General features: G+C 45.6%; 4 protein-coding genes across 4 annotated transcripts; 2 read left to right on the plus strand and 2 right to left on the minus strand.

Moving 5' to 3' along the window:
• Window positions 1-519: 519 nt before the first annotated feature.
• Window positions 520-11,973, minus strand: TSEN15 (tRNA splicing endonuclease subunit 15). The gene is made up of 4 exons (XM_058030535.1): window positions 11,798-11,973; window positions 11,106-11,187; window positions 9,636-9,771; window positions 520-960 (listed from the first exon to the last, which is right to left on the minus strand). The coding sequence occupies exons 1-4, from the start codon at window positions 11,951-11,953 to the stop codon at window positions 756-758; spliced, it is 579 nt and encodes a 192-aa protein (XP_057886518.1). The 5' UTR covers window positions 11,954-11,973; the 3' UTR covers window positions 520-755.
• A 3,390-nt stretch (window positions 11,974-15,363) lies between these two features.
• On the plus strand, window positions 15,364-62,311 carry COLGALT2 (collagen beta(1-O)galactosyltransferase 2). Its single transcript, XM_058030533.1, has 12 exons — window positions 15,364-15,527; window positions 45,340-45,450; window positions 47,074-47,191; window positions 48,337-48,471; window positions 51,013-51,217; window positions 55,344-55,463; window positions 55,923-55,999; window positions 57,383-57,489; window positions 58,189-58,321; window positions 59,175-59,302; window positions 60,156-60,362; window positions 60,724-62,311. Exons 2-12 carry the CDS (start codon window positions 45,437-45,439, stop codon window positions 60,998-61,000), a joined length of 1,521 nt encoding a protein of 506 aa, XP_057886516.1. The 5' UTR covers window positions 15,364-15,527; window positions 45,340-45,436; the 3' UTR covers window positions 61,001-62,311.
• A 1,618-nt stretch (window positions 62,312-63,929) lies between these two features.
• Window positions 63,930-116,143, minus strand: RGL1 (ral guanine nucleotide dissociation stimulator like 1). Its single transcript, XM_058030474.1, has 18 exons — window positions 116,058-116,143; window positions 115,185-115,295; window positions 96,198-96,406; window positions 91,224-91,301; window positions 82,815-82,999; window positions 79,167-79,291; window positions 78,311-78,526; window positions 75,088-75,191; window positions 73,949-74,033; window positions 72,033-72,122; window positions 70,802-70,888; window positions 70,545-70,577; window positions 69,735-69,856; window positions 69,244-69,333; window positions 67,862-68,045; window positions 66,881-67,246; window positions 65,712-65,826; window positions 63,930-65,233 (listed from the first exon to the last, which is right to left on the minus strand). Exons 1-18 carry the CDS (start codon window positions 116,082-116,084, stop codon window positions 65,136-65,138), a joined length of 2,325 nt encoding a protein of 774 aa, XP_057886457.1. The 5' UTR covers window positions 116,085-116,143; the 3' UTR covers window positions 63,930-65,135.
• Window positions 116,144-136,339: 20,196 nt separating this feature from the next.
• ARPC5 (actin related protein 2/3 complex subunit 5) lies at window positions 136,340-141,305 on the plus strand. Its single transcript, XM_058030065.1, has 4 exons — window positions 136,340-136,512; window positions 137,475-137,547; window positions 139,117-139,293; window positions 140,064-141,305. Exons 1-4 carry the CDS (start codon window positions 136,370-136,372, stop codon window positions 140,124-140,126), a joined length of 456 nt encoding a protein of 151 aa, XP_057886048.1. The 5' UTR covers window positions 136,340-136,369; the 3' UTR covers window positions 140,127-141,305.
• Window positions 141,306-142,581: the final 1,276 nt, after the last annotated feature.

Consider the following 142,581-nt stretch of genomic DNA (forward strand, 5'->3'; position numbering starts at 1 on the left):
TCAAGCAAAAGACATGGAAAATTCCTGCAGAAGTAACTAAAAGTCAGTTATTTTCCTCTTAACTCCAAGCTGAAGCACCTCCTGGGCAATCACTTTCAATATGCAGAAGCTGTGGCCAAAGACAAAATAAAATAAATCCTAGGAATGCCAATGGCTTTAGAAATCTAGCTGGTGCCTGAAGAAGGTAACTGTTGTGCTCTTACAGCATAGATGGTGACATACTTTGGTGTTTTAGTTGCCTCTGGTGCTGCTATAATCAGCTTTCCTCTGCAGGGAAAAAATTAAAATAAGCTATTTCTGTGGAAGGGCCTTTTCTCCAAAAGCAGAGGGAAGAAAGCAAAGCTCAGAAATGTAACCTGGGGGGCAGCACGAGTGCTTCTGACAGGGCTAAGACAAAGACACTCTGTAAACTACAAAACTTCAAGCCCTTCAGACTTACCTGTAACCAATATTTACAGTATGGGTAAGGATGTGTTTATTCTGTTATGTGCCTGACCAGATAAAGAGGAAACACAGCCTTTGTAACACTTCCCAAAAGTATTTATTATTCAGGACTGATCTGTGTCAAAGCATGACTTACTTCATACCTCAAATGGCATTTCACCACAGTGCAGCTGCACAAGCCTCTGCGTTCCCTGAACACATCCCTGATGTGCCAAGGCAGACTTTAGCTCACCACTTAATTCACATACATCAGCTCCTGCATTTGTTTGAGTTTGAGGAGTTCAAGAAACGTTCCCTTTTCTCTGCCCCAATCATTTGAAAAGTTTCTTTCTTTTCTTCCTCCACTGTATATTATCCACATCTTCAGTATCACCAGGAGGATCCGGCATTACAAAGCCATCAGTCATTTTATAGTAGACTATTGTGGAGTCTGTCTCAACTATGGCCAAGGTAACTGACAGCAGGGTGTCAGGATCCTCTGGAGGCAGAGAGGCTTTCTTCAGTATTTCCCTTAACCTAGGAGAGGAAAAAAAACATTTAGAAAGGAATCCACAACCATCTGTGATGGCACAAAGGTAGAATAGCACAATTTTTATCCAGCCTGTTTTGACTCTGAAAAATTGTCTTCACTAAACTAAGCATAATATCTCTTCTAATAAAAATCCAAAGTTGTGTAATCAAGCAACAAAAGAAAATAACAGAGTCAGTTACACACACCTCTGCTGGAAATGGCTCAACACGTTTCTAAGCTTTGTTTAGGCTGAGGGAGGTACAATCACATGCACATCCCTCAGCCATCCCTCATCCACCACAATCCCAGCACAGCAATCTCTACTGGCCCTGTTTTCAGCAGATTTATGTAAGAAATCTAATTAAGTAACACCTGGTGTTCAGTTGGAGAACTGAATAATTAAGATGTGTTCCATTTGCAGAGGTAAGTCTGCCAGTCCCTGTGCCACAGGTCTCTGCCAGCCTGTGGAAGGCCCAGGAGCCCAAGCCAGGTTTCTCTACCTCCCTGTCTAGACTAGAAGCCACAAGACTAATGCTCTTCTTCAGAACAGTCAGCCCAAATAATGTCTTCCTTAAAAGCTCAAGACAAAGTTATGCAATTTTTCCTGTTTAGATTATTTTAAGAGTAACATGCCAGTTACTTTACGGTTCAGAGCTCAGGACAGCACTGATCCCTGGAGTCCCTGCATTCCTGGTCTGACTGGGGAGCAAGCTCTGAAGGAGTGTGGTGAGCACAGACAGACCCTGCCCCCAATGTCAGGTGCAAGAGGGCTCCTCTGAGATTGCTGGGACAGGTTACATTCCAGGGGGAGTTCAGCTGTGCACCAGGATAAACCAGTCCTGGCTTTGTGCACCCTGGAGAGCTCACCCAGCAGAGCACAGGCAGCTCTGGGGCCAGGGCTGTCTAAAGGCAGCAGCTTTCAGACTTCAATCATCATCTTCCCTCAGAACCCCTTTGATCCTCTAATAAAAGCCAAATGGAACGTGGCAGAGAATGAGCAGCAGCCTGGAAAGGCTCCCTGTTAAGCCCATGACCTTCTTAAGGACCCATCTGTGTTCTGAGCTGTGCATAATCCAGCCTGGTAAATTCAGGAGGGCCTCTCCTCCTGCTGCACCACTGGCCCAGACACAGCAAGGCAACACAACACATTTACTCCATGCCACAGAGATACCAGGGCTGGGAAAAGCACTATCCTAGCCCTCTCACATCAGCACATTTTCTAACAACACAACAAATAAGGTGACAGAGACTGTGCTGGCCACTGGTAGAGGAGAGAGACTGCAAGAGACTCCTTCAGGTAATGGGGCATTACTCCTGTGCTCACTGCCACCCCAGCAGCTCTGTCTGCAGGCTTATTTGGCAGGTAACTTATTTATTCTGTGCTCTGAACCTCTGGCTCCTGTCACTCCCAGCCCCTGTGCAGAGGCACCCCCAGCACCACAATGTCCTGCCAAAGCCCTGGCAGGGGACAAGAGCCTGGGAAAAGATTACAGATCTCTTTCCTGATACATGCAGAGAGCATAGTCACATGCAGAATCATGGAATGATTTGGGTTGGAGGGGACCTTAAAGCTCAGCCAGTTCCATCCCTGGGCAAGGACATTTCCATTATCTCAGTTTGCACCAAGCCCTGTCCAGTCTGGCCTTGGACACCTGCAGGATCCAGGGGCAGCCACAGCTTCTCTGGGCAGCTGTGCCAGGGCCTCTGCACCCTCAGCAGCCAAGGGTCTGGGAAAGCTCTAAGCAGACAGACTGCTGGCAGAGACCCTGTGAGGGAAGAACTATCCATGAAGCAGTGGACATTGATCTCTCTTGCTCCTGTGGAGGCAATATAGAATTAATGACAACATGCCAAATTAAAGGGCATAGCCCAGGAGAGATATTTTGGGAGCCAAAGAAACCAAACTTGTGTTGAGTGTGGACAACGCTGTATCTGAGCAGACTTGGGCAGAGGCCTGGATTGGATTCACCTGTCAGCCAGGGCAGAAGTTTCTTCCTATTTTCTGGAATACCTGTCACTGGTTTTCCTGATAGTCTATTAAGAGAAGGGATGGAACAGTGAGGCTGTACATCTATATTTCTGATACTCATGATTTCTCCTTATACTGCCAAGCACAAACACCTGAGACTTTATTTCCCCCTGTTTAACACCTAGGACTTTGAAGATGCCCCACGATCCCAAAAGCAGCCAGGTCCTGACAACAGATTAATGCCATTTCTTGATCCTTTTCAGGAGACAAGAGTTCCAGGATTTATGTAAGGGGCACAAAGACACACCATTGCATCAGGGTGATCTGCTGGCTCTGCTGTCCACAGATGAGGAATGACAAGTGCAAATGCCCCCTTTTCCCCTTCCCCCTCCCTCCACAGGCAGCCCCAAGACAAGGGCTCTCATTCATGCATACCACAGTGTCCACAGTGCACTGCAGCACATCTGCACAGTGCTGAGAGGCTATCTTTTAGAGGGATAAGCTCTGGAATTCAGGAAGTCTGTGTCAGACATCATGCCTTGCCCTCCTCCCCTGAAGGCATCCCCAGCAGCCTCTGTGTCCAGCCTGCTCACAATGTTCTCTGCACCAGCAGACACTGCAAAGGAGCCATGGCACCTCTGATTTTACTGTGCTTGCTGCCTGCCACGAGCAGGAAGGTGAAACACTGCAGGACAGGTATGGCTTTTGTAATCCTTTTCATGCATCAAATACTGTCTATGGAAAAATAGGAAAGCATCAAGCCTTGTTGGCCTTCTAAAATCCAAAGAATGCATGTTGGACATTCTAAATGAGGCAGGAACCCTTTATTTCAAGGCTGCCCATCTCCCAGACAGCTGCAGTCAACGATGGAAATAAAGTCCTAGGCAGGAAGCCCATGTGGTAACACCCCCAGCAGAGCCATACCCTAATTTAAATTCCCCAGTTAATGGCTACCAATAAGCTCCTCAGTGACCTCAGTACAATCTGCTACACCATACAGCTGATGACAGCCATAAAAGATGAATTTGCTTAAATAAAAGTGGATTTAACATTTCTGAAGGTGTCAAGCATCAGTGAACAGAGGAATTCAGTGCATCCAGCAGTCTGGCAGATGCCAACAGCCTTGACCACCTACATTTCCCAGCACCCTGAGCAGCCTTTCCCCGAGTCACAGCTGTGCCAGGACACCTCTGGAATTACTGATAACTGATGGAACACTGACACCAAAGGCCCATGACCACTCTGGGCTTGGCTCCCCAGCTGTGCTCCAGCAATGTGAGCCCCACAGAAGCTGTGGGGTCAAGCCTTTGGTATGGCCTGGCTCCCTCTGGGTCCTCCTTTTCCACAGGAATTCCAGCATGCCCACTCCACTGTCTGCACTGCCAGTTTTCAGCAGAATGGAGGCTTGGCAAGAGAAAAGGTGCAGCTGAGAAACAGGTCCTGCTGTTCCGCAGGGTCTCAGTAAAAGCTCAGCTGCATGGTCACTCAAATCCAGATCTGCTCCCACCAGGCCAGATCAAGCAGGACAAAGCTCTCATTTTCCACCCAGGAAGCAAACTCACATTCACCTCACGCTCCAGGAGATGCAAAGGACTTCACCTCAAACACTCTGTTCTCCAAAGAGCTGGCATTTCTAAAACACTTTGCATTAGAAAAAGGGCTTAGAAAATGCTTCCCAGCTATCTCCAGACTAGAGTCAGTAGGGATTGTCTTTTTCTACCAAAAAATTAGTCATAGGAGCAGGTTTAACTTACTTAACATTCTGCAAAGAGCACTGCAAGCTAAGGGAACAGCACTGGCAATGTCATCCTGCCTCTGTCATTACTGCTGCATTCAAACTTAATGATAGCAGTGAGCTGACCCCATCTTCTATTACTGTGGCAATTAATAGCTTCAAAATAAAACAAATCCCAAAACAAAACAAGAAAATCCATACAAATCTATCCAGAGAGCAGAGGGGAATGTTGCATCCTTCCCCTACCTTAATTTTGCACCATGTAGGCCCTCAACATCCATCAGAAATCTGTGCTGTGTTTCCCAATAGCTCCTAACAAAATAACACTGTCCTTTTCTCTGGGAGAGGGAGCCAGGTGTAGGCTGCTGACCCTGAGCTTTCAACTGACTCTGCAAAAACCAACCAAGGGCAGAACCATAAAGAACTCGAGCAGCAAGGTCTGTGATGAACAAAGGGGCATTTCAGAGACACATCCCATGCTTGCATCCCTCTGCAAGCTCAGGGCACGTTTATGGAGGTTGCATAGAGCTCCACTGAGCTGAAATGGAACTACTGCCTTCCATGCCATAAAAGCCAAAGGCTTTCAATCTGCCCTTTATACTTGGATGAGTAATTCCTGGCAGGCTCGGCCAGCCTGACCAGCTCCCTCCCTGCTGGCCAGGCAGGGCTGCAGAGTGCACACAAGTTGGTCTCTGTGCCCCTGCAGAGATCATTACTCCAGGCACTGGAGCGTGCCACTGTCCCAGCACCAGGGCACAGGAACCTCCCAGAGAGCACAATTCCTTGGCTTTAGCCAGCACTGCAAACTTCAGCACAGCTCAGCACCAGCAATGCTGCTCCAGACCCTGCTGCAGGGCAGGCAGCATGAACCCAGTGCCCTGAAATATGTGGGAAGGAGCACAAGGGGCTGGGAGGAGGTGTAAATGCACAGCACTGCTCCTGGGGATTTGTTCCCAAAACACACAAACAGAAGAAACCATGGAGTGTTTTATTTACATTTATTTTTTTCGTTCCATTACTCAGTTTTTTGTAATGGAAAGAAAAAAATAAATGTAAATAAAACACTACATGCCACACTGGTCAGGAGAAGGAATTGAAGCCCTGAGGAATATTAAAGAACTTTTTCCATGGAAGTTCAAGAAGAAAACAAGAGAAACCACACAACAGGGAAGTATCAAAGTTCAGCAAAGTTCTACAGGATACACTAAATACTGGATGTTAACCAAAGTACTGCATAACCCACTCTGCTGTGGGAGCTGCAAACTAATTTAAAATATTAAATCTAAAAAAAATAAATAAAATACTAATAAAGAGCTTACACTTAGGAGCCACTAATTATATTTTCAATGTGTAATTTACTGCATGAGTCAATTATGCTTTTAGCAAGGGAGTTACTGACAAAACTGTGAAGAGGATGCAAGATGCACATCACACTTCCAGTGCTTTAAAATAACAGGATTTTTCAGTTTACAGCAAGATTTATTTCACAGTCTACAGACTTTGAAGACAGTAAATTCCAGTCCTCAGATTTCCTTCTCAGGATGCTTATCAGCCTTAAAACAAAACATTTATGAATTGCTTTCTTCTAAAGTAAGTCAGCATTTTAACAGAATAAGCCTTTCCCAAACTTCACAGGTCTCCATGACCTCAGGCAACTTCATCCTTCATTTACAGCACTTGTACACAAAATACAAACAGAGCAGTGACGTGTCATCTAATCTGACAGTTTATCTGCAACATTCTGCTTGGACAGAGTTATTTGTCTAGGACAGGCAGTGCCCAATTCCATTAGATCTGGGACCTACCTCCCTGAAGGCTCAAGGCTTTCCAGGCCATCTGAAAATCCAGCTCACAGCCAGCACTGTGAGCTCTCCTAACTTGCTGAGCTGGGTTTAGGCAAGTTATTTCTGGACTCCCAGGATTCACTGCTTCCTCCACAGTGGGGAGCCACACTTCTGGAATGGACAACGAGGTACTTGGCATGCTCTGAGGTGCTGTAGTGAGCAGCAGACACACCCCAGCCTATGCACCTGCAAACTCCTCCCACAAGCAGGAATCCTCCTGGATTCAGAGGCTCTCCAAGCCTCAGCCAGCTCTGTGTGGGTCACAGCAGGCCAAGACTGACAGAAATTGCATCATATTCCCCGGGGCTTTGCTCACAGGAGATTCAGCAATCTTCATCTCAAGAGCACACAGAGCACAAAGCCACTTCTCAAGACTGGGCTCCATAGCCCATAATTCTGTAAGTCAGTGGGTTCCACAGCCCATAATTCTGTAATTTAGTGGGTTAGGGTGCTGCTATCCTGCCACAGCTGGATGAGCAGCTTCCACCCAGCTCTGCAGAAGTGAACAGTGAGCTTAGGAAGCAGAACAGCTTTTGCCTTCAGCACTTATCTGTCATGCTCAACCTGGACATGATGAAATTTTGTAATAGGCAAAAAATATTGAGTATAAAACATTTAATTTTTGTAGGGCACTCATATTTGTCATTTGCCCAGGTGTCCTGCTGGTAATTTCCACAGCAATTTTCCTGTGGCCTTTTAAGGACACACTTCTCAGTGGCAGCCAAGTTGGGAACTCCATGAGACACCTGGAGCTTGGCTGACATGGATTTCAAACAGAGAACCACCACTGTATATCTCTGGAAGACCAAGCCCACAAGAGTGACTGACTAATATTGGCAAAATGTGAGATCTTTTTTAGCACATACATAGTGCTAAAACCCATTATTTTCCAGTGAATCACTTTTTTCTTCTACCAATAAGAAAAGCACAGAGCAGAATGAAGATGGAAGTCTGATTTCAAGGTGTCACTTCCAAACCCTACTGGTTAAACAAGGAAGTGCTGCCCATAATTGCTGCTGTCACTGGCTTCTTTTGCAGCTACCACCATTCCAGGCCCAGAACAGACAGAACATTTTCACCTTCCCAGAGGAAGGGCTTATTTTAAGGGCTTATTTTCAACACTAAGCAAGCTGCATTCACTTGTACTCATACCTCCTCCCCTGCTTTTAGCAGGTAACACAAAACCACAAAGTGCTGCTTTGATCAAAGTGCAGATGCACATTCAACACCACAAACATGAGTGTTGTACAGAAACACAATCTCCCAGCCTGACAACATCCATGGCTACTGAACACAGACAGGACACAGCTGGCACTGCAGCCTGGGATTCAGCTCATTTCAGTGACAACACACCCTGTGTCACTGCTCTGCAGCAAAGCCTGTTACAAACTGTACTTTTAATCAATGTGATGCATTCACTCTTTGCCTCTCCACCACACATCCTTCCAGTACTGGATTCCAGACACTCTGGTGCCAGAGGCAGAGCAAACAGCATCACCACAGAACAAACAAGTGCAGAGGCTCCCCATGAAAGGCTCCAATGACACAGAGTAAGATAGGACATGCATGCAGTGGAATACCTGTCATTAAAAATCAATCAGAACATACTCCCAGCCTTTAGCCAATGCCAGGAATCCAAGGTTTTCAGCCCAGGTGGAAACACACTATACTAACCAAGCACAAGAGCTCAGCATGTAGGTGGAATTCCTCAAAGATCCCACATGCTCACTGGCTGCCTTCTATTTCCCCTAAAACCTCTGAGCTGAGAGCTGCAGCACGTCCCTTTCATTCACACACACACACATCTCCTGCTTGCAGACAGGCTGAAAAACACCCAGCATTTCACCCTGGGAGAAGCATTCCTCTCCTGGGAGATCACATCTCCAAGCCCTCAGGAGTGATTAACCAATACTTGCAAGTACAATATTTTTTTCAGCACAAAACCAGTACTAAGCCCCATCAATACCTAGTAAAGAATTTTCTTCCCCTTCACCCAACAAACAGTAAAATGATTATAAAAGTCTGTTAGCAAGACATTGATCTGTCATTTCCAAAACCCAAAATAAAAAGCAAGAACATCCCTCCTAGAGTGCACACACACATCCAATAAGTGCAATTAATTGCCCACCTACCACTGTGTCAGGCTGCTGCCCACAGAGCAAGAGGAAGCAGCAAAAAACAGTAAGATTTTTAGAGCCAGCCATGAGCCAGCTCCTAGCAGGAGTGGGAACATAAGAAATTGAAAAATGTACAACCTTGTGATGCCTTTGAAATAGTTCAGGTCTTCAGAGTCACCATGGCAGACACCAGTCAGAGAAGGCAGCCTTTGTCAGAGAGCAAATCATACCCTGTGTCTGAGGCTGCCCTAAGGGCCAGTTAAGAGAGACTGTAAAACTACTGAAGTGGAAGTTTTCTAGGCTGAAAATATCTGTAATGTAACAAATTCATGGCTGTGCTGTCTTCTGCTTGAAGAATTCTCTTGCATGTGTGAGGAAATCAAGCCAAAAATCACAGGCACGTGAGACTCTGGATGTAAAGTGAGAGGAGTTTCCTGTTCAAAGTAGCCAAATTATAGTTTGAAAACTAAAGCAAAGCAAACCATACAAGGCTTATCCACAAATCTGACAGTAAAAAGCTGATTCTTAGGCAGCTCCAAGAGGATTGCTTTCCTCTTAGGTCCTTTTAAGTCCAGCAATTCAGAAAGCATCACACATTTCCAAGAGTACAAAATCAGCACAGGAATGTTCAAAACATAAGCTGTGAAGGCCTTGTGTTCTAGCCTTGTCTCTCAAACACATACTTTGGTGTCCACGTTATCTCCTAGCACATATGCAACTCCAGACAACAGGAAGTGTTTATCAGTGGGCATCAGTTTCTGCTTGACCTCCAAGAACCACCTCCAGACAGGGAGAGGCAGAGACTGATGCAAAGCTGAGGTTTCCTTGATGTTCCAATCTGCCTGTGTGTCTGCAGAACCCAAATAACTCTGCTTTCAGGCTGAGAGGCTGCTTTCCTCTGATACTGCTCCATTTCCTCCTCCTTCCCCTCCTGACCAAGCCACCCCCAGGCTGTCAAATGTCCCTGAGCCCCGTTTTCTGTCAGTGGTGACCCCAGCAGTGAGCACAGCCTCACCTGTCGTGGCTGATGAGGATGTGGGCAGGCACTGGCACCATCACCTGGAGCCCCTCCTGCTCCTTGGCTCGGCCATGCAAACACACCAGCTGCAGCTCTGCCACGCCCACCGGCTGCACCTCGTGCCAATTCCTCCCTAGAAAGGTTTGTGGGGATGAGAGAACACAAAGCACAAGTTTTTATCAGTCAAATAACAAATGCAGTGTCTAAGTTAACATCTGAGGTTTTCTTTTCCCTCCCCCTTTTCCCCCTTTTCTTCACAGGAAAATTCCATTCCTCTGCCAAACCCCCCTCCTGAGAAGCAATCCTGCTAAAGAAATCCAAGGAGCAGGAGCAGCCTGCTGGCTCCAGAGCTGCACTGAGGGGTGGTGATGCGATCTGTCTGACAAAGCTGCTCTGCAGAAGGGACAAAGCAGATAAAACCACAGAGATTTAGCCACCTGGCTCAGGACACTGATCTGTGAAGCAGCAGGTGTTAGAAGCATGGTCAGTGATCATACACAGTTCTAACCTCTGCTTGAAGGGATAAGGATGAAGTTTTTACTGCAGAACTACAGAAATCTTCTTCTGAAGTCTATTAAGGCATTTTCTTCAGAGGTGTAACAGCAACAGACACAGCAATTCCTGCACTGTACAATCCCTCCCTTCCCTGACCTTGAGAAGCACCAGGCTCCAAGCAAAACTGAAATATTTTTCTTAGGCTGGCTGGCTGCCTACTCACAGTCCATTTTCAATAAAGCCAACTTGGAAGAAGCCAGGCAGAAGTTTATATATCACATAACTCTGCTCCACTCTGAGCAGACAGCAGCAGACTACACTACAGGATTTCACAGGTCCACTTTGGCCAGAAAAGCCCTCCAAGATCAGGGAGTCCCAGCAGTGGCCTGACACTGCCAGGTCCTCAGCCATGGCCCTAAGCACAAACCCTACAATTTAATGAATAAATTACTATGTTGTTACATAATATTACTACAATGGTTATAAATTACTGCTAGCACACTTGCAAATGATCCTCTTTGCTAGAGGAACCACTGCCCTTTGCAGAAAACATTCCACCACAAAACAGGCCAGCACACAACATTCAGCCCCGTGCTGAATGGTGACTTTTGTGAAACACTGTGATGGAGTAATTTCACTTTAATCTGCAGGTGAGGACTTTTACAAGCTCAACCACGGAACCTGTCACTTCACCTTCCTACATTCCTTTTCCTCCCCCTACTCCTCTTTTGCTTTTATTTCCCTGCTGACTGCCTTTTCCCTGAACACCTGCACCTGGAAGTGCTGGATGAAACAAGAACTCATCTTTGCACAGGCTCCAGGCAGGCACAGGATAGAAACTTCCAGCACAAAAACTCTCAAAATGGGCAGCAAGGCCTTTGGAAGGAAAGGTCCTGTCCCAGGGCAAACAATGAATTTAACAGCTCCTCAGGGCAAAGGCATGGTTGGGATGCAGCCACTTCCCCCATTTACCTTCCAGGAGGTCCAGGTACACCAAAAAGGCAGCGTACACTTGTGTGCTGTCAGACACATCCAGGGACATCATTTCTGTGAACTGAGACCAGAGAGGAACATTAATGAAGGAAAGCACAGGTTAACTAAGAATGCACAGACCAGCAGAGCCACTGGAGCTTCAAACCCGTTTGACGGCAATCAAAAAGCAGGATTTGTTTCCCGACAGTATCTCAAAGGCTCCTTTTTCCACATTCCCCATATTTTAGCGCTTAAAAAAGCAAGCAAAATAAACAAACAGAAGAGGAGTCTCAACTATTTCTGGAACAGCTCTAGCTTTGTGGAATTTTACCTACATTGGGGTAAATAATTGTACCTATTTTTGCTGCAACGCAACGTAACACGATGGCCAAATTAAACAGCTCCAGGTTTTCAGTGTGGTAAAAATTAAGACGGAGTCGATGTTTAAGGCATTTACGTTTCCCAGATGGGATCCCATGATTTAAAACCTCCTCCCCTGCTGGCAGTGGCATTCCCCAACTCCCCCTCGAGCCGGAGCCCCCCTCGATAAACCCAATATCATCGATTAGATGGGAATTTCCCGGCAGAACCCTCCTGGGGGGATCCCACGTGCACCTCGAGGGGAGAATCCTGCAGGGTCCGGCCGGGAGAGCGGGACCCCGAGAGGGAGCGGGACCCCCGCTCCGGCCTACCGTGGGGTGAGCCGTGATCCAATTGCCGCCAGCCGCCCCCGACCAGCTGCCCTGTGCCTTCTCCTCCCTCCCGGCCGCAGAGCAGCCCTGGCCCGGATCGGTGCCCCCCGCAGCCGGGCAAAGGCCCCTCTGACACGGCCCGGCCGCCGGCTCCATGCTGCCCTCCGTGTGTGCAACGCGGCTTCACTCCGGGCGGCGCACGCAGCACAGCGCTCCCGGAAACTGCCGCACCGCCACCACCGTTCCGCCGCCGCTCCGCTCCTACCTACATACATATAAACATATATAAACATATATATAAATATATAAAAATATATATATATATATATATAAACATGTGCTCCTTTCATGGCCCCTTCTCCTAAAGGCTCCAAAGCGTTATCAATCTGCAGTGTCCAGAGCTTTGCCAGACTACATAAGGGACATGCCTTCAAGGTATTGCCATTAAAAGCACCTTGGATTGCTTCATTAGAAATATCTCTGACGTTGCCTAATGCCAAGTGTCCCAGGTCTGGCTTATCAGCTCTATCTGTCTTGGTGACTCTTCTGATGAATTTCAAACAGTGGCTATTCTATAACACAGGATCAGTGAAAACTGGTCTCTACGTATGTAACATAAATTGTGTGTGGTTTGTAGGCACAGGAAGTTATATTTGGGCCAATCTAATTCAAGGAATTTTGTGGTAAACTGAGCAGCCATTCTGGCTGTTTATAAAGTATTGTGTTAGCCAGCAGTTCAGTTCCCTGGGCACAGAATAGATAGCTAGATGGATAAAAAAATCCAGTGTCCAAGACTTTCATGGAAGAGTTGGCAACTCAGTGCTGGGAAAATAATTGGATGGATTTGAGTTCTTAGAAGTGAAGAAGCAAGTGAAAGGAGATCGATCCACATCAATCTATAGATGAGTCAATTACATCACCAGGATGGAACCTCTGTTTTCCTCAATGTGGGAAACAATTTAGAAGAAATCTGCCTCAGAGAGAATTTATTACCTGCCAAACCGAGGGATTATGCCTCTGCCAGAGACAGCTGTCATAGCTGGAATCTCCTTGTTTGGTGTTACATATTTAGAGGAGGCTGAAACAAATGGATTAAATTGATTTCCGTGGGACTTACATCTGCAAAAAGCCGTTTCTTCCTCAAAGCTAAAATATTTCATCACAGAGTGGCTCATTGTCTTGCCACAGCAGGATGGAGTCTGGGCTTAAAAAACCCCACAGAATATAGTTTTGGCCACCAAGAAAGAAGTCAGAATGAGTACAGATTTCTTTGTGCGTGGACATGGAGTCATACACATTTACAGGTGTTGGAATGACATGAATTGCCAATTAACAGTTTACCTGAGCTCTCCAAACTTTCCCCAGCTGTGTGTGACCGGGAGTGCGAGATGAAGCTGAGTGACTCCTTTCCCTTCTGCACGGAAGAACAACATCTCATGTTTCAGGCTTCTGCTGCTCTCACTCTTTGTGCTCCACGGCAGCCAGCCAGCCCAGGGATTTGTGTGAGCAAGGGAACATCACTTTGGAGAGAGAATCACTGGCTTTGGGATGCTGCTGGAGTCTTTTCATTTGCCCCCAGCAAATCGTTATGGCTCTGATGCTGCTCCCAAAATAGAGGAGTGTGAAAAGAGCTGAAGGTAGTTTAGATTTCACTGAGGACATCAAGAGCTGCACAGGGGAAAGGCACAATCAGAACTCTGGCAAAGGCAGGCAGAGGAGGGGCTTATTTCTGCTGAAACATCCTAAAATCGGGACTGTGACCCAGCTTGAATGTCCATGGATGGAAAATGCCAGCTTCCAGCCCTCCCCCTCCCCATCAAGAACAATTTGGCAGAGTTTGTCCCCACCCTCCAAATGCTCCCGGGGACAGCAGGGGAATTCCGTGCGTGTGGATTGGGCTGGCTCCTGTGGAACTCTAATCACCTCCCACCCGCTGCAAGGCTGCTCCTTCTATTTGGATAATGAATCCAAGCATAAAAGCAACATGTGGCAAACTAACCATCACAGAAAAGCCTCATTAATGTATCATTCTAGAAGGACAATTATAAAGGCATCTGAAGGGCAAACAGGAGCGACACATTTGTGCTAATTGTTCAGGAAGATGAGGACAAACTGAGAGAGTTTCTCAAATTTTAGTGCAGATGATTCTATAACCCCTGAAGACTCTTTATTGAAGTTTCCTAGAATGATCCTTTTTGGGAAGTCATCTGCTCAGGAAACTGAGACAATATAATTTGGTGTGCATGATAAATTAGGTTCTATAAGCAAAGAGGAGCAAACATTAACTCTGTATATATAATGTGTATGTGTGTATATTTTTATATTTACTACCTGGATGCAAGCAATTCACAGTGAGACTATGGATAATTAAACAATTGTTTGCCTGCTAAAGGTTTCCTTCTTTTTAAGTGTTGCAAGCACACAGCCAACAGGAACACATGCTCAAAGTGGGTCTGTCCACCTTGGAGAAACTTCCACAGTAAAACCCAAATATGCTGTGATGGGGCCCTTAGAGATAATTAGAGATTTCATCTTGAAAAGGGTCTAGCACGCCCAAATCCTATTAACTTCTAAGAGAATTATGATTACTATGCCCCTTTTAAGATCATGACCCAATAATTTTAATTGCTGGAATGTGTTTTATGTATTTTTATGCTAAATTGCCATCAGTCTATTCACGGGAACATTTTCATGGTGGGTAAGTCAATGAAGTAGAGGGAAAATCTTCCCGGTATTTCCTGTCTTCAAAGAAGAGGTGCTGAGAAAGCTGTGGTTGTTCAGCCAGGAGAGGAAAAGGGTCCAGGCAGACCTTTGAGCCCCTTCCAGTCCATGAGAGGGGATTACAAAAAGAGGGAGAGTAGCTTTTTAAACGGGCAGATAGTGATAGGACGTAAGGGGAACATCCTTAAACTGACAGAGAGTACATTTAGATTGGATATTAGGAAGAATTTCTTTCCTGTGAGGGTGGAGAGGCCCTGGCACAGGGTGCCCAGAGAAGCTGTGGCCGCCCTGTCTCTGAAGTGTCCAAGGCCAGCTTGGATGGGGCTTGGAGCAGCCTGATATGAAAGCTCAGAGCTACTTTAATTCCCTACCTGCGTGGAAAGGATGAGGGCGAGATCTTCACGTAAGCCTCGAACAAAGGGACGTCTCAGCGTCAGCAGCAACACTCCGAAAGCCCCTTTAAAGCCCAAAACTCGTGTGGAGAAAGGCGGGCTTTGCAGCTTTTACGGCGGGGGCTGCGCTGACCGCAGCCTCCCGGGTGGGCACCGGCTCTCACCTGGGGTCGCGGCGGCAGCGCGGGGTCCGGGCGGTGCCGGGGGGCGGTAAGCGGGGCTGGCAGGGCGGGCGGCGGCGCCGCTCGGCTCCTCCTTCCCCTTCTCCCTCCTCCGTGCCGAGACTGCCCCTCCTCCTCCCGCGTTCCCTGCTCCGGAGCCCGCTGTGCTCTGCCTGCCGGCGGCTCCGCGGCTGCCCCTCGGCCGCCCATCATGGCTGCGAGCGCGCCGCTGCTGCTGCTGCTGCTGCCGCCGCTGCTGCGCGGCTGCGGAGCCGCCCCCGAGCCGCCCGAGCCGCCCGAGCCGCCGGGGCCCGAGCAGCCCGCGCTGCCCGAGTCGCCGCTGCTGCAGCCCACGGTGCTCCTCGCCATCCTCGCCCGCAACGCCGCGCACACGCTGCCGCACGTCCTGGGCTGCATCGAGAGGCTCAGCTACCCCAAGAGCCGCATCGCGCTCTGGTAAGGGCCGGGGACGGCCGGGGAGGCGAGAGGTGGCTCCGCGGGGTTTGCGGACTCTGCGGGACCGGGCAGCGCGGAGGGGCGGCGGCTGCGCCCAGCCCTGGAGCCGGAGCTATGCTGTGGCGGCCGGGGAGAGCTGAGGGCTCGGCCCCCGTTCCGCGGTCCCCCCGCGTGTCGGCAGCGCGGTGTCTCCGCCGGGAGCCGCAGGGAGATGAGTTATCCCAGCAGAGCTGGCCTGGAGCCTGGGAACATTCAGCGCCGGAGCATGTGTCCAAATCCACAGGCACGGAGAGCGTGGGGCCGGCTCCCGGCTGGTAAATCCCGGGCTTTGTGGGAGCTGCTCGGGATGTTCCAGGGCTGGGGAGCGGCGGGCTGGGTAGGTGCTGGTGGGCATTGAAAGGAGCATTGTTGCCAGGCTGGAGGCTGGAAGATGGATTAAAAGATGTATTCACAAATCGCAGCATGGGGGCAGCTGCGGCGGTCAAACAGGGGTCGGGATGGAGGAATTGGAGCAGTTTGGGAACTGGTCAATCTGCCTTTGCGAGGAGACAAAGGAAAAAAATAATGTTTCATCCTGACATAAGTGTTGGGAGGAACAGGATCGCTTGGAAGAACCCCAAACAGAGTTTATTTTTTCTCTGTAGAGCCTGATCAAAAGTTCGCTGAATTCTGTGGTGAACTTAAAAAGTCAAAGTTTCGTTTTACTTTGAAGGGGCGTGGGGAGGACCTGCCCCCCAGTCACATCACTGAAGTGTCATTAAACAGATGTTTCTGTGTATGCTTCAGTAACACGGCTGTAATTTGTCTCCAAGTACGGGACTCTGCAATACGTCAGTGCATGGATCTTCGTCTTTTTTATTTATTTTTTTTCCCCTTCTTTTCGTGTTGCAGGTGTAAAAAGCAAGTTGTGCTATCAGGCCAAATTCGGGGTGCCACACAAGTGTGGTGTGGAATCACAAGCTGGTGTGTGGCAGTGGGTAAATTCACATTCCTCTCTGTGTAGATCTGTGACTCCTCATTCATTTGTAACAGCAGGAATTTTGCCAGTTGAGACTTCCTCATAGCAGATGTGTATAAAAGCAGATATTATTAGACCCCACATGGCCTGTGATTCAGCTGAGCTTGGTGTTTATAAAAACTTGTGGGAGTTGTAGGTGCAGTCCTGATCACCAAAGCAGAGCGCATCTCAAAATGCCTCTTGCTGTACAAGTGCAAATAAGTTTTGTGGGGGGATTTTAAGTCCTGCAGATATTTGGTTAACTCTACAACTTTTTTAGTACATTACTTGTATTATCCTCACTAGACTTAAGGTCACTGCAATATTGTGTGAAAGTATTGTGGGGACTTACTTTTAACCTAGCTTAAAATACGCTAAGGTTCTTATAAGAAATCACTCCCTTTTTAAGAGGATTGCACACAGATACAAGGCATGGCTAAGCTGGAAAATCTGCTGATAAAAATGTCAAGATTTATAAAATGAGAGTGACTGAAATTGTCACAGCTACTGGAAGAGAAGTTCTGAGGATGCTCTGAGTTGCCACAGAGAGTGAGAGGTACCTGTGGGGTGGCAGTGGTTCCTTGGAGAGGTTTAGTTCTGCTCCTCAATAAGACTTGAGCTTTTCCAGAATGTTCAGGACACAAAGTACCCACTCAGAGCAAGCTCACATACGATACCTGTAAAGTCTCTTGAGAACAAGTAAAACCATTCAGACCGTTTCTGGAAGCATCTTGTGTTTCAGAGAGAGTCCTTTCAACAGATGAATGCCAAGATTTACCTGTGTCCCTGTGTTACTGGGATAGGAGGGCAGGGGAGTGATGTTTGTCATGGACTTGCATTCTTCCATTGCCACTTATATCCTACTTCAGTGTTTTCTTGAGTAAGTCAGCATTTTAAAATGCCCAACCATAGATCTTGAGAATGAAAACTGAAACCATAAATCATCTCTCAAGCTCCCATATGCTCTCTCTGTGTAGCTGGAGGGCTGAAATTGAGCAGTGGATTCCTCTGACAGATTTCTAGGAGGGAAGCTTTGTGAGTGACAGTAAAGATGGGTTAAGAGATAATGAATTTGAAGCAGACACTGAACTTCTTTTGTGTAGTCTGTATCAATTAATCCCAAGCTTTGTTACCCTGATACTGAGCAAAAGTCTTACCTTTGCTCTTAATTATGACTTAATTCTGAAAATGATTGTGGGCAGCTTCGGGAGGACTGCCGGCTCCTAATGAGCCTTGCAGGCTGTTTGGTCTGGGGCCAGCTGGCACGGAGGAGCCGTGGCCGTGCAGTTAAACCCTTCCTTCCCTCCATGGCTGTGCAGTTAAACCCTTCCTTCCCTCCTCGAGATTCCCTCCCGGGAATCAGGAAATGCATCCGAGCTGCTCCCTGGCCTGTGTTAACCCCAGCTGTCTTTGCTGGGGACAGGGTCATCCCGGGATTGTGCTGTGACTTCAGCTGGGAATTTCTGTGGGACAGCTCAGGTTTCTGTGCTGGCCCTGCTGACAGACTTGGCCATCGGTGGCCTGGGAGCCCTCGGAGCCAGCCAGGCCAGGGGGAATGGCAGCCTCCTGCTTTGGCCACAGAACATGATCTGGTCCCATGTCACCATGGAGGTGCAGTGCTGAAGGGAGCAGCTGTCCCTTCTTGTGGAGGAGGAAGGGTCACAGCTGTCCCCTCCGGGCGCCCAAATACCCCGCACTGAGGGAAATGGGCTGGGGCCCACAGCAGGAGAGGCCTAAAGAGAAAACCGGGCTGTGGGACCCAAGTGCCTAAAGAGAAAACCGGGCTGTGGGGCTCAAGTGTCACAACAGGAGAGCCTAAAGAGAAAACCTGTGGGACTCAAGTGCCACAACAGGAGAGAGCCTCCAGAGAAAACCTGGCTGTGGGATCCAAGTGCCACAGCAGGAGAGGCCTACAGAGAAAACCTGGCTGTGGGACCCAAGAGCTTAAAGAGAAAACCTGGCTGTGGGACCCAAGAGCTTAAAGAGAAAACCTGGCTGTGGGACTCAAATGCCACAATGGGAGAGAGCCTAAAGAGAAAACCTGGCTGTGAGACCCAAATGCCACAATGGGAGAGAGCCTAAAGAGAAAACCTGGCTGTGAGACCCAAGTGCCACAACAGGAGAGCCTAAAGAGAAAACCTGGCTGTAGGACCCAAGTGCCACAACAGGAGAGAACCTGAAGAGAGAACCTGGCTGTGGGATGTAAGTGCAGCTTTTTATAGCCACAAAGGTTCTTCTGATGTGCTGCTCGTGTGGCTGGGCTTCTCCCTGAGCTCCCTGAGCTCCCAGCCCAGCTGGGAAACTTGCAGGGAAAGTGTGCAGTATTGTTTGTGCTGGGTTTGGAGAACTGCAAAGGGAGGGAAAGAGATCTTTATCTTGGACAAGAATGACCCAGAAGTTACAGTGTCAGTGTGCCCCAACCCTCTTTTTTTTAGTGGGCGAGGTTGTGGAGTTTTGTTTTGAGCTTTATCAATGCTGAGTGTTTATTTGAGATTGGTCAGTTACAGGTACGGAGTGTTTGCTTGTCAGGAAGATTTGTCTTGGCTGCAATAGACAGCCTTTTTAAAGTCTGTATATTCAGCAGTTTATCACATTGCCTTTCACTTTCCTTAGTCTCAGATTAAGTGATGGTATAGCAAAGAAAGTTGCTGTAATTTCATCTTCTGCTTCATCCTAGTGGGTCATCTGCTCTCTCCTCTCTTAGTAACCTGGGGATGGAATGCCTGCATAAATGAGTTGGTGCTTGGGAGCAGTAATTAGGTCCTTTTGTGCTTGAAAATCTGCTTTGGGGATCAGAGTATACTTATATTTCGGAAGTGATAATGTGAACAATAGTGAGCCAGGTGGAAAGATGGGATAAATCCCAGCTGAGAGATGAGTGGATGTACTGTAACACAGCTCCAGCGAGGAAATAGTTTCAATTTAAAAGAACCGCTTGAAGCTAAAAATAGAAGCTGATGAGATCAGTGTAATAATTGTATTTCATAATTATGTATTATTAGACTGGAACTAGCTGATGATATCTGACCATTTTCTTATTCTTTTGTGGTTTACTTTTCAAACGTGAAAAAATTCCACATAAAGGGCAAAAAACTCCAGTGAGATGCAGGGATCATTTAAAACTTTAATGACTGTTATTACTCTCAGAGAAATGTTGGCTTTCAAGCACCCTGTTTTCTGTCCTTGTCTCCATTTGAGCAACGAGGTCACTTTAATCTTCATGGTCATTATTAGTCACTTAGGAATGCTGACATTCCAGTCTGCTGGCTCTGCCTCTCCTGCTTCTGTCCACTGGTGTTTTGCATCCATTTCAGGTGTGCTCACCTGTGCTGTGACTTCCATCTGGCAATATTAAAACATAGGTTTCAGAAATTAACTGACTTTTCACTTGAAAAAGTCAATTTCACTTGTACTTGGCTATGATGAGCCAAGTACAAGTGAAATTGACTTTTTGAGTGAATTTTAATGGGATTTAGTGAATTTCAAGTGAATTTTAGTGGGATTTAGTTTCCTGTTTGTATTTGTAGATACTTTAAATTTATTTATTATGTAGTTTTAATAACAGTCGTAGATTAAGAGGGGGCAAGAGTGAGATGGGCTTTGCACAGCTTTGGAATTGCAGTTAAGGTGATGTTCCTGTTGTGCAAGATGTTGCAGACAGCCTTGCTGGCAGAGAACTTGCATTTAGATGACTGCATCAAAAAGAAAGAATAGGAGTAAATACTTCCAATTTCTAGCTGGGGAAATAGGGGTAGAAGGGTAAAGTAACCTACAATGACCTACATGAGATTGTTGAATTCATCAAGACTGGAGATAGAAAAATCAAGAAATGTCAGTTATAAATATTTCCTTGCCAAGGTCATTTTTACACCAAGGTGCAGAAAGATTACATAAAAATGGAAAACCAGGGAAGGCTAAAGAACTGTTCCCATAATCACAATATCCATAATCACTTTTTTTTTTTTTTGTCCTTTGGGTTTCTCTCCCTCATCTCAGTCTTGGCAAACTGAAGCAAATGGCATCATGAAATTACTCAGTAGAAACATTTGAAGGGAAGCCAAAAATTGCTGCTGTGCCTTGCTGAGATCTGCATGGCAAGACACAAACCACTCTTCAGCTAAAATCTGTGCAGTTCTGCAGAGAAGCCATAAAAGAGGCGTGAGCTGTGTGATGGCAATGTGCAGGGTAGCAGGAGTTTCTTTATTATTCCCTGCTGTAGTCACAAATTGCCAGATTCAGATGCTTTTTTGATGACATTTAAAAACCATTTTGTCCCACACTTTATATTGGGGTCTAGTAGACATCAGTGTGAATGTTGGGATAAAAGAAAAAAGGCAAAAATAATTTGTTATCACCATAAAATGAATAAATAGCCCTCCAGAGGTACAGGGATAATACCATAAAACTGATGCTTTAAAATGTGTAGGAGTTCTGTGGCACCAGTGAGCATAGTACATTGTGTGTGTTTGTTTAATCATTTTTTTATGCCTGAATTCTGCATGGTCTGTATCTCTGAAAATGCAGCTATTTATTTTGGCTGCTGTCTTTTGGCACCCACCTTTTGAGACAGGGGTCTACCCTGTTATCTGTGTGTCTGTCCCTTGTGTCATGGGCTGCCTGGTGCCTTGTAGTGCAGGCTGTGGGTTTAGAGACTGGAATCCAATAAAATAATCTGTTGCCCAAAAGAAACAGCGGGCAGAGTTCAGTAGCAGAGGCTGTTGTTTATGATAAGCCTTTGGATATTTTCAAAGGTCAGGAAGATCTAACTTTCAAGCTTTTTTTTTGTCTCTTTTAATATGTACAAAGTAGGGATGAAAAGACCTCAAGGACTCATCTAGTTCATTCCTGCCCAGGGCAGGATCCCACTCCATCCGTTACTTGTCTTTCCAGCAGGGTTGGGATTCCTCATCCAGTCCAAGCTGCCCAGGTTGTGCACTGACCTGTCTTTTGAACCTCCTTCAGCTGGGGGGAAGGTGGGAGGCAGCTGTGGGGCCAAGGATCAGCTACAACCAATATTGGCTGTTGAGTGCTCCTATTCATCTGCCCCCTCCCAAAGAAAAAAATCTAAAAAAATTTAAGAATAATAATAAAAAAGTCAATTTTGCTTGTACACCAGCTATTTCAACTTCTCATTTCTGGTGAGTGTGGGAGTAGGGATCAGTTTGGTCTAATCAGAGGGAACCTGCCCATTTCCTGCTGTCATTTTCATGTTACAGGGACAGAGCCCTCTCCCTTTCCCCTTCTCCACCTGAGCTAATGCATGGATCTCCTGGGCTGGTTAGTGCTGGGATGCACCTCTGAAGGCTGGCTGCTCCCAGAGCCAGCTCTGGTGAAGGCAGAGCACTGTTTCAGTTCAGGCTTTTGATGTCTCTAGGGATGGGGACCCTGCAATCCCTGGGCAGCCTGTCACTGTCAAGGACTATCCTGGAAATTCATGTGGGCTGAGGGTGGCAGACCTTTGGGACAAAGGCTGTTGTTCCAACCACTTTTTCTCCTTTTTCTTTCCCATTTTCTGTTAAATGGATCTCATAATCTTCTCAGAAAGCTGCCTGGTCACTGCCATCAGATTGCTGAGGAAGGGACCCCAGGTGTCTGAGTGCAGCTGGAGAGGGGTCAGTCCCTGGGAGGTTTGGCAGGGCCCTTCCTCAGGAGACCAAACCAGGGATTTGTGCTGAGCCAGGGATGGAAGGGCTTTTTTGGTCTTTTACATGAATTATCACATACCTGCAATTATTTATTTGAGTCCCCTGGGACTAAAAATCTTCCTGCACTGGGTCAGGATTGTCTAAAACCAGATCTGTGATGCACATGGTGTGCAGAGCATGGCCCAGCACTGCTGCCATCTCTAGTCCCAGGCGGCTCATCTGGGCTGCAGGGTGGAGAGAGGACCGAGGTGATGTGGGGTGCTGTCTGTCAGAACTTGGAATTTCCTTCCTGTGGCATGATGTCTCAGACTTGGTATTATTGCAGTCTATTTCTGTGCATCTCATTTCCTTTATTCTGGTCAAGCATTGTGCATGTTGATGGTGCTTATGGCCAAGGGTGGATTACAGCTAAATGGGACCCACATGCACCAAAATTTCAGGGTAAAGAAAGATAGGAATCGAAAAATTTTTGGTGTTCTCTGATGAAGTGGATTTTTTGCCCTTTTCTGTAGACTGCTCAGCTCCTTCATACAGGCATGTGGCACTGCTGATAAATTCATCAATTAAGAAAAACATTATTCTTTTTTCCTTTTTTGTTTTGGTCTACAATTTGCCTCATTCAGTGCCTGAATCCAGATTTTAAGCATGAAATGATTCATTTTTGTTGTGTGTGCAGCCACATGCATTTGTCTGTATATCTGTATCTGGTGTCCTTGGGCCAGAGCACTTTTGTGACTGTAAAATGATGCCAGCTCTCTTTCTGCAAAAGTTGACGGGGAGACTAATAACAACATGTTGATTATAAACTTTTTCCATGTGACTATGGATCTGGTATATACTTTGAAATGGAGTTCAGTCATTAAAGTTTTATGGTGAACCACTTAGGCTGTGATAAAGTTTTCCAACATAACACATTGTTCCTCCTCTTGACATGATGTGGCACTGCTAAAAAACAGCTACATCTTGTTCTAGAGACTGAATTCACTGCAGAGGACTGGAATTATGCTAATGGCCTATAAAGCAGAATTTCTTGTATTTGTTTGGGAGAAGTGGTTGCTTATTTGAGGTAGCTGTTAGACATTTTGGGAAGTGAAAGCTTACTCAGAAGTGAAGGCTGCTTTCATTATGACCAACTGTTTAAGTAGTCAGTGTGTTTTTCCCCTTTGTAACATGTAACTAACCGTAGAATCAGGTAAAACTGAGCATGAAAGATGATAATGTTGTTTTGGGAATATGCCCTCACCAAAGTCTGTCCTTGCTGTTTTTCCAGGGGTCTGTTAAAACATAGATGTTGATGAGATCTTTGTGTGGCTGTAATACATGGAATAAAGAGATTTTCCAGCTATTTCATTCTGTATGGATGGACTGATAGGAATTACACACATGCTATAAAGATAAGCAGATCTTGATCTGGAGCAGGATTTTGAGGCTGTCCCCCTGGAGCTCATGAAGATCTAAATTTATGCTGAAGCATAAGATGGTGGGAGTCCATGTGGCACTACAATGCCATGGTAGGCCTCATTGAAGCTTTCTCACATTAGTTTTGTAAGACTTCAGCTCCAGAAGGGAATTTTTTTGTTGGATTTTTGTTTTGTTTCTTAAAAGATTTTTTTTCTGTAAGGAAGAAAACATTATTTATAATTATGCTTTTCCTCTCCTTTCCTCACACAGAGCACAGGCTTCCCTTGATTCTGAAAGGGTTGCTTGCTTGGTTTTGCACTTTGATCTCTCTGCACAGGGAAGGTTATGTGCGGCTGCAGCCTGGTTTGAACTTTGCCCAGTGGCAACAGTGAGGCTGTATTACCTGTGAAGGGTTAGTTTATATCCTGAAGCTGATAGCAGGTGCTTATCTCTTCAGTTAGCAGGTCAGAACCTTCAGTTAGCAGCTCAGCATCTGCTCTTAAAATGGGTGCTGTGTTGTACCTGTGGGGCTAGAATGAGAATTTGAGGTTGTTAGTTGAGTTATTTCCTCAGTACTTTCAGTCATTCTTATAAGGTGCTTGTGAAAATTCAAGGTCGGGTTGGATGGGGCTCTGAGCAACCTGGTCTGGTTGAAGATTCTCTCTTCATTGCAGGGAGGTTGGACTGGGTGACATTTAAAGGATCCTTTTCACCCAAACCATTTCAGGATTAGAGAAAAAGGCTGTTTTCCAGCATTCCCACTTTGAACTGCTAATTGTGAATTGTCAGATTAAGACTCTTGACAAATGCAAACCCTTTGTTGGGGTTTTGGGTTTTTCTTTTGGTTGGTTGGTTGATTTTTTTTTCCTCTGGTTTTTAGCTCAAACATGTAAATTATTCCCTACCAGACTTCAGCCAAGTGAACTTAAGTCCTGTAGCTGGACTGCGGTATCATTAACTAACCAAAAGCCTGCTTCAGGCAAGTCATAAGAAGATGTCAGCTAGCACATGTGATTTTGGACAGGAGAAGCTGCCAGAGGTCTGTTCTGTCCCCACAGTTTGTGTCTAGGAGGCAAAGAGGAACATGACCAGTGAAGCTTTGCAGCAAGACTCTTCTCTGTCCATCAATCATACCCAGTCTTTGTGAGGAAGCAGGAATGTTACACCCTCTTTGCATCAAAAAGAGAACCAGAAAAACGAAGTGTGTGAGTGAGATGGAGACATGTTTCCAGAGCAGGTGCTGAGCTCTGTGCTTGGCTGCACTGCTCCAGGGAGCTGTTTTGCCTTTTCCTTGGGGTGTCCCAGAGTGTGTCCTTAATGCTGGGAGCCTCCCTTGTGGTTCATTGAGGGTGTGTTCTTACTCTTGCAAATGCTTTTTCTTACAATGAAGACAACAAATACATTCCTTTAGTCTAACCAGAACTTGTAATTAGCACCATAACTCATAAAGACAAAGGCAAAAATATTTACAGTTCAGTGAAAAGCATAGCAGTTATGTGCAAAAGTCACTATACTAGACTAACAAAAATCTTAATTTAAAAAAGACATTAAAATATGTTAGCATAGGGACTGCATAATTAGGGTAAAGATTTATGTTTTCATTTTGGAAAAACAGTAAAAGGCAAGCTCTTTCTGTTTTCTGTAAACAGAAGGATTAAAAGGAGTTCTAGTGTCTTCAGGAACCACTGGCCTGCATTTTATTGCTCCTTAATTATTGGCTACAGTTGGCTAGAATTACCAGTGGGAGAAATAGCTGGAATAGCTTTCAGGTTTGGAAATCTAAATATCCAAGGATCTGTTTTACTGGTGGGTTGTACAGGCTTACAAAGTCAGGAGGAGCGGTGGTGTCAGTAGGGAGCAAGGTTGGATAACCTCCTGTGTTCTGGACAGGATCCCTTGCTGCCCGAGGGATTAAAGGGAGGTTAGGGCTTGGGAGTGGGAAGACTTTGAGAGCTCCAGTCGCTTCTGCAGATCCTACAGATGGAGAAAAGGGCTGACAGTGGAGTGTCTGACATGGCCTTGGGATGCTCCTGGACTGGGCTGGGGTTCCTTAGAGGGTTGTGGTGAGGAGTAAGATTTGGAGATGTTAATTTTCTGGTGGATTCTGCGTGCTGGCAGAGTTGGGAAGCAGATTGGTGTTTTGGCTGGGTGGCATTTTTCTCTCTCAGTGTGTGCAGAGGGTTTCTGTCAGTCCTTTAGCCAGAGTTCTGCACTTTCAGTGCCTGGAACTCCACAGCTTCTCTACTTTGGCTTGGCTCCAGCTCCTTCAGCACTTTCAGATGGGAGTGGGATGTTGGTAGAGATGAATCCTTTCTGTCCCTTTTGCTACACAGGACAGCTTAGGGGAGGTTTGGGGCTGGGAGCTCCAAGCTGCTGTAGACTGAGATATGAGCAGGTTATTCAGGCCCTGGAGGTTTAGAAAAGCCAGCTGCTGGTAGGGACCAGGCACTGCATGTGCTCTGTGCCATTTGTATCTGGTTTAGCACAACCAGTTCCTGCAACAACAGAGCAGCAGCCCAGTACTGTGCTCATTTTTCCCAGTCTGACTCCCTTAGCATGACTTGACTCACTCCCATGAATCAGGCTCTGGATGCTGCCGGTGTTTGCTCCTGATGATATGTGCTCCTTCAGTAGCAAGAGCTGGATGGAGTTTCCATTTATTTGTCTCTGAGATGGGCTCCATGGGTTTGGAGGAGCCTATCCAGCCTCCTCTAAACTGGTTGGTAGAGAATAATAATTGCTCTTGGGTCTTTTGCCTCCTCAAATATTTTCTTCCTCCGGCTTTGGCTGTCAGAGACTATGGTTGCACTCATTTTTCAAAACACCGTTCTGAAATAAGTTCAGTGTGTGTGACTGGAATATGAAAATGTCACTGGTGCTAAATACTGTCTCTTAATTTATGATTTCTTTTAAGTTCAATTTTTTTACTTGAAGCAGGATTTAAATGGAAATTACCATATGGAATTTTAAATGGAAATTAAGTTACTGAGTGTGTTTGTGATACATGTTTTATCACTCCTAACATACACTCTCTCCCCCTTCTCCCTTTATTTCTCACACAAACAAGTTATTGCTTCCACAAAAACTCTTGTCAATGAGATGTCTTTTCAGACTAGTGAGCTCATGGCTGTCTGCTGGCAGAACTCTGCTCTGACTTAATACAAACGAAGGCTGCTGCCAGGTTTTTTTGGCTAATACCTGAGCCTTGAAGGAAGCTCTGTTTCACAGAGCAGGAATTGAGCTGCTGTCAGTGGTGCTTCCAGCAGCCATGCCTACAAACTTCCCATCTGGATTTTTGGATGAGCCAGTCTTTGTAGATGTGGTGCAGATTTAAGAGGAAGAATATGTGTTCAGGGCTAGGCTGGGCCTAAACAAGAGTTTATTTTCTACACTCAGCGGTTCATGTTGGTTGATTCTGCCTGTGGAGAGCTTCAGTCACCTCCAGGTTTGCTCTGTTGCACTTTTGCAAGGTGCAGAACTTGTTGCTCATGGAGCATGTGGCTCAGAATGACAGGTGACAGCCAGAATAAAGCCAGTGTCCCACAGAGGTCTGATGAGGAGAAATGTGCTTCAGTCTTTTATCTCTCCAATAGAGTGAGATCTCCAAGGAGAAATGATGGTGCAGGAATTGCCCGCCTGTCAAAGCTGACCTGCAGATGTGGGGCTTGTTGGGTACTACAAGGACACCATTGGGATAGCCCAGAGGTTAAGGAAAACATCTGGTTCCAATAGTTTGGACACACAGCTGGACCAAACCTCCAGCCTTTCCTCAGCTAAATGTATTTATTCCAGGTCTGCTGACCCAACAGAGGTATATTTCTTCAAGTTCTATGCTGGCACAGAAATTCAGAACATACTTGGAAGAAACCAAAATAAAGAGCCCAAAACCCTAGATTTCAGCTCATTAGATCTCATACTGAGTTGCATGAGCTGAAGAGGTTAATGAAACTCTTTAAAACCAGAGTTCTACCCAACTGCAGCCACTGATAAACTGGCAGAAGTTTGAGAGCAGAATGGTTTCTCAAAGGAGACAGAACCAGCCTCTCAGTTTTTCCATGAACTGTCTTTATTTCATGTATTTAAGGAATCCCTCTAGTGGCCTCTATTTCTGTCATATATCAGGTGTTCCCTTGCAAGCTGATGTTGCACATCAGTTGCTGCTATTGTATGGATTTGAGATGGAGCTATTGAGGAATTATTTGAAAGGCTTTAGAAGAAGGATCTGAGATGGTTTCAGATGAAAATATTTTTTTTTAAGTGCTGGGAGGTTTTTTGTTTGGGTTGGGGTTTGGTGAGCTTTTTTTTCAGTGAGTTTTTTGTTTGGGTTGTTTTTTGGGAGGTCTTTTTTTGTGGGTTTTTTGTTTTGTTGGGTTTTTTGAGTCAAGCAGGTGATGCTAAATCTTTGAATTCCATATGGAACCATTAGCTGACGCTTTGCCTTCACTGTGCAGTAGATCAGATTTAATGATCTATTGAACACAACTCCCAAGAAACTTGATAGCTTCAGCAAATAAAGCAAGCCATTAGGTTTCAGTTTATCTGCTGGTACCTCACATCTCTGTGTAAACCCCAAAGCCTTCAGAGACAGTCATGTTATTTTGTCTGTGGGTGCATATTTTCTAGTATCTAAGAAGTTGTGGCATGTTATCTGCTATTCCCTGTGCAGTGCTGGGGTTGGGGTTAGGATGGTGTTTACCCTTGGAAAGGGAGAGCCTGGGACTGGATTCCTGCATGCTCAGCAGAGGGACTGTGGGTTCCTTGAAGCTGGACATTCTCTGCTCTTTCATTCCTCCCACAGCAATGCCTTGTGCTGAGGTATTCCAAAAATTCAGTTTTCCAGCCTTTGCAATTGCCTGAGAGCCCCAGGGATCTGAGATGTCCAGGCCTGGGAATGCTGCTGGACAAGTGCTGCGATGCGTGTGAGGCTCCTGGGCCAGAGCATGTCCCTGACATGTCCCTGTCCCCTGAGGGACCAGACAAGTCCAACACCTGCTGGGGCTGGAATGAGCTTTATCTCATGCACTTCATCCCCTGGCATGGGGAGAGCTAAGATGGGAATCTTTCCCGTTGGAAAACAGCGTGGTTAGGAGCCATGCTCTGCAGAATAAAGGCACATGTGCATTTTTCAGGGCTTCCAGTTACCCAATTTCCTAGGAACTGGCTACTAAAAGACCTAAGTGCCCATTTCCTCTCTTTATTTACATCCAGTGATGGGGGAAAAACTACCTATCCTCAAACTGTGCGTTTGTGGTCAGGATTAAACCTTTAAGATATAAACTGTGCACTTGCATTCTTCTCCACACCTCACTTGCTGATGCAGCCTTCAGTGCTTGGCTCTCCCAGAGATTTGCCTGGTTCAGTGGATGCTCCCTGGCATTTGTCCCTCTCCAGTGACTGCTCCTGAAATCCACACAAAGAGAACAGACCAGCAGAAGGGAGCATTGTGATGTTGTGGTGTGCAGAAGAAGCAATCCCATCCACCAAGTGTACCTCTGATTCCATGATCCAGTTTCCTTAGCTGGGGATGGGAAATGTGCAGCATTACTTAGAGAGGGCTGCAGAGCCTTTAGCTTTCAAGATTAGGGTTAAGACCTCACTGTTTTTCTTTTTCTTCTCTTTAGCATTAAGTCAGCCATCAGCACAGCACCAGTTTTCCATCATTTTGAGTCCAGTCAGTCTTTTCCAAGAGACAGTGTGTTCTGAGCCTGGCATCTGTAGTGTGTCCTGTGTGCTGACCCCACAGCAGCCATGTGTGCAGCACATGTGTGTCCATAGGAGAGGCCCTGTGAGTTTCTGTATCCCTGAGTGAAACATGAGATCACAAATGGAAGAGATTCAGATCCAGAAATTTTAGCAAGCCCAAAGTATTTGGAATTTTAAAGTAGAAATACTTCGTTTTTAATTTTTTTTCTTCTCTCCAGTACTAGTATTTCACTGCTTTAAAACTCTAAACCCTAAAAATCAGGGACTTCACATCAAAAAACCCAGAGTGGTTTTTTTTTCAGTGCTGGAGGCAAAATACTTGGATGGGAAGAGAGATTTTGTCTGTGAGTTTGTGAGAGTTTCTTAAAAGCAACACAGAGGAAAAGTTGTTCTTGATATTGGCCACAAATTTATCACTAGTCTGACAAGTACTCTGTGAATGCACTAAGTAAACTGCTCTACAAAAGCTGAATATCTGACATTTATTTCAGTGTATATTTTGGAAGGAATGTTAGCTTATTTTATTATTCCCAGCCCTGACACCCACTCCTTTTTTTGGTGACTTGGGAAAATCCATTAATCTTTTTGGGTTTTTTTCTCTCTCTGCAAAATGAAGCTACAGTGCTGCCTCAGTGCAGGGTTGAGACCCTTGCTGTGGGTTTTGGGCATGGCCTCTGACCCCTGTGATTCACATCACCCATTCCCAGGGGTACATTGCAGATGGGCACACCCAGCCATTCAAAGCAGGAACACTGTAAAATCTGTCAGGAGAAACTTCAGAAGATTTTAGTTGATGAATTCATTATTTCATCCTAGCAGAATGGTGTTTGTTGTGTTTTCCCTCTCCCCTTATTCAGAATCCTGTCAGCATATGAGGTTGTCACCTTTTCAGCTGTTTCTTCATCGGAAATAGGATGGACAAAATTACATCCAGGAAAACTCCCTACTTCATCTGTAAATGTTGAATATATTTTTCCCTGCTTGGCTGCAGTAGTTGTTTTTCTATTCTCTTAATTATGTATAAAACATTTTCAGGCATTTGCCAGCAAATATGATGTAATCCATTTATTTTCAAGCAGTGTACCATTCCATGCAATTCAGAGAACCTCTGTTTTCCAGGGGAACTGGCTACTTGAGGAAAATTGGGCAAAAATTATGAAGTCTCAAGTTCCATGCTGGCTTCAGCAAAGTCTAACTCTAAAATAACTCACTGATGACTGTAAGTGTTAGTTTAGTGTTGGTGAAAGCAAAGTTTGGCTTAAATTCCTTTATGCCAAGGGAAGCCTGTGCCAGGGAGAGAGTAATGAAACCTGCTGTGTTTGTGTGCTGTGAATTTGCAGTGGAGCAGGGGAAATGTCTGGTCTGATGTTGTTAAATACTCTGTATTGTGGGTGTGTCTTGTGGGTTCTCAGGGATGGTGCTTTGGTTGGGTTATTAAATTGCTGATTCTGAGAGGGAAGAGCTGGTCAGATCTCCAGGGCTGGCACTTCAGTTCTGCTTTTTTGTTGCTGCTTCCTTGATCACAGGTTATGGGAGGTTAAATGAGTTTTTGATTTCTGTCTGGGTTACTTTTCGTGGGTGTTCTCTGAAGTTCTGATGATCCTTGAAAAGGCAAAAATCTGATATTTCTGAGTCTGTGACTAACTCAGGTGCTTTATCCTCTGGCTGTGCCACTTTGTGGAGTGTGACAAGTATAACAAACTGCACCCTGGGCATCACCCTGGCTGGTGCCTTGCACAGCCTCTGCCTGCTTGGGTGGTGGGGGGCCGTGCTCCGTGCAGTGATGAAGAGGAGGGGCTGCAAATTCCTTGCTAGGTGGACACAGAGGGAGGGTCAGGCCCCAAACACCAAACTCAGTTTGACAATGCAGTGAAGACGGGATGGGGTGAAGAGCCTGAGCTTCCCGCAGGCATTGAAGTGCTTGGAAGCAGGGTCTGAGTTAATTAGGTCCACTAAGGGAGCATGAATCAGTCCCTAAAGCCTGGCTGCTGAATACAGTATTGTTTAAGATCACAGAAAGTGACCATAAAGCTCATCCAGTCCCATCCCCTGCCGCAGACAGGGACACTTTCCACTGTCCCAGGTTTCTCTATGGCCTCTCCAGCCTGGCCTGTGACACTTCCAGCCATCCAGGGGCAGCCACAGCTTCTCTGGGCACCCTGTGCCAGGGCCTCACCACCCTCACAATTCCTTCCCAATATCCCATCTGTCCCTTCCCTCTGACAGTGGGAAGCCATTCCCTGACTCCTGTCACTCCAGGCCCTTGTCCCAAGTCTTTCTCCTGCTCTTTTTGTAGGTGTGCTCCACCAGAATGTCAGCCTGCCTCCCAAAGTGTCTCCTCCTGTGGTTGTCCTGTGAATTGGGAAAACCTCTTCCCTGCTGTAGAGGTGACAGCTCAGCAGCCATTTGCCATTTTATCATTCAGAGGCAGTGACAAACCAGTTGGAACCATGCTGAACATTTGATTTATTTATTTTTACTTTTCTTGCATTGCCTTTTCTGTATGGTTCTTTTTAATATTAATGCAAACTGCAAAGCTAGTGCATATGCCTTGACTTAAAGACAGATTGTCCTGACCTGCACTCATCGTCTCCTTTCATTTCCTGACCATATGGCAGGCAGCAGCATCCTGGGATATGTGTTTTGTGGACAATATTAGCTTCCTTCAGGTAGCTCCCACCAGCTGCAGCACCTTGGATATCTTTGGATGAACTTGGAGAGAGTGTGGGTGGAGTTAATGCCTCTATTTCCAGGGGCATCTGCTATATGGCTAACTTTTGCTGCTGTGTTTTGAAGTTTTTGATACTGTGGGCCAGATTGAGAAGCGTTTGTAAAGCAGAAATTCTCCTTTGCTGGAGAGAGGTGTTAGCTCTGTGAATTCTTGAAAGGCCAGGGTAGATGGGGCTTGAAGCAACCTGGGATAGTGGAAGGTGTCCCTGCCCATGGCAGGGTGTGGCACTGGATGGGCTTTAAGGCCCTTTCCAGCCCAAACCATTTAGGAATTCTATGGCTTTGCACTTAGCCACACACCTGAGTGACTTAAGAAGGAGCCTCAGCAGGTGACAGTGTTCAGTGGGATCAATAATGCAGATCTCTCACTGGCTGTGGTGTGACTTGCCATCCTGTAAGATGGCACCTGGAAGCTGTGTTGGAGGTGAGGATCCATGTCTGAGCTGTGGAGCTGTGCTCTCCCCAGCATTCACCTGGAGCTCTTGGACCAGGATTTCTCCTGGTTTCTAGCAGCCTGTTCTTGTGTCTTTGCTCTTGGGCTGGCCACGGACAGATCAGTCCCACTCCTTGCCTCGCCTCATGCTGTGCTCTAGGCAAAACTTTGAATCATAGAATCTTTAAGATTGGAAAAGACTTAATGGTCACAGTGGTCTGGCTGTAAAAGTGAGGATAACCTTGCCCTTGCCTGCAGACTTGACTGATCCCTGCAGAAACACAATTACGGAATGGAATTACAGAATATCTTGAGCTGGAGGAGACCCATAAGTCCCACTCCTTGCTCCTCAGTGTTACCTAAAACTAAACTGCACGACAAAGACCTTCACTGAGAACCTCCTTGAACTCAGACAGGGTTGGTGACATGACTTCCCTGGGGAGCCTGTTTCAGTGACACCCCTGTGATGCAGCTTCACTCTATTTTCCCATGTCCTGTCACTGGTCACTAGAGAAAGGAGTCTCCATCCTTGGAAGAATTCAAAAGCCAACATGATTTTGAGTCAGACATGACTCTGAGCCGCCTGCTCTTGGTGGCCCTGCTAAGGGAAGGGGGGCACGATGACCTCCAGAGGTTCTTTCTGTGATTCTTGTCCTGTGATGCTGAATTAACCAGCCCAGGGGATCATGTTGGAAAGCCCCTGTGCAGCAGAGGGGTTGGCTGCCCCTTGGGACAGCCCTGGGGCTCAGAAGAGGAGGAAGGCCAGCCTGCCTGCAGGCTTGCTGTGATCTGGGGCAGTGCCTGGGTCCCTTGGGAGATACAAGATGTAAAACATGGCAGCTCTTCTCCTCGAGAACCATTTGTTACAGCTCCATGGTTGACTTTTTTTGCTGTACCTCATGACTGTATTTTGAAAGCAGATTCTTTGCTAACATTTTTCATCCCAAAGGTAACTGACTTGCTTGTACAGAAGCTGTAGAAGAAATAGTCAAGAAATTTACTTCTGTTTCTATTCCTCTGTGTCTGTACTACATGTTATAAACACCTGGGATTTTATCATCCTTGCGTTGCCCAGATTTCCTGCAAGCAGCCAGTAATTCACAGCCGGCTGAGGAGAGCAGCAGTGTTTATGATGTGCCTGTGCCAGCCTTGGCCCTGTTATCTTGCTCTGTAAGAATAAACTGAAGTTATTCTTAGTGTCTAAAGCTCCATGAGTTTCTGGGTGCACAGACAGCCCATTGTGCTGCCTGCTGAGACAGTGCTGGGGATCACACAGTGAGGTTTTAGCAGGCGGTCTGGGTCCTGGGGAGGGTTTGGCTCTGACCCTTCCAGCAGCACTGAAAGGGGAATGGTATTCCGTCAGCTGAGCGTAAACCCAACGTGTTTTTCCTGTGCAGCATAGCAAACTTTAACTTGGGTGTGATAGATTTCTTTTATTACCTTTCACAAGCAAACTAGAAATACTTCGCAGACATCTGTTGATCACAGTTTGAAAACTACTGCTCTCAAGCTACCCTGAGGTTGAATTCCTTTGGAAAAAGTCTCGCTGACTTTGTCTGCTTCTGTAATCACAGAATCACAGAAGGGTTTGAGTTGACCTTTAAGCCCATCCAGTCCCACCCCCTGCCATGGGCAGGGACACCTTCTATGATCCCAGGTTGCTCCAAGCCCTATCCAGCCTGGCCTTGGACGCTTTCAGGGATGGTGCAGCCACAACTCTGGGCAACATTGGTAAGTAAGATAGCTGGTACAACACACCCTGAGGGTAATCAGCTCTAGGGGCAGGGATGGAATTACCCTGCCTAATTGGGCTTGGGCTGGTCTGTGTTCTGTATTATCCGTTCCTGGTGGGAGCATTGCAGATCCTTGTGGTGGAAAGAGTTTTCCTGAAAAGCAGTGAAAAAAAGAAGCTTAAATTGTTGTAAATGCTTTTGCCTGTGCAAGGCAAGTCCGGAGCTCTCTCTCGGGGTCCAAACCTTTAAACTTGTCATGGCTCCCTGTGTGAGAGCAGGCAGAAGGAGCTGTTGGAGTGACAGCAGCCGTGTGTGCATGCTGACAGCGGCGCTGGGATTTCTCCATGTGTCTGCAGCAATCCGTTCATCGGGCGCATGCTCCGGCTGCAGCCCTGTCCATGCCCAGACACTGAGCCCTTTCATGGAGAAGTGCAGAGTCATATTTCTGAGTGCAAATTAGCCAGGGGATTGTGAGCAGTGTGGGCTTGGCCAGGCTCATTTCTGAGAGCAGCCCTGGCGCTGGAGCAGGGGAGGTGTGGGCAGACATCCCTGTGTGTGTGCTGCCAGCAGAGGGGGGAGCCCAGGGCTGGCACCCCATTCTCTTGGGGGACAGCTTGCACACAGGGCCAAGAGTCCTTCAGCCAAATGTCCTCCAATTTGACTTGCTGTCTCCCATACTTAGACTTTTCCATAGGGTGGACATTAGGAATATAATGCTTGGCACTGGGCTCATTGTCCTGTGTGCCCCAGGAGTGCTCAGAACCTGTCCCAGCCTGCTGGGAGTTGCTGGGATGCTCCTGGGATGCATTGCTGGTATTGCACTGGGTGACTCAGTGCTGAGGCTGCTGCATTAGAGCAGCCCTGAGTGTGGGACCCTGTCTGAGTCCAGACTTCCTTCCTGCCTCTAACTCCCCTTTTCCAGGCCTTTGTGGGCAAGGGCAGATGGTTATTCTGGTGGAATGGACACACACTGGTGTGAGCTTCAGCTTTCTCTGACTGTACAGCTCACAAGGGGCAGAGGAGGAGCAAGTACTGATCTCTTCACTCTCTGGGACCAGGAGTGGGGAAATGGCTGGAGCTGTGCCAGAGCAGGGTCAGGCTGGAGATCAGGAAAGGTTCTTCCCCAGAGGGTGCTGGCACTGCCCAGGCTCCCCAGGGAATGGGCACAGCCCCAAGGCTGCCAGAGCTCCAGGAGGATTTGGACAATGCTGCCAGGGATGCACAGGGTGGGATTGTTGGGGTGTCTGTGCAGGGACAGGGTTGGGCTGGATGATCCTGAGGGTCCCTTCAAACTCAGCATAGTCTGTGTTGGTCAAAGGAGGCTTCTCAGAGGTTGGTGTAGAAAAGCATGAGCTGCCACAGTCAGCTCTGCAGGTCTGGTGTGGACTCCTGCAGCATGACTGCAAAGGTGGCGTTTTTCAAGCTGTCATTCAGTGAGTGTACCCCTGGATGCACACATCCAGCCCTGCTGAGCTGGAAGGTGTCTCCCAGCATTTGTGCCACATTTTTTCAGGAATCCTCACGCACACACCGAATGCTTTACTGTTGAGGTTTCTTCAGGATGTCTGTGTGCACCTGAGTATGCAGGCAGGTAGCAGCCTGCTGCAGACAGCTCTGCAGGGCTGGCTGCTCTTGTCCTGCTGGCAGTCCTTTTCAGCCTGCAGCGACAGCAAAGGAATTCCTGGTCCACTGGGGAGGCACGGAGTGTGCATGGAGATCTGCTCCAAGTTCAGAGCTGACCTCAATCAGACCTGTTGGGGGGGCAGTCCTGTTGCAGGGTCTGCACAGGGCAGGGTTGTTGAAAGCCTTCTAAAAAAATAGTGAATTACTGAGTGAAGGGCTTCCCTCAGCCCTGCTGGTGGGCTGGAGACTGTGAGTTGTGTTCTGAAGAGTTGTGCAGGGGAAAAAAAATCTCTGTTTCAGTGACCTTTGCATCAAGCTGTGGATAAAGTTTGAAAGTTCCAAGGAGTCTGATGTGAAAATATGGAGTAGTGTTGGTCTTCATTAACTGTTAAACTTTGAGCATCTCCTACCCATCTAAACATAGCCTTTTTTCTCTCTCCAGAGGCAAAAAGAATCCCTTTGGATAGCCAAGCATCTTTTGCCACTTTGTTTGTAGGATGAGCAGTTTATGGCCTATTCTTATATTTCTCTACTCCAAATTTTGGACCTCTTCTCCAAATGCTAAATTTGGGCTTCATCTCAGAGAACACTGTTGCTGGCACTCATTGAGCTATTCTTCCTGTTCTCTTATTCTGTTATTTTAGGTTTATGATGGCCTCAAAGAAAAGCTGTCTGACAGCTTTTCTGAAGAATGGCTTTATTGTTGCCTATCAGCAAAATTTTCACATGAAAGGGTCAGTTACTGTGTGAAGCTCTCCAGTGTCACACAAAACATCCTGCCCGTTTCCAGATCACAGAGCAGATTCTCAGTTGGTAAAAGAAGTTGAGCATTAGCTCACTGTGTTTCTTATTGCTGCTTGAATTCCTAATTAATAATGTGAATTGAAATATTCCATTTTCATTCCCTCATTTCTTATAGTGTTTCTTTCAGCCAGCACTGGACAAGAGATGAAAAATCACTTGTTTGTAGTCATTTAATCACACAGTATTCCAGCAAGAGTGTGTTTCTGTGTGCTGAAATTACCTTTGGTCCTGTAGGATGTTTAGAATGAAAACTGATTAGTAATGAAGTCATATTTCATTTAAGTCAAGAGTTCTTAAAAATGTCTTTCCTGGAAGGGCACATCCTTACACAGCTGGGAGGAATGGAACATACCAGGATCACCCAGATAACTTGGTTATGTTCAGCCAGTCCTGTTTGTCTCTGGATGGGGCTTGGAGCAACCTGGACCAGTGGAAGGTGTCCCTGCCCATGGGATGGGATGAGTTCTAGGTCCCTTCCAGCCCAAACTGTTCAGTGGTTCTGTGTAGAGCTGGTGAAAGCTCTTGTTGGGTGGTGTGGGACAGAGAGGCATTAGAGGGAGACAGTGAGCACTGGGTGCTTACTGGTACTTGTAGGGCAAGCTTCTGACTTTTTCTGGGGGGAAAAAATGTCCATAAATTAAAAAAGTAAGCCACAAAAAGATTTGGGTCTGTGTTTCCCTCCCTGCCGGGTGACTGGTGGTCCATGGTGTGAGTGTTCTCACCAGGGGTGAGGCAGGCTCTGGGCTCTTAGCATTGCTGTATCTGCAGGCTTCGTGCAGAGGCCAGAGCTTTTCAGGTGTTTCTGTTTTGGGGACGCTTGGCAATGTGTTACAGGCTCATATTCAATGTGACCATGGAATAATCAGTGTTGCTGAGCACCTAAATATGAAACCCATCAATTTTTTTGTTAGCGGAGACAAGAATATTTCTAAATCCCCGTGTTCTTTCCCAGTGGCTTACACACTTACATTAATCTCAAACAGCTGCATCAGCTGTGTCTGAGTTAGTTGCTGGGATTAAGCTATCCTTTCAGAAATTACACAACTGTTGCAATTAATTCCTCCTTTGAACAATTGATCCCAGAGGCCAGTCACTACCCTGGTCCTGCATGTATGGGATTTCCTGGGCTTCCCCTAGGGGCCTTGTTCCCTTGAAGCCAAGTCTGCTTGGAAATACTCACAAGATGCAGCTGGGTTTTGTTTCTTTAAAGCTTAGCAGCTTTAAAGCATGGGGAGAACTAAAGATAGAGGGAGGACTTGGGATTGAAGCAGCAAGAACCTCCTTTGCATTGCAAGAGAATTCCCATTGCATGGATGGTAGGGAAGCTGTTGACTTTGGCATCAGGGAGCCAGAAGGGTTGATTTAGATTAGATACAAGGAAGAAGTTTTTTGCAGTGAGGGTGATAAGGCCTTGTTACAGGGTGCCCAGAGAAGCTGTGGCTGCCCCTGGATCCCTGGCAGTGTCCAAGGCCAGGTTGGACAGGGCTTGGAGCAATTTGGGATCATGGAAGGTGTCCCTGCCCATGGCAGGAGGTGGAATGGGATGGGCTTTAAGGTCCCTTCCAACCCAAATCATTCTGGGATTCCATGATTCTGTTGTGGGGAGTGAGGGACAGGAAAGTGAGTGATTTCTTGAGGTAGCATGGAAAGAGCCCAGATCCTGGTGTGCACAGAAGTATGTACACACATACATCTGTGAGTCATTCACTTGGACTTGGAAGATCACTGAAGGTTTTAAAATCAGTGCTGCTGCCAGCACAATCCATTATCCACAGCTGCTGAAGGGCACTGGGAAGGAGTTCGAGGGGAGCCCTGTGTGCTGCATTCCTGTGCTCTGAGGTCCTGTTCTTGTCCAGCTGCCCAGCCTGGGGAGCTGCACTGCTCCTGTTGCTGGTTCCACGCTCCCACGCAGATCCCTGCCACCCATCTGGGCCCAGGTGGCCTGGGGACCAAGTTAAAATAAAAAACAAAATAAGGTATTTCCAAAAGTCTGTCCTTAATTAAGGAAAGCCTGGAACAAATGCCAAGTCCCTACAAAGCCAAAAAGTCTTATACATACATTAGAATTTTGGCAACTTATTTAAATGCTTAAGCAGTTCTTTGAACTTGGGCTGAATGTTCAGGCTCTGTTTATGAAGTGTGTGAGCATAGTTGGGCTAAAATAAGTGATTTAGATGGTTTGGATCTGTCCAGAATCTCTGGACTACATTGTTGGTGTGTTATCCCTGATCCCATGGGTACCTGGGAGATCTGAGTGTCAAATTCACAGATGTGAGGCAGGGCTGGCAGACCTGAAAATCATCTGTTATCTGAGTCTGGTCTCTGCTGGGTGAGCAGGAGCCATATCTGCCTGCCGTGTGCAGGCAGGGGGAGTGTTTGGAAGGATACAGGGAGCCCTGCTTGATTTGTTGCTTTTTTGAGATGATCCTGGGCAGGAGAGCACAGAGTAGTTCACAGTAACTCCATTTAAAATTATACAACAGAGTAAACAAATGGTTTGGGTTGGAAGGGACCTTAAAGCTATCTTGTCCCACCCACTGCCACACCTTCCACTAGACCAGGCTGCTCCAAGCCCTGTCCAGCCTGGCTTTGGATGCTTCCAGGGACTTAATCTGTGGTAAGAACAGACATTTTCACAGCTGGAATTAAGTCCCTCTTACTGTGCTTCAGAAGTGTTTTGCTTCTGTCTTGTTTTGAATTTTTTTCCTTCCTCTTTAGGATCCATCCCTTCTCTTGCAGTCTCTTCTGGTGCACTGTTCCTGGTCAAGGTAATTCGTCCCTGGCTCCCAGTGGAAAATGCCACTTCGGGGGGAGGTTATATTTTGACTTGGTTTTCTAAGCCTGGCAGCTTTCAGACAAAAAGAGCAGGGAGAAATGACTAGTCTGTTACTTTATTTACCACTTGTTTTGGGAAAACTAAATCCAAATTTATGTTTGACTCATATTAGGGCTCTGTGGCTGGACTCCGCTTTTTCAGTTATTTTTGGCCAGGCTGATCTCACACCCAGCCTGAGCAGGGCAGCCTGGGTGACAGGAGCTCAGACCAGGAGCTGGGCTCTTGGGCTGCCTCAAGAGATTGAAAGCCAAAGGTTTTTATGCAGGATCTAAATTCAGAGGTTAAAATTCCCATCCTGTGCTCTGTGCATTGTGTGTCATTAGTGTTGTGGTAAAAAACATGGGGCTGCTGGAGTAAATTATTAATAGTGGCTGGATGAAGTGGTGTGGATTTTTCCAGTGTTCTGGGGTCTGAAATCCCTGGAGTCTCCCCAGAGCACTGGGGGAACCCTCCATGCAGTGCCTGTTGCTGCTGGCTGGGCTCAGGAGGGGCTCAGGTGTGGTGACCACATATCCTCTGAACAGAGAGAGGCATAGCTCTCCCAGGATTTTCCTGGGAATCTGTGAGAAAGTTCAGAGAAAGAATTAAACAATTATTATCCCAATCTCTGCACCTGGCAGGCAATATCTGTTTGCCACAGATGTTTACAAGGAGTTGTCCCTTCTTGACCAATAGGTGAGAGAAGATTCCTAAAGGCCAATCAGGTCTTAGGTCCACCATTGTTTATATAAGAAAGGTGGATTTCTAATAATAAGGTGTTTTTCATGCCTTCTGATGGTGGAGTCTCTGTATCACCTTTGTCTGTACCCAATACCCCACTGGTGATACTCAGGAAGATGCTGAGTCCTGCTCTGAGGGCTGAGCTTTGTCCTGGAGTATCTGAGCACCTCTGTTAGCACAAGTTGTGGAACAGAGCACACAGAAATGTGCTTCCTCCTTCACTTGGTGTGAGCTGTATCCTCTCTGAATGGTTTATTGGTGCTCAGCTCTCAGGAAAATGGCCAAGGCAGGTACTGGTGTTTTGTCCCCAGTTTCTGTGTTACAGTTGTTAGGAATGATCTCCTGACAGGCTTTCCATTGACTTTGGGCTTTGCTGTGGAGGAGACCCTGTGGGTTTAGGGCACATGGCCACCCTATGGCTCTTGCTTCAGTGGAACTCAATATTGGACCCCATCCCCTAGCAGGCCTTGAGGGTGAGTTGAACCCCTGGCTGCAGGCAGAGAGGAACCAAGGGAGATGGTTCTTCTCAAATGGATATCCCTAGGGCTTCCTGGAATTTGGTTGCATTTGCAACTTAGTTCTGCAAGCAGCAGGGGCCCTGGAAGTGGCCTGTATCCTCCTCCTGTGACCCATTTTCAGTGCAACCCCAGCATCAGCACTGCCATCCTTTGTGTGCTCTCAGCAGAGTGATGGGAAGGGCCCACTGGAACCTGGGTGTGCAGATTTGGCTCTCACAGCCAGAAAGGGTGAGCCCAATACCCTCCTCAAACCCTGACAAAAAGGGAAAGGGAAAAGGAGAAAAGCTCCTTACAGCTTTTGTTTTTGAAAGCTGGCTGCCTCCAGCCAGTCCTGACTCAGCTCTGCACTGCTTGACAGTGAAGCACTGACCCCTGTTTGAAGCTGTCCTTCCCACCCTGTTTGCTGAAGGGAGAAGGTGGTAAATGTTGAATTCAGTAGGAAAATTACTGCAGGGCCCTGGCTGTGGAGTTTGCCTCAGCTGTGTCTCAGCATATCCCCATACTCTTGACAAGCCAGCAGCACACAGGATGCATTTTGTCCTCTAGTATTTTTCCTATACAGATGGTGAAGGTGAAAATTTTCTCCTCTGACCCAGTGCCTGAGGTAAATGAATTAAATAGCTTGGGAGAACAGGCCGGAGTGTGAAGAAGTGAAAAAGGGGGATTGTTATTTTTAATTCCCGTTTTGGGGAGGAAAAGAGGAGAGCAACCATCAAAGCCTAAATTAACTCCCCCTCGCAAACATAATTTGCGGAGACATTATCAAGCTAAAAATATGAGCAGTTTGTAAAAGGAGCTGTTTTCTGCGTGTGCTGCTGCTCACATTACTTAATTAAAACAGGAGTTGCTTAACATTGTGCTTTGATTTTCCACTGTGCATGATCCATGAGTTTTTTTGGGAGGGGTACTTTGCTGAGCAGGAACAATGAGGGCTTGAGTCCATGGTACAACTCCTTTTAAAGCCAAAGTCAATATTGGAGTGGTTGTAGGTCTGTCAACATAAGCCCCTCTACCAACATTCTCACTCACTGAAACTTTTCAAAAATGTAACTTCTGTTTATTGGAAATGGGTTTAAATCTGAGTGGAAAAAGCTGCCATGTTACTGGAATAGAGGTGTCCATCTGGAGGTATGTTCTGGTCTATTTATTAAACTTTCTTTTCTGAAAAGAGTGGGAGGAATTGGAATTTTTTCCTCTATTTTTCCCTGGTTGTGTTGCACAGGCTTTAGGTTGTAAATCTTATAGGGGACTTTTTTTTTTTTTTTAATTAAATCCTAGATGTTTTTAATCAGCTCTTGAAAATGGTGTTGCTGATCCACTCAAAAAACAGGATTTGAACCTGGTGCCAGCTCAACAGTATTGCTGATAGACTCCCACACAGATAATGGTGCTGTGCTCACCAGCTTGCTTTCAGAAAATACACCCAAAATCCAGGCAGTGCCTTAGTCTAAGGGCCATGTGGACAAGCCATGCTCCTGTGAGCTGAGTGGAGCTGGGTTACAGTGATCCACTCTCTTCGTCCTGTCCAGTGCAGATCATGGACCAGTAAGGATAAGAGGATGGAGTAAAAACCCTTTTCCAGCACAGGCAGGTGGGCAGAGGTGGTAGCATCTCTTGTGTGACGTGTTCTCACCACTAAACTGAAGTCTTAGCTGTGTACTTGGCTTCTTGAAATGCTACAGAGTGCTATAGAAGAAGTGTTTATGATGTGGAGTGTCCTGATGTGCCTCTCAGGGCTTGAGCAGCTCTTGCTTCCAGTGAGAAGTCCTGCTCACACTTTAATTAGCTTGTTTTTCTTGAGCAGGGATTGACATTACAAAAAAAAAAAAAAAAAGAGGGAAAAATAAAGTCTGTGCCTGTTTTTCCACACAGTGCTGTTGCAAACACCAGAAACACCAGAGCTGCTATTTTTTTCTGGAGGGGGAAAGGTGAACTGGTTCAGATACTACAAAAGGAGTCAGTGCTGATACTGTTTGATCTCTAATTAATTATTCTGTAACTAATAATGATAATTGCTTTTGTAATGGCTTGGGTTGTTTGGAGTTTTGGAGGGTTTGATTTGGGTCTTTTTTGTTGGGTTTTTTGAGCTGAAAGCTGGAAGAACAAAGGTTTGCCAAACTGCTAGTCATAGGGTGTGTTTCATCCAGGGTGGAACAGACTTTGTTGCCTTTGAGGACTTCTGGGCTTAGAAATGCTGCTGGGTGGATAGTCCTGGAGAGAGCTGTCCCTCCTTTGTGCCAGAGCCTTGGCTGATCCCTGCCTTTGAGAGGTCTGCTGGGATGTGGATTTGCCTTCCATGTATCACCAGGACAGCCTGGGCACTACAGTCATAGAATGATGGAATGGTTTGGGTTGGAAAATGCCATTTTCTTCCAGCAGATTGCTTGTAGGTAGATCTAGAGATCCCTTCAGCTCCCATTTGCTCATCTTGCTTCTGGCTGGAGGATGTTGGCTGATGGTGTCATCCAGGGTGAATCTTGTCAAGGGCCTGCTGCCCTTCCAGGAGCAGGATGGAATATTCCAGGTGTGATGGGAAGAGCATCCTTCATCCCCCTTGTTGTGCTTTGGGAGGCAGAGGTCTTCCTCTGACTCTGCCAGTCACTGCCATTCAACTTCAGGGTTTCTTCTGCTAGTCAGAGATTTGGGCTTTGTGTAGCAACTCTGAGCAACTGAGGAGGCAGCTTTCCATCATGGTAACCCTTTTGTCTGAGTATGGACCACTCTACATTTTCATGTTGTCACAGAAATTTGTGTTTCATTTGAGAGCTCTGGGTTTCTATTGCACAGCCCTGCAAACAGCTCCCCATTTTGGGCTTGTGTGTGCACAAAGTTGAATGGAGAAGGATCTCCAGGCTGAGATTAGTTTGACATGTATGCAGCTGGAGCTTCCCCTTTCCCTGCCCAGACTGGAGCAAATCCCTTCACATGTCCCCACTGAGTCTGTGAGGTTAGAAGGACTGGGATGAGGTTAGAAAGAAAGGTATGAGGCTTGCTGAGGGGAAGAGGCACATGGACCTGACTCTGTGAGAGCTGTGTGCTGACTTTAAAGGGTCTCCATGGTCCTTAAGGCTGGTCTGGACCTGGACAAGAGGATGTTGTGGAATGAGCTGCAGCATTCCCAGGGTGGCCACCCTCCTCTTGGCCTCGTTTGTGTGATGTCCAGTTGTGTTGTGGCCCCAGTGCCACCTTCTTGGTGCCACTGCAGCTCCAGTGACAACCATGAACATGAAGCCATTCCCCAGGTCTCTGGTATTTTAGGAATTCTGGAGCTGTTGGCTGACTGTGCAGCTGGAACGTGGGAGGAAAGCAGAGTGGTGGTTGTGGGAGCCCAAGGAGGTGTGTGAAGATGGGCTCCAGGGGATAGCTTCATCCATGAAACACATGGAGCAAGCTGGACTTACACCAAGTCAGCACTGAGACTTTTCTAGTCCAGTCTGAACGTCATTGCAAACCAGATCTACAGTGCAGCCTGAGCCTGGGTCCTGGACTAAAGCAAACCCTGGAGCCCTGACTAAGCCCAGCCTTGCTCTGTCACAGGAGAGCAGTTCATGACACAGGAACCAGCCTCTAACACTTGCTGAACTTTCACTATTTATTGTTTCAGCAGACATGAATAAATATTCAACAAATAAACCTCCTGGCCTTAAGTGATTGTGATTTTTGACTATAAATAAACTGAAAATCCAAGTTCTTGGTTCTTTTTTACTTTAAAGCAGGCTAGACCCCATGGGAATGCTATGTTCCTGTTGCACAAACTGAAAAGGGTTCATGTCCTGGTTTTCATCTCTAGGGTCATATGGTGGCTTGGAGTGGAGGTATTCTCCTGAAATAGCTTTGGAGTAGCTGTAGGGTTTGGGATGTGGCTCCTTTCTCTCCACTGGCTACAGGGAGCTCTGGCTTTAAGTAAGGTGGAGAATGTTCTGGGAAGTGCCTTTGGGTCTGTGGAGCTGGAGGATGAACCAAGAAATGGATAGCAGCTGATGGGAGCTTCCAGCAGCCTCCCTCAGTGATGTGTTTCACACTGGCTTTACTGTCTGCACCAAACCTTGTGGGACTATTTATGCTCCCAGAGGAATATGCAGGGATTATAAATTCCCAGTGGAGCTTGCTGAGCTGTGCACTGCCACAGGACTGTGCTTTCCTGCCCATTCCAGCTAGGAAAAATGAGCAGCCCTGTCAGTGAGAGGAGTTTGGTGGGATCTGACACAGCCCCATGGAGGGTGTGCAAATCCTGGTACTGGGGAGGAGCTGCTGGGATGGGACTTGGCTCACTCATCCTGTGACTTGAAGGCAGAGAGCAGTGTGTGGGAGCATTTCCATGGGATTGCTGTCAGGGATGGGAATCTGTGCCTCCTGCTCTGTTCAGTTCAACCCTGAGGGAAAAAACCATTCTTCAGCGAGCACTATATCCCTCCCCTCCACTGAGAGCACATTTTAGTCATTTGTTTCAGTTACTACATGGTTCTTTTGTCAGCCCACAGGCTTTGTGCCCTTCCCCTTTCCACAGTGGTGGTGCTCAGTCACCAGCTGGGGTTAAACCTCAGTCTTAAACCTGTTAAACCTCAGTCTTGTCTTTTTTGGTGGCTGGACTGGGCAGAGGGCTCCATGGTAGAGCAGGGTTTAGTCACAAACCCTGTGCCAACTGCTTCCTTTGCTCTTGCTTTGCCAGGGCAGCCACTGACCACAACATTGACAACACCACAGCAATCCTCAGGGAGTGGCTGAAGAATGTGCAGCACCTGTACCACGACGTGGAGTGGAGACCCATGGAGGAGCCCCCGTGAGTACCTGGGAGGGCTCTTGGCTGCACAGCCCAAATTCCCAAGGTTTTCTGTTTCCAAACCAGGAGCTGGCACTAAATGTCCAAGTGTTAAAATGTGGATTGTTTGCTTTCTTGAGTCTGTCCCATTAAAATTGTTTTCTTAGGGAAAAAGGTGAGGTAAGGTCTCTAGAAAGGTCTCTGACTTTAGTGTAGCACCTCATGCAGAATTTTGTGGAAGAAACATTTTCCATTGAGTTATTCAGCATCTGTCACTGCTTTCTTTGCATGGTAAACAAATTACATCAAGAGCTACAGGGAATTAAAATTACCATTCTTTATTTGCAAGGAAGCAGAGAAATTATAGCCCCATTCATAATATCTATGAAAGCTCTGACACATCAAATATTCAGTAAGTGCTGAGCCACAGAACTAGATTTAATTATTGTGCCTTTACATGATTTGCAGGACCATTGCTTTGAAATATGATGTGTTGGATTTTTATTACTTTAATTTTTATTTATTTTGAAGATCAGCTGTTCCTGGGTTTGTTCTGTTTGCAGTTTCTTCCATCAAGGAAAATTACATCAGTTTCCCCTTCCTTTAGGCCTGCTTTTATATTTGAGTTCCTCACTGCAGCGATGGGGAGCTTGTGGTACAAACCCCCAGGGAGTGCTGGTTTTATTGACATTTTTAATCCTTTCCTTTGAATTGAGTTTCCTTCATCCTGCCAAACTTTGCTTAAGTTCTGCAAAAACCTTTTGAAATTCTTAGCTCCTTCCCTGACTTAACTCTGGCACTGTTTCAAAGTCTTATTCCTCATTGGGATCTGCCCCTGGGTTCCCTTCCATCTTTGTTAAAAAGCCATTGCTGAAGGCAGAGCCATGCATGTGACTTTGCTGCCATGGTGGGGCTGGGTGTTGGGAGATTTAGGGGCTGCTCCTGGGATGTGTTAGCAGTTCCCAAAAATGCCCAGAGCCCTGGAGGAAGCCAGGCTGCCTTTATCTTCACATCCCAGCCCTGCTGGTGCTGCTAGGCCAAGGGCAGGTGAGTTTGTACCCCAGGTCAGGGGGGTCAGGGGGCTGCAGGTGGGTTTGGAGGGTCCCCTCTGCTGCCCCAGCAGCTCCTGCCCCGGGTGGTGTCGTCAGAAAACTGGCACTGCTTGTTCTCTGGTGCCTTCTGTGCTCATGCCAGCACAGAACTTGGAATTATTCTCCCTCAAAACCTCTCCTGGGTTGCCTGAGGTGACTCTATGCTGTTTTTCTTTCATAATGAAGCAATGGAACTGTCTTTCTTTCTTTCTTTCTTTCTTTCTTTCTTTCTTTCTTTCTTTCTTTCTTTCTTTCTTTCTTTCTTTCTTTCTTTCTTTCTTTCTTTCTTTCTTTCTTTCTTTCTTTCTTTCTTTCTTTCTTTCTTTCTTTCTTTCTTTCTTTCTTCTCTCTCTCTCTATCTCTCTCTCTCTTTCTTTTTCTCTCTTTCTCTCTCTCTCTCTCTCTCTCTCTCTTTCTTTCTTTTTCTCTCTTTCTCTCTCTCTCTCTCTCTCTTTCTTCCTTTCCTTCCTTTCCTTTCTTTCCTTCTTTCACATTTTTTTCGGTGTAATAAGGCCCAGGCATGGCTTACAGTGACTTTTTATTTCCTTTCCAGGTCCTACCCAGAAGAACTGGGGCCGAAGCACTGGCCCAGCTCTCGGTTCACCCACGTGATGAAGCTGCGCCAGGCTGCCCTGCGCGCGGCCCGGGACAAGTGGTCAGACTATATCCTGGTGAGCACGAGCTCTCATTCATTACTAAAGCTTTCCAGGCGCTCTCTTCAGTACTGGGGGCTGTCAGAAAGTTTTCTCTCCAGCTAAAGACAGGTTGAGATGTCGTGGGTCATTTCTTGCTCTGGTGAGCCAGAGACTTTGTGGTGAGGGAGGTGAGTCCTGGCTAAGCTTGGAGCTTTCTCCACAGGCACCAGGATTGAGCACAGTCCTGGTGGTGGGAGGGTCTCCCAGATTGATCCCCACCTGGTGAAAGGTAAGGGAAATAGTTGTGCAGGGCAGTTGTGGGAAGATGCTGCCTTTGGTCACTGTGAGGGGGGTGTTCCCAAAGCCTCCAAGCAGGTGAGGTGTGAGGGCAGTTGAGGAGTTGTTCTTGATGCTTTTCACAGAATGAGCTCACCCTGAATTTCCAGTGATGTTATTTTCCCTGGCAGCTCCCTGTGCTGGCATAAGGTTGGATGGACTCAGGGAAGGTCTCTGCCCGTCTCATTGCTGTGCCCAGGAGCAGCTGCCCCCATCTTCCCTGTGACAGCCCTGTGCCCTAGGGAGTCAAACCCACCAGCTCACTGCTTTTAGGGTGGCTTTTTTGCTGACCTCATGGAATCATAAAATTGTTAAGGCTGGAGAAGGCCTGAGATCTGTGAGTCCAGCTGTTGACCTGCCATATTCACCATTAAGCCACATTCCCAGGTGCACACATTTTTCAACACTTCCTGGGATGGTGACTCAACCCCTGGCCTGGACAGCCTATTTCAATGCCTGGCCATTCTTTTAGAAGGAATTTTTCCTAATATCCAATCTAAACTTCCCTGAGAGCACAGCCTGACCCCCCTGGCTGTCCCCTCCTGTCAGGAGTTGTGCAGAGCCACAAGGTCCCCCTGAGCCTCCTTTTCTCCAGGCTGAGCCCCTTCCCAGCTCCCTCAGCCCCTCCTGGTGCTCCATTCCCTTCTTCTGGACTTGCTCCAGCCCCTCAAGGTCTTTTCTCATTGTGAGGGGCCAGAGGTGCCCAGCAGTGGCAGCACAGGGGACAGGCACTGTGCCCACATCAGGGCTGCTCATGTACCTCTGGCTGCCTCACTCCCAAGAAAGCATCAAGGGATTCATATTGTTTCATCTGTTAACAGTTTTTTTCCCTCTTCCTTCTGTAGTTTATTGATGCAGATAATTTACTGACCAACCCAGAGACCCTGAACCTGCTGATAGCAGAGAACAAGACCCTGGTGGCGCCGATGCTCGAGTCCCGCTCGCTCTACTCCAACTTCTGGTGTGGCATCACTCCCCAGGCAGGTGACCCTTTGAACAGTGCTGGGGCTGTGTGACTGGGGTCCTCCAGGGGCTCCTGCCCTGTCTCTGGAGCAGCAGCCATCCTCCCTGTTCTCTGGGCTTTCCCATCTGCTGCTGTAGCTCTGAGCTGGTGTTAACACATGGTGGGATCCCACACAAACCCCACTGATAAACAGAATTTTTTTAAGGTGGTTCCATGTTTCTGTAATGGCCTTAAAACCCTTGGGACATAATTTTAGGCCATTTTTTTTTGTATAGTGGTGCTAATCCAAGAGGAATTTGCTTTTCTTTCCTCAGACCTCCATTGTGTCTAAGTTATCTTTCTCATCTCTGAACAAGATTTTTGAAGTGGGGCAACATCCTTTGCCTTCTAGGGAGTGTGTGTGCTGAAGTGTGCATGTAACAGGTACTGGTGCTGAGCCTAAAAATTAGAGTTCCATGTTACCTTCTCAGTGTTCCCTTTTCATGTTACTTCTGATCCACATAACTGCACTGGTTCAGAGCACAGGTTCATCTGCAGATGTCTAGGGAATAGTATAAGAATAGGGAAAAAAAGTGAGTGTTACTTCTCCAAAATACTTTTCTTTCCTCGGGCAATCCCCTTCTGGGTTTTTGAGGAATATATTTGTCTTTAGAGCTCTCAGTGATTCTTTTTTATTCTACAGAAATCCCTGTCTGAATCTCTTTTTTGGCACCCACACCATCTTCTGGCAAGGAGTTCCACAGTTCAGACCAAGTAATTGGATAAAAATAGCAGGAAAAGATCCTGAACATTCCAAATTCTTGGGAAGTAAATAGAGAGATAAGAAAGGGGGTGTGATGAGGTGTGTTTGTTTGTTTCACTTGGGTTTGTTTGCTTTGTTTGAAAATGGAGATATAAACTTCATAGCAAAGGTATTGGTTGTGCTTTTAAGTTTTTAAGGCTAAGTCAGCCAAGGTTTTCCAGGGGTACATCAGCCCTGCTTCCAGGCTGGAGTGGATCTCTGCCCATGTGCACCAACCCTACCTCTCCAGCAGGAAGTTTCCACCATTACCAACACTGACTGAGAAAAGGGGAGAGGAAAACCAGCAAAAGCATCTTGCCAAATTTGGTTTAAAAAAAAAAATCCTGCTGGAGTGAAGAGGAAAGTTCTCCCTTTATTTTTCCTTTTCTCCTGTTTCTACATGTGGTCCCAGGGCTGTGTGTGCTCAGCCTTGCTCTCCCAGGGGGCTTGGGGAGGGAATCACAGCTGGAGCACATCCTGAAACATCCTTCCCCAGCACAGGGCCACTGAGCCAAGTCTAGCCCCAGACAGACTGGCATTTATCTGTCATGGAGCAAATCTGGGGAGAGGCAGCAGTGTGGGGGAGTTGGAGCCCTCCTTGCCCACATGATTTATGAGCAAGGACAGCCCCAAAAACCCAGGGTGACAAGGAGGAGGAAAGATGAGTGTCCAGCATCTTCTCTTGTGGGCATTCTCAGGTTAAAGGGTGGGTGTGTTAACCCTTCCTTTGGTGGGAATGCCAGTCACATCTCCTCCTGCCTGCTGCTTCCTGTGGCACTCAGGATGGCTGTGTTTGGGATATGCCATCCTCACAGCATGGTCACAGTGCCCCTGAAAGGCAGAGGGAGATGGCAGATCCATAACCAGGCACATTGCACCACACCCTGGCCCCACACAGCCCAGGCAGAGCAGTTCTTCTGGCTTTTGCTCAGCCAGTGCCTGAATGCTCATGGAAAATAGAGCATAAATGGAGCTTTAACTTCTTTTAGTGACTCATTGTTTCTGTAAAGCCCAGAATCTGCTCTGGATTCAACCATCCAGATGTCAGTTTGATGCTCTGGGGTTTTCTTCCTGGAGGAATTCAGTGTATTTATGTCCACATGAGCCACACACACTGTGGGTGTTGCACCCAGAGTGCTGAAGTGTGGCAGAGCTCCTGGTACAGGGAATTACCCAGGAGTGACTGAAGTGCCTCCCCAGGCAGAGTCAGGAGTGAGTATCAAACCTGCTTGTCCCAGGGTGGAGGAAGCAGGGATTCTTACACAGCTGATGGAGACTGAGATGTTGTCTTCAATGCAGTGACAACAAATTATTCTTTTAAAAGTCATGGATAGGATAGAATTTATGGATAGAATTAATTTGCAGATCCTACTCTCTGGGATACTGAATGGACTTTGTGCCTGTTGAGTGTGGAGGATGTCATGGATGCTCAGCAGCTTCCAGGATCAGGCTGGAGAGTCTAAGTGCAAAAAGGGTTTTTAAGAACCAGGAGAAAATCGTCTGAGGTTTGGAGCTCCATTGCAGGGGAATTTTACAGTGGAAAGGTTGGGCTCTCCAAGAGCTTCTGTAAAATAGGGAGAAGGTCAGTTTTTAACTTTTGGGAAGAAGACTGTTTCTAAATACTTGACTGAGCCATTTCCAAATGGGAGACACTGAAAAAACTGAGAGTTGAGCCCTGGTGAACCTCTGCTGGAGAGCTCAGGGTGTGAGCTCTTGGTAAGGAAGAGCTTTGAAGCAGGAATCTCTTGTGCCAACAGCCCCTCTTTGTGGTTTCAGGGCTACTACAAGAGGACCCTGGAGTACCCCCTGATCCGGGAATGGAAGAGGATGGGCTGCTTTGCTGTCCCCATGGTGCATTCCACGTTCCTCATTGATCTGAGGAAGGAGGCCTCTGCCAAGCTGGCCTTCTACCCCCCACACCACGACTACACCTGGAGCTTCGATGACATCATGGTCTTTGCCTTCTCCAGCCGCCAGGCAGGTGTGTCCAGGGCTCCTGCTGGGGAGGGCTCCCTCCTAGAGACACACAGGCCTCCACTGCAGGGGCACAGCCCCAGAGTCCTGGGTGGGCTTCCATGGGGAGTTCAGACCCTGCTCCCTTTCCTCTCTGGGATCTGGGCAGGGGTATCCAGCAGCAGCTGACTGGAAAGGCAGTTTTGGATTGCTGCTTGTTTCCTGGGATGAGGCAATATGTCAGAGACAAAATGTGGGGTTCCACCCTTGGTTGGTGTCACAGCAGGTGAACACAGGGGGGTGCTGGGAGAGTGGAAGGTGGTCTGGGGGTGAGGTATCTAAAGTTACCACTTCCAAAGGATCCATGAGGAAAGGGGTGAGGACAAGGGACTCTTCTTAAACCATAGGATCCTAGAACAGTTCAGGTTAGGAGGGACTTTACAGCTCAACTCATTCCACGCTGTGGGCACAGACACCTTTTCCACTAGACCGGGTTGCTTCAAGCCTCATCTAACCTGGCCTTGGGTACTTCCAGGGAGAGGAAATCTCTGGCTGTTGATGTTTTAAGAGAGCTCCAGGTGTTGCTGGGACATCACTGTCTCTGAAGTGCCTTGTGCTGCTGCTGTTCATGCTTGTGATGAGGATGTTTAGTCCCATTTATTTCTGGAGAGTGGCTCTTGGGGATGTTCTGTTTCCAGCTGTCCAGGCTGCCAGACCTGTGTGTAGCAGTGTCACAGCTGAAGGGGGCTCCCAGGACTGCAGTGGCCATCTGTGTTTTTCCTTGCCTGCTGCATTGAAAAGGGAAAAGTTTGGGGCATTAAAAGGAAAAAGGGATTGGTGAAACCTCAGCAGCACCATGAGTGCCTTCTGTTCAGAAGTGAGTGGTTTGGTGGGGTGAATTATCAAGAAGTTATTCATGAATCCTCTGAGTGATGTGCAGTTGGTGCTCCCTGTCCTCTGCAGAAGATGGAAAGGTAAGGAGAGCAGGAAGGCTCTTGGGAGCAGGCAGGCAGGGAGAAAGCCAAGGGAAGAAGAGTGGCTGCTGTTGTTGTTGTTCTGCAGGCTGAGCCTCCCTTCCCACTGATCCCAGAGCAGCACAGCAGCCACCAGCTGCCTGTAGCTTCCCTTGTAGTGCTGGGTCTGGTTGGCAGCACCAGAAATGATGTTGTTGTCTTGGCAGGGTGAGCAGGGCGTTCTCAGAACCAGCTGTGGGAGGATGAGGAGTGTCAGATAAGATGAATGGTGGAGGAGAGGCAGCAAGAGCTGAGATTGGAGCCCTTGGGAGGCAGAGGTGAGAAGGGAATTGCAGAGCAGCTTCAGGGTCCTGACTTTCAGAGTCAGGCCATGAGTGCAGAAGCACAGAGTGAGACCCCCAAGGCCATTCAGTTCAGTGTTTCCCCAGCACACAAATCCATCACTGAACCGTGTCCCCAAGTGTCACCTCTTGGCTCCAGAGGAGAGCTGAGGTTTAAGTTTGGAGAGCAAAGCAGGCTGCTTAAAATCTACCCCTCCACTCCTTCCCTCTGACAGCTCTCCCAGAAGTGCAGCCTCCAGCCCCTGTGGTAACTGCAGTGCATTAGCTCCAGCTGCTTCAGAAATATTTCAGGGATTCAAACCCATCATTTTTTCCTTCTGTCCTGCAACACCAGCTTTTTCCAGGACTGACCCATGACATGGAAGGCTTTGCTCCAGCTGTCTGGCCTGTTCATCTGCTCAGATTGTTCACTTGTGTCCTGAGCTCAGTCTTGTCACCCAGGATAAAGGGATGACATCCAAGTTCAGAAATGTGAAAAATGTGTGTGCTTTGAGGGAAATTTCTTTTTGGAGTAATTTCACTTACTTTCCCTCAAGTCAGAAATTATACTGGCTTTTGTCCAGGCCAAAAGCTGTGCTTAAAAAATCATCAATTCCCAACAGGCAATGTGCTGCTGGAAGCAGCTGTTCTGTGGTGCTCCAAAGAGCATCCCACCTCAGGGAGAGGACGTGGCCTGTGTGGGAGTGCTGCATGTGAGCAGAGCTGAGTGGGGGGGTTACTGCCAGCACTGCACTCTGCAGAGCCCCTTGCACTCACAGGAGAGCTTTCAGCCAGGTCAGCCTGGAGAAAAGGAGGCTCAGGTGAGACCTTAGAGACCCTTCCAGAGACTAAAGGAGCCTCCAGGAGAGCTGGAGAGGGACTTGGACAAGGGGAATGGCTTCCCACTGCCAGAGGGCAGGGTCAGATGGGATATTGGGAAGGAATTGTTCTCTGTGAGGGTGGGCAGGCCCTGGCACAGGGTGCCCAGAGAAACTGTGGCTGCCCCTGGATGCCTGGAAGTGTCCAAGGCCAGGCTTGGATGGGGCAATGGAAGCTGTCTCTGCCCATGGCAGGGGGTGGCACTGGATGGGCTTTATGGTCCCTTCCAACCCAAACCATTCCATGATTCCTTGATCTCCTGAGCTGCCTTTTAGGCTGGGTCTCTGAAGCCCTTGATCCAGCCAGCAGGAAGGTCTGGTCACAGGGAAATGGGGGCAATTTTGGTTTCTTAACTGTAGCTGTGGTTTTAGGCTGTGACTGTAAATCCTGGACACTGCCTTTAAAGCCCATTAAGAAGAATAATACAAGCCCCTGTAGTTTTTCTATCCCTTGTAGCAATCATTTAATTTTGTTATAAAAACAGAGCTGGAGAGTGAGTTCCCCTCCCTCCTTTATGGGAGCTTTACCATTTTCAAGTGCATTTAATCCCAGACAGAGCAGGAACACTGGTGTGAATCTGTGCAGATTACGTTCAAGGCAGCGGAAGATAAGAGCGGAGATCAGTGAGCCAGATAAGATTAGTTGATTAGATCAGTGCCAAATCCATTCATGTCTGCAGGTAGTAGTTTTTTATTGTGCCATTTACCTAAATTGCAGCTGACAGCTGAATGTGTTTTGGCAAGGAGCATAGCCAGCAATTTACTTGTAGAACTTAAAATGAGAGAAACACCAGATTCATTAGTGCCAACAGTTCCACTCTGCTAAAAATACCATGGATTAGGGGCACTGACAGATGAAAGCATCAGCTCACCAGGTAGTGTCTGCTTTTCATTTATTTCCTCGAGGGAGGGGGCTGGTTAAGCTTGTTTCATTAAAAAGAATTAAAAAAAGAAAGACAAAGGCAGTTTTTGGCCGGTTGCTCGGGTTCTAGCAGCTTTGATTTGGGTTAATTAATAAAGGACCTTACCAGAACTCAATGAAAAACAACGGAAATCCTTCCCTTGGCTTCTCTGGATGTGGCCTTTGAGCATGTTGCCTGATGTGAAAGGCAGAGTTACAGCCAGTGAGCAAATCCTTGTCATCTCAGAGGGAAAAGTGTTCTGCTGATGCTGGAATGTTCCCACTGGGTGAGGCTGTGCCCTGCAAATGCATCCACTCCAAGGACAGGCTTTGCACCTTCTCTCTGTTTCCCACCTTCAACAAGCAGTTGCAAAAGCTTTTGAGTACAAGGGTGTTAATGTTGTCACATCTGTTCTCCTCACTGGTGTCTCACTGGGATTTTCCTTTCATCTTCAGGGCACAGTAAAAATTAGTTCTGGAGAGGAAAGGACTGTGTTTGGTGGTGACTTGGCATTTCAAAGGTTGTTGTTATATGTATTCCTTGAAGCCTTTTGCCAGCACAGGTGAAAATGTATCACCTTTATTTCCTAGCCAAAGCAAAAGGAAGCAGTGATGAAGAACAGAATGGGTTGAGTTAGAAGGGACCTTAAAGATCATCTCATTTCAGGGACACATTCCACTATCCCAGCTTGCTCCAAGCCCCATTCAACCTGGCCTTGGACACTGCCGGGGATCCAGGGGCAGCCACAGCTTCTCTGGGCACCCTGTGCCGGGGCCTGCCCACCCTCACAGGGAACAATTCCTTCCCAATATCCAATCTAAACCCACTCTGTTTCAGTGGGAAGCCACAGCCCCTGCCAGCCCAGGCCCTTGGAGGGTTGGTTAGGCAGCCAGTGGGGATTGGTTTTATGGGAGAGGCCACTTGCTGCCAGCCAGGTGAAACAGAGAGTGGAACTGGAATGATTCTGATTCTTTGCTTATGAGGCAGAACTATTTGGGACTGAGCTCCTGGCACAAGTGTGTTTGTGGCAGTGCAGTGCCCTGGTAGCAGGGCTGATTTCTGCTTCTCTGTGATCCCCAGGAGTCCAGATGTTCATCTGCAACCGTGAGCACTACGGGTTCCTTCCCATGCCCCTGAAGCCGCAGCAGTCGCTGCAGGAGGAAGCTGAGAATTTTGTGCACACCCTGATCGAGGCCATGAGTGAGTTGCTGTGCCCTTGCCATGATAGACCCCCCAGGTTAATGCCTGCAGAGCTCTCCTGCCAGCAGCCCAGCTCTCATTCTCTTGCAAGTCTGCATCCCAACCTGTCTGCTCTAATCTTGTTTTGATACACAGCTTTCAAAATTTTCCACAACTTCTCTACCTAGAGATGTAATTGCTTCATGGTCAGGTCAACTCCATCCACAAAATCCCTCAACTTCCCTAGATCAAATGCATCCTTCATGTGGAAAAGGGTGCTGCATGTCCGTGTTTTATTCTTGCCGTCTGTCTGGCTCATGGCTGCTGGCTCTGGCTGTGCCATGTGGTGCTTCCTGCTGTTCCCATGCTGCAGTGGCTCCTCATCCCGGGATCCCGGGAGGGAGGGAGACACCTTCAGACAGGTCATGTCCACTGCAGGGAGCGCTCGGGGGTGACTCTGGGGTCTCTCCTCTCTTTCAGTCGATCGCCCTCCCGTGGAGCCCTCTCAGTACATCTCTGTGCCCCCGAAGCACCCTGACAAGATGGGCTTTGATGAAGTAAGGAGCCTGCTCTGCTCTTTATTGTCTTGTTTTCTCACTCATCACCTGATCCTTAATATGTCCCTTCCAATATAAACCATGCCATGACATGGGTTTAATCCAGCCAGGAAGAGAAGGCAGAAGTGAGGCTGAAAAACAAGTTAACTCCTCTGTTCTTGTGCTGTTTGCTCTACATCTGATTCTGCAGAGCAGCTTGGCCTCCCTTCCATCTGTGACAGTAATTGGGCCTTTGGTGAAGCTCTCCAGTGGCAGGAGGGAAGGATTTCTCTCACCTGAGAGAGACCCTGGAGAGCTGAGAGCACGTGGGGCATGCAGGCTCACAGCTGAGTTCTGGCCCACCTTGGACACCCCCAGGGATGCAAACCGTGGGAGAGAGCTGGAGAGGGACGTTCCAGGCTCTGCTTGCCTGGTGTCTGTGTTATTCCCAGAGCCAGCAGCCCCTGTGTGTGCAGCTGCAGGGTGGCTCTGGGACTGAGGGAGTTGTGGGGATCAGGGGAGCCTTTGTCTTCTTGCTGTGCCCTGCTCCATCTGTCTGTGGGGCTCCTGAGGCTGAACCCAACCCAGCTGTGTGTCTGTGTTTAAGGCACAGCTGGAACAGTTTTTTTTCCATGTTGTCCTTTGTGGCTGTGCTGTATTTATCCAGTTTATTGTTCTTTAATTTGTACTGAGCTGAAATTCGTTCTGCTCCTTACTGAAATGAGGATTTGCTCTGTGGGCTACAAGGCTGTGCTTGTACCAGCCTGCCTGGGACTAAAAAACATCCCTGAGTCCCTGAGGGTTACCTGCAGTGAGGGCTTCAGTCCTCAGCCCTCCACCAGTCTCCTCAAGGCTTTGGATAGAGCCCTGCCCAGACATCTCTGTTCCCAGCCTTGGCTCTCTGCTCTGGTAGGGATCACAGTGGATTTTCAGTGCCAGAAGTAATCACAAAAATCCTTTCTTTACCATGGCCTTGTACTTGGATGGTGGCCCTGCTGATAATCCTAAATCCAGGCAGTGGCAGTGTTCCCCTAGGATTGATGCTGCCGATGGTCATGTTATTCTGTTTTATACAAACCTAAACATCCTGTGTCTTTGGAAATTACAGACTTGGCTCTAACTGCTCTCTCCTCATTTTCTTCATCCTGAAAGAGCAAGTTTTCTCTGTGAACATCCATAAAAAGTAGTTATTAGAGAAGAAACCTCTACACTTTCAACTCAAAACCAAGCTCAGCTTTTTGACAAATTCTAGACAACCTGGAGTGAACACACACGTGGTATTTTCACAAGACCTGCTTTTCCAGAGGGGCTGCTGGAGAGGGCTGGATCAGGACTTCCCTTCTCCCTCCCTCCCTCCCTCCCAGCTGGGAGTGTGATGTCCTGGTGTCTTTGTGTTCCCCCCAGATTTTCATGATCAACCTGAAGCGCCGCAAGGACCGGCGGGATCGGATGCTGCGGACGCTCTATGAGCAGGAGATTGCAGTGAAGGTAGTGGAGGCTGTGGATGGAAAGTGAGTTTTGGTTGGGCTTGAGGATGTTTTCAGAGTGGGATGTGCTTTACTGCTTCACAGCATCTCCTTGGGTGCCCTGACCTACTCCCAGCAGGGCAGGGTTTGGCTGCAGGGGGAGCTGAGCACCACTCAGATCTCCCTGACCATCTGTCAGGACAATTCTGCTCTGTTTCTTTCCTCCTTTGCCATTAGTCAGTCTCTGGATTTGTGGATATTAGAGGGCTTTTCCAATATTAATAATAATTCTGTTATTCTAAGGTATATTAAGACCTTTTAATAATGAGTAACCAAGGCAGAAATTTTGAGTCTGTGAGTTGCAAAAAGGCCTGAAGGAAAAAGGAGCCCACATACCATCTAGTGGTCTTGGAGACTTGGGATCCTATCAAAGCCTCAGAAAGTTAATCAAAGCCAAGCACCTGGCAAGAGGATTGTCCCACAGGAAGTTTTTGGCAGAGTTAAAGATAATTGATGGTCCCATGAAAAGTCTTTGGCAGAGTTAAGGATACAGTTTATCAGCTTGACTAAGAGATGTAAATCAAGAAGTTAATTTTCCTTTCTGTTTTTGAGCAAAACAAGTGTAGGAATTTCTCAAGGTGTGCCTTTTCCCTGACCATCAGCAGCATTCCCCATGCTGTGCCTGCGTCTGGCTTGAAGTGACTTACTGTTTTGCAATGGTGATAAATACTTTGTGTTTCCCAGAGCACTGAACACGAGTCAGCTGAAAGCTCTCAGCATCGAAATGCTGCCGGGGTACCGGGACCCCTACTCCTCCAGGCCCCTGACCAGAGGAGAGATCGGCTGCTTCCTGAGCCACTACTACATCTGGAAGGAGGTGAGGGCTTTAGGGGGCCTTGAGGGTCCTGCAGGAAGGTGCTGTGTCCTGGTGCACAGCCAGTCCTGGTGCAGAGCACTGGATCCAGCCGAGGTGTCTGGAAGGGTAGGATAGGAGTGATTTCCTTGGATTGCAGGGCTTTTCTTGAATGCAGTGTTCACCTTTCGCACCTCCCCTTTCCTTTTACAATACCTACAGGGGCTCCAAGAGAGCTGGAGAGGGACTTGGAACAAGGGAGGGAGAGACAGTACAAGGGGGAATGGCTTCCCACTGCCAGAGGGCAGGTTAGATGGAATGTTGGGAAGAAGTTCTTCCCTCTGAGGGTACTGAGGCCCTGGCACAGGGTGCCCAGAGAAGCTGTGGCTGCCCCTGGATCCCTGGATGTGTCCAAGGCCAGGTTTGATGGTGCTTGGGGCTACCTGGGACAGTGGAAGGTGTCCTTGCCCATGGCAGGGGTGGAAGGAAATAATCTTTAAGGTCCCTTCCAACCCAAACCATTCAGGGATTCTGTGTTTCATTTGCCCTCAGCTCCAAATAATTTTTATCAGAACACTTTCATGACTGTTTTTGCAGTCCATCCAATATCCTGCTTGGGGCAGGCTTGCTTAGAAGAAAGGCAAGAACGTTCTAAAAAGCAAGTGGGGTTAAGGAAACACTCCTGTTTTTTTCCCTTTATTCTCCATCTGAGCAGGAGCAAGTTCCAGTGGTTTGGCATATAACGTATATGTCACAGAGTGGTTCTCCAGCTTCCTGCCTGCGTGGTCTGGGAGGCATTGGCAGGTCAGGGTGGCCCCAGTGACAGCAGGGCACCCATGGGGGCCACTGAGCTCACGCTGGAGCCCTCGTGTTTCAGGTGGTGAGCAGGGGCCTGGAGAAGACCCTGGTCATTGAGGACGATGTGCGCTTCGAGCACCAGTTCAAGAGGAAGCTCATGAAGCTGATGGACGACATCGAGCAAGCTCAGTTAGACTGGGAGCTGATGTAAGTTCCTGCTCCTCTGGGAGGTCCTGGGCACCTGGGGAGGTTGGCAGCACTGCTGGGGCATGGCAGAGGTGCAGGTTGATGCTGCAGGGCACAGAGTTCTTGGTAGCCCTTCCCACCACGGCAGATCCACCCTCTGGAGCAGCTGTTGCCAGGGCACCATCCCTGCCCGTGGTGTGGACAATGTTGTTTGACTCAGCTGTGCTGGAGATGCTGACAGAGGAACCTGCACAGCTCAGTCCTGAGCCTCAGACTGTGTCATCTTAGCTCCCTTAGGAAGCCTCTCACAGCTGTCCCACCCACTGGATTAAGGCTTGGATAGTGGTGCAGGATGGAAATCTGTGAGCTGGGTCAGGGATTATTCTGGGACTGGCCCTTTGCCCTGGCCTGGCTGGCACAAACAGTCATGTCCTAATTGCTGTGGTGTGATGGTGTTCGCAGGGGTCTTAGGATGAGGGAAAAGATGAGGATCTGACTCCATGTTTCAGAAGGCTTGATTTATTATTTTATGATATATATTATATTGAAACTATACTAAAAGAATAGAAGAAAGGATTTCATCAGAAGGCTAGCTAAGAATAGAAAAAGAAAGAATGATAACAAAGGCTTGTGTCTCAGACAGAGAGTCCAAGCCAGCTGACTGTGATTGGCCATTAATTAGAAACAACCACATGAGACCAATCACAGATGCACCTGTTGCATTCCACAGCAGCAGATAACCATTGATTACATTTTGTTCCTGAGGCCTGTCAGGTTCTCAGGAGAAAAAGTCCTAAGGAAAGGATTTTTCATAAAATGTGTCTGTGACACTATGGATTCACTTTGGTCCCATCTCCTTTTCTGACCCCTGCAGCTACATTGGCCGGAAAAGGATGCAGGTGCAGGAGCCCGAGAGAGCCGTTCCCAATGTCCGGAACCTGGTGGAGGCTGATTACTCCTACTGGACCCTGGGCTACGCCATCTCCTTCCATGGGGCTCAGAAGCTCATTGGGGCTGAGCCCTTCAGCAAGATGCTGCCCGTGGATGAATTCCTGCCCATCATGTACAACAAGCACCCTGTGTAAGTTCCTCTGTGGCTCAGGGGGAGATGGGCTGGATTTTGCTGACTGATCTTAAACCAGGTCTTGTTGGTAGCCTGGTTGGTGGGGGACTCCTTGTGGTGCTTGGTTTTGTCCTCCTGGCACAGAGTGGAATGCCTGGGGCAGGGCTTGTGGGCTGCTTGTCTGAGGCACTTGTCTGTCTCTGGGAGCAGGCTTTGGTTGTACAGGTGTGTGTGGTTGTAAGGACACGGTTCTGGCTGTACCCCAGCACCTCTCCCCACTCCCAGACCAGTCTGCTCCCTGCACTGGCCATGTCTCCCAGGGACAAGCTTGGCACCAGTGAGGTTCCTCTGTTGCTGACGGCGTTTCTCTCCCCCGTAGCACAAAGTACATGGAGTACTACGAGCCCAGAGACTTGAAGGCCTTCTCAGCAGAACCCCTGCTTGTTTACCCCACACACTACACGGGGCAGCCAGGCTACCTCAGCGACACAGAGACCTCCACCATCTGGGACAACGAGACCGTGTCCACAGACTGGGACAGAACACACTCCTGGAAGTCCCGGCAGCAGGGCAAGATCCACAGCGACGCCCAGAACAAGGACGCGCTGCCCTCCCAGCCCTCCCTGGACACGCCGTCAGCCAGGGACGAGCTATGACTGCCCACCTCCCCGGGATTCTACTGACAGCTGAACCTGCCTCACACTTTAGCTTTTCACCCTTGAAAGTTGTAGAGCAGCTCTTCATGTGGTCTCCTTCCCACCACTCCCAAGGGCCGGACACCTGCCCAGGCCACCGAGGACAGGGTGGGGCACCAAGGAGGAAGCAGAACAAGCGTTCCAGATCCAAGCAAAAGCCCTGGCAAGCTTTTGTTAGAAGAAAACCAGCCTGGAATGACATGGTTCCACAGTTCCTCGTGTAGAACACTGTATTTATAAAGATTAATATATAGAGGTGTACAAATGTCAGTGCCTTTCAGAATGGCTGTACCTGGGCTGCTCCCTCACTGTTACTCCTTGTAGGTCTGTAGGCTTTTACCGCCCTGTTTGCTGAGCATCTGGGGGATTTGGGTTTGTTTTCCAAAGGGATCTCTATCAGAATCAAGATGTTTCCCCAAAGTGTTCAGTGCAGGAGAGCAGTGCTCCTCTGTCGTGTCCTCTCCCCATCACACTCCTGTACCAAAACCAGTGCTGGCTTCCCATCAGCTCATTTTTAATCTTGCTGCATCCCATCTAAACAGGCCTCTGGATCCAGAACAGATGTCTTGGAATGTCTGAAGTCATGGAAGCCATGCAAGTGGAAGTAGCTGGATTTATTTATCTCTGCATTGCCTGAAGGGAATGCAGGCAGAGCTGGTCCATGTCACATCCTGCTTCACCCCTGCCTCAACTTAGTCCTTCAGGAAAACAAAACCCCATGACCTATTTGCAGGCCTGTTTATTCAGGCCATAAGAGCAAGTGTAGAAGTTTTGGGAACTTAAAATGTAAGAAGTTAGGTTACAAACTCTCCTTCTAAAACCAAAAGAACCTACAGCAATGTAACTCTCTCAACAGCCCGATAGAATTGTGTGTCACAGGACGGAAGGGCGACTTGCCTGGATATTTTTTCATGTGAGGAGTGAACTTTTCTGTGTTTTGGATGAGTTCTGACATTTTTGCTGTTGGCTCACATGCCAGCAGGATATGGTGTTTATTTTTTTTAAAAAAAACCTTTCTCAGAGGCCAGGTGATCATGGACTGTACTGGCAGAGACCCCAAGCTTCTGGGTAGCAGGAGGATTCCCTCCTGGAATTGCTATCCGGGGGCTCACCTGCTGGCAGATCTGTGCATTGAGTATGTATGGCTGGGGTTTTGGTTTTAATTTTTGTTTGTTTTGAATAATTACTGATCAATGTTGTGCTTTCTGCTGCAGAAGACATGTTATTACCTGTCAGCCGGTCTGATAATACATAGAACCTGGTGCAAGATGAGCAGCTCTGTGTGTTCTTCATTGTGTGGGAGAGTCCTGGAAGGGTTTGGGTTGTGGAAGGCACCTCTGAAGGTCCCACAGTCCAACCCTCTGCCATGGGCAGGGACACCTTTCATTACACCAGGTTGCTCCAAGCCCCCTCCAGCCTGACCCTGGATATTTCTGGAGGTTAATGGAAGTCCAGCTCAAGGGATTCCCGGCCCTGTCCCTCTGCAGGTTGTGATTCTGGAAGCCAAGTTCCTGCTGGTGTCCATGTGGGAGCAGATGCCCACAATACCTGGTGAGTATGGATGCTGCCCCATGGGCCCACACACAGCCTCGGTCATTCCTGCCTCACATTGCCTCTTGCTTCCTCTGCAGGTCTCTTGCTTTATGAGCCCACATGGCCTGTGTGAAGGACGCTGGAAATCTTCATCCCCTCCACCCCAGCACCAGGCCTTGGATCTCCTCCTCTGGAGTGGAATTTTTCCAGTTACAGCCTCATCTCAAGCATGACCAGTGTGTGAGATGAGGCCAGAGTCGTTCATGATACCCCCTCCATGCTGGCCACAGCTCCGGTGAGTATTGTTCCTCTTCCACAGGTTAACCTCCTGTCAATGGACCAATCCATTGGTTCTCTTTCAAGGGTCAGGTTCCCTCCATTCAACAATAAAGTGTTCTTCATTATCTTGTTGACGTGTACAACCAAGGGGCAAATGTGGCAGTGCCTTAGACAGGTCCCTGACACAATTTTGTTGGTTTTTTTTACTCAGCTAATGGGTTTCAGAACTGAGCAGGAGCACCATCTTTGAACCAGCCTTCTGGCAGCTTCTTCACAAGGCAGGCTGTGGTGGCAGGCCCTAAAAATGGTTAATTGCAGTAGGGACTGCTTGGAACCCACCAGCTTGGTCTTTGCTGTGGGCTAAGGATGGAAAAGTGCTGTTGTGCTCTCAATATGGCATGTGAAATTCCAAGTTCACCAATGGATTGTATTGATCCTGAAGGAAATGGAGTGAGGTCCTGGTGTTGGGTTTTGTGGCCTGAGGTAGTTCAAAAATGAGATTCAGGTGCTTTTTGTTGTGTCTTCCTTAGTGTAAGATGAGAGGGCCAGGGCAGCTGTAGTTCAGGGTCTGAGTGTGAGACTTGTGGGCAGCTTTAGGAGCCTCCCCTCATGCTCAAGTGATTTGTGAGACAGCAGAAAGGGGCTGTAGTGAGTAAACTGTTAATCTGAATGTTGGTATTGTGTGCAGGGAGGGGAAAACACAACAAAGATTGGGAGAGCAGGAGGAAAAACACACAGTAGGGAGAAATGGATACACTCAAAGGCACTTCTTTTGTATCATCTGGCCTCAGAAGTCATTCAGTGGCTCAAAAGAGAATAATTTCATGCAGAAGACATAAAACTGGTCTGCAATCTTAATTACCCAGTTATGGAAATCTTTAAGCTGAAACCTCAGGAAATTGCACAAAATATCCCTGTCTCTCAGAGGCTGCTGTGTGCATGGCTGATGGGCTGGAAGGGCTTTGGTCCTTTGGAGAGGCTGAAGAAAGTGACAGCAAGGGAAGTGCTGTGAGGTGGTTTTACACATCTGACATGCACTAATAATAGGAAATTGACCGATTCCAGGCAAATATTAATGAAAAACAATTTATATACTTATCATATAAAGATTATAGGTAAGCAGTTAAAAACATAACATATATAAACATTTGCAAAGTGTAATTTTAAAATCCAGAACATTTATGTTTCAGCTTAACACTGCCATACACCCTCTGAGTGAGCAGTACTATATACAGTAGGAGCTATGCTATGTACACAAGGAACTGCACTGTACAGACCCCAAAAACAGAGAAAACTGAACTTCTAGTTTGCCCCAACTCTGGGCAAAGGTTAAGGCTCAGTAACAACCCCCCTCTGTCACCCTATAACAAACAACTGGAATTCATAAATTGTTCAGGCTGTGACCTACACCAGGCTTGTGGGACCTGCTGTAGGACTCTTGCATGTAGAGCAGACCTACAGTTGGTCTGTTTTACCTACCTGTAAACAGAAGTGGTAAATCCAAATGTAGTGTAAAACTTAACCTGAGCCCAGTGCTGCAAATTAGTGCCACAGAACTGGGGGTAAAAGGCCCAGGCATGGATAAAACTAATGATCCTTAAGAATCCTATAAGCTGTTTGTTTGGATAATAGCTCCTAGATCTGTGCAGGGATGCACAGTGCTACCAGCAGAACCAGAAATACTCTGTGTATTTCATGTGTCTCAAACCAGGGCTGCTTACAATCCAATGTCTTACTTATGGCTTTTGAAGAGGTTCAGATTTCAGTTCCAGCAGAGGAATTGCACATTGGGAGGACATCCATCCATCACATGGGAGTGCACACAGAAGGCATCAGGTTCTGGTCCATGGCTTAACCAAGTCCAAGGGAAACAACCCTGTTGTGACATTCAGACCTCCATCCAACACAAAGTAGTGTTTGTCCCATTCATGAAGTTCATGCAAAGGCAAGTGCAGTTCATTCATTTTACAGTTCTTTGGAAACAAGATCCAAAATGGGTCATTCTCTGGTATAGAACAAGTGCAAAAAATTCTCAGCTGGTTCAGGCAGACATACTCAGAACTTGCTTCAGTTCTATAAAAATAAGTTCAGATGATCTTTTTCTGTATAATACTGGCATGAAGGAGACCCTTTTCTCACAGAGATGGCTCATGGCATGTCCTCAAGACAAATGCAGCAGCCTTGGAGCCTTTGCACCAGGGCTGCCCATTGCTCCCATTGCACATTTTCAGCAGAGGATTCTGACAGATTCCCTGTGACCCGGGAGGGCAGTGCAGGTGCAGCCTCAGCCCAGCAGCTCTGCCCTCTTCCTCAGGATGAAGTCGAAGTTGACGTGGCTGTTCATGCCGTAGAACACGTTGGCATCACGGGGGAACACCAGCTCTGCACAACAGGGCCACAGCAGAGTTAGAGGGGAGGGGGCACAGCAGCAGCAAAACTGAGACAGGACAGGCAGCAGGACAGTGTGGGCAGGGCCAGCTCCCTGTTCTGCCACAGCAGCATTTGGAGCAGGGGGAAAGGGAGTATGCTCAGCCTGGCAGAGGCCCTGGCAGACTCTCAGAGAAGGCTGAAGGTGGGTGGGATCCAAGGGCCTGGTGCCAGGAAGGCAGAACATCACCCCCACCCAAAATCCTGTGGTCACCCCATGGCTGCAAGGCACACATGGAGTCAGCCTGGCAGCCCAGGAGCTGGCTGTGCCTGTGGGAAGGGGGCTGTGCTGACAGAAACCACTCCTGAGCAGCCAGGGGGTTCTCACTGGCAGCTGTGACCCATCAACAGCATTTCTAATGCTTCCCGTTTTACTCTTCCCTTTGAAATCCAACAGAACTTTGCAGGCAGCAGCAGAGTTCTGCTTCCCTACCTTTGTCCTCAGAGATGACCTGCACAAGCTCATAATCTTCAACTGCATCAGGCTCCAGGTTGTGCTTCAGCAAGGCTCGCTGGGTGACATCGGGGATTCTGTCTTGGTTGGTTATCTGCAAAGATAAGGTGCAATGAGAGATTCTTCTCATTCACTCTTGTCATTTAGTAGTTAGTAAAAACCTAACTGCTTGTTCTTGGAAGAGATGTCAGAGAACTGAAAGCACAGGTCAGTAACAAAGGGGCAGGTGCTGACAGACACTAGACTTAGCGGTTTTGACATTTGGAGGTGGTGGCTTTTTAGTTCAAGCTGACTCAGGTACAGTACTGGTGAGACAGCAGTAGATGCCAGTGTCTGCTCCCTCTGAGAGACCTCACTCTCACCAGCCACTGAAGCCCCTGTGAAGAGCTGCCCCAGCTGCTGTTGCAGCCTCCTGCTCCAAGTGCTCCCTTGGACATCCTGCAAAGCCTTCTGGCCTTGTAGCTGGATTTGCTGTGTGCTGTGCAAGTGCATCTGGAGCAGACAACCAGCTCCTCCAGAGCCTCCTGCAGTCTCACCAGCAGCCAAATCCATCAGGCCCTCAGGGAACAACTTGCTGGATTTGGGGAAGTGAGACCATTAAAATCAGGAACTAAAGATGCTGAGAACTATCACGCTTTTGTTTCCGCCCCAGCTGAGCTAAGCCACGTCACCCATGGTCCAGCACCGGTGGCATTGCTGGGATATGTCTGTGGAATAAGCAGAGAGGGAAATGCCTGAATTCTGGGGCTGCTGGTCTGGCAAGAGGAGGGAGATTGTCCCTTCTTCACTGGGAAAAGCTGTGGAATTAAAGGGCATGTCAGCTCCCTGTTTCCAGAAACCAGCTCCTGGGGAAAGTTGCTCCAGGGAAAACATACCAGCTTATGTCAAAACCTCAATGTGCTCACAGTGCTTCACCTGGACCTTTCTGATAAAACACAAACTCCCATTTCCAGACCAGAAACTTCCCTAAAGCTGTTTCAAGACATCTAATTCCTAGCAGGCTCCATTCTGCATGGCACCATGTGCCATTTTCCCATTCCAGCCAGGTTTGATGAGCCAGTTCAGTGAAGGGGGCCTCTCAGAAGGCAGTGCTGGGTTCAGCCACCCGCCATGGGCACAGGGGCCGAGCCCAGAGCTGTGGCACTCACCAGGATGCTCTTGTAGATGCTGTCCTGGAGCCCGTCCATGCTGACGCGGATGATGCAGGAGCCCTCGCTCTGCCGGTTGTACACGGGCAGCGCTCTGGGGGCACTGCCCAGCACCGAGCCTGAGTCCCTGCAGGGCATGGAGCCACTGTCCAGGCCTGAGCCAGCGTCACACACGGAGCCCTTGCTGCAGCCTGAGCCCTTGTCAGAGCTGATGGAGCCCTTGTCAGAGTCATAGCCCTTGTCAGAGCCCACAGAGCTCTTGTCGTCATTGGAGGCCAGCAGGAATGAGGGTAAGGATGACACCCCTGAGGAAGGCGTGCTCATGGAAGAGTCAGGAGAACAGGAGGATAAGGAGTAGCCAGAGATCTGCACAACAGAAAGGAAAGTGCTGTCACAAAGGGGACGCATTCAGTGTGTGTGGCTGTGTCATTGTGCCAGAGGAACAGGAGAATGCAGAAGGCACAGATAAAACCTCAGTCACCCACACTGCTCAGCCTGCTGAACTGAGAACTGAACTTCACTTGATGGATTCTAGCATTTTAGTGACAGTTTCTGTCCTGCTGGGGATGCTCTGGCCTCGCAGTAAGAGCAGCCCAGGAGGTGGCAGCAGATCCAAGGAACAGGATGAGGCTGTGGGCAGCCAGCCATGAACTGGGACCAGAGGGTGTCCCAGGCATTCCTGCTCCAGGGGAGAGCCCTTATACAAGTGAAAATGCACACACCCCCTCCTCTCTGCCTTCTCCTTGAAACTGCCCCCTTCCTTCCCCTGCTCAGCGTTTGCCTTTCCCTCCCTCTGCCTTGCTCAAAATCTTCCTGACAGAACAAACCCACTGTAAAGGACAACACAGAACACTGTGAAAGAGCCCCGACTGGATTACTTCCATTTTTACACATTTCTCTCTCCATTTCACTAAAACCAATGCTTTAGTCAAGACCAAGAGCCCTGGGCCTGCCTGCAGCATGCAGAGGCCCCAGGTGTACCTTTTTCAGAGGGTCCTCAGGACTGGAGACAGGAGTGACACACACATCCTCAGTTTCAGAATGGTTAAACTCACACGATGAAACACTGGCTGAATCCGTGCTCTCCCCAGAGCTCCCTCCTGCAGGAGAGCTCTTCAGGGGTTGTTCTTTGGGTGGCGTGAACACATCAGTGCCCAGAAAAAGTCTAGGATAGAAAGAAAGAAAGCATAAAAGCCAGTAAGTGAGAGCTGGGCTGAGCAAAGCTGTCCCTTGGTTCAGAGCTCTTACATTCTGGAGATTTTTCCTCTCTGGTGTGGCCTGTTGTCATTTCCTTTGTGGTGTTTATAGTTTGTCCAGAGGCTTTATTACAGGCTAACACAACACCTTCCTGACCCAGAGTGCCCACAGCTGCAAGGCCACAACCAGCTCATGCCCCACTAGAACAACACTCTCCTTCCATCTCTTCACATTTTCAGGCTCATTTAGCAGAAAAAAGGGCTTCAAAGGACAAATTCACCCCCCTGCCAATTCCTGCCCTCTATTAAGGTGCCACAGGTACCAGGTTCTCACAATAAGGGGATCATAAAGTGTAAATTAAAGGCACTCCCTCTCCAAGACTCATTTCTAAATGCAGGTCAAGTGGCTTGAAAGGAATGTCAAAGAGAACAAGCTGGTCTGACCCACCAAGAGGAGCAGGGAGCATCAGCATGCAGTTACTGATTTAATACACCTTAAAGAGGTGTCACTGACTGCTTTTCTACAGCATTCATTAGCAAAACACATTCAGAGTGCAGACAGTTTTACTTCAGTCTTTGAGCTCTGCTTTATTCCATGCAGCTTTCCCTGCATTCCTGCTAGCCTCTTGTTTCCCATGTCCAGCTGCATGATGGCCCTGTTCCTGTCTGAATCTTTGTCGTATTACACCAAATTGGACCATGTCCTCATGATTTTTTTTTTCCTTCTCCAGCTGGTTGTTTCCACTATCAAATACCTCTTTGCTAACCTTAATTTTCATATTAAAATCCTGTAAGGAAATTTTGCATGTCTACAGCAATTTAGACTAATAATAGACCAGACTTCATCCTCCTTTACTCTGTTTTCCTGCTGTATTCAGCAAAGTTATTACACAACAGGTACTGAATTATAATCCATCACTAAAAATGGTTTCTTTTTTTGACACCATAGGAAGGATTCTTTATTCTAGTCTCTTCTAGCTTTAGTAATCCTCATGACTGCTTCTAGCAACACAAAGGGATAGCTTCAGCCACAAGGCTGCATTTCTCCTTAAAGCAATGCAGAGTTGTGGATCCCCAGCCAGGTTCTGCAGCTGATTAAATGAGCACTATTTGAGTTATCCAGGTCCCTATTCCCACCCCAAAACCCCTCTGCCCCATCATACTCACGTGCTGATCCTCTTCACCATGCTTTTCTGGGATTTGGGAGACAGGATGTTGGTATCAGCAGCTGCTTCAGCCTCACGGGAGAGTTTGTAACTGCAGGGCAGAGGCCAGCAGGTGAATATTTGCAGACAATGTCATTAAGTTGTACAATGTTATTCAGTTGTACAATTCTCCTTGAAACTGCCCCCTTCTTTATTAGCTGTTATTTAGCTGTACAATGTTATTCAGTTGTACAATGTCATTTAGTTGTACAATGTTATTTAGTTGTACATCTCACGGCAGCAACATTCAAGAAATCCCAGTCCTTCAGTTATTCTCACCTCACAGAAGGTTGCAGCACCACAAAGGGGAACACTGCTCTGCCTGCACTTTACCAGGGCCAAGGGGATATTTCACCCCCTTGTAACAGGTTTTAAAACTCCCCAGTGTTTGCATGTCCCTGCCCAGGTGTGGGGGGTGAGAACAGAGGTTTTCCAGCTGCACTGAGCACCCACCTCTCCTCCTCTGTTAAGTGTCGCTGCCTCCTGAACCACTGGATGAATTTTTGGTCTGGTATCAGGCAATAGCTGTTGCATGAAGATTGCAGGAGCTTGATCTGGGCAATGACTTCAAATTCCTAAGAAAATAAATAATCAGATAGAAAGTCTAATTAGAGAACAAGATTATATTCATTCATACAACAAGGGATCCAGGACAAACTTAGCTTGATGTGAAGTTCAGTTTCAGTTGAGTAACTATTTCAAGAACCAGTTTTCTAACAATAAAGTGGGATTTTTTTCCCTAGGATCCATAATGTGCACTCAGACTTGCTCCAGAGGAATGTAAAATGCTGCCCTTAAGGCATGTGACCAGAGTGTGCTGCTCTTCTGTAACTGCACTCATACACACCCTGCCAGAATAACCCTGGGTTGTTCAGGGCAGGTCACTGAGCAGTTCAGGGCAGGAAATGGCTCCATCTCAGCCAAGGCCAGGTCTGCTTTCAACCCTAGGATGGAGATCTGGCCTGACTTCATTCAGCCCAAGGTAACCCCAGCACCTTTACTCCTACAGGACATTACTTATCTCTGACCAACAAGGATCAGGCCAAAGGGACAGACTGACAGCCTCCTCTGTACCTGGCTTGCTCTCTGCAGACTTTCACCTGCAAAAGTGAAAGGTTTCCTGCAGGAGAAGGAGCATATTTACTAACTGTGTGTTCTGGAAAGCAAAGGTCTCCTGCCACCAGGTCTGGTTCAGCTGCTAAAGACAAATGCCCTTGGCCAGAGGGCATCAATAAACCAAAAACCACAGAACATTCAACCTACCCTTCGTCTCTTCTCAAAATTGATCAGGCCACCCTGTTGGAAGGAAAGAGAAGGGATCAGAGAAGAGCCAGACTTGTACCTTGAGATAAATGCACAAAAATTCACACAAGTTCCAGTTAATAACACTGCATATTGCTTCCCTTTTCTTTTTGTAAACAGATTTTAAGAGCTGCAGAAGGAGAGGATGCAGAACCATGTAAACTCAGTTGGGAAGGCAGGGAGGGTATTTAGAGTTCCAAAAAATTGCCCCAAATTACCTCAACATAGTCCTGAAGGGCTGTGTCAAGCATGATGAGATCAGTCAGGAAGGTGCCAAGGTAAGGGACCGTGCCTTGCATCACTCCCTGCAAGTGAGCAGAGCAATGCTGGATTAACTGACTGAAAAATGAGAATAATTACAATTCCAGAACACCCCTGTGTAAGAAAATGAGATTAAAGTAATCTGCTTAACCAAGCATCAGTCCTATAATTATGTTTTCTTTCATTACATCATTTTCATTAGATAATATAGAATTTAAATCCAATTCCATTGAGACCAGGATGCTCTCACAGGTATTAGCCAGTGGTTTGGCATTACAGTATGGCCATTGATTCCCAACAGTGGGTCCCCAGGAAACCCTGCCTTTGGGAGGAGCACTGAGGACCAGGACAGGGTCCCTCTGTCACCTGCTGCAGGAGGAGGAGCAGGGGAATGGTTGTGGCCAGCCTGTGTGAGCAGCTTCTGCTTCATCCCTGTGCATTTTTACCAGAGATGTGTGATTATACCTTGTGATAGTGAAGTCAAGTCAAGCCACCATTTTTTTTTTCTCTCCAAGAAGTGACATCTTCCCCAGCCATCCACTGCATTTTAATGCTAATTAGTCACACTTTAAACTTCTAGACTGCCAGCATTTGCAGAGTTCAGGCTGGCTCTACACTTGCAAAGGAAACACTTGTTTCTACCATCCAGAAGTATCCATATTTTTCCCAGTCAAACAACTACACAGACAAAAATCATATTCAGCACTTTTGACTCTCTATTCCAGATTTCTCTCTCCCTGTCCTTTTAAATCTTTGCCAGCTTTGAGACAAAAACCATTTTCACCAGCAGCTGGATGCCAGACACATTTTACAAAGCAATCTCTGTAGAAGCCTGTGCAATTTTCAAGCTGGTATATCAGAAGCTTCATCAGCATGTTTGAAAGTAAATGACACTTCTGCTCTGCCAGAGCTAATTCTCTTTATCACAAGAACTCCAGTATTTACAGCAGCACATGTTTCACTACATGGAAATTGCATTTCTCCCTAAAGTTTAACAAGAGTAGATAATGGAACTCCTTCTTGTAGGACTGAAAAAGAGAGCTGGAAGTGATGACCACATGTTTATATTCATCAATCCCCTCCTGCCCAGTCTGGTGAAGACTTTTCTGGATTTTGCTTCTTGTAGAATTGACCAATTAGGTTAATCATGTTACCATTCAAAAAAGAGAGGAAAACCCCCAAACACACCTTGTTTTTTTGAAGTTGCAGTCGTTTCTGTGACTTTTTCTGATTTTCTTTCTCACTGCTGTCCAGATTTGCAAATTTGGATGTTGCTTCCTGTGAGGTGATAAAGCATTAAAGGCAATTAATGAAGGATTCAAGTGGTAAACTGCAAACTGCATGCATGCAAAATAGTAAGTACATTTAGCCAGACAGGTTAAGCCAGCAAAAAATACTTGCTGTGCAGACACATGTGTGTCTACATACATGTTGATTTCCTGGGACTTGGATGCTGGTTGGGAATTTTGGACAAAAATCACCCAAGATGACTGTGAGGGAATTTTTCTGCAGAATGGCTTTGGCCAAAGCCAAGTGCTGCTGAAAATCTCATGGGAGTGTAAATCAGAGAAGCTCGGACATACTTCAGGTGTCCAGATGCTCTATCCCAACACTCCTGACATGAGGAATTCTAGTTAATTCCCTCATCAGGCCTGCTACAAGTAAACATCTCCATCTTTGTAATGCTTGGTTGTTTTTCTTATGCTGCAACACCAGCATCCAGTGACTGTGGTTTACTGACTAATCCAAAACCATGCAGGAAATTAAAGGAACAGGTTTCCATCCCCACAGCTCCAGCTTTCATATGAATGGATGAGATATTTCACCATAGTTCTTTAAACCTTTATTTCCCTGGATGCACAGGGGATGTTGGAGTTATGTGTTTCTTACAGTGGTTGTGCAGATGTGTCACAAATCACTATCAATGTCTGTTCAGGAGGAGAGAACACTGCTCCCTTTCCATGCCACCCCACCTGTTTCCAATGGCATTTTGTTTGCTCCACACTTGGATTTGCAGGATGGACAGGCAAGGTCCAACATGGCTTCCCTTACAGGGGCTATTTACAGTGAAGGAAAACTAAGCCTTTGAGGATTCAGTGGATATTAATCCTCCAAATGGTCCAAGATGAAAAGTAGGGGAGAGGTTCTAGCTATTCTGAGGGATTTTTCTCCTCTCACTGCTTCCAAAATGTTTTTAAAATCTGCTTAGGGCAGCTGGAGGGTGATTTACTGGGAGCCAGAGGTCTAGGCTCAGTCTGAGTTGTTTTGTCTTTTAATATTTAGTTAATCAGGCTGTTTTGAACACACATTTTCCCTCTATGCTTATTATGGTCTCACCTGCTTTAAAAATTACCTACAGATGTTGATAAATGGATGATAAACAAAACAGACTGACAGATATGAGTGTGTTCACCCACCATTCCTGAGCAAAACACAGAGTTTCTGATCCCAAGGCAAGGGGCTGAGGGACAGATGCCAGACTGGCTGGACAGAACTGCCAAAGAATGAACTGCTTAGTGAGTTTATAGGAACTTTTTTATGCAGATGGAAAAAACCTGCCACAAACATTCCTTAGCTTTTGCCGAACACAGCCCTTCCCTGCCATTCTTCCTCACCCCTTTCAGGCTCCTGAGCTTACTGGGGTTCACTCAGGAGAGTGCAAGAGTCAAACTGCTCCACACAGAGCCTGCTTTGTTGTCCATCTGGCCACACACAGAACAGGAAGCTTGTTCCTTCAGAATTCCCAGCCCTGCTTTGTAGTTCTGAGAAAGGTACAGGATAATGGGACAAACATCTTGGACTGATTCCTCAGCTGAAGGTGTGGCACTGCTCCAGTGACCTCCTGGGCTGAGGGGCTGCTGTCCACCCAGATCCTGCTGCCAGAGCCTGCTGGCTGTGGCTATCCAGGCTAAAGCTACTGATTCTTCCAGGAACAAGGAAATCAACTCTCAGCCCAGCAAGAAGTTCAGGTTCTACAGCCTGCTCTTCCCTAAACACCAGGGAAGGTCCTTGAAGAAGAGATGAGCTTTGGCAGCCTGTTTCAAAAAGGGTTAAACCTCCGATTTCACTGAGATCACAAGTTCTGAACTCACACCAGTTCTCACCTTCATCAGCAGCTCCCTACTTGTCAGGTAATTGTCATGGTCTGAGAAGATCTCTGACAACTCTTCATACATCAGCAGGATGTCCCTGCACAGGGGAAGATAATGTCATTTATGTCATTAGCAAGCACTCTAAAATCCAATCAAGTTTCTGCTTGTTTCTCATCAATCATTAGCAGTTCTACTTATAAAAGATAACAGCACCAAAATGCACCCAGTGAGATGCTGCACATCTCCTGGGAGCCTTGGTGGGACATTCTGGTGCTTCCAGCAAAGTTCAGCCTCATCTGACAGCAAAGAAACACCAGCAGCAGCCCCTGGGCAGGGCTTTGAACTGTCAGTGCAGTGTGAGAATGGGTCAGGGGATACAAAGGAACAGAAAAACCCAAGTTTTTGTCCTATTCCATGTATTCTGGAAAGCTGGAAGCAAATAAGTGCAGGAGTAGTTTTTTGCCCAAGACAAGATAGGCAATATTTTGATCAGAAACACAGGGCAGTAGAAGGAAAATCCGACTTCCTTGGAGAGGAAATACAGAAGGATTCTGCCTGGCAGAGGGATACTTTAATTTATCAAAGGCAAAGAAATCTGATTTCCCCAAAATGAATGAGCAGAACACCATCTTTTCTAGACAGCAACTTCTGGCATCTGTGGGGCAGGCAGTAAATATAATCACAATAAAGTGAAGAAATATTTTCTCCCCTGGAAGAAATATTATCTTCAATACTGGATTTTGTAATTTGGGAATATATTTTATGTAAATATCAGCACCAGGAGAAGAGTTGGAAGGATCTGTAGCAAGCTGGATCTCCTCAAACTTCACGGGAAAAAGGACAACAAGCAGAGATGCTGGTGACCTGGGAGTGGTGAGCATGAGCTGGGTGAGAAGTCAGTGCCACAGTTTTTCTAGAGAGGTTGTGGAAGACCCAACATGCTAGAAAGGACAGAATTCAGTATCCCCAAGGGCAGGTTGTCCCCTCAACAAAAAAGAGGAGCTCACAGGAGGGGTCTGAGCATCCCAGGAATGGGAGGTTCTTCTGACAGGACCCATGTTAGTGAAGGAACAGAACAGAAAGAGTGAGGAAAGGAAGAAAACAAGGAGCACTGAACGCTGTGGCCCTTGGGAACTGAGGGAGAAGCTTACTTGGAAACACACATCCAGGTGGTCTTCAGTCTATAAATGGAGTTGGACTGCAGAGCTGAAATGATGGCCCTCAAGGAGGAGAAGTTCTTCAGGATCCTGCATTCCTGGGAAAGGAGTGGTTGGAAACACAGGAGCATTAAATGTCAGCAGTGCACAGACCTTGGTGCTCCTCTCTCTGAGCCCTGTCAGGCCTGCTGCACATTCTCACTGCTGAGCAGCAGCTGTGCAAATACTGAGCATCAAGAACATCACTCCCCACTCCAGCCACCAAACACTGCACAAGCTTTGGCATTTAGAGCTTGTTTTCCTCACTTTCATCTATTTATGGTGTCACAGCTTCCAGTTCTCCAAGTAAAAATAAAAGTGGAACTGAGTCCATGAAGCCATGGTGAAAGGCACAAAGGTTATACTTCTTAAAAAGCTCTTTATAGTTACCAATCCCTTTTACCCCTTAGGGAGAAAACCAGGCTTTGCCTCTTTATGTGGTATTTAAAATGTAAACCCTCAATCATCTCAGTGTCAATTAAAAATAAAGACATGCAAAGGAATAACCTGTTATTCAAGTATGTGCACACTGTTAAAGACAAAAACCTTCCCAGCTTTTCCAGAGCTGGGATCAAATCTGAACAGAGAGACTGGCCCATGGATGTTTCTTGTGCATCTACTTTGTGGCAAAAGCTTGGGTGGAAAAGGATAATGAAAAGCTCAAAAAAGTAGCACATATTTCTCATAAAGAGGAGGGAAGCAAGAGGGCAAGTCTGGTCTGTGACTCCTGGAAATCTGTTGGTGGCTCAAGAACCAGAGCTTGGATGCCACAACCTTCAGCACAGGTGTCTGTACATGCAAATCCAGCAGACAAAACACCTGCCAATCTGACTGCTGCATGTATTAGACATGATAAGAATGTATTCAAACTCAAATTCTGCTTATCAACGTTTTTATGAATCTGATTCTTACCCTAATAATGCTTATTATGTAAAGGATCCTTACAGTGAAAACAGACACGATTTATTCCTTTGTAGGACTGAACAAAAGTAAAGCGACCTCATCATAAGCAAAAGTCAGACCTTAATCCATCAGCATCTCTGTTCATGAGCTGCATTAGAAGTGACTGATCAGCTGAGGAGAGTACAAGCTATCCCAGTTACTGGCCCACAATAAACTTCTAATTAGGAGACTCCATTTATCCAAGTGTGGCTTAAGCAGAGAGCCTGGGCTGACAGCACCTGAAGCAGGTGGGCACCTGGGTCAGATAAACACCAAGTTCAAGATCATGGGGCAGGACTCACTGGAACTGAAAGCTGTTTTTGCATGGCTTGGGGCCAAAAAAAAAAAAAAAACACATAACAGCTCTTCTCCAGAGACTGACATGTTAAAGAATGAGACCTTTCTTTTTGTTCAACCTGAAATTTAGCTTGTGGAGAACACGAATTTAGAGGCACAAATTACCAGCTTTTCTTATTTCTTCCCAGTACAACAGGAGTTTGAACTGGAAGAACCAATTTGGAACCATTTTGACTTAACTGCACACTGTGTAATTTAGAGCACAGTAGGAGTTTCATTTAATACTGGATTTAGTGTTCTCAGTGGTTCAACCAACTACAGACTAAAATTGAGCAAGCTTTCGTTTGCATGTAAGAAGAATTTTTAAGACTGGTTTTAATAACTTTCATGCTGTGTCCTTCACAGAGGGAAAACCAGAAAGAATTCTGTGCAAAAACAACTTTGATTTTAAAAATTTTAAGCATAACAGCACATTAATTATTTCATTTTTTCCTTTTATTTTTAAAGAAAATATTGTTTGAGTGAAATTGGCTGCTCCTGCTCAGGAACCTTAGATCTAGGTGGAGCAGAGGGTTGGCACTAGAGAAAGTATCCAGTTTATCTTTTGAACCAAGAAAATGGATCCAAAAGTCATGAGGAGGTAACAAGCGTGGAACTCTGTGCTGCTAAGCTTAGTTATCAGTGAATAACTGTACTTTAATGAGTGGATTATTTTCTAATTCAGGCACCTAGCTGTTCAAAACACTCATTTGCATGCACAATGCAAGCAGCTTTCTTCAGAAGTGGGCAGCTCAGTAAATGTGCACCCAGCTGCTGTACATGTGCCATTGTTCTGCAGAGTGGGCACATACATTTTTCATGTGTTTCATGCTACGACTGGAGCACTTAATGAATTAAGTAAAGAGAGAAGCACAGAATCAGCAGGGGTGTAGAACAAAGTTCTCCATCCACAGAGTGAGTGGGATGAGGGCAGTGCCTTCCCTGATTTCCCCCAGCCTCCCTTCTGCCTTGGGATGATGATGATGATGTTCTGTCCAGCCTGCCCCAGGAAGCAGGCCCTTTCAGCTGGTGCCCTCTGCCACTTGGATCTGCATGTAGAAACTGGGAATCAACCTTCCTAATCCCTTCACACAGGCAACAAAGCATCCACCAGATGATGATAAAAACAAGCAGATCTAAGTGCCACAGGAGAGGTCCAGGCCCTTCCCCATGCCAGCTTCCTGAACCATGCAGCTGCCAGAGCTCAGGTGCCAGGACTCAATGCTGCCTCTGCAAGCACAGAAGTTGCCAAGGCTGGAAAGCCTCTGGCTTCAGCTTTTTCTGACTGTTCTGTAGAGCTCAAAAGGAATCCATGGGATTCTTAGGAGTCAACACACATCCACATGGAAGTGCTTGAAGTGCTCTCCTCCAGAGAGATCTTGTTTATTGCCAGCTGCCCAGTGCTCCAAGGGGAATGAGGAACATTACAGTAAAGTGTTAAAACCTAGGAAATCAGCAAACTAGGTATGTAAAGCAGGCATGGGAAAACCCCCTTCTTGCACATATTAGGAAAAACAGGATAAAAACATGGAATCTGCTACAAGACCCTCTTGGAAGCTCTGCTGAGGCACAGGGAGGTGATTCCACATGCTGCTGAAGGCCAGCAGCCTCCCACCATGGAGTGATTTCAGCAGTGGACAAGGGAAAAGCTGCTGATATCAGCTATCTGGAGCTCTCTAAAGCTCTGGCATGGCCAAGCATCAACCCCATTTCCATGGTGGGGAAGAACTGAGGGGAAGAAGGGCAATATCTATTTGGTATCACAAAAATATCAGTTAAAAATAGAAAGAATTAGAGCTAAGATAGCCTGGGACCAGTGTGTACAACCCCTTTCTCCTCTCCTAACTGCTTCACTCCAAGGCACCCATCCAAAAAACAATAAACAGAATAAATGCTTTACATGTGCAATGTGAATCCACTTCTCAATGATCTTGGCCCTCTGCTGGATTTTGAGCTCCCTGGTCCCCAGGATAGTGCTGATGACACATTTGGTGACTGCATTGAACTGGGTGATGGTGGCTCTGACAGTGGGAGCCAGGTTCTTGTTTTCCTTCTTATCCCTTTGAGACCAGATGGATCCCAAACAGTGGTAGGGCACAACTCTTCTGAAGAGCATCTAGAGGGAAACAGAGGTGTGGTAAGCCAGCAGCTTTCTCCTAAATCTTTTATTCACAAGAAGAAATACAAGTTTAGAGGACAAATTTAAATCTAATATGGTACTTAAAGGTAAATATTGGTTCTCTCTTAGTTTAAAATATCCTTTGGCATACTCTTTATAGGCTTGATGCCTCAAATGAACTGCCAGCTAAACAATACTGGGAAAATTAGGGACACCTTTGTATCAGCTGCATAATCAAGATAAAATTCTTTTACATAATGATATTCAGAAGGGAATTGATAGACACAAAGCAAAATCTGAGCATTAAAGTCCAGAATTCCTAGACATCTTTAAGCCAGGTACTGTTATAGTTAAAATGTGCTATTTCTCAGTGCCAATAATTTTTGCAAAAGAGGCTACACATAAAAAACCAAACCAAACCAAACCAAACCAAAAAAAAAAAAAAAAACACCAAAAAAACCACCTTCAAAATGACAGAAGGAAACAGCTCAATGACTGAAACATCTGGGATAACCACAGAGCTGTGTTCTGTGTCCCAGCAGCAGTCCGGTTCTGGAACCCTACACTTAAAGCAATGTAACTTAGCAAAAAAATGTTTTATTTTATAAAGTTGTATTATATGCAATACTCTACATACCACATCCATGTATGTCAACTGTTCTGCCACAACGTGGTCTTGAAAAGAGGAGAATTCTTCTGGACTGCTGATCTCCAGTTCCTCTCCATCAACCAGGTCACTGGAGGAAGTGCTGCAGAACCCATCTGGCCAGGATGGAAAACACCACTCAGTGAATTTATACAGCAAACAATGAATCAAAGCAAGTGTTTATTTTGCAACATCACTGTATTACAGCAGAATGCCCCAAGGGCCCTGCCTGATGTAATGGCCCCACTGTGCCACTGGAGTGAGGAAAATGACCAAAGATTAAACTGGCAAAGAAAAGGTGGAGTAAAAGGAAATAGAGAGAACAAATCTTAGCAGAGAAGGGACTTGATCCATTTGCTAACTGTTCTTCTGAAAGAAAAAGCATTACCAACACCCCAACAAAAATTCCTTACTGGTATTCCACAGTTTTGTTAATCTATTTTCCAGTATTTATAATCTGAAAAAAAAATTCAAACTACAAAAAAAATTCAAAGACATGAGGCTGCAGTTATACCCCCAAAATACTGCATTAGGAATGCTCTTCTATCCAGAAATAAAAGAAGACACCAGATTTCCTGGCACCTTTTGTGGCTACATGGGCTATGATGAAGAGGGTTTATTCCAGCAGCCTTCACCTTTTCTCTCAGGGAATTTTTCCCAGGAAATGGAATACAGTGAGCACCCACAATATTCTGCAGAATGGTTCTCCTAAATCTGCACTGGGCAGCAGAGAGGAGGTGAGAGAGCAGAACTGTCCTCACTGAGGAACCTGAGCCAGTGCAGAAAGGAGAGGGTTCCACAGCTGCTGCCTTGTCACCTTTTAGCTCCAAGAAGTTGGGAACCAAAAATTCAAACATCAAGAAATATGCCCTTGTTTCCCATGGTAGAGGAGGAAGAAACAGAAATTCCCTGAAAATAAATCCTAATTCTTTTTACTGTAAGGCAGCAGTAACTCCATAGGGAGGGAGAAGAAAACAGGGACTTGCTGAAGACTAACAACCAAAGTACTGAGTTTACTACTGGTGAGATTTCACTTACAAAAACAAAGAGTGTTATGCAAGACTTCATACCCAGTTAAAGCAGAGCATTAAAGCAACAACAGCAGATAATGTGATAGAGAATCGTTGTTTTTCAAAATACTTCATTGTTCCTTCCTCCAGTAATTAACAGAACATAATCACCAATGTAAATTGCTACAGTTTTGATGTAACAAGTTATGTCTACAAGCTGATTTCCATCTGTACATTTGAATTGCACAATTTACTGGCAGAGCTCAGTGGGGTAAATGGAGACCTCTGTTCTAGGCTGCTTTTGCATGGCTGTTTTGTAACAATTTGCATAATTAAATGGACTTGGACTGGACTGCTACAAGAATCTCACTCCTTTTGACTTTGTAAAACCTCTTTTTCCTTTTGGCTCTTGAAATTCAACTGGAAATCCTCACCACTGAACTGCAGCCCTACCCAAAACCTCACAACATGCTTAAAACAAGGTCCTGAAGCACAGTGCAAATTTTCCATTTCTTTTTTCATCCCTCTTTTTCTCCTTCATAGATATGTGAGCAGTCTATTCCCTACTCTCCAACAAGCTGGAATCCCCTTGAACTCAAGCATCTCATCATCTTGGGACCCCTGTGATCCACTCAGCCCTCTCAAAGTCTGACTCTCGACTGCACTGAGGGCGAGCTTGTGCCCCTCCTGACCCTGCAACCTCTGCCTCTCCTTGCTTTGCTTGCTCAACCTGCAAGAATTGAGGCCAGAAGCAGCTTTTATCTTCCTGTCTGGTACTGCAATCTAATCTACTGGCATGGCTGATGGCAGCACAGAACAGAGGCTTGATTACCCAAATGAAGCCGTGGGATTAGAGCCCAAATTTCAAAATTCAGAACCCAGCAGGAATGCTTTGGGACAGTACTTATCAACAAAGATTGCAGAAAATGTATCAGGAATTTTGAAAGAAAATGTACCATGATGGAGCTCTGATGAAAGTAAGGCAATCCTAAAACTCTTTTTTGTAAATCCCACAGCTTAATTTCATTGCCCTCCTCTTATTTTACTCTAACAAGCAGCCTCTATTCTGCCACAATTTGGAAAATGTTATCATTCCTACTGGCCCACATGTGACTTAAAAAAGAATGTTTTCAGTTGTCACTTGAGGAAACAAATAGAGAAGCAGGGCTGCTGGGAACTTCTGTTGACTCTGAAGAACAGATGAACCCAAATACAGATCTCATGAGTTTCCTTTTCCTCTTTCTGAGGGAACTGATCTGTTTGTTTGCTTTTCCTGATTTATGCAGGTGCTCATCCACACCCATCTATTAGATTGGTACTTAGATACTGCACAATATATGCTTATGGGAATGCCTTTAGATCCTATAGTTGCAGGGATTTATCATCATTTCAACAGGATTTTGTAAGAAAATAAGACATTTTAAGCTATGGTTTTCCAGACATAATTTGCAATGTTGTTGACAATTTTCAACTCAGTGTAGCAAAACCAAAAAATTACTAAAAAATAACCACTTTTCTTAAAACTTTTAAGTTCCTCATTTCAGAATAAAAGGCACAATAAACACCTAAACTTCCTGAAAAAAGGCTCTGAACTTTCCATGTCTCCATGTCTCTATCTTTCTTTGAGCTCGGGGAACCCAAGCCAGGAAACGTCAGCACGAGTGACATCTGAGCCATCCTGTTCCTTACCTGTGCTCAGTAAGGGCCTGGGCTCTGGGCACTCCTCCTTTTCCTGTTCATGACTGAGCTATTTTGGCATTTCACAGTATTATACATTGACATGGTATTTCTGGAGCATCCGGCAGACGTGACTTTCATGTAATGAAAGTGGGGGTTTTTTTCTGGCATTTCCTTTATCATTTATGGCATGAATTATTCTCTCTGACCCCTCTACCAAAGGTGGAAGCTGATTCCAGTTCTCATTCACACCCTGTGTGAGCTCCCCCCACTCCCCAGCTCCGGCACAGGAAGTTTTCTGACCAGGATATGGGGATGTGTCAGGTTTGTGTGACTACAGTTCACTATTGTTCCAGCAGCCTGTGACCCCCAATAACGTAACATTTTCCTCTGTCCTTGGATACCAGCAGCCAGCCACTCCAATAGGAAAAAACACCCACAGGCACTTCCTTAGACAAGGTGGTAACTAGGAAGAAAAGCTGCAGGACAAAGCTTGTGACTCAAGCTGTATTTTGTCACAGCTCTGTACTCTGTTTTTTGTTTGTTTGGGGTTTTTTTTGGGGGGTAGGTTAAGTGAGAAGCCCACCTAGAGAGTAGCTGCGTGTTTTAACTCAGTGAAATGGGAAGTGTGCTGACAATTACCCAGTTGGCTGCTGCAGCAATCTCGAAGCTTTGGCAATATTTTTAATATATATATATCTGTATATAATAGCCAAATCTTTATATATTCAAATATTTCATTTATTTATTTATTTATTTATTTATATTTATATTTATATATCCACCCCAGGATGAACAGACACAGGCACCTCACCTCACACTGTAACACTATTAGAAAGAGCCTCACAATATTATTGACAAGCATGAGAAGTGGTGAAATGTACTGCACATAAATCCCTGCGGCATCTTACAGGCAGGGAGGACAGAAAGAGAGAAGGGAATGGTAACTCACCAACAGCTTCTACTTCTTGGTTCTGAAACTGCTTCAAGAGGTTCTGCACCCTACTCTCCATGTCAGAATTGGGCATATTGTTCTTCAGGTAATCCAGCAACTTGAGCAAGCACATGTAGTCAGGGGGCTCCCTGAAATCCTCCGAGCACTGATCGAGCCAGGCCCGTAAGACTGATGCTATTTCACTGCAAGGAAAAGAGAGAACACACTGCTTGCATCCAGATGGAACTGAGAGTACCTGCACCCACCAGAGCCACAAGCACATGAGACATTCACAGCCCACCTGAAGCATCTGTGCTGAGCTGTACCACAGCCATGTTTAACAACACCACACGTTACACACACCATCAACAGCACCACAGAATTTCTTCATTCTGTCTTGGGCCACTGGGGTAAACTCAGTGTTTGCTCCATAACCACTCCCTGGCACGTGGTGGGAAAATAGCAGGGAGGAAACAAGGTATTCATGGCTCCTTCCCAGTGGAAAAGCTAAATCAAATGCTTCCTCTGGGGCCTTTCACCAGCTGCAGGGTCTGGGGATCATACTGGAGCTGCAAATCCCAACACACTGTTCCTCCTTATCTACAGCCTTGGTACAAAGCCTGCCTGCTCATGAAACTGTAGCTCACATGGAGGAAAAGGAGAAAATCCCCCAACCTGACCCCCCAGGCACACACAGTGAGTGGGATTGCCTCATCTGGGGGATAAACCCTCGCTGCAGCACCAGTCTGCCCTGCCAGAGCCAGCTGGGAGTGCCCAGAGCTGAGCCACAGGAGAGACAGGGGGCCTGCTGATCCTAGTGACTGGAAATCCGTCAGCAGGGTCTTCATCTCATCCTCAGCACAAACCAGGCAGGGGCTGTCAAAGTACAGCAGGCAAAAAGGGTGTCCTGCTCATGCTGGCAGAGCAGGGAAGGATGCTTAAGGAGCTGCAGCACCACTGAACCTTGCTCAGGGAAGTTATCCTAGACTTGTTAGTACATGCAGCTAAAAGAACACCAACAATCCTTCTACAGACTGAGGGGGATGAGGGAAAGCAGAGCTGATGACTCAGTGTGGTTTCCATCCTGCCTGAAGCAGGGAGGAGGGGGGAAGTGATCTGTTTGTTTGCTTTTCCTGATTTATGCAGGTGCTCATCCACACCCAGCTATTAGATTGGTGCTTAGATACTGCACAATATATGTTTGTGGGAATGCCCTTAGATCCTACATTTGCAGGGATTTATCATAATTTCAACCAGACTTTGTAAGAAAATAAGACATTTTAAGTTATGGTTTTCCAACATAATTTGCAATGTTGTTGACAATTTTCAACTCAATGTTGAAAAATAGAAAAAGCAAAAATAGAAAATTACTAAAAAAAAACCCCACTTTTCTTAAAACTTTAAGCTCCTTATTTCGGAATAAAAAGCACAATAAACACCTAAACATCCTGAGAAAAAGGCCCTGAACTTTCCATGTCTCCAAACCATTTCTGTATCTCAAGCACAGGAAACTTTCCATTGGAGCTGTGTACAAATACTGGCACATTCCTGGTGCAGGCTGGGAAACCAGAGCAGTCTCTGGTTAACTCAGCTGCTCAGCAGCATCCAAAATAAACCAAGAGTTAAGAAACAGAAAAGAGAGTTTCTCCTACTCTCTGTGTCTCATCTGAATTGTGTAGGTTTTCCTCAAAACTCAATTAACTTTTAATACCAGACAGATTTCATCCAACTTGCATCCATTTAAGTCTGTTTTTATTTCCCTTCTTGTTCTGATAATGTGCAACTTTGAATTTTCAGTTAAAGCATTTGAAAATCAGTTGGTAACATTCTTTGGTTAGGCTTGCTGACAGGAGAAATGCTGGAATTATGATTTCAGAGCTACAAAAAGTATTCACAATCAAAAATTAACATGCAAACACGTTCTGGATTTCAGGTTTCACTCCAAGCTGTGGCAGAGCCAGCAGTGCCAGACCAGCTCCACAGCCCAAGGCCAGGAAACACCACAGCAGGCAGATGGTCCCAGTGATGCTCCCAGACTCTGCCACCACCCTGCCAGTTTCAGCTGTCCCCTCTGGCCCCACACACACAGAGCACCAACAGTCACAAACACCCCTGTCCTGTGCCCACAGCATTTTCCCCTCATTCCCCCACAGGCAGGGAGCACTGTGCCCCACTCCATGCCCAGGTAGTGCATTTCCTCCTGCTCTGTGCTCCCACTCACATCACAGACCATCGTTCCCCCAGTCCCAAAAGCCAGGCTAGGTGTTCTATTCCTACAACCACTGGCCAATTCAGCCATGATCTGGAAGGAGAAGCCTCTCCCCAGGGCAAGTTTTTGCACTAATATTGTTCACACTCTCTACACTAAGCTCAGTTTCCAGAGGCTTGGTTGGTGGCCACTTTCTTAAGCTGAACAATAAACAGAGTTTAAGACAGATCCAGTCTCCCAGAGCAGGGTGAAGAGTTCACAGCTGTTACAGACACTGAATTTGCCAGCAAAATCATTTCAGTCAAGAGGGGAAATGGGAAAGAGAGAAGAGGTACACTGTGCCCCAGTGCTCTCCTGCTGCCCAGCTGTTCTACTGGAGTGCCAGGGAATAATGCAGCTTTCCAGACATGGGCTGGACACTTGCCCACATCTTGCAGTAGCTTTATATTTGCTGTCCTTGCAAAGAAACTCTCCATACTCAGTCTCAGATAGGAACTGGGGACTTCAAGAGCTCAGACAGGAAAGAAACACTACAGACTACATTTTTCATGGGTTGATTATGAGCTATAAATTTTTCCTTTCCTGCCTATACAAAAAAAACCCTTCAATGCTTAACTCCTGTGCTGCTGGCCACAGACTCCAGGCTCTGCTTAGCAATGCTTTCAAGTCTCACACCTATCAGAAAGTCTTCTAATTTCCACACCAGCTTTGATTGGAGCCCATCTCTGAAGGTTTCAGTCTCCAGAACCTATCCAGGTAGGCAGAGAAGTGTATCTGAGCCTGTTGTTCACAGACTGGGACCAAGAACTCACCCACACCCCTCTGCCCATGAGCGGCACAGAAGGTGACAGGGCTGTGGCAGCTCCAGGTCCCACAGCTCTGTCAGCTCAGCAGGGCACAGTGGAGGTGGGAAATGAGATCCTCCCACCACACGGGAATTCTCCATGGCCTTGTCTCTACTAGGAAGACAACTCTAACAGTCCTGACAGGATCTGATAGGAATTAAAGACAGCATTTCACAGAATCACACAGACTAAATTAAGTCACCCATATTTTCTCAACTTTGCTTGTTAAATCATGGGTAAAATGTAAGCAAACCACAAGAAAAGGCTGCCCCAAGGGTGGCTTCTCACACCCAGTTTGTTTATAAATACCATCCTGATGACCTCCAGCAAATTATCATCTCTGTCTGAATTGGAAAAACCTTTTTCAGTAACATATGGGAGACTTTTGCTGGGACACACGTGAAGCTGCTAAGGGAACAGCTCTGCTTGCAGTTCTTTGTTTTAATTGAGATAGCAATCATTATTTTTCTTTCTAATTATTCTTTTCTTCTTGGTTCTGGTTGTTTTCATAACTCTCCCACTGCCCTGTGTTTGACTCTGCTTTTCATGTAACCACACTGGTTTCTGATGTTGTTTGAGCTTAATTTGCTTTACTGGAATGAATAATTACTGCTTTCCCAAATGCATCTTTACTGCTCCCCACCATGGACTTCCCAGGCATCAGAAGCTTCCAGTCAATTTTCTTCCATTTGTCTCACATTCCTTTGGTGTCTATTGTGCTGGAGCACAATGTTTCAGACCATTTTACTTCTGCAGTGCTGTAACTGTGCACATTGTTTTCCAGTGGGGCTGTCTGGTTCAGAAGGAACCAAAAGTCATCAAGTTTTGGTCAGGAAGATCTCAATGCACAAAAAGCCATGGGAGAATGTTTGCTTGTCACTGTGAAAAACTCCAAATGCTGTGGTACTACATTAAAGGTTTTGGGTACTTTTATTTTAATGCAGAAGAGGAGAGGTGAACATGCAAGATGTGTGGTCACTGAATAATTCCCTAATTTTCTCTATTTGAACTATCTCACCCAAATGCTCTGTAATGAAACAAGGTTTCAGTTTAGCTTCAAGGTGCTTTGCAGTTTTCAGTTGTGCCATATTCCAAGTTTTAATAAATAAATTCCACATTTTGATAATAAAGTGGATGCAACTATGAGCTGACATTCAAGACAAACAAAAAAGCCCCAAGTATTTTGATTCACTCTGTGGCCTGCCTTCCATCTGAGGGAAAGCATCACCAATGGACTCCCCACCAGCAAACCAAAGGCAGTAACCGAAGGAAACCACAGCCTTGTAGTTCAAGAGGAGGCTTGAAAGGACTTTTTGCTGTTACTCAAGGATTCAAAAGCCATGGCATTACTAATGTTAGACCTCTGGAAAGCAAACAAACAAACAATCATGGCCCAAGTCCACAGGCCAACACAGCAACGTGTCTGCCTCTTGAAAAACCTTTCCTGCAGGTATTCCCAGGCTTGTCCTCCTGTATTTTTAGTAAGGTCTCCAAGGAACTAGATTCAGCTGACATTAAACTAGGCTTCCCCAAATGCAAACATCCCAGGCAAGCCTGGACTGCCAGCCTGGATAGCTTTTTGTGTGGCTGGACAGGAATTAATCCCTTCTGGGAACTGCACCAACATAAATCTTTAAAACTGGTGTCAGCCAGCCCAGCACCTCTCCTTGATGTACCACCTCAGCTCCCCAGGTGTCACAGGCTTGTCACAGCAAGGGATCCCAGTGCCCTGGCCTGCATTGGGACCCTCACACCGCCCAGAGACCTCCCAGGATCCTGCAGAGCCACTGGATCCCAGCAGGTACAAGCACTGCAATACCTTAGATTGGGGAGGCTTTAGGCTCCTGTCTCAGTTCCAGTCTGGGCTCCAGTGTCAGCCTTTGGGGAAAGCAGTGTCTGCTCTTCTAACACATCACCTCTTTAAACTCATGGAGCCTGTGCTTTGGGAGCAGCTACCTGCCAGAAGTGGACTGACTGCCCAGAAACCAAAATCCCAGAAATTGAAATGAACACTGTTCTTCCCTAGGACATTTAAAAGGCAAGAACACAACTGAATTATCATAGAAATTTTATTGACCCTCTTGAAATCTTAATGCAATTTATCATGCTGATAATTTGTGTTTAATGTATATATGGTTTTATTCTGAACTGTCACACACCTTGGTGTGTTACACATTTTTCTGAATGTGAACAGAAGTCCTAAGCTAAAAACCAAAGACAACAACCTATAAGGAGAAGGGAAGTCTGTCACCCCTTGACACAAAAACATGCAGCATGAGACAAAGAACAAGGCAATCATGTTGATAAGATAACATGAAGAACAAAAAAATTACTTATAGGAGGTAGAGGGTCAAACAAGCTACTCCTTTCAACTCTCTTATCAGACAATTAAGAGACACAGCATCACATTTCTGGAAATACAGGGTGAAGTTCATCTAACTCAGATGTTTAGGTGGAATAGATGACCTTTTCTAGACTTTATTCTTCTGTTACTTGTGATTATGAACTGTCTGACTGAGTGAAAGTAGTGAGAAGTGAGGAAAGCAAGTTACTGAACATGAAAAGTCAAGGTGGGTCCTGATAGGGAATGAAAAAGGCAGATTGTTTGAAGCTTACAAAATTTTTCATGGTTTTGATGAGTTTACTCACAACTCTGAGATCCAAGGTATTTTGAAAAGTATGGTACCTTTGTTTAAACCACATATTAGTCAGATCCCTGTTGAAAAAAACCAATTTTTTGACCACTCCAGCAGCCCAAGAAATGATAGTAAAGATGTTCAAGTGAAGAGGAGAAAATGCCCTTGGCAGAAAGGGTCCTAGGAGGGCATGTTTCTGAACACAGCTGAGATCAGTGATCTCAGGTCAGTAACAACCTCACATCAACTGCAGCAGCCTGGAATCACTGCAGGATCTGGGAATGCAGGGCAGGCTTAAAGCTCCCAAAGCCCCTCTAACATTTTGGCTGTGCCACAAATGTGCTCAAGCCCTCCTTTAGGATCTGCAGGTTCTGAACACTGAAGCAGGAACATAAACACTGTGTGAAATATTCACTTTTTTTTTTATAAATACATCATATACATCAGGCATTCTCCTGAAAATACACCACAGCTCTATACTACAAGTGCAAAAAGAGCAGAGAATTCAATGTAGAAGGCAGTAACCTGTGGACTTACAGTGCACCACAGAGAACAATGTTCCTTCCACACACACCCTCAGTTTTTGCTGTTCCTCCTTCTTTCAGGGTCCATGAGGTACTTAAGGAGTCATAACCTCTCCTTCTTGCTGTTCTTAACTTGTGCAGCATTTTTTGTGTCAAACCAGTGGAAATGCTTTAAATTGCACCCCACTTCTAATGGCCCAACTGGCTTTTTAAAGCCTCTCAGCTGCCTCAACAGGAGTCTGATGAATGCAGAAGGTCCCTGGCCACAGACCACAGGCTTTCCCATGAGATATTTTTCCTCTGAGAAATCCAGAGTTAATGGCAAGAAGTAACAAAGCTCTATTGCTGATTCCTCCTCCTTCTCCAAGTCATAGAAAAACAAGAGCAAAATTATATCATGTTTCTGTTCTATGAGAAAAGAGGGCAAATGCAATTTCATTGGAATTATCCCAGACAAGAGAAAACCTGAACTACCAGAAGTACACGTTTCACAACAGGACTACAAAGCCAAACACCTTCCAGATACCACTAATCACAACTAAGAGACAAGGAGCCAGAGCAACTGAAAGCAATGGAAATTTTTAAGGAAGGAAAGCGAATTCATATTTATATGGGATCTGTTTAAACATGTATATAGGCCTGACAAATAACTTTCTGACTTCATTGTTGAACTTTTTATAGACACGGATTTGAGTAAAGATATCAAATTCACATGTAAAAGGTATCTTATGAAGGCCAAAGGATCAAAATTAGCTGTTCTGAACTATATTGATGAAAAATCTGTCAGGAAATCCATCAGAAGTTGAGCTACCACAGGAACAGGACCAGAGGCTTTATCCATTCGTCCCTCCCTGGCTGTGCAAAGGTGTTATGTGCCAAGAGGGAAGAAAGCACAGATGCAGCAGGAAGCAACTGACAAGGCTGGAAAATTGCATGTATGCCAGGAGGAAAACACTTCCACTAAAAACAAACAAAGAAAGAAACAAACCAAAACAAACACTCTCCTACTAAATGCTATTTGCTTGCACGCGCAGGTATAACTAAAAACTGATGCATTCTGCCCAAAGCCCAAGTGACAGAGGTAACATCAAGATTATTTTCACCCCTTTTCTCTCCATCCCATCATCAAAGTCCTCTGGGTCCACAAAAAGGCAGCTGGGGGATTAATCCCACCATGGTTTATACTGGTGAAATTAATTCCTCACCCCCAGTATAAACCCTTCAGCTACTCTGCAGGAAGGGTACAGCTTTAGCTCATGTTTTATGACTGAGATCAGGGAATGTCAAATGGTTTGCCCAAAGCTGTAAGAGACCCTAGAGCTCAGCCTGGATGGAAGTGTGGGAACCACTGACTGACTGCTTTTGCTTCTACCCATGACATAATGCTGCCTCCCTGGTGCCTCTAACCAAGTTTTAACTACCAGCTGTTCTTTGAGGAGTTCTCAGGGCAAAATGGGAGCAAAACATTTTACCAGTCAGGAGAGACTGAGGGCAGAGCTCCTATGTCAAGTCCCATGGGGCAAGAGGAACAGAAAACCAGTAATGATGACAAGAATCAAGCATCTTCATTCCATAATCAAATATAACCCTGCATGCCACAGTGCATGCAAACCACAGGTGTCAAAGTACAAATGCTGATGACCCAAGGCACGTTTTACACCCAATGTCTAAAGATAAAACCCCAGGAGGATAGCCAAACCACCTTTTTCTCATTTAAACTGCAGTTCAAAACAGCTTTGCTATTTCTTTTGCAAATGAGGATGACCTCAGAATTTAAATTTCACTCTAAAAGCAGCACTGTAAATCACAGGGCACTAACAAAAAAGACCCACGCACACACGTTGCCTGAGTCACTCTCAGCTTTGCTCTGAAGGATTGCTGTAATGACAAAAAAATCACTCATAAGCAGTAACCACTTACTGCCACAGATAAGGCAGAGGAAACAAACACTCCTTGTTTGTTTAATCAGCAAAATGTTGGCCTAGATGTGTTCATCTCATGTTTAATTCCAAAACAATTTCCCTGCAAAAGATGCCTGGATTGTATTATTGGATATGTTACAAGACAATTGGCACTTGGCCTTTCCACAAGCTTGTTTAAGCATGCAAACAGTGCTGTGGATTTTCAACAGAAACAACAGCTCTGCTGCTTGCATCCTCCTCCAAGACCAAGCCCTGCCTGGGGCTTGCTCCACAGTGCAAACCCATACTTACGCCCTGAGTACCATCTCAGATTCCAAGGAATTCAGGTTTGCCACTTCTCCTTGGCTTGAGGTCTCCAGGTTTCCAAACCTGAAAAAGGACATGGATGTTTAGAAGAAACTCTAGTGAATAAAAGCAAAATCCCAAATAGCATAATTCATATACAATTACCATAAACAACTACAAAGCACTTCCAGCTCGAACTACAAGGAGTTTTAACAGGTGGGCAGAATTAAGAACCTTGAAGATTATTTCATTTAGGAGGGAAAAAATCCTGAAGAAACAGCCAGTATCATTCAACCTAATTTTTTAATTTATATGAAGCAGCCTGCACAGGAGGAACCAACCAAAACAGTATCTTTGCTCACAGCTGCAAAGCTTTCATTCCATCCTTTCCCAGGGCAATATTCCAGTGTGCAGAGAGACTGTGACACAACCACCTTCTCCAACACAGCTCCTGTGTCTCTAGCACCTGCCATCCCTAACAGCTCCAGGCGTTATCTCAAGGCTTCCTAGGTGGCAAGTGCTCACTTTGTGCCCGACTCCTGATATCAGTGAGAAAAGCCCCCATGCTGTGAAAACACCACTGGAAAAGAGGGAGCCATGGGCACAACTCCAACAGTGCCAAAGGGAAATCTCTCAAAGGAAACCCTGTGCCTTGCAGGCAGGATCATCCACTTCATTGTCAGCGGGAGTGCCCATTGTTTCAGATATACAGCTCCATAATTAGCCATGAGGAATCCCATGGCTCCCTGCAGGCAGGTTTAATGAAGGTGAACGATTACTCACTGTCCAGAATAAGACACGCTGATTTTATCCATTTAAGTTTACACATCTCAATTAATCTGAAGAGTTAAAACAAGTGCATACTTAAGTGCTTGTGCTACAACAACTTGGTAATATCAGATACAGAGAACACAGTGAGCTGTTTCTGTCCTAAGTGTTCGTGTCAGAACTGTCACAAACTTATCCAAAACCATTTCAATGGATCAAAGGAGTGGTAGTTTTATGCTCCCTTCAAGGACTGGTCTAAGACTTCCTATATATGGATCACAGACATGTTGTTAAAGGGAGAGGATTTCACTCTCCACTGCCATCTACTCTATAAAATGCCCAGAACACATCTTAGCCAGTAGACAAAAGGCACTTTCCCCCTGCCAGGGAATTTTTTGAAATAAAAATTAGATTTTTATATTCAGTTTTCAAAACTTGCAGTTAATTTTTTGAGGAAAATTTATTGAGATGAGTCCCAATGTCACTGTCCTACTATTGCATGAAATATTAAATATGTCTTTGCAGAACATCAGGCACTTGTGTTTAAGTCCCACTAGAGACACAAGCTGAGTTTTATAGCAGAAATCCTTAAGACAGCAATAAAGAGCAGGCAGCTTTCTGAGCAAAACTGGAGAAGGATACAACGCTTCCTCATGCTGCCAGATGTAAATCTCTGCCTATCTCTCATCTCTCCATGAACAACAGGTCATTAAATACGGGTTAGGAGGAGTTAACAACACAAGTGATGTGAGGAACAGCCTCTCTGCAGCCTTCCAGCACTCTGTTCTCACCAGCCCCCGGACAAAGAGCCTTTCACTGCCCAGCCTTGTAGGAATGCTTTGCATACAAAAAGAGACACGAGAAACAAAAGGATCCTGGAGCTCACAGGACTTTTCAGCCTTGCTTGGCATTTGGGAAGTTACAAACTGCACTCAAAGGGACTGACTAAGCAAATGAGACCAGAATGTAATGGGTAACACTGAATGTTTAAATACTGGAAAACAGACTGGAAAACGCACCCCTGCATCTCTGTTCAGAGGGAGGGAGGAAAATACTGTGAATAACTCAGAAATAATCAGTAAAGTTGGTCTCTGTAACGGCCCCAAACAAAACCTTAAATAAGCTTGTAAGCATTGAAACAAGCATTGTGGAAGGCCAGATCCTCAGGAAAAATAAGGTGGTTTGACTCCTACACACATGGAGTCATGGAAGTGAAATCACTTCTCTAGCTGAGTAGACCAGCCACCTGATATAAAGGAAAGAGATGAAATAACAGATGCTACAGGAAGAGCAGTGAGTCAAACACCACAAAGCTGCTGTCCCAAAATGTGTGGCTCTGCTACTGCAGGACCCATTCCTCCAATACTCCCCCTGTGCCTCCTGTCCTTTCCACTCACCCTGCAGCAGACCCTCCTCCTGCAAAAGGAATGAATGGGAAACATAAATCTAACTCGTTCCTCACTGTCATTGCCCAGCTCCAGCTCTCCCACCAAACAGTCTCCATTCCCTCTCTGTGAACTGCTCCACACAGGGACTGGGTGCTGCCTTCTCTGTGCCTGTGCCAAGCACAGCACAGCTCCACTTCTGAGGAACACGGTTATCAGGGCAAAATACATTATGGAAGAGAGGAATTTGGCCTCCTTCTAACCTCATGTGGACAGCTCACCACCTCTGGCTTCCATCACACTTTGGAATACCCCCCTGGGTATTCCACACTGTATCCCACATCCAGGGCCAGGAGGAGCTGCTCTCCTTCCCTCCAGGAACTTCCATGGAAATGGAATCAAAATGCCACCAGGATCTTTTTAACTCTCCCTGCCCCCTTGTACCAAAGAACTAGAAAACATCAGAATGTACAGTGTTAAAAGCTTGGCAGATTTCCAAAGCTGTCTGCTGCACTTGGATGCCAAACTCCCATGAATGCTAAAGGGATGTGGATGTTCAATTACTCCTAAATAACTTTGGAAACACAAATCATCCCACTCACTTCTCAACATACCAGTCTATGCTCAAGATTTTGTCCAGTGACTTCTAATTTATCTTAAAATAAACCTTTATAGCATAAGCTGGGTTTGTGTAAGTCTAACACATTCATCAGACAATTCTGCAGCACTGCATCCACATCAAATCCAGCAGAAACTGAATGCACTGGGCTTGAGGGGGATCCAGCTTCCACAAATACACTGTGGAGAAGGTTTTTCAGTGAGTATGACCCTACAAAATAAAACATCCTCCAAATGACATGGATGATGTTCCCTCCTCCTCTCTCCCAAGGAGCTGCTCACCTGTAAAATGCTGGAAGGGCCTTTTTTGATCTGGTCACATCACTGTTCTCCCTTGGACCAAACTCAGAGAACTCAGCACTTCCAATTGTTCCCTTACTCCACAACCCTGTTCTATCCCCAGGAATAAGAGACAGGGCTCAAGCTCTTCAGATGAAACTAAAATTGACAACAAATGCCAAAACTGTGCTGCCTTTGTTTTGTTTTAAAGAGATTGCCTCCTGCATCATTACTTCACTGGCACACAAAACAAAACACAAATTATGTACTGACACCCACTTTAGTCTCTGATTATTAACAAGTACCACTAAAAACAAAGTTGCAAAAATGCAAGTTCTGGGCTACTTAATTAATCTAGAGATGAAAACCAGCTGGTTAAAATCAAATACTATCCATCTTCTTTTCAATTTTTTCCTTATAACATCTGCTTTTCTTCACAAGTCCATATTCCTCAGCTACATGTATCGTTCTAACTTTTATAGCTTAAATTTAATCTATATTTTCTCCCAAGCCATAAAATTCTAGACTATCCATGATACACAAAAAGCCAAGAGAAACATCCATGGATTCTTAAGCACCACACTCCTGTGATTTGAGAGAAGGGAAGGAAGTGTAACCTCCTAGGATTTCCTGTGGATCCTCTCATGTATTAAAAAAGGCTGGGGGTGATACTGATAAGATCAGGGAGCCCATTCCTCTGAAGGGGAAATTGTAACTTGCTCAGAGAGGTACACAAGCCAGCAAGATCAAAAATGGGCTCAGAATAGAGAGTTCTCTTCTATGCAGACAGTTCTCCTGCCCTCTCCAGACATTTTCTTTAAATCAGTGTGAGAGGAGAAAGTCAGGGCCAGCTTCCTTAGAGCCTCAATGTTTTTATATTCTTGTACCTATCCACTGTCAATTTTTATAATTTCTCACATTCTGAACCAGAACTGGGATGGACTGAAGGATAAAGCACACAACAGTCAATGTCACTGTAACCAAGTCTGTTCTTTTCTCAGCTGACTGCTTACCTGATTGTCAGATTATTATTATTATTATCTTTACTAATTGAGCTACACAGCTTTCATACAAAGCAGCCAAGACTGTCATTTCCAGATAGAAAAGCACAGATAATTTATCAACGCCTTGTTCTTTATCTACCTAGTGGGAGATAGTACAAAATTAAACCCTAGTACAAAATCAAACCCTAGCAGCTCTTTTGCCCCTTCTCTGTTCTAATTACTTCATGCCAGAGCAACCATTTCTGTGAATCACAGATTTTGAAAGTGCAACAAATATGAACTCCTAAAATAAGAGCACCCCTGACCCAGCCATGTCTCAGAATTTAGGGTGAGAAACTAATGCTGTGTGTCCCAAGCATTTATGCAGACCCAGCTGCCATGATTTAACAGTCTGACCATAAAAGTTATTCTTGTAACATTTAGCAGTTCTTGGGCTGTCTGCAGAAATTTATGGTTGCATATTCATGTGATGTAATAGAACAGGAGAGCAAATTCTTTCTTCTGTTTCTACAATCCCTGTTCTGAATCAGCAGCCCCCAAACAGAAGAGCTAGGTCCAAAAATACTGGTAACCAACAAAATTCTGGAATCTATTCTAGGTATGACTTTGCAGCCCATGCATTCTGTTGGTTTTTTGGAGGAAACTTGAATTAATTTTGCTGTGCTGGTCCAGCTGGGTTCTTCAGCAGCCAGACATGGCACACTTTCCTCACCTATGCTCTGATGAGTGCTGGGATGTGAGCAGCAACGCATTTATAGACTGGATCTTTATGCTGAAATTCTGGATTTTGCAGTATTCCTGACAACAGGTTATTAAATCCATGCCCACTAAAAGCAAGGGAAGAAGTTCCTGACAGTTTTCCCCTGTGGTGTAAAGGATGGGGAATTTCCATTTCCACTGGAAATTTCCACAGCAGTGGCTCTTACCTGTCCAGAAGAAGCTCCAGCACTGCCCTGGGAGAAGCAAAGGCCCTGTATGTTGCAAGGAAGATGCTGATGTAGGAAAAATCTGCATCTCCAAAAGCTGTGAGAAGGTTCTCCACCAGTTTCTCCAAAGTTCCAGCTTTTATAGCCCTGATCTTGGATGTCTCATACTGCCTGACAGTGTGCTCTGGGGGTAACTGGTCTCCTTCACCCTGCAAAAGGAAACAAAAAGCACAAAAATCAGGCAGGAGGCAGATCCCTGACACAGATTAAATCCTACCTTTGCACAGGAATTGGCCATCACCACTTAATAAATTATTTTGTCAATTTTTGGTGTTCTCCAAGCACCAAATGCTGTATCAAATAATGGGAGTTTTTAAGTAACTTTATTTTAAAACATTTCTCTGACATGCTCAAAAAACCATTTTACAGTGTGTTCACTATCAAGTCATGATTCCACCATATATTATTATCTAAAAGACAATCCATTATCCCACAAAGAGTAACATTACTGAAGGGAATAATAAAAGTGATAATTCAGGTGTTTCATTTAACTCGTGAATGAACATGAAAACTGACCATAACTTAAGCACTGGTATTTGCAATTCCCTTCCTGAAAATACCATCTTTGGGGTGTCACACAGGACGCAAGGTCAGAACATATTTGGTGCAAAAACATTTCAAGATACTTTTTGCAGGGAGGGTGTCAAGCTCATCTTTCAAACAAGACATTCTAACATTCCAGTTTTCTTAGAAATTCCATTTGGCACAGTATTTGTCCATAAATCTAGGGTTTGGGATTGTGTGTGGGTTTGTTTTTTAAACAGCATTTGTTTTAAATGCTTACAGTCTGTTTTGAATCTGAAAGAAAAATTCCTTAAATTATGTCATTATTTAGAGGGCAGTTCAGAAAAGCATTTTCGTGACTCTATTTTGTAAAGTATGTGGGATAAAAATTGGGACTATAAATAAAAAATGTCCAATATTTACTCAAACACCTTGATAGTGTGGGCACAAATACAGCATGTTAATGACAGTCACTACCAACCCTGGCTCGGGATACCGACAAAACAAAAGGAAAAAATAATCTATTAATAAGATAATTTAAAGAGATACCCCACCCACTTCCTATTTACATCACTACCCTCCACTGCTTTGGAATTGTTTCTAATAGACATCCTTTCCAGTTTTAAACAATATGGAAGTCTTTAACATCATTCTAAAGTCGGGTCACTAATATTATTTACAAAGCTCTGCTATCTCATTTCCCAGCTTCATGAGATCCAACAAACCCTTGCTGCAACATTAAAATACAACATTACTGTCTGTATTAAAAAATAAAAATAAAAAATAAAAACAGACTAGACAGGGAAATATTTTGCTACATTTTGTTCCACAGATCTTTAAAAGGTGTATAACTTGTAAGGTGTCTGACTTAAAGGTGCATCTGGAAATATATGAATTATAAAAATGAACTAAAGGTGTATGTGGAATTACATTTGATACTGTCATTACAGAAAAACTATTAACAGGATATGTTGTCATCACTATGTAGCTCTCTTACATTCAAATTTCCAAGCAAAACTTGGTTGCATAAAAAAAATTGCAATTTTCTTGCTAACTCTTCATCTTACAATAGTGATACACTTTTGAAGATAACCAGTTACACAATACAACCACTTTCAGAGAGGGAATAAAGTCTGCACCACTGTATTTAACTCTTAATTTCTGATCCAGCAGACTGCCCCACTCACAGTGTAATGGTTTATGGGCATATTTACTCAGGGCACATAAAACCCTCTCATTCTCCCATGTTAGTATATTCAAAACAAGGGCAGAATCTGCTTCCAAGATTGATACACGCACAAAATTTTCCACTAATTGCAACACTACAACTTCCCCAAGACATCATGTTGGGAGAATGTGAAAAAGAAACAAAACCCCAAAAAAAATCCCACCAAAGCTAAACAAAACCAACCCAGTTTCTGAAAAATCTAAAACTTTGTCAGCAAAACATCAGACTGTTAGAAATCATTGTGAGAGTTCTGGGATTGCTTCTATTTGTATTATTTTAGCAATTCTGCCTGTAAGTTTAAAAGGAAAAGGGACTTGGCAGACAAGCTCAATAACAGGCTTTGAGAACAAGGCCTTGTGGGCTGAGTTTCATGCTAACAGGAAACTGCTCAGTCTGGATTTAATCAAGAGGGCATCTCTCCACTGACACAAGCAGGCTACCCAAAGGCAAAGGAGTTTTCATGTTTGCCTTGGAGCTCTCTGCTCAGAGGAACACTCTACTCAGTGCCATGAAAAAATGCTCCTAAAGCTCTCTGCAATTTCTGACAGGGGTGCATGGTGACCACAGTTAGTGGTACCAAAAAATGACACCAGTTTTGCACTGTTTTGTGCACCCAAAGAACAAGAAAAGCTCCCCAGCACCTCTTTGTCTCCTTCAGCACTGTGTCCAGTGGTCTAACACAAACCTCAATACTTCAGGGCTTCAGTAACATTTTCTTGGTCCTCTAAAATGAACATATATGGCATTTTATAATCTGATTTATGTCTTTTAAAATCTCATTTTGATTTTTCAGGCAACAGATTGTAACCTTGATAATCTGCAAGGATAAGTGATGAGCAAGTAGCTTCCTACAAGATAGACAGCATCTTTCAAAAACAAATGTAGAAAGATTAAATGGAGATATATACTTGCAAATCCTCCGTTTCTGAGGTTGTGTGTGTACTGATGGAGTGTAATTCCAACAACTTGACTAACCCTTGGCAATGCTGTACCTTCAGAGGGGCCCACTGTCTTTAAGGTGATCATCTTACAGCTCTACAGCACTAAACATTACCTACATGCACAGTTCTTGCCGAAACAGGAGAGCTCCATGCACACCAAAACACATCCAGGTTGAAAAGCTTCCTCCAAACATTAAGCTCCAGTGGGAATATAAACTCAATATAAACACTACCAGTGCCTAAACAAATGCTACAGCCTAGCAAGAGGGATTAGAGACTCAAGAAAAAAAGGAAAGTTAAAAGTCTGATCAGTACAGAACCAGGCTGCTGCCCAAACAGATATACAAGAACTGCAGTCATTGTCTTAGAAATATCACTGGAAAGAACTGCTTTCACCAAAAAACCCACTGCTCTGCACAGGTTGTTTTCCAATGCAAATATTATCTGTTGAGATTCTGGAAGTGAGAATCATGGCAAGAGGTCCATCTAATTGTTTTTCCGTATGCAGACTGGAAAAAATACTAAAACAACTGGGATGAACAATAAGAAAAAGACGTAGCAAATATTCTTCAGGCTCAGTCATTTGTAACATTACTACTCCACTACAGATTTGTTTCATCAGAAATTCTGCAGTTTTTCTTCCAGAAGCATCTAACTATCACTTTAAGTGCATTTTTACCAATTTTGACAGATTCTTAAACGCTTTTCACTTTCCTTGAAACTTACAGCTTTTCCAGATGGAGAGTTTTCCACTGTTTTTATTAACTTATTGGACAGACACTCTAAGCCAGAATAAAAGCGCCTGAAGTGCAGTAACTTGTACATTAACTCAAAATAAAGCACTCTAATCAAGATTCCCACTGTTTGTCTAAATATGAGTCTGCTTTAACCTTCTGAAAGTAGAAATTAGATGCTCTTTGTGATTTTAATCTTTTTTTTTTTCACATTGCCTCCTTACACACAGGTTCTCTAACGCGTCTTTAATATCTACAATCATTCTTGGGGGAAATAAAATAAAGGGGGGAAAAATCAAATCATGGACTGATTGAACTTGAAAAGCTCCATATATATATATATATATATATATATATATATATATATATATATATATATATATATATATTCAAATATAAGCATCCATAATGTCAGTCTAAGAGACGTAAAGCCGAAAATACCCTTTATTTAACACGCAGACACACATCGCTGAAGAAAACAGCAAGACAGATGAAACAGAAGTTGTTTAGCTGTCTTAGTCAAGTATTTTGGTAAAGAACAACTGCAAAGACAATAACAATTTTAGTGACAAAGCGTTTCCCTCCAACAAAGACCTCGATGGAGTTTTTAACCGAGTGAAGGAAGCGGGATCGCACTGCGGCTGCCAGACAGACAGACGGACCCACAGCAGCTGACATTCATCTGCACCCAACTCCACCGCATGACTGCCAAACAAAAAAACCCTCTGAGAAGTGCCGATTTTGCCCAAACAATGCCACACAGCAGTGCCTGGGCTAATCTTATCAAACACAGTCACAAGTATTCCAAGTGCTTTTGGGCCAGGCCGTTCCCATCCCGGCCGCCTCCTGCCCTCAGCTCTGAGGGCCCGGCAGATCCAACACTGGCCAGCTCCGAGCACAGAAAACAGTCTGCATGGGAAAAATTGTGAATTTGGAGCAGTATTTCCAGCCTAGAAAACATCTCTGCCCAGTTGCCAGCACAGAAAACAGTCTGCAGGGGGAAAATTGTGAATTTGGAGCAGTATTTCCAGCCTAGGAAAGTGCTGTGCCCAGCTGCCAGCACAGAAAACAGGCTGCAAGGGCAAAACTGCAAATTTGGAGCAGAATTTCCAGCCTAGGAAAGCTCTGTACCCAGCTACCATCAGAATTTCCAGCCTAGATACCTCTGTACCCAGCTACCATGCCCTACTACATGGGGCAAAAGTGCGAATTTGGAGCAGAATTTCCAGCTTAGAAAAGCTCTGTGCCCAGGTACCAGCACAGAAAACAGGCTGCAGGGGGAAAAATGCAAATTTGCAGCAGAATTTCCAGCCTAGGAAACCTCTGTGACCAGCTGCCAGCAGAGAGAACAGTCTGTAGGGGGAAAACTGCAAATTTGGAGCAGAATTTCCAGCCTAGAAATCCTCTGAGCCCAGCTGCCAGCACAGAAAACAGTCTGCATGGGGGAAAATTGCAGATTTGGAGCAGAATTTCCAGCCTAGGAAAGCACTGCTGGCAGTGCAGGGCCTGGGTGGCCAGCAGCGGATGTCCTGCAGACAAAGGCAGATGCTTTTATCCTACAGTGCACTTGGAAATGAAACGAAATAAAATTACGCCAGAGCTCTCCACAGAACTCTCTTCACTTCAATAACTCTCATTTCCTCGTTTTGGATACTGTTAAAAAAACAAACAAACAACAACAAAACCAGACCAAACAAAAACCAAACAAACAAACGCAAACCAAACAAAATAAAAAAGAAACACCAAAACACCCACGCAAAAACCAGAATTCTGCATACTGACTGCACCAAACTCAGAAGCCAAAATAAGTTTATGAACTCTTTCCTAAGCTCCAAAAAGGAGGGGGATTCCTGGATTTCCAATGCTCCACCCTTTTCCTTTCCTTTCTTGCCACATAAATACCCGTTCTTGGCAGCGACCCAGAGTTTGCAGGACCAATTAATTCCATGATCATGACACAAAAGGCATTCTTGTTTTCTCCTCTGAGCTCACAGCCTGGCTGGTATCTGTCTGAAGCTGGCAAACAGTCACAAAAGCTGTGGGGCAGATTTAGAGGGGAAAAGAGAAAGGGAAAAAGCCTCTTACACAAATGCTCCTGCTCAGTTTGAACCTTTTCATTCTGACACCTTGCAGCTACTTAAAGACACTCTGGGCAAAATAAGAAACAAGAAATAAATTCTGTGGTGCTGAGCATTCTCACACCTTCTGAAGCGATGCAAATTTTGACTCCTTTGGATATTGGTGAATTTTGTGGGACCAGCTCTACATAAATCAAAGCAAAAGTAAAGAAGCCTAATTCACAAATCACCTCCTCCTATATACATCTAAAGGAGTTCCAGCAAGTGCAGTACTAAATTGAATCTTCAAAGAGGTCTAGGTTAAAATGGCTTTGTGCAGGTCTTACAAGTGTTGGAGCTTATCCAGCCCTGGGAACATAAAAATTCTGAATTTACCCACTCAGAAGCATCTGTGCAGCAAGGAACACAGCCATATTATTCACTGAGAACCAAGTCACCCAGGAGGTTCACTGCGCAGCATACAAGGTTTATAAATAAAGAAAAAAATCACCTGAACAGCTCCAGATCTCCATCTCTACCTTGTACAATTTATGCATTTACCTTCTCATCACTTCCTACCTACAAGAAGTTCTCTCTCTTCCTGCCTCTCACCTCTCTTGCTAGAAAGACCTTTTACCAAAACCAATACAAGACTTCTCACCCTCTTCTCTCATCTGACTTGGGGTCATCATTGAGTTAGCTGAACCTGAATCATCAGATTATTGATGTTTCTTTTTTGTTTGTCATGTTTCACAGATCTGCAGTTCACCATAACCCTGTTCCCTCTTAGGTATGCCAGGGATGTATTATTTTCATAACTTGTATTATTAAATATTTCTTGTGGTGGTTTTGATTGGACACTGAAGCTTAGCAAGTTCCTAATTTGAAACTGAGAAGCAAGAAAAAGAAACCAGTAAGTCAGGTAAGACTCTTAGTCATGTGCATCTTACATTGTCGAAGGTAAGAACTGTCATCAAATGACATTTACTACAAACACTCTTGTAATCCAGCAAATAAATGTGTCCCACAGTAAGCATCTTCCAAAGCCCTTCTGTATTAGAAGAAAATTATTTGTAAAACTCAGTATCCTCCTCTCTTCAGTGCCCAGAAACACCAAAATGTCCAATCTGCAAACCAAGCAGTAAATAAATATTCAAAATAATAAACAGCTAAGTGAGCAGAGCACCAGGATGAAGGCAAGGAAATGGGTGCCCATTCTGGCAGTACAATCAGCTAATTTTCTAAAATATTTTGAGTTCTGGAGGCAAAGGAAGCGTTACACAGAGTCTCCCTGAGAGAAGAGCTCTACAGAGTCTCCTGGGACTTGCATAAAGCAAGCAGTAATTAGTTGTGAAAAGCACTAAGAGCTTTTCCAGGTATGGATTACAGAAGGTCATTAAGGAGGTAAAGGCAGCTGGGGCAGCTCCCCTTTGCCCCAGAAACTGTAATTACTGCTTCTGTTCACAGCCTTTATCTTAACTCCTCTTCCTCCTTCCCCACATCTCACAGCTGCCATTCTGCCCTGGAAATCTGGAGGTGCCAGAGCACCCAGGAACCTTTACTGGGAAACATAAGGGAGAAGAGGTGCTGAGCAAAGAAAAGGACTATAAAGGTGGCAGACAGCTCCAAGTTTTCACTTGAGTCTGAAACAGCTTCTTGTGATTCTGATCACAGATTACAGGGATAGGAACAGTGCACCTGCCATCTGACAAATACTGACAGGTTCAATCTCATAGAACAGCAAATTCTGTACTTCTATGCAATATTTCTAAGCTGCCTTGATGTAAAAATGACAACTCTATGCCTACCCTAATAAATGCCAGAGGAAAGCTATTATTTAAATGCTTTTTGTGAAACAGTGGTCAGCAAAGCCCTTTGCCATGTTTCTTTCATGAAAAATGCTGAAATATGCTGTCATTTTTTAATAAATACCAAGCATGGCAAAAAGAGGGGATGATTGATATTACCACTAACACAGATTTCATATGGTATCATGATTTTTGACTACCAACAGAATACTTGTCCTGTGACAAGTCACACTATTTTTTATCTCCATCCAGAAATGTAATTTAAATTAATTGTGGAGCTCATCATCACTTTCTGCTTAGTCAGTAGAAACAAAGAAGGTCCTGTATGAGGCAGCAGGCAACAGTGCTAAATTCAAAATGCATTTAAGGATGCCACAAGTAATAATTCTGTTGCATAATAGTAGCACAAATGCATATTACATAACCCAAAATGCTTTTATTCATCCTAATTGTATTGTTGGCTTTCCTTTCACGCTGTAAAGCTTGCTCAAGCAGTACACAGAAATTAAATTTATACCGAGTCAGGAAATCAGAGTAAACTGCCACTTTATCCAGTGTAAACAACAAGGAAAGAGTGATAAATTACTAATAGCATGAATAGCTGGAAATTAAAGCTGTAGGTGAGGGGAGATGACATGGCTTCTGACAGAGGAGAAAATACTTAGCAGAAGACTGATTCATATTTTTAAATAAACTGAACAAGGTATTTTTGTGGAACAACAAATACCCAAGAAATGCTGTTACATGTTTCATAATAATTAATTATTATTATTATTAATGTGAGCAATCCCTAATGCCAATTTTTTCTAAGCTTTTAAGAAGAAATGGGTTAGCAGTCAGTAACCACTTTTATGACCATAGCATGGAAACATACCTAAACTACATAATAAACTTCATTTCCATGGCTGTGCTTTTTACTACCCTTTGTTTTGAAACTAAGAGGCCTCTTCAGGGTGGGATCTGAGTGGAAAAAGCAGTAATAGGAAGCTAATGTTTCCTAATATTAAGTGTTATCAGCTTGAATATTTATTTATGTGCAGAAAGAGTCCAAAAATATTAACTCAACCATTAGTCCAGGCCAAACTGCATTTTTCCTATATTATCTAGACATCACAAGGGATGAGGCATGGTGTCTCCTGGTGTTCCTCTCCTGCACACACATTCCCCTACACAGCCAGGAAGTGACTGTGTTTGGTCACACATGTGTGTGCAAGCCATGGCCACATCCTTGTCCCAGCTGTACAGGTACTTTATGACAAATTCTGCATTTCACAGGACCATTTCACAGATGACAACTGAACCACCACACACCTGAACAAATGAGTGCATCCTCCTGACTGCAGCACCAGTGGTAAACCCTCCTCTGCTGCCCAGCACAAGCAGGGCGAGCTGGCCCTGAACCCTCTGCAGATATTTGTGTTTTGGTTTAAGAATGCTCTGTTGCACTTGGACTGAAATCCTTAGGCAATAGACATAAATCAAAACACATAATTATGTGGAAGTATTGAGTCAGAATGCAAAGTAAGTATAGCTTGCAAGTAAGAGGGGGGGAAAAGAAAAGAAAAAAAAAAGCCAGATAAATCAGAAGTTGTCCACATTAGTTTGATTTTTCTTCTTTTTTGAGGGGGTTGTTGTTTAACTACCCACCAGGAGTTAATAGCATACCTCTGCTCTTCCCTGTCCTGTTCTCCCTGACCACCTGATGTTTTCCTGAACAAAGTGCCTGTTTTTGCAGGAAGAATGCAAGCCTCATGCTTTAAGTAAGTGTGCAAGAGTTCATTCACATTTTCTCTGCTCCAGAGAGCCAGGAGCCTGGAGCACAGCCAGAATCAATCCAAAGCACTCCATGGAAGGAATGCAAAGGCCTAAGATCTGCCTTCCAAGTGAAACACGTTGCTGTTACTCATGGGGCATTTCCAACAGCAGCACAATGGGCTGCCATCTCCAAACCAAAGACATCAGCCCTGCCCTAAAGGGTTTCTACTCTAAGAAACACAAAATGCATCACAAGTACAGCCAGAGATTACTACAAACCAAGCAAATAAAAGCAGCGGAATATCCTCATAATAATTTTCTTGCTGTATTTGCATGGAATATTAAAGCCAGGTTTCAAATGTACCATAGGAGCATTTAGTTAATTAATTTATTTTGCACTGAAGACAACAGCTAATCCAGATGACTGCACTGACTTGTTTGCATCCCAACACCAACACATCCCTGAAATGTTATGAACCTCATCTGACAAGTTCTATCCACAGGAATTCTCCAAACAACTGAAGGCCATTCTGCACTCAATTTGATTCAAAACAAAAACTCAAGCTTGTGTGGGGCATGAACTATATTTAGGAAGGAATAAAACCCCAGGTAGCTCTAACATGATAGTCTATTTCTGCTTTAGGATTTATGGACACTAACACAGAGCCACTGGGATCTGGCAGCCTAATGAGATCTACCACAAGTCTCCAGTCAGAAGAGAGACTGTGGTCAGAAGCCCAAGGGCTATCTCAAAGCATTCAGTCATTCCATACTGTTCAGTCATTCTGAGATCTTTCAATGGAAAATGCCCCTTAGTAAAAAAAGCATGCTGTTTTACTTGCACAGAGAGCCCATGCACTCCCCAGAAAGAAAGAAACAGCTACTGGGTGGAAGAAAGGTTGAGTCTCCATGGGGAGAAAGGCAGTACAAAGCAGGTGAGGGGGTGGGAGGGGAAAGGAAAATAATCCTTTAAACTGCTTTCAAACCAAAAAAGGTGGGAAGAATATAAGAGGAAAAAAATAGATGAAGTACACTATAGTAACAGGATTACTCCACAAAAGCACTTGAAATGCCTACACCTCCTTAGTGCCATTGTGGCCCAGGGGGAACACTGGGGGCTGATGTCAGAGCCATGTGCAGGACAGCCAGGGAGGTGGCACACAGGAAAAAGTCAGAACTCCATCAGTCTGCAACTCAGAAGAGTAAAAGGTCAGTGAATGTCACCATGCAAAGCTTCACACCTGAGGTGGAGCAGCCAAAATCTCATTTTGATTGCCAAAACTGCTGAAGGCAAGCTACACTCTGATCTGCAACATACGGTTTATGCAATGAAACGGAGATAAATGTGAGAGGCCAGAAAAAAGGAAAAAAGTCTGCTGAAAGTCCTACCCTCAGAGGTCCCACAGTGGCACACAGATCTGAGAAAAGACCTGAAGGCTTACAGTAGGTAGAACATTACATATTTCAGCACAACGCTTGGAAGTAACAACAAAAAGCAAACAAAAAAATGTCTGAGGAGGCCACATGTAGAGTACCCTGCTCTGCTCAAGCTGCCTCATTTTAAAGCAGCTATTGTGAAGATGAATGGGGGAAAGCAAAGGGCAACCCACACAATTCCTGCTTTTGCAGAGTCTGAAACTGCACAGATGTAAACTTTTGCTTCACACACATAAAAAAGAGCAGGATCCGAGCACCCAGAGTTCTCCTTAACGAGGAGGAGGTTGCAGGGCTGCTGGAAAACCAGCCCACACCAAACTCCTGTACCTTGTGGCAATATGGCCCTGATACCTCCTGGGCATTAAAGTCCTCATGATTCTTTTGATAAGTACCTGTGTTCAATCTAATTCTCCCTCATTAAACATTTGCTGCAAACAAATTGAAACTAGAACTTTATAAACAGCCACACATAATAACTGCCATTTTAAACCAAACTAGAGGCTTTCCCTCCTCAAACCAGATGCTATAGGGGAAAGTGAAGAAATAACACACATAACATTCAGAATTTTCTAAGCTTCACACATAACATTCAGTATTTTCTAAGCTTCACTCCCCTTCCCTGCTGTAACTTAATATTTGAGCTCCCTTTCACAACTGCTGTTGCATGGGGGGCAAATGCTTCCCCAGAACTCTGGACTCTCAGAAGTCCAGGTCTTCTCCCCAGGTGGTTTTAATTATTTCACTTCTGGTCCTAAATTGTTTCCAGGTGCTGCTGTGCCTGGCTAAGCAGCTGCTCCTCGCTGCATGTGTCACATGTGAAGAAGATATTCATATGATAACAGTGTGAAGCCACTAAATAAATATTACCATGCAGCTCTGGCAGCTAATCCATCTCCCCCGACATTTTTAATGGTTCAAACCCTTCAGCAGCCTCAAAACCCCAGCCTTTTTGAAGTCACATTGTCCCAGAAACTCTTTTCCACTTCCCCAATGAAAGGGGAATCTCCCAAACCCAGGCCACAGCACTGAGGCTGAATTTTAATCCCTACCCAATCCCACTTTTGTGCTGTTACATTACAACATCCAACATAATCAGTCTAGAGAAAATCTGCAGCCATGCTTTGAAAGTTATTTGGGTGAAAGGTGCTGTAAGAATGCAAGACCATTAACCATTATCTCTTCACTTGGGTGTTTCTGTTTTCCTTGCAGTCCCTAAATTGTCACCTCTTGGTGGCATGGTGCTAAACTGAACTACAGTATTCAGACATTAGCATGAGTTCAGTTTGGTCCAAGGTAAAAGGATTTCCATTAATAGTAAATGGATTTGCATATCCAAAACACAGAATTCCTCACTATGGCTTTAATACTTTATTTAAATAAAAAAAAAAAAAAAAGAAAAAATTAAAATGAAACACACATCCTCATAATCAATAAAATTCTTATTTCATAAGGTGTAAAAACTTAACATAGACTATAGTTGAGCCCTACATGCTAGTGTACCACCCAGGAAGAATTACAAGTCACTTTTGAAGAGCTTGTCTGGCCACTGCACATAGTGCTTTTTGGGGTGAATCCAGGGCAAAAGTACTTCTGGGACACTGCAGGAGCAAACTGTGACACCTGCCCAGAGACAAGTGCTGGTGAGCTGCTCAACCCTTCAGGAATGAAGTTCCAGTTCTTTTTAGGAATCATCTTTCACAGTCTCTGATACTATCTTAATGTGGTATTAACACTAAGACATCACACCCCTTTTGCCCTTGCTTTACCAGGCGCTACACAGTGACACACAAAGGCAAGGAAGAGCAGGATCCACACCTAGCATTTATTTACCCTGTTACACAAAATAACCCTGCTTTCTCCATGGGGCTAAGCCATGATCTGACTGCTTTGTGCTGGCTTCTTCACACAGGTGCACCCCCTCAGAGCGCTGGCTAAAGGAAATTATATATTTAAAAAACAGCAGGAGTAAAAGATGCAAGTTCAAAGCGTGCATTTACACACCTATTTTTAATTAGCTTTACTAAGGTTAAATTTAAATGCAAGTGTGAGTAACATACATGAAATGTTTCAGCCTGTTCCTTAAATGAAGGCATCAAAACCCCAACAGTGAAACTAATGATTTCTCCAGGGCTGCTCTCTGCACAACATCTCAGTCCAGTTCATGTGCTGCATCTCACAGCTTTCCGATGACACATAGCCACATTCCTTGCCAACTCTTCCTTAACCCAACAAGTGACCTACATCTAGCATTCAGAGAGAAAGTGCCAGTTCCTTTGCACAGCAAGCAAAATTTGGGGCTTAATCCTTTTACTTACAGCTTCTTAAAACAGCAAGCAAGATAACACTCAGTGATGTCAGCAGCAAGACAGTTAAGGCACTGGAATTTAGGGAGAACCTGTAGCATCCAAGTGGCACAGTTTAAAAAAACAGTCATCCTGGCTGTCAGAGGAATTCCCAGGGGAAAGCAATTACAGCACAGGATGTCATTCTAATCCTGCATGTCACAGGTAAATGCCAAGGGCAAGTTTTGTCCTGCAAGTTTTGAGCAGGCTGGCTAGGAGATACCCTAAATGCAGATACACACAGCGAGTGCAGCAACAGAACAGTCTCCAGCAGCTTTACTCAAGAGGCTCCCTTAACCCTTGTTATTCCACTTCATGTAAGAATCCTTAGCAAGAGGTGCCCCTGCACAGCCCCAGCAAGGCAGGCTGGCCCTGTCCCTCCCTTGCTCCTCATGGCTGTTGCCAGGGCATCCCAGCCCTAACTCAGCCTTCGTAGCACCAGGATTAAAGCACTGCCACCCTGTCACGCTTTGGCAGCTTGGAGTGAGAGGTTTTACACTCCACTGAGAGCTTAACATTGTGCTACAAAGCCAGTCACCCTTCTAATTATGCATTTTGCATTTGGAACTGGCAAAGTAATGGACAGTAATCTTTCAGGCTTCCTTTTTAGAGCTCTTAATAGGCTCAGTTTCCATTTTTGAGTGTCTACTGCACACACAGCCTCATTAACCAGCTGATGACTGCATCCAAGACTGCTACTGGGGATATCCCTGCAACCTAAACCAGGAAGCCAGGAGAAAAATATTCCATGAGAAGTCATTAATAAGGGCTATGAATGGTACCATGGTACTATTACGCCCACATGAAGGAAGGACAGGAGGAAAGAGCCTACTCCAAACCAAAACACAAGCTGAGCGAGATGCCAGAGCTTTCTTCTGGATAACTGAGTACATGTCTACAGGTAAAATCATTCTGTTCCCTTGAATACACTACTGTGTGGGTCTCCAGCACTCAACAGGCACACTCCCCCCAGCAAACCCAATGTGAGCACACCCCATCCTTCTCCAAGACAGCTCCTCGGAGACTTTGGAGTGGATGATAGCACAGCTCAGTTTCCACAGGAAGCCTGTCAGCTGCTCGGGAGATGCTTTTCTGCTTCTGCCAAATACACAGCCAGAACTACACCCTGGCCTTGCTCTGGGCAGCCAGGACAGGCTGAGGGAACCTGATTTAGCAGAGGGAGGCTGCTTTAGCCAAAAGTGACCAACACATGCTCTAAATCAAGAGACAAAACAGCAATCTGCAGCAAGGACAATGATCAGCCCAGCCCTTGCCTGCTGCTTCCACAGGAAACTGCACTTGACCAGAACATCTGGGATCTAAGGGTAAGATGAAAAAGAAATCACAGAGCTGGCTCAGAAGGGCAAGTGGGAGGGCAGGAGCAGGCTCAGAGAAAATGCGAGGTTTTACTTCTTCCTATATGTTGATGATTCCAGGCGCCACTTAAATCTCAACCCATAGTTAGGAGGTCTGTGCTGGAAAGAAAGAAATCCAGACTAAACCTTCTTTCCTGCCATATTGATCAAGCCAGAGAGATGGTTGTGTCCCAGGTCCCAGCTGGGATACAGATTAGTTAGCCACAAGTTTTTGCAATGTTTTTCTGTCTGAACTCTCCAGCACAAACTTCCTGCCAATGTATGTGACTGTGAATGTGTTCAGAAGCCAAACTTGTGGTCACATGCAGTTTTCAGTGCAAGGCAATCACTCACACTAAATAAAAAAATATAAATAAATAAAAATTTTTAAAAAATATTTCTAAAACACCACAAAATTCCCAGAAAAGGTAATTATCAAATAATAGTAGTGCTAAGAATGCACACAAATATTAAGTGATAGATTTGCTACTTTTCAGCTTTTCCCTCTTTCAGCATTTTAAGGCACTGAAAAGCACCCTTCTAACAGCAGTTCATTGACAATTTTGGAAGAATATATTCTGCTATACACCCAACATTATAATATTAAAGACACTTTAAAACAAGCTATGTTTTGCTTCCATCTCTGCCTGAACAAACCCCAGAGCCATAAGTTCAGCTGTAGCCAAAAAGAGAAAGCAAAAAGTAAAAACTAAGTTTCTAAAATCTCCTCTAGATGTGTAATCCACGCCTAATGAAGCCAGGCAGCTTGGCCATAAGTGAGCAGACTATTTGTCTGTTATCTGGGTATTTAAGACTCAAAGGAAGAGGAGTCCTTGTCATCCATCAGTAAAGCAAGAAACTCGATGGCAAGGATGGACTCTGAAAGCTCAGCAACCATTTCAGGAGTGGGGAATCAGCACGGAGGCCTGGGGAACTCCAGTTCCCGGCTGCGTTTCCTGTGACCTGCCCCACTGAATGCTCACACACTGCAGGTCTCCTCCTCACTCCTTCCCAGATGAAGGGCTCTGATAGGAAAGACATTTGCAGGTATTCAGGAGCCCCTCGGGTCTGAGCGCTCATTCCTGCCATTCCCTGCTCTCCCAGGTCAGCGGTGCCCCATCCCTCCCTAACTCCTGCAAGGGGCAGATAAAGCACTCCGGCCGCTAACACGGGGCTCGACAATTGCCTCTTCACAGCACTTCAAAACCTCTTTGCTTTTGTTTTAGTAATCTTGTCTACCCTCGCTTCTATTCTTCCTGCACCACTCTCCTCCATCTCCCCACGAACTTCTCCACCCGCTGCTGTTTCCCTTCTCTCCTGTTTCCCTAGATCGCCGGCTGGAGTTCACGTCCCCTGGCACTGTCAGCACATTGCTCCACAGAAATCCAGGTGTTTAGCGGCTGACCTACTCGTACATCCAGAGTTTGGCTGTCCTTTCCTGCTTCTGGCTGGAGCACGACTCAGCTCGGCTCTGACACTGCACGGGTACCGGGCTGTCAGCTCAAGACCAAAGCCCCCCCAAATATTTGTCTCTTATGCTTTAGTGCCTTTTCTCCACGGACAATAGCACCATCCTCTTTGACATCCAGCCTCCCTGTGGGCTGCATTCACATCCTCAGAGGGAAGCTGAATCCCATTTTTCAGGTTCTTTCTGAAAATAAAGTTTCACAACACAATATTCTCTTTCTAACCACATCATTCAAATTCTTTGCTGTGCTCCCAAACCTTCCCTTCCAGTTACCAATATGCCTTTTTCTCTAGCCTGACATAATGCCATTCAAACTGATGATTGTCCACCCCAAATCCTCCTCATCCACTCTTCTGAGTGTGCCATCTGTATGTCCAAATCTCTGCTTCTCCATCCTTTTCTCTCACAAAGATGTCAGGCCATGTACCTCAGCTTCCATGGCTTTTGTAGATTGTTCCTCTCTCCAGGATCCTGGAGACCTCTCAAAATCTATCCTGGAGACACCAAAACCCACTTTATTTTCAAGAAAAAATGCATTCATGCTTTCTCTGGTTGAATCTATTGTGTTTGGGAGGGATTCTCTCTCAATATTTCTAGAAAGCACACTTGATTTTTGAAGATTTGATACCAATCATCAGCTAAGATGTATGTACAGTCAATCTTCTTTTAATATCACGTCTGCACATTCTTTTAAGTCAAAACAGTGCTTTTGTGCAGCATCTCTCACAATACTGAGCTCCCACTAGAGCTTTTAATATTCCCTAATACTCTAGTGCTTAAAGTCTTAAGCTTCACTAAATATTTAGTGACTGAGTATGTGGTGACAAAAGCAGTGGCTGTTATTGGCATCCTTTGATGTCTAGTATTAAATTTGAAGCTAAGAAATTCAGTGATTATCCAAAAGCTTCACACTATTGAAAGTTTCAGAACTGCTGATGCCTGCTTAAGTCACAGCCTGTTTCTCTTTTTCTTTTGTTAGTTGTAGAAGTTTGAAACACAAGAAAGGCATTTCTGTATTTCACTAGGCAAGTGTTTATGGTGCTGCAGTTGGAATCTTATGATTGGCCTTTAAACAATCCATTCTCTCATCACAGGGCCAGCCATCCAGTGACCCTGGATGGGTTCTTAGCAGGGAGAATCTTAGGGAAGGTTTATTAGACTTGACCTGCCACAAGAACCCCAGTGCTTCAGAAGGGGTCATACTGCTAAGTGGACTTTTACAGGACACAAATGACATTGAGAAAAAGTTTTTTAAAAATTAAATCCAAGCATGCATATGATCAGTAAGTGAGTTACTATGTTTGTCACTGTGAAGGCTCAATACTTGGCTGATGTACAAATAGGTTGTCGACCTTGGGTCTTCAATCTAAGCCTGACTTAGAGCACCATCAAAAAAATTAAAATCAACACTGCTAAATCCAACACCTTGTTAATTTAGTGCTAATGAGTTTCAAAGCATAGAAAAAAAATCATAAACCCATATAAACTCCAGATTTAAAAAAAAAAAAAAAAACAAACAAAAAACAACGAAGTCACCTGATGACAGTTCTAAAAGAGACAATTTGGCTCTTCAAAGCCAAACTGCTGGGGGCAGGGATGGCTCTTCATAAATAATGCTCTGGGTTAGAGGCTATTTATTGATTTCAGGACCACAAAAAAAGCCATTAATAAAACAAGATCACAAGAAGAGCTTAAAATACTTTATGTTCTGAAGAGCTTAAGGGAAACAAACAGCCCACATGTTCCAAAATATTTTTAAGTAATATACACAAGATTTGGGGGTTTTTGCTCATGAAAGAGACTGGACTGGAAGCTGAAGTTACAGATTTATGCCCTGAACAGGTGTGGATTTCTGACACATTATCTCCTTCCCCACAAACATTCTGACCTCAAAAAACCAACAACAGGCACAGGATCCTGACAGTCACTGCCCTGACCCTGCAGTCCCTGGTCCTCCTATTGGGATGGGCAGCATCAGCTGCGGGGATGAACACAGGAACATACCAGCTCCCTTCCTCTGAGAACAGGACCAAGGCCTGGCAAACTCCTTCTATTACAAGGAACAACACAGCCCAAGCAGGCCAAAAAATTCAGACTTTCTTTGTATTCAAAAAACAGAACTTTTCTAAACTATGTTTATGGGACACAGACACACTCAAAATGATCTCCACGTCTTAGACAAAACCAGCTGGGAAAGTTGCAGGAGCTCAAATATAATTGGTAGTATTTTCCTGGTAAAAACAGCAGGCAGAAATGGGAAATCTGCCACCCAAAGGAAGCAGATTTGAAATTATCTGTTCTGATGAGTACTCTGTGTACCTCTTGGAAACACGGGAAGGGGAGACTCTAAGCACTATCTGCATGCAGGACAGAATTTGCTTATTTCTCCTGACGCTGGCTTCAGCTCTGCTGTACTGCTTCATGTCACGGGGGCTTCACAAGAAAATGACTGGATAAATCTCAGGGCAGTTTTAAAAGCCTTTAAAATACCAACTTGGATACTACATCAAGCCAACTTCTTATATTACTGCCTTTGATCCCAAAGGAAAAAAAAAATAAACATAACAAAATACTATGAAAGTTACAGGCATCTCCTGCAGACCTGGCCCCAGCTGCCACAGCTGCACTGATTCCAATGAAGTGAGGACATTTTTTATCAGCTGGGGACTTGGCCTGATAAAGGTGAAGCCACTCAGCAGCATGTCAAATCAACTGTGTGCATTTAAGCTCATTTTACTTACCATTAAAGCCTTTGTGCTTTGAAAAACAGTACAGAGCTGTAATTCTTACAGAAATGCAATTAATTTCTCATCTGGCCAAGAAAGCAATACAGAAATAAGACCCAAACTAATATTCCCTTAAGGTCAGAGGAAGTTTTGCTGACTTTGAGAGGCCTTTACCAGTCAAAACAACATAACTACTTGTTTGGAGACCTGAGATAGGTTCCTAACAGCAGAAACGAGCCATAGTCCAGTCTGAAAGAACTGTTCGATGTTCAGCTTCTCGGGCCATAAACTAAGATCCTTGTCTCTGCACCAAGAATCACCTGATACAGGGCCACAGCTGGTCAAATTGTTTTTACAGGTCAAGAAAAGAGGAAGAGTCAACACAAGGAGAGTGTTATTTCAGATGACCCAGGCAGACTAGTTCAGTGTTTGGTTTGTTCTTTAAAAAAAAAAAAAATAATGAGAGCGGCCAGTGCTGGAAGTTAATATTGTAACAATTGCTGTGGAATTCAGCTCCCTGGACGGCTCCGAAGTCCATGAGCAGCCCTCCCCACCGTGCTAGCCTCACTTACCCCCAGCCACCTTGCTCCTTTGTTGGCAGCCTGCTGAATCTGCACTTTTTTAAGGGTGACATTGTAGACGGCTCCGTCTTCTACCTCTTCACCCCCGTCCTGAAATGTGGTCTGCCAGGAAAAGGAGAAAGAAAAATAAGATGAAAAGGAACGTTCTCCCCCTTCTGCTGACCACAATCAGTCCCAGGTGCTCTGCTGCTGCAGGCAGAGCAGAGGAGATGGGCAGCACAAAGTAAACACAGCAATCAAAGCAATCCAGGATACCCTTAGGTTGAGGGAACACTGGAGATATTCTTGGCAAGCTGTCCTTTCCTGTGGTATCGAGGTACCCGGACTTTCCATTTAACTGTTTTTCCCAGACTAGCACATATTTTAAATAGTTGCATAAAGTCTTCTAAGGAAAGAGTTTGGTTTTGATTAGCAGTCGTCTCTTTCCTTCCCCCCTTTTCTACAGCAATTAATCTCTTTGGCCTTTCATTTAGGGAAGGATTCGCACTTTTAAAACTGCTTAATTACTTCGGCACACAGCCTTGAATCTTTGAAGCTACAGAGCGTTTAAAACACAGCGACATTTTCACTCTCTTGAGAAGGAGAGATTTGTGATTTGCTCTTCCGAAAACCTACTATTTCAAGAACAAGAAAGAAAAACCAAGCAGCTTTAGAGCCGGGGGAAAGCGGAGGAAAGGGGGCACAGCATATCCCGGTACCAGGCACGGCATCGGCGGGCACGGCACGGCCGGCATCGGGCACGGCACCCCCGGCACCGGGCACGGCATCGCGGGGAGCGGGCAGGGCACGGCTGGCACTGAGCATCGCCGGGCAGCGGCACCCAGGGCAAGGCAGGACACGGGACGGGAGGGGACAGCCGGTTACCATTTTCGCTCTCCACAGCAGTTTCATCCTCGGTGCCTTGCCGGGCGCCGGGTCGGACGCGCCGCGCTTCGCCCGCCGCGGGCCGGGCCGAGCGGAGCCGAGCGGCCCCCGGGCTGCGCGGGAGGGCCGGGCCGGGGGAGGGACGGACGGACGGACGGACAGACAGGGGGAGGCGGCCGCGCCTGGCGCCGCCCCGGCCCGGCCCGCGCGGGGTTTCCTGTTGATGGTCCCGGCGGAGCGCCCGGCCCGGGCCGGCCGTGCCTGCGCTGCCCCGGCAGCCCCCGCTCCGCGTCCGGCCCGGCTCCCGGGGAGGCGCCTCCTCCTCATCTCCCTGCCCTGCCCTGCCCTTCCCCTCCTTCCCTTCCCTCCCCTCTGCCGCTGCCCGGGCAGGGCGCCGGGGAGCCGGGGCGACCGCGGGTCAGGTGTCCGGGCTGCCGTAAGGAAGGAATTTTAAGCTGTGCTTAACTTTAAAAACTTACTTCTGCCGCTTGGGAAGTAAGGAAATGAAAGGTTTTAGTAAGCTCTGCCCGGCAGTCGCCGACTCTGTCCTCATTTTAATTCTATATCTCTCACAAAGAAGCCCCCATGAGCCCCTCTGTGGATGCTATAGCTGTAGGCACCTGCGACGATCTCAAGACACCCTAAAACTCCACTAACTTCGTTGCCTCCTGAGCTGTCTTTAATTACCTGCTTTTTGGAACTTAAAACTGGGAGGATTCAAATGCACAAATTCCCGAGCAAGGCAACGAAAGTGCTAAGAATTGAAACAGAGCTCAGACCTCCCAAAGCCCCACACTAACCTCCAGCATGTTCCTGGTTTTATTTCCAGCACCTGAGGAGCGCATCGCAGGCTCTGGAGCTGTCAGCACTTCTACCTCTTAATGTGAGAAACCAAACATAAGCAGGGAATATTATTTTCAGCTACGAAACCAAGACTGAGCTGTGTGGTCACAGGTGCCCTGATCTGGTCACTTGCCAGGCTGTGTTTTCAGTTTACATGTGTGATCATGAAGTGGTCGGCAATAAACAGATGTCAATAACCTGACTCAAGTGTACTGCACTAAATAATTGAAGTGTAGATTTCCCAGAGCCCTGTGGCTTCTCCTGTAAAACTGCAAAGAGCTTTCTGAATGCTTTAGATTTTACAAACCACTCTTCCACATCGTAATTTTAATGTGCAGAAAGTGGAGTGTGCCTTGAATCCCTCGTGGCCAGCCCAGCAGGTGTGTGAGTACCTGCAGAGCAAATTGCCATTGAACAGGACCAACATAGCAGCATATGCAAATGCACATCCAGCCACAAGAAATGCAACACCACAGCCAAAAAATTACTCTGAAATAAAAGCTGTTTTTGTGATATGATGTCCCGGTGCCACAGTACACGCACTACCATCACTTTGGATGGCAGTCACAGAGCAATGGCACTTACTCTATTTCTTTACTAAAAGAAAATGGCAGTGAGTTAATACAGTGGGAAGGAGCTCCTATATTTGATTCAATTTAGCTTCTCTTAAATCACATGTTTCGGACTGGATCCTTACAGAACACCTTCTGGACAGACAAGCTCAGGACTTTCCATTCAAGGCAGAGTAAAGCCCTCTCTGAAGTGATGTTCCTGAATCCTCTTGGCCACTGACAAGTGACAGAGAGAACCTCCATCAGGAAGGAGCAGCAGATGACCTCACACAGTTTATCAAGCAGCAGAAAGCTACCATTTTTATTCACAGGATTTGCCATTAGTTGTGAACAGAGCTAGATTTTCTTCACAGATTATTTTTAGGGAGATACAGTGCCCAGACTTTAGAAGCATTGAATTGTTTACATTGGAAATGATCTCTAAGATCACTGAGTCCAGTCATGTCACAGTGAAAAGTTACAGAAGGGGCAGTAATCAGGCATTCTATTGATAACTGTCTGCCTTGGAAAAGGATATTTCAAGGCCCCTAAAAATCTGCCTTATATGTGCAAAACCTGATTCTTTAATACTGGAAAAGAGAAAAAGCATATTTAATACTTAGCTACATTTAAAGTCCATTATATAGTGTACAACCACTTATTTGAGACCGAGACAGAGTCTGAATGCACAGGAGAACATGCACAGGAAGACCAACCAGGCTCTGATTAATCTAAAAGATGTTCTGTAAAGATTTTAAGGAGGGAAGGAAGCCTGAAAATGAGGAAGAAGAGTCTACAACTCAGTTTAGTAAAACTGCTGGTTTGCTCTTTTAGCAGACTTTAATCACAAAACTGATCTACACCAATGAACCATGCAGTCAACACCGTGCTAAACATTTGGTTCTTTCCAAATCATGTTCACATGCAATAACTACATTCCTGCCATAATCTAGCCCTGTGCCTGCCCTTTTTACCAAAGCAGAATTGTTCCTCTAATACATCTGAGCATGCATTCCCTCCCACTCACAACCAGAGAGAAATCCACTCGTGAATGCAACTTTACACTTCTCACAGTGACATGTTATATAAGAAAATACTTTGAGGTCTGGAAAGCTCTCAGCCTGCAGATCATTGACCACTCACGGCCCAGCAAGGACTGGCCGACTGTGCACAGAGAATTAAGGCAGTGGCAGAGTGATGATTTTCCCTGGGCTTCAGCTGTTGCTACAGCTGGCACACAGACGCCTGCATGGGAAGACAAAGCACAAGATCTATAAAGCAGCTGGAAATAAAGAGCAGCTCTGACTGCCCCTGCTCAGGGCCTGACAGGAGGAGAGGAGGAAACAGGAGTCAGACACCCAAATATGGAAAATATTTGGGAGAGCAAAGGAAAAGGAGAAAACAACAAGGTGGTGTAAGAATGATCCCTGATAGCTTCTCCAGGAGAGAAAGAAATCACACAGCCTAAAAGGACAAAGCCATGTATCTGAGGTGTGCATGCAGCTCACCTGCACTGGGCAAGGATGTTTCCTGGGAGATGGGGAAAAAAACACACCACTGTTTCTTTTTAAAGTTAAGCCATCGTTTCAAGAATGTCCTTTCAATGGCAGTGCCAGCCCAAGCCATTTCCACTCCTTGGTGCTTGAGTAGGCCAGGAGCCAGAACTGGTTGTGTGTTGGTCAGGCAAGACACTTCCTAGTAACCATGCCTTTGTAGTCAACATCTCTGTAGTATTACCTTTTTCTCCAAAGCAATGCCACCCTAAGGATATACCTAACTGTTAATTGAAAAAGAAAAATCCATGATTCCATGAGACACACTCTTCATTCCATAGGAGATACAAGAATCCATCACATAGAATAAAGCCTGTCCAAAGTGACACCCCTGCAATGGATGATGCCTTTGAAGTGAGTGCCTACAAAAAGAAATACTGTTTCTATTAAGACTGTATCATTAATTGTTATTCATCTGGTTTCTTTAAACCATATTTAGTTCTTAGTTCTTGCTTCCTGTTTATGGCACCTGCTCTCAATTTGATAACTAACAGGTGCTGTGGCCTACAGTTCTGGAGATTGAAACTAGAAAAAAAAATCATATGCAGGTGAACCACAAAAGCTAGATAATGCAGACGCTGTAGAAATCCAAACACAAATCAGTTTTATATTGTGTTTCTTTGACAGCCCACTCTGACATGTAGCTTGGCAGCAGAGAGCTCTCCACCACAGACACTACAGGAGCTTCACCTGGGAGTTCCTTTACGTTGTGCACGCCCAAGCTGCAGCTTCTCACTCCAGTACACAGTCAGTTTGTCACGGGCTGCCTTAGAGCTGCTTAATATTCAGTGCACTGCAATCTCCTGAAGGTCCTTTATGGCACAAAGCACCTCACAGGCACATATCTCACATTTCCATCAGCACAGGCAATGCTCTGCATGTGCTGCAAGCTGATGTAGAAGGGAGCAGAGGTGAGCCAGGTCCTGCCTCAGCTGGGATTAATAAACTGGGTTATATTTATTCTTTGAGTGACTAAGATGCACTATCACTACACATCAGCCAGTCAGAAAAGTTGTTAGAATCAAACACTGAATTTCAATTATGAACTACAAACTAATCAAAGTGAACAAAATGCTGCATTACAGACTGACTGTCTGCAACCTTTGCAAGCCCCACCCCTGTGCAAAAGGGAAAGCACTGCTCCCCCTTCACTCTGAAAGATGTGACAATGCAGTTGCAGCTCAGTAAAGAACCAAACACACAAGTCCATCATAATCTGTCTTCATGGACACCAGAACTAAATAGAAGCCTCCAAGTAATTGCAAATAGTAACCAGCTTCACTGTAAAATGCCAGAGGAAATGCATCAGAGCTCCCATACATAACACTAAATTAATGTTTCATAAGGCTGCAAATTAACTATGCTAAGTCAAAAAATGATGTAGTTAAGGAAGCACATCCAGCCATCCCTGACCCTCTGATTTCACATGTGATTGCAATTAGATAGGCATGCACTGTTTCACAGGCTGTGCTGTGCAAAGAGACACAATCTCAGATCAGGGGGGCATATCTCCTCCAGGAACAGCCAGTCCCTGCACTCCCATTGGGAAAGCCTTCAAAGCAGAGCTGGGTGTGAAGGCAGGCGCACATGGCTGGGCAAGTGCAGCCCTGCTGTGTGCTGGGGAGGAGCAGCAGCGCTGTACCCCTGAGCCTCTGCCTGCAGAGGGGTGTGAGCACTGCCAGTGTGCCTCAGTCTGCCCTTAGCCCTGTCCCCACTCACTCTCTGGGCTCCTTGGAAATGACCTGCAGGAGCAGAGGCTGCAGGTCCTGGAACTCGACTTTCAGTTGCGCAGACCACAAAACGCCCAGAAACTTTTTGTGCACCCAAAGTGCTTGAAGAGGTCTCATGTTCCTGTTCCATGCCCACGTGGCCCTGCAGCTTCAGAGAAATATCTTTCTCTAATTTTGTGCTGCACAGCTCCTCAGTTGCTCACAGTAAATCCTCTCTGCTGCACATTTCAGCAGCTTTGAAGGAAGAAACAACACCCTGGAGTGCATGCTGAGAACATTGTTTTCTGAGGCTCACGACTCAGTCAAATCAAAGCCAAAACTAAGGCACTTCATAGTTATGGCTGTTTCAATGCCAGATTTTAGCCCACAGGCCTCAGCTACTCACACTGCAGAGCTGTTCAAAAGAAGGCTGCAAAAAGTCTTTATGGAGGGGGAAAATAGTTTTCCACTCTCCTCATATTCACAAATGGATGAAATGTTTTCACTCAGACTTTCCAAAAAGTTCACCTTTGAGCAGAGGCCAAGGGCCTTATTTGAACAATTTTAAAACTCTCTGCAAAGAATAAATACTTAATCATATAAAAAGGCACTGCTCAATTACAAATTTGACTGTGGGTAACTCTCCTGACATCAATTCCATTGTCATGAGACCTGAATCAATCTCAGTTCTTACACAGAACTAATAAAAATTATCCCTGCCTTCTCCAACAAAAAGTTATGGAAGACTGAGAACAGAAGGCTAATATATCCAGCAATCATTTCATCTGTACAAGAACACAACAGTGCCATAACAGAACATACCAAAATGCCTAAGCCAAAATCTTCTTGTCACGTATAAAATAAGTCAAATGGCTTTCATATTGATGCTTGAAAGATTGTCTTCACTGTGTTTCAGATCTCTTTTTCTGCACCTAAGTCAGGTTTAATAATTAAATTGGCCATTGCACAAACATGTATTGGGTTGATTTAGCACAATGCTGATTTTCCCTCATTGCTCCCTGAGGCTGATTCTCTATAAGAAGCTTCATACTTTCAATACATTTACAAATTTTTCATTTATATTATTGACTAGTTAGTATTCAATGCTCCCCCTCATTCCCAAATTACTTGCCATGGTTCCCATTCTTTTCAAGCAAGCTTCAGTTTCCAGAAAAATAAATTTAACTATTTGATTAAATGTGTTCTCAAAACTTCTCTTCTGCCCTATTTCATTTTGCTTTGATTACAGATATACTGCACATATGCCTTTTATGGCCTTGTTACAGTATGTTTAAACACGATAAATCTCTGTTGGCTATAAGGATCTTCATCTCCTACTTCTGGCACAGACTGTTTTTCATTTTTCCTCTTAAAAGAGAAATATTTCCTCCCCTAGAAGCCTGTATCACTCTGGTATCCTTTAGTCCAAACACTCCCCAGAAGACTCTGGGTTTATTAATGATATTGGAGGTTTGGGGTACTGGGAGTGCCTCCCCTTCTGTCTGGGGCCCCATCCCTCTGAGCAGACCTTTGCCAGGGAGCTCTGTATTTATATCTAAGTTGCTCAAAGCCCAAGGACTTCATCCCTCCCACCCACTGGGTTATAATCAGATGGCAGCAAGTCTTAGGTTTGACTCACTCCCTTCGTGCACACAACAGGTAATGAGGAGTTTGAATTTCAATGCTGTTCCTACAAAAAATCCTACTGCTTGCATTTTCTTGACCTCTAAGATTAAAATAATAGGGATAAATTAATCATAAATCCATTATGGTATTTGCTTTTGAAGTCTAAATGATCCATACTAAATTTAAGAATTTTGTCCCTCCTTTATTGTGGGACATGTTTCAGGGTACTCAGAAGTTCCTAGACCCCAATTTAAGGAGCCTGCTGAATGCCTGTCATGTCAGAGAGATCTTCTGGATCTACAGATGGTTGCACACCATGGACAATTTTCTCTGCCAGATCTAAAACAATCTTGCAAGCTTTTTACTGACTCAAAAATTTTCCCAGCACTCAGGCAATAATAAGCCAGAGTTGTCATGTCTTCTCCTCTTCATTGGGCTAAAAGGGAAATAACTGAAGGGAAGCATCAATTCATCTTATCTGCAGGTCTCTTGATTTTTTTAATGCTACATTCATTCTATCTGACTTCACCAAATCCTACAAAGATTTTACAGTCCTTCTACAGAGTCCAGGAGGCCCTATTAAATCAGACTCCTGTTAAATCAGAAAGCTTCCCCACAGCTTTCTTTTGAGCAGGGAGGAGTCACAAACAAGAGGATCATAAACAAATATGTAACAGATAACTCTAGAAATAGATATAGTGGTCCCTTTGCAACCACATGATGTTTTTTCATCATACATGCTCCTCAAACAATTAAAATTACAGAGCTTTACTAACTGCTGCAGCCCTGGAATCTCTAAATTAGAAATTGTATCTTTTGAGTGCAGTGCAATAAATCCAGGTTTGGAGAAACTGGGGTTTGGGGGTTTCAATTTACTTTTTTCTTTGATTAGTTTTACCTCCTCCATCTCTAAAATCTCCTACAGTCACATAAGGCAGTCTGTACAACAGTGACTTGCCTTCCTCAGCTTCCATGAATCTTCCTCAGGGGAGTTGTTCTTTCATCATCTAAAAACTCTCCAGCAAGTTCCACCCTTGGAGAAGAAATTCTGTAACTGTTTGAAAACAAGACAAAGGCAGTTCTGAACTGCAGACAGCAACACATTTACTTCTGATTTTCATTATGTTCTCTCTCTCATGAAACATAGCAGTTGAGTAAAGTCACAACATGGATGAGGAAGAGGCTCAGTCATGTCCATCAGATGCTGTGCCAGCCACACACACAATGGCACTCTGGTTTAATGAATGAGTGTTGAACATGTTTCTGGAAGTGTCTATTTTGCTTGGGGAGGCAAAAATGCCTTTATCAGCATAACTCAACTCCCACTTTTTCCCTTTCTGCTCCTGTGACTCTTGTGTTCTACCTACTGCAGACTCTGAGCTTTCCAAAGCTCACATTCCTACCCACCAGATCAGTAAATATGCAGCATTCAGACTTCCTTTTTCACTCATTTATTTAATACTCACTTTTAAGACCCCTCAAAACTCAATCTCACTTTTTGACTCTCCTTATTTTCATTTTAGAGGCTTTTCATCTCTACTGGTGCTTCTTCTCACAGACCAGTGCCTACCAGAAGCTCCCCAAGCATAAAGGCTTTGTCTTTTATATCGTAACACTATACCCTTGGTATCCATTTCAAAATGATACACCCAGCTTTGAGGTGCACCTTTATCCTGATGCCAGAAATGCAACAATGGGACAGAAGCAATATTTCCTTTACTAACAGATGTTTAAAAAATGCACAGCCCTTTTTGAGGCCTATCACTAGTGATTTATAAACACTTGCTTCTGTTGGTATTTACCTTCACACTTTGCCCTACATCCTTCCCCTTGTTTGTTCTAGCTCTGTTCTGCCTTTTGATTTCCATGCTGTGCTCTGAGACAGACTCCTGCCCACTTGCAGATGTTCCAGGACAGGGCACAAACCCTCCCTGTGACCTTGGGGTGCTGCTACAGTGCAAGGACAGGTTTTATGATGGATCTCTCAAGTCCAACATCCAACACTCCTGCCACTGGTGCCACTGGGATGTAGAGTAATAGAGCACAACTCACTGTGAACAAATGATCAACACCTATAAAAAATGCTGTGAATTTTTGGGAGCAGCACCCTCCAGCTAAAAAGAAATCCCTCTTGCTACTTGGCTGCTGCTGCTGTCATCCATCTGTCACTTCCTTGAAGTGCTGCTGGTGACTTCAGCAGATTCACTTGCAAGGGAAAGGTGACAGGATTCGCCCCACAGGCTGTAAACACTCCACTCCCCTCTGGGATCACCTGGCTTTATTATTATTGGCACATTGTGCTCAGGCAGCAAAGACATTCATTTAAGGATACTTATTTCTATTTCCAGCTCTATTACATCTATTTTTGTTTGAACTTATTTAAAGGCAACATTATCAACCCAGGAACAAAAGGCAGGAAGGAGATGGAAGCCCACAATGCTCTAGACAATGACAGGAAACAACCTGTGTTTTGACAGTTCCCCCAATTCTCTTCCAGATTATCTTTACCAAAGAATTAGACAAGGTCCAAAAAGCAAAATAAAGCCCAAAACCTTGTGAAGAGGAAATCCTCTTGTAAAGGTGCTAACAGAGTGGAAAATTCTAGAGAAAATTCAGGTCTAGCATCTAGCCTACTGCCAACTTACTTAGCAAACTCAAACCCTATCCATTGTACTGGGATGAGTTACTTGTATTTCTAAGGTTTTACAGAAAGACTTCCTCAACAAAACCCAAGACCTTCAAAACTGGCCAAAGTTGAACACTGTTATGCAAAATGGTAACAAAAGCTGGCTCAGAAGCCACTGTTTTGTTCTGTGGAGATCAGCTGAAAACACAGGAATAAACAGGATGGAAGAGCCTCTTTTCAGGGGCATGTTATAAACAGCAAATTAATTGTGCAATATGTTACTATGTTCAGGGAGATGAGCTGGACTGGAAATCAAAACCTAGAGTAGATAATTGTAAAATACGCATTAAAAACCAATAAACCACACATCAAAAAGTCAAAGGAATATTAAATTCTTTCACTTTGGGTTATAAGATGAACACTGAGAGATCCATGGAGAAACATTTCTGGTTAAGTTACTCCGTACTTGTCCACAGCTGAATTGTCAGGACATATATATGCATGAGATAGGCAGTTTTTCAATCCTGGTGTACCCATACCTGCGTTCTGCATTGCAGAGATTTTGCAACATCCTCAAAAAAATAAGCTTAAACATACAATCTTTCATCCACAAATCAGTTCTGACCTGAAGCCACCTTGCTAGAGAGGCCTGTTCTAACTGAAAGGCAAGTCTTTGGCAATAGTGCCAGTAAGAACACAAGAAAGAGTCAAATATTACAAAGTAATAGAGAAGTACAAATAAAGTGGTCACCAGTGCACTGAGGAATGGAATAAAACATCCAATGCATTCCCCATCCAGCACCAGACAGCATCAGGTCCCAGTATGTTTCAGTAATTACAGATTTATCCTGGATTAAGCCTGCAACAAGAAGTGGAATGGCTTCACATCTTTCTCTTCCCCCAAATACATGTCAATTATTCTTTATGGATTGTTTTCTAAACCTTTCCTTTGCAAGGCAAAAAGAAAGCAAAGAAGCCACAACCTTATCTTTTTTCTTAAGGAAAAAAAAAGAGATTTTAAGCTCCAGCTGCGCAAGCAGCCAGCCGTGCATTCATCACCACAACGTGGCATGATGTGTCACTCGAGAATTTGGCACCCACTTAAGAAAAGGAATTCTGCTTAATTTTGTTCCACTGGCTAGTCCAAAACCAAGTGCAAAGTTGCATAATCCCTCCAATTCTGTTGGAGAAATAACAGTCAGAACTAAGATCCACGGAAGAGGGAAGGAAAAAAAAGGAAAAAACCTCCCAGCCCTGTTTTCTGGATAAGATATTATAAATGAAGAAGCAAGAGTTGTGTAGAGAAAGCACTGCTCTTACTCTCCCAGGCAGGATTCTTGCTCTTCCAAGGGGACTCCAGATTTCATGCATTTCTTTCCCTCTCTCCCTTCCTCCCCCAACCCTTGATGACAGTATTTGGCAGGAACTTCTAATTAAAAAAAAACAAGCAGCAGACTGCCTTTGTGCTACCCCAGCAAACCTCTCTGGGGAAATGATGTTCTTTGCTCAGCAATTCCTGTTCAGCACAGAATGCTAGCACGAGGAAAGCAGCTGGAGTGATTTCCTACTCTCCATTCAGGCCTGCCAGCCTCAGAACAAAGCCTTACAAAAAGAGAGGCTGAAACCAGCAGAGAATCACTGACAAAGAAGTGCACAAGGAACTGTGGTAAAATGGTATTTCCAGCACTCACAACATCACAGGACTCAGTAACATCTTGAGCCACCAGAGGCCTGGAAAAGCCAAGGGATGGTTGTGGATAATTCTGTGGCTGCAATCCCAACAGCTGCCATGCAGACACGTAAGGATATTGTCCAGTTTCATCTGGACACTGAGAGATTTACTGCAAATCCCTTTCCACAAGCAGTTCTAACAATGCAGCTATGGCCACATCTCCAAGCCTTCAAGATTGTTTTGATGGACATCACTTTTTTTCCTGAGAAACATAATGTCTGTTTACAAGTGCATGGAAAGCCAAAGTTTAATCCAAGGATTACAGCCATTAAATCCTGCTATTCTCAAGCAGACCACTCCCCAAGCTTTAATTTGAAAATCCATATATTACTTGCTAATTTCCTTACGATTCAATACCAAAATCCAAAGCATCTGAGATCATAGCTGAGTTCTGGAAGAGAGCCAAGAGTTAAATCTCCAGGGAAGTCAGGCAAGGCTGATAATTGGGTTCAGACAGGGGGTATATATTTAGGTTTTTATGACAGTGATACTGGATAACACTCCAGCCTTGCATTTCCCCCTCTTTTTCATCTTCACTAATTTCTTCCTTTTAAGAAAAAGTGACCTTTTGCCTCTCATCCCAAATCAGATCTAGATAACACTAACTAACCTTTGCAACAGCCTGGCTACTGAAGGTTTAGTGAGGGGGGAGAAGGGAACAGTGTTGCCCCTCCAAGGCAGTTTAACTCCAGTTTGAAGGTCTGGCCTTTTCCTGAGCCTGTGTCACCACAACACTCTCACGATTGCATCTCCATAACAGGATGGGTCCCCTTCCTCCTCTCCCACCTCCCTTTCTTTAATCACCATGGATTTCCTTCCCTGTAACCTTGTTGCCAGCTCTCAGCCTACTCTGTGGAAAAATGACAGATTCCTCTGGTTCAGGCTGCAGTTGAGGGAGCAGAAAAGCAGTTCCTCTAATAGTATTTAGATAAGAAGGATGGAAAAAAACAATCCAAGGAACATGCAGTGCATTAAATGTTGATTAACATAAAAATACATTAAAGGAATGCCCTGCATGTAACATAGAGGGCATTAATGAACTTGTTCCTACATGTTTAATCTAAAGTCTTAAGAAAATAACTGTATCACGTCCATGTTATGACTAGTTCCAGGAGCAGCCCTCTCCCAGAACAATCCCATGGCAGCAAATGCTCTGCCTGTGCTAACCTGCCCTCTCTAATCTCTGCTGGTCTCTGTGCTCCTACAAGAACAGAATACACCACCCAGATCAAACACAGATATTAAACAGGTACACTAAAAAAAGAGAGTCCACAGCAAAACTTAATTATTCTCCAGGGGAGGGAGACAGCAGGGACTATGGAATCTCTTCTCAGGACATTATTGTGCTTAATGTGTTGCTGGAAAAGTATCTTATCTGGGTCACTGTTTTGCCTTCTCCTGCTCAATTATTTGAGGAATTGTTTTACAGTCTCCTTTGAAGTAGGTATTCAGGCCAGCAACAGTGCAAAGTGGGGAAAAGGGTATCTTCAAAAATGGTTAATGAAGACCAAAAGGGAATTTTTGCAATTTGTCATGTTTTTGCTGGAAATAAAGGTGCCCTTACAGCTGAGAGAGGACCTACACGATAGCTCAAAAAGGCCATTATGGCTCTCAAATAATAGATTATGAACATACTTTGGTTTTAATCCTCCATCTTTCAGCCATAAACCAGAGCAGCAAACCCTGAGCCTCAGTACTCCCTGCCCATGGCAGGCAGCTGGAACTACATGACCTTTAAGGTCCCTTCCAACCCAAACCATTCTGTGACTCCCTGACAGTCCATTTACCTCCTGCAATTACTTTGTTGCCCTTAAGCCAATTTCCAGCAGAAAAATGCCAGCAGTCCCCAAGCTACAGCCACAGCTACGGCTGGACCGCAGCTTCCCAGGCTGAGGCAACTCTGGTGGAACATGTGACATATCCTAAATTCCTCCTCTGCCAAGGAGGTGGGTGGTCCTGCAGGTAGGGCTGATACAGGAATACATTTCCCCACCTGCTGTTTTCTTCATAACAAGGGGGGTGGTGGTGGGTGTAATATATGTGTGTATATATATGTATGTGTGTGTCTGTGTCTATTTTTTTTTTTTTTCCAGGGCTGCTGTTTTATATTAAGAGGAACCTCATAAAGCTGTGTCATTTCCTAATTAATAATAGGATAATTATTATTTACACAGGCCAACTTAAAGAAAATAATATATATATATATACTTTAGAGCAATGTTTTCACTTGGTGATTCAATATCTTTGTTAATATGCAAAAGGTCATGTAGAATGGGGCAAGAGAAGTGTAGAACACTGTTGCTCAGCAAACAGAGGTTCTTTCATGGAATCATGAAATGGGTTGGAAGGGACATTAAAGATCATCTCATTCCACCCCTGCAGGGACATCATCCCCTATCCCAGGTTGTTCCAAGCCCCATCCAACCTGGTCTTGGACATTTCCAGGGATGGAAGGGATGCAGAAATGGGATATAATCACTTAAAAGTCACTTGGAAAGGGGAACGTGGGCAGCAGAGAAATACCTGCAAAGCATTGGCCTGGTTTTTGGTACATAAGCAGCAGGCAAAATGAAAACCCCAAAGCATCCAAATATAATAAACTGTCTGAAGAAAAACATTCATTTAATCAAACACACAGCAAGTATTACACATATATAGGGAAACAAATGCATCTTGCCTTCTTCACCTGTGCATCTGACTCCATTCAGAGCAAAGCTGGCAGAAGCAGCTTAAACCCAAATTCCATATTGGTGTAAATGAGGAGCAGCCATAGAACAGGGGCTGCCAGACCCTCAGCTCCTGGGCAGGACATGCCCATCACAGGTGCTGCATAACTCAGGTGGGTCTGGGAGTCTCCAAATGCCTGAAAATGGGCATACAGAGATGCCCTACACATATCACAGGAGCTGGAGTGAATTACCCTCCTCCATACTGGATGCATCACTGTATTCAACCATGACATAAAAGAAAAAATTTGGCTTTCCTTCCTCTTAAAAAGGGAAATAGCAATACCCTGAAATCACATGGCTTCCAGGCAGCTTCCCAAGCACACTTTATTTTCATTGACCAAAGCAAGGCACAACAATGGCAATTGAAAGCAGATTTTCCTACACTATAAAAAGTCTTATTCTATTAGAAAATAGCAGATCTTAAATCATGTTATTTAGCCAACACCCATCCCTGCATAGTGACCCTGCACAGTGAAAGAAAATGGGGTATCCAGATAGAGAAATATGAGTTGTGTGGGATGCCCAGACTCACAGCATCCCCAGAAACTCTGTGTGTTTCCAAAGTACACCAAACTCTGCCTTCTCTTTTTTCTTGACATAGAGCCAGCATTTTTCAGTTTGATAGGAATCACCAGGCAGCTGCTCTGGAAGGAGGAGATGGTGGTGTAATTACTGCCCTGGTAATCAGGATTTGCCTGGTTTACTCTGTGAACACAGTCACAGCTCCAGTGAGTTTTCTGCCAGAACAGCTCTCCTCATTCCTAGAGAAGAGCCTGGAAGGAGACAGGTGGAAATGTGACCAGATTTGGACTGAAAATTGGTGCAATATTCTACATGCACAAGGCTCATAGTTCACACCAAAATTAAAATGACCCTTACTGTCTGTCTCATAGCACTTCAGCCAGTAATTGGCAAAACTTTCCCTGGTTCTGTGCTTCTGGAAACCCTCCAAACTCCACTGATCAGCATGGAAGCAAATCTGTGTGCACACTAATCATTTGACCCCAAATCTTAAATTATTTTCTGAACTGGTATTTTCTAAGAATAAAATATGTCTCTTTGAGTCCCAAGAATCATCTGCATTTTAAAGGGAAAGAAGATGAAGCAGAATATTATATATATATATATGTTATATATATGTGTGTGAAATCTATTTGTTATGTGCAGTATAGGAAAGGTCTCGTCTCCTTCCATCTCTAAACTTTCATTTTCTTCCTCCATATTTTCAATCTGTAAACACAGGCTCTTGGCAAGTTCCCTGGCTCTTTCTTAGGGCAAGAGGAAATCTGTCCAATTGTTTGACAAACAAAACATCCTGATAACATTTTATAATTAATATGTAAGAATTTCTCCGCCTGTAATCTCTGGTGTGGCCACACTCAATAGAATGGGATTATTTTTTCTTTTAATAATCAAAATCCAGGGTTATTTCTGTAATTTTTCCTTATGAGTTTTGCTGTCCTAAAATTTAACTTGGTTACGCTGTCTATGGCATGTCCTTATTTGTCATTTCCCTTACAGACTGCTTGGTGCTCTGCAGGTTTTGATTCTACTCTTAATAGACAGAAAATGTAAAAACACTTCTTTTCAGGCATATAGAAAGGGAAACAATCAAGATAATGAAGCCCTGGAAAAATCTCTGGAAGTGAGGTGATAATTCCAATCACTTTGAGGCTAAACAAGCCACATGAGGTAAATTTACTGGAATGGTTTTGTCTGACTTTCCCAGGAGCTCAAGCAGGAAACATTCCCAGCTGAGGACCTAAACCTGGCTAATCTTTATGGCCCCTTGGCAGAGTGCAGAGCTCCAGGGCTCCAGAGCCAGGAGCAGTGCTCCTGTGGCATGAGATATCCCATATCCTCCTGTGTTCAATGAGCTGGAGAGCAGGCAGCGTGGTTCAAATGGTCTGCACATGGTTATGAGCAGCTGTGGACAGATCTTGCTTCTTCCCTCAGATCCTTTGTTTCTTATTTTTTAAACCTTAGGGCTGCACAGGAACATCAAGTCTCCGGCTCATTACGGGGCCATGTGACTGCTCTGGACTTTGAACTCAGATAAACTCCCTACTGAATGAAAACGTCTAAAATGCTTCCAGCAGAAATTATTTTGCACCAGGCTGTACTAAGAAATGCAGCAGAATTTCAACACTCACATTTCAGAGGCACAAAAGAGAGGAACCATCCTTGTCCTGAGTGCAGCGTTCGGGGGAAGCTCCAGAGTGCACCTCCCTTTCCCCCCATACACACAGCAACACTTCTGCCAGCCTGTGGAAGCAGATCGTGGTTTAGTTTGGGGAGTAAAACATCCTGATTCCATATAATCACACATCAGCTTCTGTCTAATCAATGCACACAATTTTGCTTCCAAAAGACATCTTCAGAAATCCCAAAACCACACACTGACATCAGTAAAATCAGGTCCAAACTGGCCACGTTGGGATGGATCAGAATTTCTGCATGCTTTTAGCCTGGAGAGATACCAGAGTTTATCTAATATTTGGATAAAGAAAAAGAAAATCCCAGCCCTGATCATTAGGGTGCTTTTCCCTAGGTGCAGACCATATGGCTTGGACTCTGGCTCACTTCCAGACAGAGTCATTAGAGACTGTTTTCCCTGTGGTTTTCACTGGATAAAGCACTCCTCTCCAGTTCCTCCTGTGAACATTTGTACCTTGTCATGGGGCACTAATCAGCACCTCCTGCCCTCTGCCCCAGACAGGCATTTCAGCAAAAAGTTAAATAATTTCTTAAAGTTGTATTATATCCCAGTCCCTTCCAAATGTAGTTGGGAGGGGCAGAGATAGAATTATAATTTTAAGTATATTTGGAGAGACAGATGGAGATAGAGAGATAGATAAACAAGGATTTGTTAACAGTCATTTTGAGTTCCTAGGGATGCATCAGACACTCTCTCCTGTATCAGAATGGTGGCTCATGGAGAGGCACAGCATTGGCAAAGGAGACAAAGGCTGATGCTGCACATCCAGAAATGCACTTTGGTTGTGGGAAAATTAATGTATCCATTGGGGTAGTTTAGGATTTGACTCCCATCCAGTAAGGATGTGATGCTGTTGACTGAGGAGATTGAAATTTTGACGGGTTTTGATCAGGACAAAGCACCAAGCGAAGAAAAAGAGGCAAGTTTCAGGCGAAGATGTAAAATTTCCAGTGCCTCTGGTTGAAAACATCTAGAGACACTTAAACGGAGCTGGAGAAGCAATCGGCTCCATCCAGCAGAAAACACCACACATCCCCGAGGTGCGACATTGCCATCCTGTGGCCATCCCAACTCCGCAGGAACACCAGCAGGGACGGGAACCGGAACGTTATCCCACATTCGCAGATTTTCAATTGTCTCCAGCACTGGCAGCCTCCAGGAGAGCTGGCAGCTGGTGACACCTTTCCTGACACCCCTCTCCAAAGAAAAACACTCGTTCTCCAGAGCTGCCCTCCCTTATGCCAGGGAGCAGAGGCATTTTCCATTTCCCCAGGCACAGCACTGCCAGGGTGACCTGCCCTGCACAGAACAGAGCACAACTGGCCATCCAAAATGTACAGCAACACCAGAAATGACAAATGGAACATTCCTGCTGTCAGGAAGCCAATCTTTAGGAGAAATCTGAATGAGAACAGCACAATGGTCTGGATCAGGAAGGAACTACAGCAGATATATATGCAAAAATATATGGGGACAATGTACAGAAGTTAGTATAGAGTCAGGAGCGGAAAGGAAAGCAAATTAACAAAATTATTAATTTGAGGAAAAAATTAAATACTGACAGAGGGCAAAACAGGGTGGAATACAGAATGAACTGTGATAAAATATGCAGATGGCAATGTTCTACAGTGCAGCAACAACAGAATTAAACTGGGTCCAGGAATGATGAGGGGCAATGAGAGCAGCAAACACAAACAATTTCCTGCTTGAGCCAAAAGCTGTTCATCCACACAAAATTTGTGTTTGCCCTCCTCTGGCACCCTGGTACAAATCACCATTGAGCTTACTCACAGAATGGCCCAGTGCTTCCTGGAATTACAGCCTCAGGGAGGGGGACACAAATTTCCTAAGAAAGGGAAAACCTTGGTGCAGAAGTACAACAGGAGTTTTCTGTCCAGCTGGCACATCAGGCAGATAATCACACAAATCATTTGGAAGGAAATTCAGTTGGACGTTCCTTAGATTTCACCTATAACAATCTTGTATCAAAAAATAAAAAAAGGCAATAGTATAACTTGATAAATGAAAAAAAATATTGACAGGCACAGAACAGCAGCTCAACTCCCACAGATGCCTGGCCCCACAAAGGCAAATTCTGTTTGTGTTCCTGTCTCCCAGAAACTGGCACCTGGAAACATCTAAAGAACCTGCCTGCTGTCACCATCTCAGCTGGGAAAGATCCTTTTGCACTGAACTGCCCAGACAAGGGAGGAACCTTCTTCTGCACCACAGCATTTGCAAAGAAAGACTGCAACAGCCCTAAAGTGGAAAGCTAAAAAGCCACTGAAGGAAATCAGATAAATATTTGCTATTACCCTGAGCTGGACCTGCTGACATGATAATTGTACCTTTTAAAGTTCTTTTTTTGATGGTGTTTGCATGGTTTTTTTGCCATATTGAATCATGGAATCACCTGACATGAACAATCCTGAAAAGTGTGGCTGTTTCTATTATGCAGTTTATACTCCCAAGGGTAAAAGAGAAATTTTTGCTCTTTTTTTAGCAAAAAGGCTTATTTGTGAATAATGCCCCCAAGCTCCAAGAGTTTTTTTTTTCCTCTGTACCATGAACCAAGTTTCCACATGCTGCTACAAATTTCAGTAGCTTCTTGAAGAGACTGTTTATTTATGTATAACATACTTTGTGTGTGGCATCACAGGGGCAGCCCCTCATCACCCAGCTCAGCCAGCAGGCACACAAAACCTACATCAAATTAACCAAACAGGAATTTAAACATCTCTTAGGACAGCCTTTCCCCAAGGAAAGCAGGGGACACCAGCTGGACAGCAGAATTTAAAGGCTCTTTCCTCTCTCAGCCAGCCTCCCAAAAGCCTTTCCCAGCCATCTGCTTCCCCTGATGTCTCCAAGCCAAGGAGGGCTTTCCCCATGTGCATTTCTGCCCTCTCAGAGGGAACAGCTATACCCCACACCCAGAAATATAGTAAGGCATTTAAAAATGCCAAAGGAATAATTCAGTGGAAAGTGCTCATTGTGAAGTGTTTCCCTATGGCACACACCTGCTCTGAGGATGGCACAGATCTGTCCACTTTTTGGTGTGAAACTGAGAACACAGATGGCAAAAAACAAAGTCCTCTCCTGCCAAATTTAACCCATGGAATAACTGTGGGTCTCAAATAATGGATTATGAGCATACTTTTGATTTCATCCTCTACCTCATAAGCCAGAGCAGCAAACCCTGAGCCTCGGTACTCCCTGCCCATGGCAGGCAGCTGGAACTACATGACCTTTAAGGTCCCTTCCAACCCAAACCATTCTGTGACTCCCTGACAGTCCATTTACCTCCTGCAATTACTTTGTTGCCCTTAAGCCAATTTCCAGCAGAAAAATGCCAGCAGTCCCCAAGCTACAGCCACAGCTACGGCTGGACCGCAGCTTCCCAGGCTGAGGCAACTCTGGTGGAACATGTGACATATCCTAAATTCCTCCTCTGCCAAGGAGGTGGGTGGTCCTGCAGGTAGGGCTGATACAGGAATACATTTCCCCACCTGCTGTTTTCTTCATAACAAGGGGGGTGGTGGTGGGTGTAATATATGTGTGTATATATGTGGATGTGTGTCTATTTTTTTTCCAGGGCTGCTGTTTTCTATTAACAGGAATCTCACAAAGCTGTGTAATTTCCTAATTAATAATAGGATAGTTGTTATATACACAGGCCAAGTGTAACTTAAAAACAAATAACAGTCAAGCTGTGGCTGTTTTTTAACCTGCAAGGTCACTAGGTGCTGTTGGAGTAGGAGCTCCCTGAGCAGTCTGGGCAGGGCAGCTCTGAGCTCACCTGGAGCCACATGGGTCCTGCCCAGCCTGGCGCTGTCCTGGGGGGACACAGGGACCCAGACAAGCTCGGGAAGAGCTCATGGGAATCTCATGGAATTTAACAAAGCCAAGTGCTGGCGCTGCACCTGGCTCAGGGCAGCCCCTGGGGTTAGTCCAGGCTGGGAGGAGCAGATGGAACAGCGCTGGGAGAAGGGTTTGGGGGTGCTGGGGGTGAGAGCTGGAGCTGCCCCAGCCCTGAACCCCTGCCCTGGGCTGAGCCCCAGCCTGGGCAGCAGGGGAGGGATGGGGATCGTGCCCCTGTGCCCCTGAGCATGGTGAGACCCCACCTGCAGAGCTGCCCCAGCACAGGGAGGAGCTGGAGCTGCTGCAGAGAGCCCAGGGCAGGCACCAGGATGGGCAGAGGGATGGAGCAGCTCTGCTGGCAGGGAAGGCTGGGAGAGCTGGGATTGTGCAGCCTGGAGCAGCTTTGGGGTGACCCCACTGGGGCCTTGCAGTGCCTGAAGGAGCTGATGGGAATACCCGACTTCAATTCGGGTATGGGCCGTTTACTTAAGAATTGGATTCAATGATGCTTGTGGGTCTTTTCCAACTCAGAACATTCTGTGAATCTGTGAAACTTCAAACTGAAAGATACTAAGTTTAGATTGGCTGCTGGGAAGCAGTTGTTCCCCGAGAGTGAGGGCCTGGCACAGGTTTACCAGAGAAGCTGTGGCCGCCCCATCTCTGGCAGCGTCCGAGGCCAGGCCGAAGGGCGGCTGGAGCAGCCTGGTTCTGTGGGAGGTGTCCCTGGCCGGGCAGGGTGGGCTGGGCTGGGCTCGGAGCTCCCTCCAGCCCCCTCAGGCTCCGCTCTCTGACAGCGCTGCCGCTGCGCCGGCGCCGCTGGGGCGGGGCGGGCCGGGCCGGCGGCGGCTGCGCGGGGCGGGCGCGGCCATGGCGAAGCACACGGTGTCCTCGGCGCGGTTCCGCCGGGTGGACGTGGACGAGTACGACGAGAACAAGTTCGTGGATGAGGAGGACGGGGGCGACGGGCAAGCGGGGCCTGATGAGGGCGAGGTGGACTCGTGCCTGCGACAATATCCTGAGGGCAGCGGCGGGGGCGGAGCGGGCGCGGCCGCCGCCGGGGCGGCCTTATAGGGGAACATCCGTGAGCGGCACCGCGGCGGGCGGGAAGCGCTGGGACGGGCTGAAGGGGAAGGGGCTGAAGGGGAGAGGGGCTGGCAGGATAAGGGAGAACGCTGAACGGGGAAAGGGCTGACAGCAGGAAGAGGCTGAGGGGGAAGGAGCTGGCAGCAGGAAGATGCTGAAGGGGGAAGGAGCTGGCAGCAGGAAGAGACTGACAGCAGGAAGAGGCTGAATGGCTGGCAGAGGGAAGGGGAAGAGGCTGAAGGGGGAAGGGGCTGACGGAGGGAAGAGGCTGAAGGGGGAAGGAGCTGGCAGCAAGAAGAGGCTGAATGGAGAAGGGGCTGGCAGAGGCAAGAGGCTGAATGGAGAAGGGGCTGGCAGAGGGAAGAGGCTGAAGGAGGAGGGGCTGGCCGTGGAAGGCGGCCCACCTTCCTCCCCTGCCCGCAGCAGCCGCAGTGCCCCAGGGCAGCGCTCAGGGAGGTGTCCCGGGGGATGCAGACAGGGGGTTCCTGTGCCCAAAAGAGCTCCCCATGCCTGCTGCCAGGGCTGCCTTGCCCTGCTGGCCCTTGGTCACTTTTCCCTGGGCTGCTGGGGCTGGATGTGACAAGCTGAGGCCTGTTCTCGAGGGCTGCAGATTGCAGAAGTGATGGGTACTGGTTTCTTTTGTTTTGACGCACATTCAGGGAAAGGCCTAGGAAGTATTCAACAGTCCTGGAACTATACAGCTGCTTGTTGATGCTGCTCCTGCCTCAAGTGGCCTGAAAATTGCTGTCTTAGGCTGTAATGTCTTCTTAGCTGGTGAGGCAATCGCTGCATCAGAGTGTTTTCAGTCATGCACAAGCCAGCTACAGATATAGCTGTCCTGGTACTTGATGTCCATGTACTTGGTGTCTGGTCCTTAACCATCTGGCACAGGGAACATGATGGCAGCACTGCAGGCAGCTCTGAAGAACCCTCCCATCAACACAAAGAACCAGGCAGTGAAGGTAAAATACCAACTGTTTGCTCATGGGTTGCTCCCTAAAAATCCTCTCCTGTCTCTGTTACTTCTGTGCCACTAGTTGTACCTTGAGGAGGTCACAGGAGCAGAATTTAGAGTATCCTCTGATATTGAGACATCCATGACCACAAGTGTTTTAATCTTGTTCAAAATACTGTAGCTCAGATATAGTACTGTGCACGTACCTTTCCCTTGGTGGGTCTCCTACCAGTGCTGGTCGTGCTTTGTGTGCCCAGGTGTCACCAGGTGCCTGTGTCTGACTCAGACCAGACATGGCAGCTCACAGATGTAATCGTTGTATGCTCAGGGAGCCAGGCTTGCAGTTCTCACCTCTGACTAATGAAACCACCAGCAGTGAGCCTGCAAAAAAGGAAGAATTGTTTTTTGTCACATCCAATCAAAATGAAGCTGTTAAAACCTCAGGAGAAGCAAGCCCTCCCCCTGTGACAGTGTGGGAGTCTGCTGGGTACGTGCATTTCTGACTGTCCCCAGCATGGATCCTGAATAGCTCATGATTGCAGTGGTGGGAGGAACAGGCTGATAAGATATGGCACTGCCCAGCTGCTGAGTGCCTGCAGTCACTTCTCCCTGCCCAAGGAGAGGCCCCGGGGCATGGTTCCTGGCAGAGCTGTTCCTGCAGCCCCAGCCCTTTCCTGCAGGGTGTTACAGAGCTCTGAGAACCAGCTGTTACAAATAGAGCTGTACTGCTTTGTCCTCACATTAATGACTTGTTTCCATTAGCCTCTATTTAAGGATTTAAGAATACACTTGGTGGTGGAATTGAAGAGGGTAGAATGACTGAACATCAATTTTTTGTTATCTTAAAACTTGCATAATTTTGCTTACAGTCATGTGAGAAGTCTTGCTAAGCCAAGTGGTTATGGGATATTAAATTGGGCAGGAAAACTGACATCCACAGTTTCTGTAGGGGGAAGGTGCCTGAGGTATTTGTGTGATGGAATTATTCAAAAGTCCAGCAACCCTGAGGCATTCTTCTCTCATGCTGCCTCAGTTAGTGATGGATGAACAGGAGGAGCTGCTCCTTGCTGATGACATCCAGATCAAAAGTTATTAATTCTTAATATTAATGGCCAGTCTGCATCCACTGGGACTGCTTGGAAAGCACGTGGCTTCCAGCAGTCACCTCCTCCAGGCTGCCAATGGCATTTCCCTGGATCACATTAGTGGTTGTGAGGTATGGAAAATGCTCTGGTGGGAAGGGGGGAGCAGACAAGCACTTGATTGTTATAATTATTTTGGAACTTGATAGATCTTGAGCTTCCATATGAGCATTTACAATTTAGCCACAATTAAGGGGTGCAGAATTGCAAACACTACAAAGGCAGAAAAACTAAAGCAGGGCAAATGTGTTGAACTCTTACCTTGTTTATCCATGGGAGGATGTGTTTGTTATACTTTGGTATGACAAGCTCTTCACACACCGTCCTCTTCAGAGGTGTTAATGATAAAAATGCTCTAATTCAGTTTGCCTGAGAGAGGAGCAGTGTTTGGCTATGCCTCACAGCAGGATGGTTGTGTGTGTGCCTGTTGACAGGACCGTGCTGAGAGCATCGTGCTGAAGGTGCTCATCTCCTTCAAAGCCAACGACATCGAGAAGGCGGTGCAGTCACTGGACAAGAACGGGGTGGACCTGCTCATGAAGTACATCTACAAGGGCTTTGAGAGCCCCTCTGACAACAGCAGTGCTGTGCTGCTGCAGTGGCACGAGAAGGTGGGTGCCTGGGGACAGCTCCTGCCCTGAGCCTGGCAAGAACCCCCTCCTGGCTGGTGGGACTCTAGTGCCAGATTCAGGCTGTGAATGTGGAGCTCACAGCTCAGTGATACCTCCTGCCACTGCTGCTTCCTTGGGTAAACAACCAACAGTCAAAATTTGGGTTTCTCTTAGACTGAGGCAAACAAAATAGTTTCATCCATTCATTCAAGGAGAATTTCTTTCCTGGAGGGAAGCAAAATTTGCAGCTTGGTTATGCAGGGAAATGAAAGCTTAATTAAAGTTAAAAAGCCTTCTTGAAATTGAGTGTGATTATCGTACCCTGGCACCCTGGCTGCTTGTGTTTCGTGGAGGGCAGGCAGATACTCATGTACAGTATAAATGTGATCCAAGTAATTTCATAGACTCCCAGGATGGTTTTGATTCAAAGGGACCTTGAAGTTTATCTCATTCTACAGACAGGGACACCTTCCACTAGCCCAGGTTGCTCCAAGCCCTGTCCAAGCCAGCTTTGGGCATTTCCAGAGATAGGGCAGCCACAGCTCCTCTGGCAAATCTGTACCAGGGCCTGCCCACCCTCACAGGGAAGGATTTCTTCCTGATACCTACCTCTACTCCCTGTCAGTTTGAAGCCTTTCCCCCTGTTCTGTCACTCCAGGCTATGTTCAAAGTCCCTCTGCATCATCCTTGTCAGCCTGTTTGGGTCCTGAAGGGAGCTCCAGGCTGCAGCTGCCCTGGCCTGCTGTTCACTGCCCCGTTTCCCTTCCCAGGCGCTGGCTGCGGGCGGCGTTGGGTCCATCGTGCGCGTTCTGACTGCCAGGAAGACAGTGTGACTCCAGCAGGGAGCGTTGGTGTGACTCCAGCAGGGAGCACCAGCCCTGACCCCCTGGCACGGCCGCCCCCGGGCAGCTCTGCCCCCCAGCTTTGCCTTCACCCTGCTGCTTCTGTCATACCCCACCAATGATGCATCGTGATCTCTTCTGCAGTTCAATCCTGGAAAATTATGAAGGTGCAATTTTACTTCTAACAGGAATCTTTGGTACTCGCCAGCCTTTCAGCGACATATTCAGTGATGTAAACAATTTGGTGTTTAGAGTGATTTGCATTTGTGTGTAATTGTGGCAGATTTGGACCTGACTCTCTGAGCAAGTGCTAAGGGACACAGGGCAATGTCTTAATTTTTTGCTAGCCATGCAGCGTTTTGAGCTAAAATCTTGTATTTGAGAATGGGGCAGCTATTATTGACACAGGTAACTGGACCATATTGCCTTTGGTCAACCTCTGACCCTACATCTGTGAACAGGAGAGAAAAAAAGCTCTTTTCCAACCCCAATTATCATTCCAGAGAGCTGAGTATTTTCCTTAACCTGCTCAGGTTCCTTGCCATCAGTCTGATGCTGGGTCCACAGTGGGAAGGTCACAGTGGGATGGAGTTGTCCATCATGCAGTTTATAAAAAAGGTTAATGGTCCATTTACAGTGGAGCCCAGCCCAGTGAACTCTTCTTATTTTGGGGAGCAAAGCTCCTGAGGAGAAGAAGAAAAAGCAGCTTTTACACAGCAAATCACCTTTCAGCAATTGGAAAGTGATTTGGTTTTGTCAAGCACAACTAAATGGCTGCTTGGGGTAGTGTGAGAAACATATCCTGGTATCGACACCATCCTTGCAGAGCCTCCCCTATTTTGTTTTCTGGGTGTGTAGGGTCTGTAAGGATACCAGACAGTTCACATTCCTGTTGCATTGTGCCTCATCATGTTATCTAGTGGGCCAGTCAGGTTCCCAAACAAAGAGAATTTTAAAGAATTAGGAAAGCCCAGGGCATCCCAGACCACGGATCACCGTAGAAGGTTTAGGGCCAGGACTGAAATATATGTGTTTTAATTTCACTATTTTACTACAGTTCAGTTGTGTAAAACTGTTGGGGACCTTGTGAAATCTTTGCTGTTTTTTGATATCTGCTTTGTTTTTGTAATAATAATAAAAACCAGACAATAAGTCATCACTGAATATTTACTCACTGTGTCTGACATGCCTTCAGTGGGGACCAGGAACCAGCACAGCTGCCCCTAAACCATTCAGTGCCTCCCGAATTCTCTTCCTAGGATGCTTCTGTTTGCTCACTGCCTCCAGAAGAACACAGGCACAACCACAGGAGGCGCTGACATCACCAGGTGAGAGACCCAACCTTGCTACAGAAAGGATCCAGGTTTCACCCATAGATCTGTACAGAAATTCTGGTTGTGCAGTGAGGGTTCTGTCCTTACAGCTCTGCCAGGAACTGTGATTGGCTCCTCTGGTTCTTTCTGCTTGCCCAGATCTGGGTTAAGACATCGATGAACCTCATTTAAACAAATAAGCTGTAATCCCAGAGAAGTGGAAAGTATTTTCCAAAGCAATTGATGCCAAAGCAGATCAGCTGCCTCTAGATGGCATTAGATGAATGAAGTGAATAAATGGAGTGGTGTTAAGGTTCTGCAGATCCCCTTGTGTGAGGCTGTGATGGACTTAGGAACATTTACAGAACATGTACATCCATGTTTCTGTTCGGGGATGTGCTAAAACACACATTGATATGGGGATAGGGCAGGATTTGCAGGGGCAGCTCTGCTGGTAATGAGTGACAGGAGGGGAAAAAGTAAATCTAGTCTTAAAAAACAGCTTTTCCTCCAAATCGTGCCTTGCTTGCATTGGTGGATGGGTTCAGATTCCTGCTAGGAGAACGAAACCTTCAATGGAGAGCCTCATGCAGGTCAGACTGGGAAGGGTGACAGGGCTTACAGAGCTCTGCTGCCTTCAGCTCTAGCCAGAGCATGTGGCCATGGCACCTTCTCATCACCTCCTGCTTTTGTGCTAGTCGAGACCTGCTGCTGTCCTCACATCCACCTCAGTGTCTGCCTCCATTTGGGAAAAGAGCCAAAACCCCCAGGTCCTGAGCAGAGAGCTCCAACTTGCCTTCCTGGGAATGAGCTGGACATGCTCCTCCACTTCTCCTGCCCAATAAAACTCAGAAAAAGATCTTCCCTCGTGCATAATGGGGGGCTCTTTGTGCCTGAATCAGTCTTTGTTGACTCTTCAGAAATTATGAACTTGTACCTATTGTAGCTGTACAAAGTCAAAAGCTGTGCACTGCACCCCAGCTGGATTTTGGACATTTCATATTGGTGAACTGGATTTGCTGGATTCCAGGAGTCTTCCACAGGAAATGTCACCATCTCTGTTACTCACTTCCTGTTGGACGTTATCGCAGAAGAAATGAGTTTACCTACTGAGTCAGCTTTGGGCAGAGAAA

The sequence above is a fragment of the Melospiza georgiana genome, chromosome 9, assembly GCF_028018845.1.
Source record: "Melospiza georgiana isolate bMelGeo1 chromosome 9, bMelGeo1.pri, whole genome shotgun sequence".
Lineage (NCBI taxonomy): Eukaryota > Metazoa > Chordata > Aves > Passeriformes > Passerellidae > Melospiza > Melospiza georgiana.

Bases quoted from the DNA above. Each gene is read 5' to 3' on its own strand.
- TSEN15 (XM_058030535.1), bottom strand. From the start codon at position 11,953: ATGGAGCCGGCGGCCGGGCCGTGTCAGAGGGGCCTTTGCCCGGCTGCG. The intron at 11,188-11,797 runs GTAGGCCGGAGC...CTCTGGTCTCAG, and splicing joins GGATCACGGCTCACCCCACG to TTCACAGAAATGATGTCCCT. The intron at 961-9,635 runs GTGAGGCTGTGC...TTCCTCTCCTAG, and splicing joins ATCCTCATCAGCCACGACAG to GTTAAGGGAAATACTGAAGA.
- COLGALT2 (XM_058030533.1), top strand. The intron at 57,490-58,188 runs GTGAGTTTTGGT...TGTGTTTCCCAG, and splicing joins GTGGAGGCTGTGGATGGAAA to AGCACTGAACACGAGTCAGC. The intron at 59,303-60,155 runs GTAAGTTCCTGC...TGACCCCTGCAG, and splicing joins CAGTTAGACTGGGAGCTGAT to CTACATTGGCCGGAAAAGGA.
- RGL1 (XM_058030474.1), bottom strand. From the start codon at position 116,084: ATGAAACTGCTGTGGAGAGCGAAAATG. The intron at 83,000-91,223 runs GTAAGTATGGGT...TTTTCCTTGCAG, and splicing joins TCTGAGATGGTACTCAGGGC to TGAAATAGCATCAGTCTTAC. The intron at 69,334-69,734 runs GTGGGTGCTCAG...TCTGCCCTGCAG, and splicing joins CACTTAACAGAGGAGGAGAG to TTACAAACTCTCCCGTGAGG.
- ARPC5 (XM_058030065.1), top strand. From the start codon at position 136,370: ATGGCGAAGCACACGGTGTCCTCGGCGCGGTTCCGCCGGGTGGACGTG. The intron at 137,548-139,116 runs GTAAAATACCAA...GCCTGTTGACAG, and splicing joins CAAAGAACCAGGCAGTGAAG to GACCGTGCTGAGAGCATCGT. The intron at 139,294-140,063 runs GTGGGTGCCTGG...TTCCCTTCCCAG, and splicing joins TGCTGCAGTGGCACGAGAAG to GCGCTGGCTGCGGGCGGCGT.